The following is a 144,179-nucleotide window of genomic DNA, read 5'->3' as shown; positions in this document are numbered from 1 at the left end:
GAGCCCGTGTTAGGCTTTGTGCTCAGTAGAGAATCTGCTTGCCCATCTCCTTATGCTCCCCTCATGCTCTGTGTTCTCTCTCTCACCTAAATAAAAAGCATTAAAAATATAAAAAATAAAAAGCTTCTGCACACACATACACAAACCAACTATAGGCACCTATGGGATGGGAGAAGATATTCGATAAAGGTTATTATCCAAAATATATAAAGAACTGATACAACTCAATGCCCAAAAAACAAATAATCTAAAAAATGGGCAGAAGACATGAACAGACATTTCTTCAAAGAAGACATACAGATGGCCAACAGATATGTGAACAAAAGCTCACCAACACTCATCATCAGGGAAATACAAATCAAAATTACAATGAGATACTACCTCACACCTGTCAGAATGGCGAAAATCAAAAACAGAAAACAATGGGTATTGGTGAGGACATGGAGAAAAAGAAACACTTGTGCACTGTTGGTGGGAATGCAAAATGGTGCAGCCACTGTGAAAAACAGTATGAAGCTTCCTTAAAAGTTAAAAATAGAGCTACCCTACAACTCTGGCAATCTCACTACTAGGTATTTACCCAAAGAATATAAAAACACTAATCCAAAGGGATATATGCACTCCTATGTTTATTGTAGCATTAATTACAATAGCCAAGATACGGAAGCAGCCCAATTATCAATCAGCTGACGAATGGATAAAGAAGATGTGAGATAGATAGATAGATATAGATATAGGTATATAATGGAAATTATTTAGCCTTAAAAAAAGAATGAAATCTTGCCATTTGCAAGGATATGGATAATGCTAGAGAGTATAATGCTAAGTGAAATAAGTTAGAGAAGGACAAATACCATTTGATTTCACTCACGTGGAATTTAAGAAATTAAAAAACAAAAAGCAATGGGGTAAAAAAAGAAACAAACACCCCCCCCCCTACTTTTAGCTATAGATAACAAACTCGTGGTTAGCAGAAGGCAGGGAGCTGGGGGGATGGGTGAAATAGGTGATGGGGATTAAGAACTGCACTTGTCATGATGGGCACTGGGGGATTAAAATTTAAAAAAAAAAAATCTAGAACCTAATCCTCATTTCCTATATCTTTTATATGGCCCATTAAAACATTAATGTTTGAACAGCAATGGGTGGAAATGCAATTTAGGGCAGGGCTAGCAGTCTTATCCTGGGTAAAGTCAAATGAGTAATAAACCTCCTCCTTCAGTGCAATGCAGCTAAGTATAGCAAACTGCAGGTTTGCTGATGAGTATCAGTGGGTTCAGAGCTTCACATGTAAGTCCTATATGTGTGTATGGTATGAAATTAACAATAGCAGAAATTAAATACCAGAATAAATATTATTTATAATAAATTATTATATTAATATTATTATATCATTACATTACTATAATAAATTTGTAATAAGTAAATACCAGACACTAAGCCAGAGACAATGTAGGGTGTTTACCTAGAGCGAGTAGAACCCTTAACTCTGGTAGTAGAATATATATCACACATTTTTGTGTGAGAATCTAAAATAAAATAATTTCTTTGAAATTAATTTGTAAATTGTATGAATAACAATGCTGTACTTCCTTTTTAAAAAAATATTCTTAGGAAACCTAGTTTTCTCCTTATCTCCTTTTTTTTTTTTAATGAGAGATCCATTCTTTGACTTTAATATGACATTCCTGCTTCTATCATGGATACAACAATTTTTGTGCATGTTCGTAGTTTAAACCAAAATATGGTTTGGGATATACTTTGATAATGTAAAACTTTCTATGAATCTTGTTATTACTTCTCACAGGGATGATACACTAGTTAAATGGTGGCAGACTTGGGTAAATTAAAAACAGTAACATTTTCAAAAGAATTTATTATGATAAATTCTATACTTCCATTCATCCAGTTTTAGCAATAGAAATTAGAAAATGAAAATACTCTAACCACAAAGGATTAAATGCTGAAATAGGAGACAGCTTTATGAAATCATTTATAAATGATTTATAAATCCTTTATTCACAGACTTTCATTCATTTTTTGGATTGTTTTAAATTCTATTGAAGTAGAGCACAAGACAAAATCGAGTGTAAATTACAAAGGTACAGATAAATCTTCATAAAGTGAACTTTGCTGTTTAATTAGTATCTACATTAAGAAATAAAATATTTACAAAACCCCCAAATTTCCTTCATTATTCCTTTATCTCCAGTCCATTTCTCTCCCACAGTGAAACCTAACAAGTTTGAGTTTTAAAAAGCATAGAAGGATGAAAAAAAAGGCTTTGAGTTTACAATTTGTTAGGGCAGGGTAGGGAGTTGAGCAAGAGCCCAGCTAAAGACGGGCTATTGCTCAATAAATGACAAACTTTACCACCACCACAACAGCACACAATTCAATCTACAAAGGGGAATTATATGTATTGGTCTTAAATTGAAAATGAGACTCCCCTGAAAATTTGAAATCATAATTACCCCTCATGAGGGTTCAAAGCTCAGATGCATGTTATCTGAATCTCCAAAATAAATTATAGCCAAGAAACTTTCTGAAAACTTATCAAGTGGTTTGCACCTTATAGCGGATTGTAATTTCCAAATGGCCTCACCAATGCATTTCCTGTTCCACAGCCTCTTCTAACAAAACCCTCTTGTCTTCAACTGGATATATCTCTTAAACTTCATGTCACAGAGCATGGCAGAAATGACACCATGCGACTTCTGAGGAGAGGTCATAAGAGGTAATACGAAACCTAGCTGTATCACTTAGGACAGGTACCTTTGGAATTCTAAGGGGCAATATAAGAAATATGGGTAGCCTGAAGATTTTAAGTTGGAGAGAACACACAGAGAGCTAACTGAGGAAGTCCAACTGTTCTAGTCCCCAGCTGTTTGAGTTTTCTAATGCGGGTGCTATGCATGTGAGTGAGCCTTCAGATGAATCCAGCCACTGAGCTACCCAGGAAGCTGGCCAAAGTAACACAACCTTCTGAATGAATATGGCATCAAACAAAATGTCCTGGTGTTTCTGTGAATTCTCAGATTCACAGAACCCAACACATCCTAAACAATACCAATTATATAGAAACTATATTGCATCCAAGTCAAGGAGAACATCTTAACCTCAACACAGAATAGAATTGCTTAGGAGAGAAGATCAGTGAGACTGATAGCTAACTTCTCAGCAACGACACAGATGACAGAAAAAAGAAGAATATCTTTTAAGTGCTAAAGAAAAATATCACACCTCCAATATGTATACACTGAGGTTATACATGATATTAAATAATATCAAATTTTATAGGTTACATCGTCTTCATAGAACTCATATCACTTACTACATACATTTAAAAGAAAAAAGACTAAAAATAATAACCTTGTGTCCATATTTAAGTGCTACAGACAAAATAGAGTGATGCAAAAAGTTAAGAAGCTTAATGGTGAAGATGAGCAGTAATCAATGGATTAAATAAAATGGATTAAAATCAACAAGTAGAGAAAATAAACAAACTAGAAGTTTCATCTTTGAAAAGTTGGACAATATCTAGCAAACTCTCAAAAATGTCATGAGGAAAAATAAAAACCCACCAGAGAAACACTTTAAAGTATTAAAAATGGAAAGAAGAAATGACTATAAAAACAGTAGCAAACATGAAAAACAAATGTGCTCTAAAAGTATGCATTATATGATTCAAATAGATTGACATCAATAAGAGGGAAAATTTATAATGCATTATTTATTTGAAATGATCTAAATAAGAAGAAATGATAATATATTTTATTGAGTAAGAAAAAAAGGAAATTTCAAATACTATGTAATGTTTTGTTATTAGGTATTTGATTCACAAGTATTCACAATCTCTTTTATATTATATATTATGTTTATTCTATTTTATGTATGAAATAGTTCCTGAAATGTTTAAGAGATAATTTTCTTAGAGTGTAAGAGCACATTCATTTTTAATCTAATCATGTGTTTTTTATTTTCATTTCAGAAAACATCACAGTTATGCATCTTTGCAATTAGATACCTACGTTGGAGGTAGAAGGAAAGGTGACTGTTAATATTACTTATGATTATTCACATTGCAGAAAACAACTTGTACCTTAAATATTTAACCTAAAACTATTCTATTTTATAATTCTCTTCATGACAAAAGAGAAGATTTAATTATTTTAAGCAAACTAAAACCTTCTTCCTGGCTAAAAAAAATTAATCATGTTTTTATTGGGATAGGTCATATAGCAAGTATTCCATAACTAGAATTTTAATATAAAATAACTTTATTTTAATATTTAATACTAATATTATTTAATATTTCTCCAATCAGTTTGTTCAGGCAATTTCCTGTGAGGTTTCAGTGGGCAGTTTTCATTTTTCTCAACTTTTCTTAATGATCCAGAAATTTAAAAGGGGTTATGACATATTCAATACATTTGTTCAGACCTTGAAATATTCAAATAATAGAAAATATGCCTTTGTAAAGCACAGGCATGTTAGTCTTTGATACTTTTATGGTTTAGACTACTTTATGATTTTCTCTCAATAAAAGCCATAAAATTAAAATGACCATGCAAGGGTTTATGAAGCGCCTCTGACCCAACATGGTGAAGCTAATGTTAGCAAAATTGTTTCCTGAATCTGCTAAAATACCTGGAGGGAACTATTTTACAATAAATGGGCAGACAGGAGGTCTGGAAAATTCATTTTTAGGGAAACCCCTCATCTGGCAGCTGCACATAGAAAGAAGTGTCAGTGTCCACAAATTATATTTTAAATATTGCAAAACATGGGTCAAACAACACCTTAGCTATCATACTGTGGAGAGAAACAAATGATAAAGACCTTGACAAAAATGAAAGTATAATTACAATGGAAACCATGAACAATAATAGGTACTAGGTCATTACTCAAGTTCCATCACTCATTGCATTTTTTTCTAATAGTAGAGATAAAAATGAATGATAAAAACATTGGCTCATTGGATTAAGTTCCTCTCGCCATTATTTCTTTCCTAAAAATAAAAAAAAATTGCATCATCTAAAACATCTGAATTTTGGGGCATGAGATCTATGTTCAAATTATATTAAAATTTTTCTCTGAGCATCCTAATAGATTGACTCTCCGCAGTACACATTTTTATATAAGGGGATTGAAACTGACATATCTTGCTCATATATACAGTCTATGTGACCATAGAAGTCTTATAATCATTGGCTCTGTTTTGTTCTTTGAGGGAAGCAGAGATCAGAGGTTTGAGGCAGGAAGGCAATATGATATAACAATGAATGGGGTCAGTCACTGTTTTGAGTATTATCTACCACCTGGCTTTCAAATGTTTTATTCTATAATTATCATCATGGTCATTATATTACTTATTACTTAGTCATTATCAAGGAAACTCTGGGTATCAGTGGCTTAAACAAATTAGTTTTTTTTCTTATTTTTATCAAGTGACAAGAAGAGATGGTTATGATAATAGCTATAGGCGCTCAATATTCTTGCATTCTTCTGTATCTGTGATTCTTACAGGCTCTCCCAGAGATCCTAAGAAGACCACCATGGCTCCAGTAAAAATAACCTTGAGTCACAGGAAGAGGGGATTGTCCCTTTTATATGGAAACAAGTTTTCTCATGAGTATCCCTTGTGGATTTTCATATACATCTTATTGTTCAGAATTATGTCATGTGATCCCCTCTGCAAGGGTAATGTTAGACCCGGACCGTGAGACCTGACTATTCTAGCCTCCACTGCTGGCAGATGGAAGAGGCAGAACATCCTTGGGGATGGAAATTGATTAGCCAACCACTAGGATCTGCTGAAGTCATCAAAAGTTATTTATTCATTCAATATATACTTGTTGAGTGTTAAGTATTATTTTAGGCTCTATTTAAGTAACCTATATACATATGTTAATTGACTACTTAATATTTACAAAACATCTTTTTATAAATTCAAAGTAATTTTTTAAACTCTAGAAAACATACACCACTTCAAGAATTATAATAGAAACTTGCAATATATAGTTTTTAAAAAATATGCTTTCAAAAACTATACCTAAGCATTCTGGAAAATGTTATGAAAACAGATATTGCAGTTTAAATAGTACTACACTAGAACACATAAGTATTTATAGAAAACTTACAGATCTATAGATGTTTCTGTGAGAACATAAAGGGACTAATGCACCCATGATGCATTGGACAGATGGCTTAACAACGTGCTATCAGGCATTATAACTTTTATATATTTGTTGATTCTTTGCTATTGCCATTAAATCTGTTTTTCTCACTGAGACAATAGAATAGACAAGGTAGATGTCAATAACTCTTTTTTTCCTGTGAGAAAATACTAGGCAGTAAAAAAGAGAAAATTAATGGGGATAATTTACATATTACATATATGTTCCTGAAAGCATATAAAGGAATAATAGGAATAGTATCATCTCATAACAGCATTTTTATTTGTTCACTTGGCAAAAGTGTTTATTTGGCAATTTTAAAACAAATGTTTATTATTATGTTTAAGTTATGTAATTTTTCAGTTCTGATCTCATCTAATAATATTAAAGAGTTGAAGCAAATTCATTTCTTCTTTTGAATCTGAAAAAAGCCACTTTTGGAAGATTCTAAAATGAAAAAAATGCTATAAATGTGTTTTACTAAATTGTCTTTTTTTAATATGTATTTTGAATGGCTACAACAATGTGTAATGTAAAACTTTATTATTAATTTTATCTCTCAGACATATCCATGGGACCAGAATAAAAATAAATGATTTTCTTAGCTAGATATGAATTTATTTTATAAAGAGCTTCTAATGGCTAAAATACTTGGGTCAAAACTTCATCTTTATCCAGTATCAGGTGGAGGGATAAATATGATTAGGATCAAACTTGTTTAGCTTGTAATCCCCTCCTCTGGCTCCTCTTGAAATAAAGTTTTGAACGTTTGCTATCAAAAGAACTTTCTATTCACTATTTGGCCTTTCAGTGGTCCCTTACTCTTCTGAGAATGACGACATTCTCGCATTGAAGACTATTATATAATGCTGAGTAGTAAGTATTAAAAATAGAAATAAAAATAAAATGGTGAAATTCTATTTTATTTAACTCTATATTCCAAAAATTTGTAACTTCAATATGTACTTAGTATATACCTATTAATGATATATTTCAACTTCTTTTCTTATACTAAATTTTCAAAATTCAGATTTTACAGAATATCTCAATTAAGACTAGCTACATTTCAAGTGCTGTCGAGAGCCAAATGTGGCTAGTGGCTACTGTATTGAACAGTCCAGCTCCACAGTATCTGGGAAGTTGCTAGTCTGTTCCTAGTTGACTAAAGTAGCACATCTACATAACAATCAAGCTAGGTACTGGGTTAAAACAGTATTATATAAACTGAGGTATATAACAAAGATGAATGCCTAAATAATACAAAACTAACTGTACTTGGAGGTAAATCAAGCTTTTATCTTAAGCCAAAGTATAGAGCACATGTAACAGAACATTCAGATAATCATCACAAGTCTGCTTTTAATTTTAAAATATTTGAAATATAACCATACAACATTAAAGCACTAACAAAAAATTTTGATATAGTCTAATAGTAAAAAATTTATAGAGACAATAAAAATGATGAGTAGTAAATACTTATTTAACAATATGAATACTACATCTAAGATATATTTTAAATAAAATGAGTTCTAAGACATTATGTTTGGTATGACTTCATTTGGGCAAAATAAAAACATTTATCATTATTCAAACATATATATGTAGCAAAAAAATTTGAAAGGCTATAGAAGAAACTCTTTAAAATGTAATATATGGATATTTGATTTATCCATACATACAAAAATGAATCCTTTTTCCATATGCATATCTATATTTTCTGAAAGATACTACTTTAGTTCATAACAAAAAATAAAATATTGGGATAGCAATATGCATGAATAAATAATCTGAAAATCCTTCTACGATAACAACTGGATATGCAAGACAAATTATATCAAGCATTTTTGTATGTATGCAATTGAGGGAAAGCACAATTTATATGGGAAAGCACAATTTCTTATATTCCACAAAAAGAAAGAGTTCAAAACATGTTCAATAAGCATCCAAGTTGGTGTTGTAGCTTCCCTAAATGAATGACTATATGAAAATGGATGGGGAGCTTTTCTATAACCTGGAAGCTTGGGTTTTACTATCTATACAGGAATAAGAACTATGTATTGGGATCCTGAAGGGTCATTGTTTGAAAATGAAACCCTTACCATAAAAATAATCTGCAATGTGAACACTGGTTAAAATATCCACCAGCAAACACAGGGAAATGACAAGCATATTTATGTCCTCCCCCGCTGCTTGGACTGCAGCTGGAATGTCTTCTAAACATTTGTAACTACATGTGTACCATCCAGTAAGTGTGGCTTCAGTGTCTGCTAAAACTTGACCCACACAAGTCTAGCTGATAAATATAAAATTACATCCTGAACTAATTACATTTTTATGCCAAGACAAACTTAAATCCAGGCTACACAAGCGTTTCAGGATAAAGTATTACAAATTTCTGGCTCATAATAGATAAACAAATTTACAAAGCCTATTAGGGTTTCTATCTCTGTAAAACAAATTCTCACAAAGCTACTGGCTTAAAACAACTATTTTATATATTCATGAGTTCTTTGGGCCTAGAATTCAGAAAGAGCATAACAGTTATATTTTATTTGTTGCATGATGCCTGGGGCATAGGCTTGTGAAGACTTGAGAGGTAGGGGTGACTCCATGGTTGGTGGCTGGAATCAACAAAAGTCTTTACATTGCCTGTGAGTTGATTTTGGCTGTTGTCTAGGAACTCATCTGGAGTCCACAGGAACACCAAGATATGGCCTTTCAATGTTCCTTGGCCTTCTGCTACATGATAGCCCAAAGATTCCAGAAGGAAGTATCCAAGTGAACAAGTCAGAATCAACTCTGCTTTTAATGAGGTGGTTTCAGAGGCCTTGAGTCTATTTATTCACTATAGTCTATTCAAAGTGAGTTATTTATATCAGCTGTGATTCAAAGGAAAGGAGACACAGAAACTATCCTCAAGGAGAACAGTGTTAAAGGATTTGTGGATGTTTTTTAAAACTAACACAATCTGCATTAACTATAAATGATTTATATTCCTCCCACTTACAAAATATACTTATCTTCTCTCAAGACTCCTCAAAAATTATAACATTAGGTTCAGAGCAAGGCTTAGGATCTCAATCTAAATCAGATCCATGTCAGATTAAGTTCTTTATGTACAGATACCCTTGATACGAAGATCTGTAAAGCAAAGGGATACCTTTTCTATCCTCTCTGCCCACACTCCTCTCCCAAACATATGCAACATCTATGGTGATACAGGTATTGGATAATTGCTACTGGTAAACCCACTTAAAAAGTCCCCCACCACCACCACCCCAGCAGTGCTATGTAATAGTGTTTGGTCCAACAGGAATTCTGAAATACAGTCAGGTACATGTTGGCAGGTCCTTGATGAAGACTCAATCTAATGTTTTGGGTTTTTGTTTTCTTTTGTTTCTTTATTTTTCCTGTGGCCCTTGGGTTTGACTTCTGGGTTCTTGATTTTCCTCTCTGACAAGTTTTACATTTTCATAGATATTCATGACAAATTATGAGCTAAAAATGTAAAATTACAAAGCACATTAGGAAATAATCTAACAATATTGAATGTAATGAATATTAATTAAAAACAGGTTTAGAATATCAAGTGTTTATAGAAGCATTATGATAGTAAAATGAATATGTTAAGGGTGCCTGGGTGGCTCAGGCATTAAGCATCTGCCTTTGGCTCAGGTCATGATCCCAGGGTCCTGGAATCGAGCCCCACATCAGGCTCCCTGGTCTACAGGAAGTCTGCTTCTTCCTCTCCCACTCCCCCTGCTTGTGTTCTCTCTCTTGCTATGTCTCTCTCTGTCAAATAAATACATAAAATCTTTTAAAAAAATGAATATGTTAAATGATTAAGACATAATCTTAAAATCATAAAATAAGATACCATGGGCAGTGAATATAGGTTTAAAAATAGAATTTTAGGAATAAAATTATAAAATATTAAAACACATTACATGGGTAAAAGTAGCTCGGAAACAATTTTAGATGGAATTAGTTAACTAGAAGAAAAGACTAAGGAGAATGCAGATCAGAGTGAAAAGGATGAAAAAAAAAATGTGAGGTTTAAGAAACTTACGGGGAAAAATTATATAGTCGGGCATTATGTAATGGAGTCTCTTTGAAAAAAGTAAAAAGGTAATATAAGACATAAAGTAAAACTGCTCCAGAATTATACTGAATCATTAGATCCTAGAAGTATAGTCAATCCTAAATAAGATAAATAACAATAAATTTCTTAAACAGCCTGAGGAAAAAGACTGGATAACTAAAACAACAACAACAACAACAATAAACTTGATATATTAAATTGGATATCATTAAGATGTAAAAGACAATGTTACATTCACGGTACTCAGAAAAAAAAAAAAAAAGATTATTAGTACGGAATTCCATTCCCAGGTTAACTGTCATTAAGAGTAGCATAAAATAAATATCTACCTAAGAAAAATAAAGTGAATTAAAGCTTGTTAAAAAAAAGTAGGTATAAAATAGATATTTTCTTATAAAAAAAAAAAAAGAGACACCATCATTCCAAACATTCATAAAAAACAAAATAAAACAAAACCAACAAAACAAAACAAAAAACTTACTAAGGATTTCATTTAGGAGGAAGAAATTTCTACATAAGAGGAAGGAATATGATACAAGGAATATGATTCAAGGAATACAAACTAGATAAACAGTGATCAAAAATCCGTTAGAAGTATGGGAAATCTAATTAAGGCTTACCTAAATTTTAAAAATATAAAAACAATTATGGACAGGAAAATTGTGTAAGACAGGAGAGAGTGGAGTAATTGGAGGTAATAGATAATAAACTTGCCTATCTTGGGGGAAACCAATCATAACAACTAACTTTAAACATTGTTAAATTATGGTTATTAAAATTCTTAAAATATCATGAAAGTAAGGGAAAGAAGATAAAGGGAGAAAACTGTTTCAGAAAAATAGAAGACAAGGTACTTTGAAAATTCTTTTGTGACAAAACGCAATGTTGGATAGAATATAGCAAATATCACTACAAGTATATACTGAAATTTTTAGGATTGAAGTACAGCACCTTGGGTCCAAAAACAAAGAGTAGGAAGGGAAAACTGATGTAGCAGCTATGCTAGGAGGTGTTTATAATGGTACCAAAGCCTGCTCAAAATGGTCCAAAAGACACAGTGTAAGTTGAAAACTGGGGAAGGAAGTGAGTACTGATATTTTAGTTGTGCCTGGTGGTATTTGTTGATCATGGTCATCATCATGGCTTGGATGCTAATGGTCATCTAAGTACAGGTCAAAATGGAATATGAGAATTTGAGAAAGAGAATCTCGCATGACATACAGACTTTCAAAGAGTCTCTAACCTCTATAAATGTAAACCAAACCAAACCAAACCAAAATCACAACAGCAGCAAATGCCTACCTTCAACCGGAAATAAAAATAATATTGTCTGTTTGAGGTTTGGCTATTGATAGGGAAGAAAAAATATTTCCTCTGATATTTTGTGACCATATGTGCCTAGTCACATTGATTTTGTATTAATATTTACATTACTTTACTTGTGAGGTCTGGGAACTCAGGCAACTCAGGGTTTCTGAGATAAAGTCCCACCAAATATAAGCTTTTAATCTAAAATAAAAAAAATACAAGGGGAAGCATGCTACTATGATATCAACAGCAGACAGAAACACATAGTATGATTAATCTGTCAAGAAAAGCAGAAGAGAATTATTAAATGAGACTAGAGGGCATAGCTAGCTACCCGTTCTTCCTCTTGAATTCAGAGGGGCAAAATACTTTTACTAGGAGTCCCAGAAGAGAGGCACATTTTGCCTCTCTTTGTGCCCAGAAGAGAGGCACAAAAAATAACAATGTTTTGGATCTGATGAAAGAGCCATATTAAGGAAGCACATTATGTCCCACATAGGTAATAAGAAATTGATACTTAGGCATCTGTGAAACTGACGATCACAAAAGTTAAAAGATGACCTTAAAGCAATCTAAGAAAAGACATTTTACCTAGAAGTAACACTGACAGTAGATTCTCATCTGTAACCACAACATTTATGAAAGTGTGGGAAAAATAACATCAGATTATGGAGTGTGTCAAAATATCTAACCTATTATTCAAAGTAGAAGTGATTATTTTATTTTTATTTTTACAAACTAAGGATGTTTACCATCAATTTGTCTTCAATAGTGGAAATGCCAGGATGAAGAAAACAGCATACTGAAGGAATAACTGAGAGAAAGAATCATTGTTTAGCGAGAAAAAATAATTTATTTCATAAATATATATACTGAACCTCAATTATGTACAAAGCTCTGAAATAAAACCTGAGAACACAGAAATAAATAATGAAATAAACACCTAGCCTCAGAGAACTGAGACTCTAGAGGGAAGTAATTAAAACATTTTATTCAGTGCTAAAAGCTATGGTAAAATTTAAAGCAGGGAATGGAGATAGAATGTTCAGAAGGAGTTTCAATTTTTAAAAGCATGGTCAGGAAAGTTAAGCATAGTTTCCCTTCATGTTTGCTGGCTAAAGGCAGAGGCCTAAATATTTATTTTAGCATAAGTAAATGTAATACCAGGTAATCAAGACTGGAATGTATATGTATAGAAATGTTTGCTTCGGAGCACCTGGGTGGTTCAGTTGGTTAAGTGCCTTCAGCTCAGGTCATAATCCTGTTGTCCCAGGATCCAGTCCTGCATTCAGGCTCCCTGCTCAGCAGGGAGTCTGCTCTCCATCTGACCCTGCCCCGCTCCCCTTGTGGTTTCTCAATCTCTCTCTCTCAAATAATAAATAAATATAATCTTCAAAAAAAAAAAAAGAAATGTTTGTATTATTCTATATAGTCTTAAAGTACATGAAGTTAAAAATGAAGAGACAGGGAAATATAGAAAAATAGTCTGCAACTAAGAAATACCTAGAATAAGTAAAATTAAAACATAAGAGTAAAATTAAGAAAGCAAATAAAGTGATGCTGGTGAACCGAAATAAAATTTTAAATAAGATAGAACTAGAAAGTCAATTAAGTCATTGAACAAGTATTAATAGAAATAACCAAAATGAAGTGAATCCTATTAAGTAAGTAATAACCTAGAGTGACTATCAGGGGGGAAAAAAAAGACAAAATGAATGAATCAAAAGCAAAGCATAGGGTGCCTGGGTGGCTCAGTTGGTTAAGCAACTGCCTTTGGCTCAGGTCATGATCCTGGAGTCCCAGGATGGAGTCCTGCATCAGGCTCCCTGCTCAGCGGGGAGTCTGCTTCTCCCTCTGATCCTCCCAGCTCTCACGCTCTCTCACTTTTTCTCTCAAATAAAGAAATAAATAAAATTTTAAAAAAGAAAAAAAGAAAAGCATAAAAGTAGGTAAGAAGGTCCTTGGAATGGCTCAACATCCATAGAAAGTAGCTCCTGTTGGCCTTGTGGCTTATTTCTCTTTCAGTCCCCATCACTGCATACCACCCTCATCCTCTTTCATTGTCTTCTGTGTAGATTCTTTCTGTCTCTAACGTCGATACTCATCTTCCTATCACTATAGGCATCTATCAATTCATAAATTTGAGGACACAATAGCTAGAAATATTTTGAGTGAAAACCTTCTCCTCAAGGAATGTATAAGAAGTTCATTTAATTTTTTTGCACTCATTTCTCTTCAACTATAAGGTGTTTTTCCCCCAAGTTAGTTATTAATCCTTCCAGATTAACCTTTCCCATCAAGGAGTATTTTCATTATGAGATACAAATATCAGTAAGTTAGGGAGAGGAGGTACTCAAAGATTTTGATTTTCAAATTTAGCTAGAATGTCCTGGAAGTCTTGTTAAAACATAGGCTGCTTGGGTTGCAGTTAGAGTTTCTGATTCAGTACAGGGCCCAGAGATCTGTATTTCCAACAAGTACTCAGGTGATGCTGACCTTGCAGGTCCAGGGACCACAACTGAGAATGACTACATGATGCTGAGAGTTTATTCTTTCTTCCACTATGAGCCACATGAAGCTACAGAATTTGTGAAAACTGAGTATCTTATAGGGAATGTTATTAACTCTGATAAGGCAATACTGCTCACAAACGGACTTCATTTATTAATTGCCACCTAATTGAATGGCTGCAAGTTACTTAATTTCCCTAAATTTTTATTTCCTTCTCAATAAGAAAGATAACACATGTGGATGGTTAATGCTTGTACATGTGATGGGGTTCACATAACGTTTCTGTATAAAATGCTTGATATAATGCCACAGAGTACATCCTTATCACTGGTAAGAGGATGAAAAGGAAAAGAAAAGAAAGACGAAGAGAAGCTGAACATTAGGAGGAAAAACATTTAATGTGTCACACATATAATTGCAAGGTGAAACAATATTATATCTTTTCAAAAGACACCCTAAAAGTAAATAAAAATTAGTATTAATATAAAAGTTATATAATATATAATATAATAAAAGTTTTTCTATAAAAGTAAATGGCATGATTAAACATTTTAATTAAACTTACAAATACATTGCATATATATTTAAAGCTAAACAAATACTATGTTCATATATCCTTCTACACTGAAATATAAATATATTATAAATTGTGGGCATGTGAATGATTATGAGAATCTTTTCTTTGGATTATGTATTAAATATATATATTAATATGTGGTAACAATTTTTTTTTGTTTTTTTCCCAATGTTGAGATTTTTCTTTTTAAGATTTTATTTATTTATCTGACAGAAAGAGAGCGAGCACAAGCGGGGAAACGGCAGGCAGAGGGAGAAGGAGAAGAAGGCTCCCCACACAGCAGGGGGAGCCCAATGTGGGACTAGAACCCAGAACCCTAGGATCATGACCTCAGCTGAAGGTAGTTGCCAAACCAAATGAGCCCCCCAGGCACCCTAAAAAGGTGAGTGATACGAATTTTATCTGAAACCCAGTTTCCTAAGTGAATTGACACATGCTACATCATATTTACTTAGCATCACTTCTAAATTCTGGTTTACATCTACATTTGTGGAATGCTAAAAACTTCTCTTCTGATACATAGAAAGGCAGAGGAATTAATGTTAATTGCTTTTCTCAATCTTTCTTGAATGAAGTTAATGAGTTGTATTCTCCAGTAATGCAGTTGAAACAATTTATTTGCAGTGAGATGGGAAGAAAGTAAAAGGGAACAAATGCACAGCCATAATTCAAAGAATCCTTAAAAAACACATACATAATGGTGATTTATGAGAATATACTGATGGGGGACACACCCAAACTCTGTTGATATGTAAAATAAATAGCCCTTTCTACTGTACTATGAGTTCCTGCCAGTGCTCAGTGTGGGTCAGAGCTCTGTTTTGACTATTAAACAGCAAATAGTAACATCTGGAAATGTGAAGGTCAAAGGTCATTTTACTCATAAAACTGCACCAGCATGATTCATAATAACCTGTAGCTGAACTTTACATGAATTAAGGGCTGCTGCTGATATTGCTATATAAATAAATAAATAAAAACCCATTCTTTTCGTTCTGTTGTGATTTTATTTTGGTGACTTGTGTTACTTAAACAACTAGTATGGGATTCAAAAGTTCCAAATGTTGCATCCTTATGTTTAAATTGAAAAGTATCTATTTTTGCTGAAATTCATTCCATCTTACATATGTTATAAAAGCACTTGGCAAGCAAGGTTTATTAAAATAAAAAATGTTTCCATATTCAAAACTTGCATGTTATTCTCTACTTCTTATGTTGATAATTGAATGTATCATATTTACATTTGAAAGTATGCACAACTTAAATAATACCTAAAACAGAGCTCCTGAATTTTCTTTTTTCTATAATTGTTTCTCTTATATCTCACCACAATCTTTTTATTGACTACATGTTTGCATGCCTCCTCAACTCAAATGTTGAAGTCCTATTCTCCCATGCAGCTATATTTGGTGATGGGACTTAGGAAGTAATTAAGTTTAATGAAGTCATAAGGAAGGGGCAGTCTGATCCTATAGGGACTAGTGAATTATAAGAAGAGAAGCCATGTGTCTTGTTTGTGTGCAAGAGGAGGTCTCGTGAGCACATACGGGTATGGCTACCACCTACAAGCCAAGAGTCTTCATCAGAAACCAACCGTATTGGTACCCTGATCTTGCACTTCCAGCTTTTAGGACTTTCAGAAAATAAATTTCTGTTGCTTAAACCACTCAGTCAGTGGTATTTTGTTATGGCAATCTGAGCTGAATAATGAAATACGTTATTATTTTTTTTTTAATTTTTAAATTTTTTAAAGATATTTAAATTTTTTAAAGATTTTTAAAATATCTTTTTAAAGATAATAAAAATAATAATGAGGAAGAATGGATTATTTTCAAGGAATGTTACTTATGATATTGTGAATAGTTATCTCTATTCTTGTTGATTGTATAACTGACCACTAACTATAAAGAAGTCTAACTTTTAGCCAATTTCTAAAGGTTACCTATAACTGAGTAAAATGTCACCTTATTTAGGTAGCAAGTAAAAATACCTTAAGAGTGCTATATTTAGGGGTGCCTGGGTGGCTCAGTGGGTTAAGTCTCTGCCTTTGGCTCACATCATGGTCTCAGGGTCCTGGGATGGAGCCCCGCATCCGGCTCTCTGCTCCACAGGGAGCCTGCTTCCTCCTCTCTCCACGGGGAGGCTCCATGGGGAGCCTGCCTCTCTGCCTGCTTGGGATCTCTCTGTCAAATAAATAAATAAAATCTTAAAAAAAAAAAAAAGAGTGCCATATTTAGGAATATTTTTGCACATACTTAGGGCAGAGAAAATTAATTCTCCTTCCCCTCCCCACACTTTTTGGATAAAATTTGCCCATATCTGTCTCAATTCAGATGGCTGCATAAGTTTAAATATCTTCTTACTGCACTTCTGTTGCACCACTGGTCCACAGAAAACAATCTGAAAAATTCTTGCAGAAGTTGTGGGATCATTTGGAAAAGGAGAATTTTCAGAGAGCAGATGTTCCTTAAGTGTGTAAGTTAGATGCTCTTGGCAAATCAATGTTCTACTTCTGCTTTTAGCCCTTTTCCTAGGACTGAATATTCTTTAACTGTTAGATCAAGCTGGAGTTTAACTGTTTGAAACTTCAGACTGATTAAAAAAAAAAAAAAAGAAATCATGGTTTTATCTCCGTTGTTTCTTATTAGAGAGAAGAATGTTTAATTATTCAATGATAAGTGATCTCTATATCCTCATGTGATTGATTTGTTACTAGGTTGAGTCAGGTGGATAGTGATTGGTTGCGATGGGATTGCTAAAGTGATTGTCACCCTCACTGGTGAACTAAAGGCAGCAATTGTTATTAGTGAAATTACTGGTGAGGATGTTGTTCCTAGGGTAGGAGGAGGAGGAAATCATCAAATTTTATTTTTAGAAAAATCAGTGGTTTGAATGATTGTATTTCATTATAATAAATATTTTTCATGTATTTGAAAAGTGCTTTAATGAGTTTCTTTGTATTGAGCTTTATTGTTTAAAAAAAGATATGATCTATGATTTCTTGTAGATCTTGCTAAATAAGTACCAGGTGCTTGTCAGTTAACATTTGTCAATTTCCTATCAGTATCTGTGAACAAATGTTCCTAGTTAAACAAAATAGGAGAACTAGGGACTATGAAAGGGTCAGCGTATACCTGGGTCATAGTTGGCTTCATCTGATATGTTAAAGCTGATGTCTGGTTTCTTTAAATAACATATTAAAGCCAGAGGATTGAGAAAAAATAACAGGTTTTGACCTCAGAGGCATTAGCAGATGAATTTAAAAGACTGCTTCTGTAAAATTAGAAAAAAAAAATGTGCAAAGACTGGTTTGACAAAAGAAAATTTTAAAAAAATTAATACAATTACATTTAGGTCAGCATATTTTTGGTTAATAAATCTGTTTTTTACATCATTTTGAATGTTTATGTGTTATATGGAATACTACAAATTACTTAATTGGAGCGCTAAAAATAGTGATCAAATAGCTAAGGCAGAAAAAGAATATATGTATACATAGAACTATAATGCCTAGCTCCTAGAAATTTAGATTTCTTTAAATTGAAGTTGTCAGGATTTTAGAGCTTGATAGATTACAGAGGGTGGGTGTGTTTGTGTGTGTGAGTGGGGGGTGGCTGTGTTATAGCAGACTTCCAGTATCCAACTGGTAAACACTAAGAAAACTGTTGATAATTTATTAGCATAGAGAAGTGCTAAAGTCTAGAATCATTGTATGAAGTTTTAGATTTTCCTCTAATATCTTAACTCAGTTTGAAAAAGAGACCTACCAACCGGATCTTATTTTTTTTTCTTTTTACAACTTTCTGCTGTTGCTTTTTTTTCTTCACCTTTAGAATTTCTGTGCCCCATTTCATAAATTAATCATTGAATCTTACTTTCACTTTAATACAATTTACTTAAGAACTTACTGTATTGGTAAGTTGGTCATTAGGTCAGACTTCTTAGAAGAAATAATTCTGTTGATACCCCCCACCTTTATTTATTATTATTTTCTATTCCTGACCAATGCTCCAGAAATAAAATTCAAATGTTTGTTTAATATCTTGATCCAATTTACTTCCAGAGTAAACCACACTTCTTTTTCTTTATAACTTTCATTCATTTTAAACAGTCAATTGCTAACTCTTGTCCTTCATAAATTTTACATTACTCTAAGTGTAATGGAAGTCCTTCTAATTTAAGTTAACACAAAAAGTTTTGAGTCCCATGTGGAGAATAGATTGGATTGGGAAGCATGAATTTAGAATGTTGCAACAACTGAGGAATGAGGTAAATTGCTACAAACAAAGATGGAAAGAAAGGGGACACTGAAGATAACTTTGGAATTTAAGAATAAACAGTACTCAAGACTAGATTTGGAGAGGAGATTAAAGGTTAATAATACCATCTAGATAATTGGTGTGGGCAACTGGCAGAAAGGGATAGCATTTACTGAGATGGAGAAGAATAAAGGACAGACAGCTTGGAGCATATTATTTTTCCCCCAGCATTAGTGGATAAGCACGCACTTTGGCAGTTGGGAAAATTTTGCAGTCCTTCACGGTGACTTTCTGTGAATCCTCTACCTCATTGCTGTAAACTGCTGTACTTATCCCCCGAAATTTCCTGTGATTCCTGTGACTGCCTGACACCTTGAGAGGGACTGGCATCTGGAAAGCTAACAGTGACTTTTTGTATCCTTATTTATTCATGTTTCCTTATAATTCATATTTTATAAGTATCCGATCACCTATATTAAATATATTCATTTTATTTTTTAGTTTTTTCATATTCTTGTTTTAAATAGCTATAATAATTTCTGTTTTACTCACCATCTCAATTATTTAAAATAGAAATGCACTAAAATATGCCGAAAGGAAATTTGTCAAAAAATTTCAATTATATCTCTTGGAATGGCGGGGGGGGGGGCAGTAGTAACTCTTGACAATATAATTTTTGCCAAATATTTATTTTCTGAAATTTTTAACTTTATAAGCAGTTACAATTCAATGATCAGAAAAAATAAATGTATATTTTCTGGAACTTACTCAGATAATTATTATAATAGCAATTAAGCTTATTAACAAATATTGGTACCTGCTGCCTACCAGGCACTGTGGAATATAACAGATATTCTGTAAAACAGAATATTTAGGCTCATTAAGTTCACAAATATGTATCAAGCAGAGATAGAAATAGAAAGATAAGAGGACAGTAGGGAATAAGAGGTAGATGAATTTTAAGCAGAGTTCTAAATAACTGAAATACTGAGTCATATATTATAGTCAGGCAATAATTGACCAAATCAAAAGTGGCAAGTGCAAAGGTCTTGAGGTGAAAATTTGTTTGACTTATTTAAAGAGCATCAAGGAGATGAAGGTAGATGGTTTGTTCTGAAGAAGTGGGAGAAGACCCAGATTTCATTCAAGACTTTGTATGTTATTTTAAATGCGATGAGGAAGCACTGGAGTTTGTGAGTAGTTGTGAGAAGAAATGTGGAGTAACATGATGACTTACATGGCAGCTTTGCAGGAAGCCCAGCTTAAAGATGTTGGAAACTTGTGAGGTGTCCGGTAAAAACAATGGAAAATTTCGGAGTTCAGAATGTATTTTTGAAACTAGATTCTAAAAGATAACTCCTTGGAAAAAGAATAAATGAAGCAACTTGATTTGAGCCCTGAATGACAAGTTCAACAACCCAGTGTTGCTATATTATAGCTCTGCTAAGTGTCTACATGTGTCATTTCATTATATTTCTACAGCAACACTATGAGGAACATTCTATGTTACCTAATTTTTTTCCCTTTGGATAAGAAACTGAGATACAGATTAAATTAAAAGAAAGAAAGAAAAGAAAAGAAAAGAAAAGAAAAACCAGTACAAGGTCACAAAACTACTAAGTTGTAGAGAAGGAAGAAAATTCTCCAGGAGAACAAGTTGTTTCAAAATAGTAATAAGGAATGTTATATTCTATTGATCATGTGAAATATTTTTGCTGCCTTATTTCTTACCACATTGTTTAAAAAATCAAATGATTTATAATATTTTATCCATTAGGGATATTGAAGATGTATTGATAAAATATAATTGATTGAAGAGAAATATCAACTTATTGATTTGTTTCAAGGTTCTCCATAATCAGTTAGAGACACCTCTGCAGAGATGCATTAACTGCATCTCTGTCCCGGGATGTCTAGATTCCATAATTTAAAATGCAATAGGGAAATTTTATTCAGGGAGATTATTGGTTCAACATCAAAAACAATTACTTGCAGAAATGTACAGGCTTTAAGACCCATAAAGACATAAATTTCTATGTTAACAATAGATACTACTTACTGTGTGCTGTCTGCTAGCTACTGTTCTAAGTGCTACCTGTTTATTGATTCACTTAATACTCATGGTAGCCTTAAGAGTTGCATAACTATTATAGGTCATTATAATTGTAAATGAGAAAACTAAGTTTCAGAGAGATTAAACCATTTAGCAAAGGTGAGACAATAAGAAATTGGAAGAGTTAAATCTGAAGACAGTGCTGGAACTCTAGGGTCCATAAATCCCAAGCACTGTACAAAAGTTATCTCCTGCTTTCCTGCTGCCTATCAAAGTAAAAAGTAGATTTAGTTACTACAGAATTATAATTTGTCACAGTAACTACAGTAATATTTTCGCAATTATAATATGAATGAATATATCTGATTTTGACTTGGAATTCCTAAAAGCATCCACAGGAACATGTCCTCCAACAGAATAACTTTTTTTAATTTTTGTATTCCTCCGGAATTACTGGATACTGAGAAGGAAAGGATCAGCGTGTAAGATACAGGGTACACCAGTCGGGTGCCTTATTTTGTTTAAAAACAAATTATAGTAACAATGCTGTAATTTTATAAATATGTTATTTTACGTACTCTCAAAATTTTTATTTGAGATTGTTTTACTCTCTTAGTACTTTAGTTTCAGAAGAATCTAGTTGGTTATATGAAGTTGTGAATAAACCTGAAGTTACCCTTGACATCCTGTTTCATTTTTTTATTCAAGTGTAGAAATTGTGAAAAGCTTATATTGCTTGACTAAGATTATCCAACTCCTAGATTACATTTTCTTGAGTACTCATTGTCATTTTTAAGATGTTGTGTGTTTGTGTTGTTTCATAGAACTTGTAAATACTGAAGACAAAAGATAATGCATAAAATGTCAAGAATATGAAAATAAATGGTCTGTGATCTCTCAAGTTGAAAAGCAGATATTCACATACCTTTTAACACACACATAAAATAAACTCAAATATCACAGCACAATAATATACAATGCGATGATTATTTTTTTTTAAGGTAGATTAATAAAACTGAGAAAAAGTAATTGGCTATATTGGAGGTTAAGATAGGTTAAGATACCAAGCTTGTTTTCACTGGATATTTTTCTATTTAGAATTTATGTTTCAGGGCGCCTGGGTGGTTCAGTGGGTGAAAGCTTCTGTCTTTGGCTCAGGTCATGATCCTGGAGTCCTGGGATCGAGCCCCGCCTTGGGCTCTCTGCTCAGGGAGGAGCCTGCTTCCTCCTCTTTCTCTGCCTGCCTCTCTGCCTACTTGAGATCTCTGCCTGTCAAATATATAAATAAAAAAATCTTAAAAAAAGAAAGAAAGAAAGAAAGAAATTATGTTTCAAGAACAGCCTGCATTTTTCAATATTTAGTAAAAAAAAATCCTAAGAAATTCATAAAATTATCATTTTATAATAAGTTATTATGAACATTAACAAAAAATGAGTTCTAAATAAATGCAATAAAAAATATATTCGCAAACACTATTCTAGGTTTTACCCTGTTCGTTATATTCTCATAGTACTATTGTTATCGACACAGAGAGACTGAGTAACCTGCTCAGAGTGCAGAAATTGAACTAATAAAGACTGACAACAGTTTCTTAAAATATGACAATCAACCATTTAAAAATAGCAATTTATTTTGCTTTTCTCTATTTTTTCCAATTGTCAAAATTAATAAGTATATCTAACAGTTATCAAGTGCTAGTAATGATCACATTTATGCAAAAGAAAACTATTATTATTCCTAACTTACAAATGAGCAAACTGAAGTTCAGACAATTTGGGAAAAAAAAAGAAAAAAACAAACCTATTAATATCCAGTCTCCTCACTGAGCCCATATTTAAACATTGATTTCTCTTGCTTCTCAATAGTTATTTATATGCTTCTCAATAGTTATTTTGTATGATATTTTATATTTTACATTACTTTAAATAAATTTTTTATATTTTATATTGTAATGGTGTTATTATATACTGCATAGTGTCTAGTATTTTATAATTTTATTTTTACTTTTAGTCTACTATTATAAACATTTTCTTTATGATTAATCATGGTCCATGTAGTTGATATGCCATGATTTAATTTTTTTTTTTTTTTTGGTGGACATTGACATAAATAATTAGATAGATATATTAAAAGAAAGTCCTTCTGTATTTTTGTTTTATAAAATATGTTTGTTTATCCCATCTCACTTTTCCAAAGCATCTGAGAAGACTGAGTTACAGGTTTCTACCCTTAGGCATTTTTGTAATTCATTCTCTCTTTCACCATATGATTTCATCCTTTTTACCAAATCCTGCTTCCACCAGTAATATGTGATTGCCAAATTTCTTTTCCTAGCTCTGGTCTTTCTCCTAAGTATTAGAACCAGATATTTCTACATGCTACCTAGATGGCTTCATTTCATTGTTTCACAGGCACCACACGTCAAGATTTTCAAGCAGATTTTTATTCCCACATACATGTTTTATTTTTTATAGGCATTATCTCAGGCATGACATTTTTTCCTCCCAGAAACTGCATAATATTTCAGTCATCACTGAGTTCTCCCTTATCTCCTATATAATTATTTACAATAAACCATGGCATTTCTTTCTCTTACACATTTCTAGGTTTTATCCCTTTTGCTCCAAACTGATTGCTTTTGCTTTATTCATTCTCTTTCTCTACTTATCAACATTGCCTCCTGACAAGTCCCTGTGTCCAATCTGTCTCTCTCCCAAGGCTGCCAATTATATTTCTAAAGGCCATACCACATGATACTATATCTTTTCTTAAAAATGTCAAGATGATCTCCATTTCTCATAGATAAAATCCTATATTTTATGATATGAGAAAGGATAATTACACTTTTCACTAGGAGGAAAAAAACCAATTTTATATAGTGCCTTTGGTTATAAAAGGCAAATCAGATATGAAGGATTTAGACAAACACAGAAAGTATTGCACTGATATAATGATTTTGTTATACAAATTTTGATTATCTCCTTAGAAGCGAGGTTAACAAGGCCTGAAAACCCTGGAACTGGAGAAAAATACAATAATCAAGAAGGGTAGAGTTGAGTTGGCTGAGACAAGGGTCAGAATAAAGAAGTAGAATTTTCAGAAGGAAAAGAATAAGAAAAAATATCCAGTGATGGGAATGGTCACTTAACTTTGCCTGTGATTTTTTTTTTTTAACAACTTCTCTACTGTATATTTTTAGCACTGTTAAGTTATAAAACCTTTATTGAACATCAGGAATTTTTCTAGGTTCCTATAAGAGTCAACCAAATTGGCAAAACAAAAACAGAAACAAAACAAAACAAAAACAAACAGTACTCTCAGGGAGCTTACATTCAAATAGACTATTAAAAAAAAAAAGGTAGGGCGCCTGGGTGGCTCAGTGGGTTAAGCCGCTGCCTTTGGCTCGGGTCATGATCTCAGGGTCCTGGGATTGAGTCCCGCATCGGGCTCTCTGCTCAGCAGGGAGCCTGCTTCTCTCTCTCTCTTTCTCTCTCTGCCTGCCTCTCCATCTACTTGTGATCTCTCTCTGTTAAGTAAATAAAATCTTAAAAAAAAAAAAAAAAGGTATACAACTTCTAAGATACATCTTCAAACATCTCACTTTCTATACTTAGTTATAAATAATTAATACCAATAGGAAAGTTAAATTTTTATAATTATTGACAGCACAAAGAAATGCATATATTCTTTTGATTTTCCAGAACAAGCTGCTAGTCTAGCTGAACATAGCCATTAGTGTTTATCAACACTCATGTATGATTTCTCACCCACAGACTACATACTCACACAACATACACACAAAGACACCTGAAAAGAATACTGTTACCCACATATATACTACATATATTATATTTTTCTATTTGTTGAATGTCTGAATCCAAAAATATCTGGGTGATAATAGGTGTTATGGGAGAATAGCTTGGTGAAGGAAGAATATGGGTTTTGTAGTAACAAACTTCAGTTCCTGTGTGTCATTGAACAAATTACTTAGCTGTTCTAATTCAACAGTTCTCAAGCTGTTTAGGTTCTTAAGACTCTTTTATACTTTCAAAAATTATCAAGAACTCCAAAGACTTTTTCTTCATGTACAGTATATATGTTGATACTTACATGTCACATTTTTCACACTACCATATTTATTCTTACTCATATATCTGTAATAGTAAAGATAGTTGGGTCTTTTCCCATTGTCTTTTCTAGGACAATCTTGAAAATCTAGAGGATAATTTGGGACTTTGGAAACCAACAATTCAAAGGTTAAGAGATTAGAAAAGGGTAAAGAAACTAGTGTTGATTCATGGGGGTTAAATCTAACAAGCTTGCACTTAAATATTTGTTGAATTCCTGCTGCTGAAAAATGCTTATAACTGGAAAGACAAAATGTGGAATGCATGGTAAGTCAGGACTGCTTTCCATCCACGTTTCAGGTAGAGCCAAGGAGAATAGGATGAGGGCAGGGTAGATGAGATGTTGAGAATATTGACAGGGAGCAGATGTTCAAATCTGTTGAGAAAGTCATTGCTTTCAACTGTCAGTTCTTTATGATCTGGAGTCTGAGCAAGTGCCTCCAGATTTTCCTGAATGTACTAAAGGAAAATTCGAATACAGATGTTTGTTTTTGTAAAACACTTCACCTTATATATTCCATATTTATTGGCTTGTCCATAGTTCAGAGGGAAAGTTTTATTCAAATGAAAATGGCCCAGATAAAATCTGGATTTGGGGATTTTTACTTATGGTTACATTTCCATCTATGTACCTGTTCAATTTAACCCAATAACAGGGAAAAGGAGGACAACTGTTTTTTGTCTGCATTGACTTATGAGATCTGATCTCTTCTGAGATATGGTACTGATTAAGAAAGGTTTTGAACCATTTGGAATGCATTACTAAGCGATGTTATGAAGTATCTTTTCCTAAGAGCTCTAGGAACATGGCAGAAAACTATTTTTCTTTGTATATCAGACAGGAATGAACAGAATCAAAGATCCTAAACCCTTTGTATAAGGAAGTTTGTGGGTAAGGACTTTAGTGCATTATTCTGAGGAGAGGGTACACAGCTGTCGTCAGATTTTTCAAAAGGATAAGAAAACCTCACAAAAAACAACAGACACTCGGTGAACACAAAGTCTCTTTAGTCCTATAAGTGCATAACTATGCTTAAATAGGTTAACAAAAAATAAGTAAGCTAGTAAATAGGAAGGAATGGTTTGTGTACATGGGACTTTTCAAAAAAGCAAATATTTATAAATAACACATGTTTCCTTAGAGCACCTGACATTGTGGCAGATTTTTATAATTTAAAGAGGAATGTTATTTACTTTATTTACTGCAAAAAAATATAGAAGTATATACTTGCCACTAACAATTTCTTTATTATGTTTTTCAATTCTTACAAAAAGCTGTTAATTTTCATTGATTACTGATGGTGGTCTAACATTGCAATACTCTGACAGAGGGGACACCAACAAAACTGAAGATAGGTCTTGTTTTCCTGTTGTATTCTTTTGAGAAACTATGTGCCATTGTACAGAAATCATTTTTTTTTTCTGAAAACAAGGGATGAAAGCATCAGTTAAATAACTTAATAATCTTTTTTTAAATTTTTTAAAGATTCTTATTTATTTATTTGACATAGAGAGGGATCACAAGCATTATTTGACATAGAGAGGGATCACAAGCAGGCAGAGAGACAGGCAGAGAGAGAGGGGGAAGCAGGCTCCCTGCCAAGCTGAGGGTCGGACCTGGGGCCTGATCCCAGGACACTGAGATCATGACCTGAGCTGAAGGTGGAGGCTTAACCCACTGAGCCAACCAGGTGCCCCTTAATTATCTATTCTTAAAGGTGATGTATTTCACACTGTTCACATTGACCCAAAGAGCAGAGTTTTATAAATCTTCAGGAAAAAAGATATTACACAGTGAAGTCTGAATAGTTAAAATCCACACTTAGAGACTTTTGTATATGTCAATCATAGTTATAAGACTAGAAGAAAACGCTATTACTCTCCTCTTAAATTTGTCCATGTTTATTAAATGTATTTAACATATTTTCTCATATATAACTCTGATAGCTTGACTTAACCTTGCAGTAGAACCTTTCAAATACTAATTTAATATTCTTTCAAGAATATAGTAGTATTTTACATCATTATATCTTAGGGTCTGGGAGGAGGACATTGAACAGTAGAGGCAACAAGTTTTTTTAAAGTTTCCCACATCTTGATTTACCTCATCCCTGAAACACAAGCATATCTTTGGAATTCAATAACCCAGTCTCTTTGTACTTCTTCAGATTTGATGTATTGCTTTGGTGGTATTGACTACCCAGAGTTTCCGTTAATTAACTTTACAGAATTTGCGATTTGCAGAAGGTTTCCATTTAGATTTGTTAACTCCATTAGAATCATTTTAGTGTCTAAAGTAAGTAGGATAATGAAGTTTGATAAGATAAAGTCCCATACTCTAGTAAATCTAATGTATCATTGCATACTATTTTACAAGTGTGATTTATAAAACTTCAACTATACTGTAAACAAAAAATCACAAATCGTTAAAGAAAACTCTTCACTGAACAATTACTTGCTAAAAAGTTACAAATCATGCCAATTAATCCAACCACATTCCTTTCAGGTTAATTTTATCAGGACATTTAACATGTTTAAAAATAATGTCTAATGCCTGATATAGATGCCAAATTATGCATTTCAAGGGCACAAAAATGAGTGATATGGTCCTCAGCCTCAAGAACATTATCTGCTACAAAATTGAGAACACTTCATGAATAACATGTTGTAGAGACTAGTAAAATCCATGACTGAATTGAAAAGTGGTAGAAGGGCTCAAGATATTAGGCGATACTGTATCAACAAATAATTATAAAATTTCATTTTTATGGTGCTGGAGAATGATTTAAGTCATGTGACATCTGCCCATACTTTTTGACTATACTGAACACATTTTATAAGATGTGGTATTTGCCTGTCACTTTGAATACATTTTCTATTACTTTTCCCCCATATTATGTTCTAGCAGCATATATCTTCTTTCTGGAACTCAAATAGACTTCATTCTCATGTCAGAGTCTTTGCTAACTGCTGTAACCTCTCCTTGGAATACATTCCATCCTTACCTCCACCACCAGAGTTACCATGGCTGTTAACCATTCATCATTAATGTCTTAATTCAAATATGATCTCTTTGACAGGAATGTGTTGACCATCCTATTTAAATTACTCTCTTGAACTGTCTTATATTTTAGCTTCTTTTAGTCATATTCCCCTCTTATTATTACCTATTACCCCCTTTCAATTTTTCATATCACTTTTTACTAGTCATTTTATATTTTATTATATTTATTTATTCTTTTATTGACTGTATCTTCCCCCATTAGAGTATAAGCCCCATGGTGACACACTCATGTCATTCTTCATTGTTCTAGCTGCAATGCTTAAACCAGTGCTCAGTATGTAGTAGACATTCAACAGTATTGACGAAATTTTACATAAAATATGGTTGAGGAATTCACTGCATAGAAGAGAGTTTTGTTTGACATTTTTTATATTTTAAAACTAAACACAGATATAGTGTTTCTCTTATTTAAATCTCCATAATTTTTAAAACGAAGAACCTTAAACCCATTTCCCTATATGTACCCCAATGAGATTTTTACAAACAGCACTTAACAATACATACAGGTCTTGAAGATGTATTTTTTTTAAAGATTTACTTATTCATTTTTAGAGACACCGAGACAGAGACAGAGAGGGCATCTGTGTGAGCAGGATGTAGGTAGGTATCAAGGGAGAAAGAATCTCCAGCAGACTCCCTGCTAAGCTTAGAGCCCTACTAGGGGATCAGTCTCAGAACCCTGAGATCATGACCTGAGTCAAAACCAAGAGTTGGATGCTCAAACAACTGAGCCACCCAGGCGCCCGACGTCTTGAAAATATTTAAAGGATTTGAAAGGCTGGAGAATTTAAGAAAAGCAGAGGAAGAAAACTCTATCTAGTGGGCATAACTTATGGAAAAGGGAGAGAACAAAGTAAGAAAGAGCAAGTAGCTGAAGTAGGCAGGATCATAGGGTGTATACAGTAAAATAATGACAGATAGGACTAAAGAGAAGACAGAAGATAGGTGGATTAAATTATTTTAGGCTAGTGGGGCACCTGGGTGGCTCAGTGGGTTAAACCTCTGCCTTAGGCTCAAGTCATGATCTCAAAGTCCTGGGATAGAGCCCCGAATCGGGCTCTCTGCCAGCAGGGAGCCTGCTTCCCCTCTCTCTCTCTGCCTAGCTCTCTGCCTACTTGTGGTCTCTCTCTCTGTCAAATATGTAAATAAAATCTTTTAAAAAATTATTTTAGGCTAGCATGATAAATTTTACAGAGGTGCTATTTGAATTTAGGAATAAAAAATGGATAGAACTTAAGAAAAGGTTATTTTATATATAAGAAGTTTGTGAGCCTAGAACAGAAGTAGAAAAACATCCTGCCATTAACTCATTCTGAGCTCAAATATTGAAGGAACGTAACTTTCATGCCCAGCATGACAGCTGTATTCATTCTTATCAAACTCTACTGTGAGCCCTGTTCTAATTCCCTTTACTATATGAATTTCTCTCTACATCTCCCTTGATACTTATTTTTGTTTTTATAGGATTCTTATTTTATAGCACAATTTATAGTATTTGTTTAATTTTTGAAAAGTTTTTCCTGTTTAGAATCAAAATATCTATGTAGATACAAAATGACTTTCCTGTTTAGAATCAAAACATCTATGTAGATACAGAATTCTCCTTTTTAGTATCATATCTCTGACAGTGACTAAAATCAATCATCATATCTTATAGTTAGACAAAGGGCTCATCCTCACCATCTCTTTCCTTCCTCCCTGCCCCCCTTCACACACATACTTTCTACTATGCTCTGTTCTGATCTTGACATGGTCCTTTGTCTATGATTATATGAATATTATCCTTTACATTATTTCTCTGGGAAAAGCATTTTTGCTTGATGAGTTTTTAAAGTTTATGCCACAATCCCTACTATAAATTTTCTCTCCTTCCACATGCTAATTACATTAAACCTAATGTTTTCATGAACATATTTCTCTTCAAGAAATTTCATCTCTTTGGGAATTTTTTTTTTTTTTTAACAGAAACACTGGCAAACCATCCCAAGATTCCAACTAGAGCAATGTGACCCTCATGGTTGCCTCATCTTCACGGGGATATTTTCCTAGAATTACTTTACTGACCTTGATTCAAATACCTATTTGTGGTATTCCATATTAGTATTTCCTAGCTTATAGCCCGTTGTGTTAGAATGACATTGTTATATTAATATTCTTAATTTTTTATCTTGACCACATCAGAAATTATATATTCTTTAAATAAAACCAGTAGAATAGGTTCATTTTAATGGCATAAAACATTAAAGAAGACTGTAACTAACACACACACAGGCACACACACAAACACACACACACTAAACTAGTAGACAACTTAAAAGCTGATTAAAATTAATGGATTTGGCTTAGCACTGGTATGGAATATACAATGCAACTAATTTTTAAATGGTGATGAAACAGCTTATACAATATGTATCATTTTCATAATTTTAAATTTAAAGTATTTATTTGAACAACATAAATATGTAACTTGCCCTAATTTGTGGACCATAATATACATGTGCTTTAAAACAAGACAAAATTTAAGCTCCCTTTACTGTCTTGAGCAACAAAAAATATTAGAAAAAAAGAAAGAATGAAAAATTAGGAGAAAATTAAGAAATAGATTTTGGAGATTCACTTCTGGCATGATAGAGTAAGGAAATCAAAAAAATTTTTCCCCCAAAGCAACTATGAAGTTGGACAAACAGATCAACCCTGCTGATGCTCTGGAAATCGACCAATGACATTGAGCAAGCTGAGAAGTGTTTATTCAGGAAAACTACTGAACTTCATTCAGGTAAGAATAGCCTGAACTGTATGGAGTTCCTGTTTGGAGCTGCTGCCGTCCCCCAATCTCTGCTGGTATACCAGTTCAAAGTAGGCAAGGAAGGCTGTGAAAATCAGCAGCCTGCCAGCCACTGCTGAAATGGTCTCACTTTACTTACCAGCAATTCCACTTTTAGGAATCTATCCAATGTAAATGAAAAGGTGCACAAAGAGACTTGTATGTGAATGCTCATAATGGCATTATTAATAATTGTTAAAAAAAAAACTTAGTAAATTCAAATAGTAAGTATTTGTTTATGAAAACATAAACAAATGTGGCATATCCATATAATGGAGTACTAGTCACCAATGAAAATGAACAAAGTATTGATATATGCTGCAACATGGACATGGCTCAAAACATCATGCTGAGAGAAATAAACCAGATCGAAAAGTCTATCCATAGTATTATTCAATTTATATGAAATCCCAGGAAAAAAACACATTTATTGAGACAGAGAGCAGTGTACAGTGTTTAACTGGTAGTTTGGCATGGATAGGAGTTACCTGCCAGTAGGATTGAGGGAAATTATTTTGGTGATGAAAGTTCTAAAACTGGATTATGGTGATGGTGACACAATTTTATAAGTGAATTCATTTTATAAATGAATATTTTATTCATTTTATAAATGAATAAAAATCACCTAATTATATACTTGCAATTAATGAAATTTTATGGTATGTAAATTGTATCTTAATAAGGCTCTGCAAAAATAACCATTGTATTAAAAACAACCACTATGCCAATTTAAAAAGTAGGACCACATTTTAAAGCAATAGAGGTGATTTTAAAAAATCTTCAAATTTTTCTTTAGTAATAAAACGCATGGTAATATTGAAAATATGTTCAGTAAAGAAAAATAAATGGATTACATTCCATACTCTGTTAGATGTTCATAAGGAATATATTCTGTTTTAACAGGAAGCTTAGACCAAAGGAAGCCTTTAGTACTATAACAGATATACTGAAAAAACAGAAATTAATTATAATGGAGCTTAACACTACATGTGCATTCATACCAAACATTAGTGTATTATTAAGTGGTTTGTTAATTTTGGTTTTGTTTTTGATTCATAAAAAAACTACTTAGAATTAGTCACTCCTAAAATGAACTTGAAATACATGAATATCATAACATTTTGATGCATATTTTTCAAATCTGACAATAATCCTAAAAATATGCATGATATTACCAATACGTTTTGAAGAAATTTTTAAAACCACCAATGGCAAAAATGAAATTTTGGTCTGAAGAAAGACTAACTTTTCTTTCATAGAAAAACAAATTGTAATATAGTTTTCATATGAGGCAAACACTATAGAATATATAGACAAAAATGAAGACCAAAAATATATTAGAAATATGGCAGGATAGTTTTAAAAACATTATTTTATTATTCTGAATAATTATCATCATATTTGTCAGTTATTTAAAAATTTATAACACTGGGATTTGTTTTTTATTTAAATAAACATGTATAGTACTGTATTCATAGTTTTCTATTTTTCTTTAAACATTTCCCTCTTGTAATTTGTATAAGCTTCATGACCTACAAAATCTCCATCTGTCTCTTTACCCTTAATGACATTCCAAAGTCTGTGATGCTATTTGTACCAGTATCAGAAAATAATCAGTTAATGATTTGCTGAGTCTTGGTCTCTACCACTAGAGTCAAACCCTGAGGTTACTATTTCTCTTCCTAAGATCTGAGCTCCTCTCTATTTCTCATGGTATAGAACCCTCAGCTAGTATGAGGCAGTCCTATTTGGCACAACCCAACTGTTTGCCTCCCAGATCATAGTTTTAGAAGAACAAAACTCTCTTAACTCTCTACTTGGTGCAAAGTAACCCTACGTTTTTCTCATGTAAAGCTAAACCTTTCCTTCTTGCAAGAAATAAAGGGAAATTGACCTCTTCTTCCTTCTATTGTGTTACACACTGCTAAGGAAAATTAGGCTGTTAAAACTTACTGAGAAATTCTATAACACACGGTATTGAATTAACCAAATATAATAATGGCCTAGTTTGAACATTAGAAAGTTTCCCCTAACCACATTCCCATCTCTATATCCCACTCCCTATCATCTTAGTAACCCTTGATTGGAATCCTAGGGTACAGGAAATATTCATTTTGGTGGTAATAATAATAATACTCTTTTATTTTAAACCTATGTCGTTTCAAATTAGTTATCTCAAATCTCAAATTTATTTTTTTCCTGCCTCTGAAAGAAGCTTAAAAAAAAAAAAAAAAAAAAAGAATCTTGCCCTGACAGCAGTTAAATTAACTGACGTCCTTGGTGTTCATCTACATCTATTCGCCTCTAGGCTTTTGCCAGCTGTTACAAGTTCTGCCTCATGGCTCACGCTTGACATTGCTGTTGGCATGTCGCTCTTCTTTCATTGTCACAGAGGTATTGCTCCTCCTGTCACTGCCAATCTTCCACTGCAGTCCTCATGTCATTGCTGGGACAGCTCTCACAGAAGTGACTGAGGCACTCTTCCACTTAAGAGACTCTACTGCTCTCTTATTGTCTTCCGTCTTCCTAAGTCAAGAAACTCATCTTATCCCCTGGTCAGGAGATATTTGAGTGTCATCAGACATCATGTGCTAGAAGATATTCTTCTTTTGTGTCCTTAGTGAGCATGCATCTCTATTCTCATTTCAGGTAAGTTTCCTCATTCATCTACAAGCACTATCTAATAGGGTGGAGTGGTCCTGTCCCAGTCCTGACACTTATTAAAGAGATTTTACCTCAAATCTTAACCCTACATCTTTCCATGTATTTTTTTTTTCCCCTTATGGGAATTCTATCTGGTATACATGGACTACCTAGAAATCATGATGGCCCATGCATGCCTCCCCATGGAAATGCAGAACAGTTTCTTTCCTGGGGCCAGAAAAAGAAAATGTGCACTTTATTTCAAAGGTGGCATCTGTGCTTTAAATTTTTTTTTTTTTAATATTTAAAATCTTTTCCAGCTCTAAGAGTCCACATGCTAAAGATTTTATTTATTAATTTGACAAGGAGAAATCACAAGTAGATGGAGAGGCAGCCAGAGTGAGAGAGAGAGATAGGGAAGCAGGTTCCCTGCTGAGCAGAGAGCCTGATGTGGGACTCGATCCCAGGACTCTGGGATCATGACCTGAGCCGAAGGCAGAGGCTTAACCCACTGAGCCACCCAGGCGCCCTTAAAATTTTTTATATCTCCACAGAAAGCATTATTTTGTCTCACTTACAATATTTATGTATATACCAAACATATATAGATATATATATAATATGAATCAATTTTATTTATAAATCAATTATATTTGTATAAGTATATATGAGATACCTAACTAAGTAGAAAATCTCACAAAACTCCCTCAATAATGTTTCTCACCTTATTTAAGCCTTTCACTAATCCACCATTAAAATTTTATCACCTCCTATATAAGAAAATATTATTGATGTTTGGACACATTCCACGGTTGGTTTCTCTAAGTCACTGTGAAATGCATTGCATGATACTTACTAAAATTACATGATACATATTAAAATATCAGAAATAAATCATTGTTATAAAAAATAAAAATAAAATCCTAGAGATCAGTTTTAAAAACTGAGATCAATTTTATAAGCCTATTTATCGATTTTAGAGAGTGCAAGAGCACGTGTGAGTGGAGGGAAGGGAGAGACAGGGGCAGAGATCTCAAGCAGAGTCCTTGCAAAGCAAAGAGCCAAACACGGGGCTCTGTCCCATGATCCATGAGATCACAACCTGAGCTGAAACCAAGAGTCGGTGCTCAACCGACTGAGCCACCCACACACTGCTAATTAGTTTTAAAATTTTAATAATAGTATTTTTTTTTAGATTTTTACAGACGAAAGACATTAATTAACGACACTTAGGGACATATGAAAATGTACAAAGAACACATCATCAATATCTAAAATTCCATTTCATAGATATAACCATTGCTAATTTCCTCTTCCAGGTAGATTTATACCTGTACCCACAAATATTCCCAACAACTAGAATCTTACTGAAACTACTTATTTACATACTTAGTGCAACCATTTTTTTTCTATTTAACTATTGTGAGCTTTTTCTTCATTTATTTAAATTCTTCCAAGTCACAGCTTTAAAGAACAAATGCTATGGATTTTTTAATTCATAAAGTAATAAGTTATTTAGAAATATGTGAGGACTAAGAAAGGACGAAAGCTAGAGCTAATTTAAACTAACAGAGATAAAATTAAAAAGCAAACACTTAAACTCTATAGATGAATCTCCTATTCCCAAATTTTAACTACCTTTCTAAGTGCAGGCAATCTTCATAATCCAAATAACGTTGGGTGGTGCATTGAAAGACATTCAGAACTGCATCAGAATTTTGAAAGTGGAACAATTTGCACAGCCATATGCCTTCAGATTATTTTTTCTAAAAAACAACACAATGGAAACTTAGCTAAAATGTCTAAGTCTTCCACCTTGAGGGAGAATTATATTAGAGTTCTCCAGAGAAACAGAACCGATAATGCAAATATATGGAGAGATACAAAAATTGGCTCACATGGTTATGGAGGCTGAGGAGTCCCATAATGTGTGATGTGTGTTCTGGAAATCCAGGAAAGTTGGTAGCATACTTCAGTTGCAACTGAAGTTCTGGGACACAGGGGAACTAGTGTTGGAGTCCAAAGACTAGGCCAGGGGCTCCCTTGTCAGGAGAAGATGGATGCCGCAGCGCAGGAAAAGAGAGAGAGAAAACTTGCCTTTCCTTTGTCTTTTTATTTCATTCAAGCTCTCAGTGGGTTGGATAATGCCATCCACATTGGTGAGAGTGGTTCTCTTAACTCAGTCCACCAAATCAACTGCTAATCTCTTCCAGAAACACCTTCAGAGACACACTCAGAAATAACATTTCATGGGCTATTTGGGTATCCTTTAGCCCAGTCAAGTTGACATATAGAATTAACCATCCCCAGGATTAAGCTTAATACTTGAAAAAGCTTAGATGACACCTGTACCTACCCACTCACTTCATTCAGGGCAGATACCTTCTGTTCCCCTCTAGGGTCAACTACAGTGCTTTGGGGAGCTCTGCTGTGGAAATTTAAAAAGTAACCTTAATCAATATTGAGGAAGCCCTTTTCTGTATATAATATTCCTTAATCTAAGCCAACTTTTTGACTATGAGAAAATAACAATTAAGGAAAATTAATTTTCAGAAAAAGGAGTGTAATCTATCAAGGAAATTGGTTCTCACTGAAGCAGAAATAAGTCTGGAAATAAGCTAGTACTTTGAAAATACTGTAAGTATATATTTATATTATGTATTTATATATTTATATTATATAGTATAAATATATTCTTAAATATATAATATATATTATATACCTAGTTATATAAATATATATAATGTATATAATATATAAGAAATATTTAATTAGTATCTTAAGTGAGAACACAAAGTATTTGTAAGACAGGAGTATTCAGCTACAAAGACAGGACAATTGCATTTTTAAATTAACCAATGTATTTGACATTTATGGAGAAAACTGCTAATAGGGTTTGTCTACAAGGCATATGTTAATTTAGATTTCAAGGAATGAGGTAGGGAAGGGCATCTGAAATGAAAACAGAAATAGAACTGGGAAATAGCACAAAAAACGACCAGTGAAAGAACAGTCAAGGAAAAGAGGCTGAAAATGAAAAGTTATTGGCCTGCCTGAAAACCCATTAAAAAAAAAAAAAAAAAAAGGCCACTTTGGTGGGTGAGAGCAATATTGGTAGAGGAAATCAAAGAGGAAGCCTGGGGTTAGACTCTAGGAACTTGCAGGTCCCGTAAGAATTTGAATCTTCTTACGACTAATGGTACATCACTGAAGGAAAAAGGAAAGGATCTGATTTGTGGAAAACAGACATGAGGAAGGGCAACAGTGGAGTCTATTTAGGAAGCTAGTTTTTAGCCAGTTTAAAAGGAGATAGTAATTCAGACTACAAGGGGCAGTGGAGATCAAGGTGAATGCCAGCTATATGTAGAAACAGAATTGGTAGGAATTTTCGGTGACTTGGTTATAGAGAAGATATCAACAAAACAGAACAGGAAATTCAGGAAGATAATCTGTTATTTAGAGAAATTTGGTAAATTATAAAGATGATAATTCAGATCCAAGATACAGAAATTAACCTCAGTGGATTGGAACAATTGACTCATGATTTGGAAAAATAAATTATACACCCATCTGACATTACTTATATATCTCAGATGTATGGAATATTAAAGGTTTAAATTTTATAGTTACAGGAGAATATAAAAGATAATTTTTATAAAATTAGGTAAATAAAACCTTTCTAATTGTGACATAAACCCAGAAGCCACATGGGAAAACCTGGGCAGAACTGTATATGTACAGACTAAAAACATCTGTACAGCAATAAACACCCCGAAGTTGTAAGAATGGAAATACCTCAACATATATGGCACCCAAAGGATCTCTTTTTATAGCATATGAGCTGAATGTAATCAAGTACATGAAAATAAAAATGATAGGAAAAAGCATAATCAATTGTATGCCTGTGATATGTGTGCTAAACATGTCATGTACATTATTTAATCTGTTCTTTACAAAACATCTATCTATGACATAGGAACTATTTGAATCTTCACTCTACAGGTGAGGAAACTGAAGCTCAGTATGGTTAAGTGATCTCCTCAGGATTACACAACCATGGTATTCTGGATTTCATGCTTATACAGCAGTTGTGAAATTAAATTTAATGCTCTGCTTTATATTCTGCTCTGGCATATTATACTATACTGTTAAATCCCATCTTATCCTTTCCTATCTCATCTTATTCTATACCATATTCAACTCTACTGTGCTGTACTAAAGACCCTATAGTATACTATTCCATATCAAACTACCCAGCTTCAACATGGTTGAAAGCAAAAATACTTCTTTTTATAACATATACATATGATATCTCTCCTACCCATTGGGAAAAAGTGTATTTCCTATTTCTAATGTATCCTCTGTGTCTATGTCACACACACACACACAGAAACATTGCCTAATATTTGCTAGCAGCACTATAGAGATTATTTAATGAGTAATAGCTTTTTATTAAATTGTGCTGAGCACTATTTATTATGATTGTATATTTTGAACATGAATTCACTGTTATATATCATAACAATAAATGATATGCACAGATAGTCTGAAGGCAGGCATTCCAAGAAAATAATTATTCTATCTTAAGATGTTTTATTGACTTGATGAACTAAAAAAAAATTAATATACTCCTCAATAATAAATGCATTGCTCTCCTGAAGTGACAACATTCCTCACTATAAAATTATTAATTTACTGGCTTCATAATGATTTTGAAATCATCATTTATACACTACAGTGCTGCATAAGCATTTAAACATTACTAATTATTTTATGATCAGATTAAAGAGCACAGTTTTTATTACTTGAATGAATGTACTTCTACAATTTATCACCGAACTCTTATAATATTTATCCTACACTCAACAGAAATACTTTCTTACATGTAAATGTTCTCTAGAGGAAATAGACAAACTAATTATAGTTCAGCTTCAACAAAAATAGAAATGAAAATGGAACTTAAGAGTTTTGTCCTTGTATTTCCTTTACATAAAAGGGAGAAGCTAGCTGGGTGACTTGGGTGTCATGTGCTGTGAGACTGATCACCTTACCAGGTAATTTATTAGGTCCTTATCAGCAAAATCTATTGCTGCTCCAGCCAAAACATTTGATTTGGCAGAAGCAATAGATGCAAAGCCTCGCATTTATGAGTTTACTAGAGATGTACTTTTTTAATTTAAAAGAAATATGCTTTGATTGATAGCTCAAGTTTGGTCTATAAAAAGATTTGGGAGATAACTGTTCATAAGCATTTCTTAGGCTTATATATTTGGATTTAAATAACTATCCCTAAAGATCCTGTTTATAACTGTTGCCAAATATTTAAAATTTATAATAAAAACATAGTATTCTTTTGAAGTAGAATCCCTCCTGTTTTATAGCATCAATTTCTGACATGAGGCCAACAAATTGCTGTTTGAATATAAATAGATTTCTTCCAATAGCTAAAATTGTCAAAAATATTTTCATTTTTGCTGGTCTAGCAAATATTATTATATAACAATACTCATAATGTGCCTGATGCTGTAAGATAGTGTAATATTATTCTAACCTATGGAATGAGAGATGAGTTAAACAAGTCTGTAAAATACCATTTGATGTCCTCCAGTGGCCACATGAATTACAACATAAGAGATATAATTCTTTTGGCAGAGCATCCTATTTAGTTTCTTTATGGCATGTTATTTTTCCTGGGCCTGATGCAGTTGAGGACAGAACTGAGAACAAGGAAAAGCTAAAGTCTTCACGATACGTATCTGATTGGTTGCTTGAAGAACTCAAACTGTACATGTGTTGTTACAATTCAGGGCATGGCACAGAGCTGAGTGTACTGCCAATGATCAGAGGATATTAAGGTTGTCTTCTTAATCACAAATGAGAATAATCCATGTAGTTATATTGAAATCTAAAATATCAATGTGTGATTTAATTTGGGAAATCTTTCTCTTTGTAGATGAGGGACTATATAATTTAATGTGTGCTAACATAAGCCAGAACAAAGTTTCTGGAGGGCTAAGAATATATATATTTTTCTTTTTTCTAACTCACATGTTATTATAAGCAAAGGACCTAATTTTCTCTACTCTGATTCTACATCAAAAAAGTTTTTTTTAAGTTATATATTTGGATTGCCTTCTATAATCAGTTTGTCTGGCTTTCTTCTTTCCCTCTCATTTCTAGTCCCTCTAGAGAAAAAATAAAGAACACTAAATATAGCCCTTAAGCCTTTATTTAGCTTATAGGTAGGTACTTATTGACTATACACTGTTTGTAAAGCATTGTTTTAGTAGTCGTACATTTTTTTTAAGATTTTATTTATTTATTTGACAGATAGAGATCACAAGTAGGCAGAGAGGCAGGCAGAGAGAGAGAGAGAGGAGGAAGCAGGCTCCCTGCTGAGCAGAACGCCCAATGCAGGACTCAATCCCAGGACCCTGGAATCATGAACGGAGTCGAAGGCAGAGGCTTTAACCCACTGAGCCACCTAGGTACCAGTAGTTGTACTTTTAATTAGAGCCCTGCACGTTTAGATCTTAGAATAAACTGGAACAATTCTTCCCAACTATTGAAGAAGTCATTTTTTTTCTTCTTATAAAAGGAAGTGTGTTAGGAACAACTTGAGCCAAAGAAGAAATATATATATATGTAAGGACCTATTTAGAAACTGTCCCTGCTCCCCTTCCTCTAGGGGATTTACTTGGAGACTAGTCCCAGAAACCAGCTTCAGGTAACAAAGCCCAGATACAAAGGTGGGTCAGGTGGAGACATTGATCAGTGGGGGGGGGGGGGGGATGCATATTGTCTCCCTGGTTACCAAGGAGTATGGGCCCGGCCCTTTGGGAGCCTTTTTGGCGCTAGTCTCAATCAAGGTGTAATAGGCTGGTTCAAATGTCTACTAGGGTAAATTGTAACTCAATTGGTCACTTAGCATCACTGTGGAGTTTCCTGTGTGTGTTACAATCTCATTGGCCACCTGTGCGTGGCCAGGCCTGACTGCATGGCCTTTGCCCTTAAAAGCTAGTCTGTGATACAGAGAAGTGTTGCCCTCTTGTAAGAGGTGCGTCCTGAACGTTTGGTTAGATTCTTGATGCTTGGCGCGGAATAAAGCTTTGCTTGATCTTCGCTTTGTATCAGTTTTGCTCCTTTAATCATGGACCCATTATTAGTATTTCTCATATATATGTCATATTTATCTCCTTTGAATACAAAGTAGAATCCAACCTTAGCAAAAAATTCAGTGTCTGTATGTCTGTCACTACTGCCTTAGAGAAGGTTCATTTTTCTAAAACATGGCTTCCTACTACTTACAAAATAAAATCCAAATCTTTGCAAAATATCTAAGGCCAATTAATATCTATTTTACATCTATACACTTTCCTGGGCCATATACATAATTTTGATAAGCCCTATCTGTTATTTCCTGGTGATGGTCCAGATTTTGCTGCACTATTTCTTAACCAATATTCTCTCATTTAAGAGGAATGTTCCTTCTCTAACCTCACGCACCAAAATCTAGTAAATTCTTCAGCATTTGGATCAAATATGACCTGTACAATTCCTTTTCATTTCTTCCTATTAGAAATAATCTTTTCTTTTCAAAATTCAATTGTACTTGTTAAAATATATATATTTTCTTAATTATACTAGTAACACCAGGTTTTGACTTACATAAAGAAGGCAAGACTAGATAGGATGGCAACGCTGACCATACCACCTGGTTAGGAACAGTCCATTTGGAGAATTCTCAAGTTAGTAGGGACCCTGGTTGCAGCTTCACAGTATACAGTGCAATTATTAAAAAAAAAAAAAAAAAAGCTTTAGACTATTGCTGTTTGTTTTTTTGTTTGTTTGTTTGTTTGTTTGTTTTAGCTCAATGGCAATACATACATATTATTTGCCTCCGAATTCTTTAGTCACCTACCAGAATCCTTGAACATATGGATATTTTATACATGTGCATATATGCTTTTTTAGTTCAGGCATCACAAATGATTCCCATGACTCTTTCACGTTATGGAATCCTCAGAAAGTAGAAAGGTGAGCACTGTAGATACTCGGGTAACTCATGGAAAATGAAAAAAAAGACAACAACAAACCACAAACAGAATTTCCTTTGGTCCAATCACTGATAGAGCTGCAGGTTTTTAATGAAAAAAAAAAAAAAAAAAAAAAAAAGAAAGAAAGAAAGAAAAAAAAATCAGCCAGCAAACTCCTTAAATAATTGTGAAGTTGAGTTCTGAGCACTGTAGAAAAAGCACACTTTTATTTGGCTGAAAATCACTGAAACAAAAGAAAGGGAAAACCAACCAAACAAACCTAAACTTCATAATCATATAGATATCAGTATTTTATTTTGATCTGCTAATTAAAAATATAATCAACATTTGGTCTATTATATTTCTTATGTTAAATTAAAGCATTTCACCCTCTTAAATTGCAAATGTTGATTCTTACTCCCTTTGCTTTGCTTGAAAAGATTCTGAATAAAGAGTACAGTGGAATAAATATATATTATTTGCATGTTATTAAAGCTTATGTTTGAAGTACATGACTTCAGTCCAAAAAATTCCCTCTTGTGCCATTTGCAGAATTAGGGTAAGGCAGTAAGTAAAACAACAAGGACAGTTAGTTCTATGTTTACAAAACGAGCACCTCATTTGGCAAAGAATATGTGCCTAAAGATGAAACTCTGGGCAGGAAATGAAGACATAATGAGGTAACTGGAGAATTTCATGGTCTCAAGCATTTAAATAAATTAATTACCTTAAAGATCATGTAAATGGGTGATCATAAATGAATTCCTGATAATATTAAAACCCCCATAATGTACTATGCACGCAAGCCTGGGTAGCTCAGTTAGTTAAGCAGCTGCCTTCCGCTCAGGTCATGATTACTGGGTTCCAGAGGTCAGCCTAGCCTTGGGCTCCTTGTTGGGTGGGGAGCCTGCTTCTCCTTCTCCCTCTTTGCCTCTGCCTCTCTCTTCCCACCTCCATTCATGTGCTGTCTCTCTGTCTTAAAAAAAATTGCATCATTATACTTGATAACTTTTATTGTATAGCCTTTAGAATCGGCCTCCAAGCAAATTAGATTTTAATTGTTCTAAGGATTGGATTTTACTTCAAAATCATGCAAATTTCATGGAATAGAGGTTGATTGCCTCTATTCCTCAATCTGCAGAAAGAACTAAAAATCTGTTATTTAATTAATGAACCTTATCCTTATGATAGTCAGTTATCCTGCTCATCTAATTCTTGTTTTTAGTTCTGCTAAATATATTTTGTAACTGGCAATTTCAGTTTAATGACTAACATTACACCGTTACATCTGTGTATATGTGTGGTATATATATATATACATACACACACACTATATAAATATATATCATGTATATATATATAGCTTATTTAATATAACTCAGTAGGAATTAGAAATTTACTCTTCATTTTCTTCATTTTCTCTTTTCTTTCTCCTTTGTAAAAGCAATTTGAATAATAATGCTAGTCAATCAACTTGAATAATAATTGAGATATGATCTATATCCCATACCAACAGACTCTTTTTAGAGGAAATAACTCCAGATGACCCTACAAGTGATGATTCAAACTTTCAGACACTGATTGCACCATGAATAAATGAGTAATATATTCATCATCCCAAGATAGTTTATTAATGAATGTAGTTTTGAATATTTTAACAAAAACCCTTATTTATGCTTCTATAACTAGCTGATATGAATGTGTTTATTTTTTAGCCTTAATGTAATGAGATCTGTTTCACATTTCCAATGGTACTAATCAGACCTAAAGAGAGATAGTAGTCATTTAGACACTGTGGGAGAAATCTTCTATGTATATATAACCATAAAATTGTTATTAAGTCAAGATATTAAGAATGTCTGATTCTCTTGGGGCGCCGGGGGGCTCAGCTGGTTAAGCATCTGACTCTTGATCTCAGCTCAGGTCTTAATCTCAGGTTCATGAGTTCGAATCCCGCATTGGGGTGCACACTGCATGTGAAGACTACTTTAAAAAAAAAAAAATCCAATGCTCTCAAAGAAAGTAGATAAAAGAATTGAGTTCCAAAGGAAAAGAGGATGGACAAGAGATTTTTAAGAATACCTGAAACTTCACAGTAACTACAATTCATACGAAAGGGCATTTTTCAACTCATTTTTTTTTTTCTATTTTGTTTTGGGCTTATCGTGAAAAAGAGTCTGAGCCAAGTTTCATTCAAATATAAAAAAGTAGAGTTTTAAAGGCTAGCAACAATAAAGGAAAACACAAAAAAAAGATAGATAAGCTATTTATACTGTGCCTTAAAAGATCCTTATAAAATTCAAACTTTTAGGGGCACCTAGGTGGCTCAGTCATTAGGTATCTGCCTTTGGCTTGGGTCATGATCTCAGGGTCCTGGGATCCAGCCCTGCATCTGGCTCCCTGCTCGGCAGGAAGCCTGCTTCTCTCTCTCCCTCCCTCTCCCCCTGTTTGTGTTCCCTCTCTCTGTGTCTCTCCCTGTCAAATAAAATCTTAAAAAAAAAAAAAAAAAAAAAAAACTAAACTTTTAGATGGAATGTAATCTTAAACTTAATATCTGCACTGCTTCATTGCAAATTTATTCCTCTGCCTACTGCAGTCTACACTGCCTCTACTACTACATTGAACCTGCCCCTTCTGGGGTTACCAACTGCTCCTTGTTGATAAATTTAAGAGCATTCTTCAGTATGTACATACCTGACTTTCATTTAGCTTCCCATATCCCTCAGAAGTAAACATCCCTTTGATTTTCAAAATATCCTGTTTTCTTGCTGGTATTTCCTTGTCCTTTCATATCAGTATACTGCATTTGTGAAGGACAGCATTTTTTTTTCTGCTCTAGAAACTAAGCACATGATTTTTTCACAAAGGGCATGGAAGGGTAATACTAATACAGCACTATAAGTATGCTGCCTGGCTTGTTAGATAATTTAGGAGCTATATATGAAGCAAGCAGAAGTTCATACTTACTGCCAAATTACATTGTGTGTGTACCCATATCTGCAGAGAAACTGGCTGAAAAGTTCAAGTATGTAGTCAGAGACAGCAGAAGAAAGAACTAACCACTGAAAAGTATGTTAGGTCATTCACAGTTGCAGGGGATGTCTGTGCTTGGGGCCAGGCAGGGGAAATTCTAAGTTTCCTATTTCGACCAAATAGCTTGAGAAACAAGCATACAGTGTGAGGTGGGTAGCCACATCAATGAAGTTATGCTCAGTAGATCCCAGTGTAGATGGCTGTGTTCAATGTTTCAATGTTTACAATGTAATATGATAATGGCACAAATCCTCAATTAGAGGAAAGACACTTTGAAGACTTATTCTCACCGTTTTATTTAAAAGGCTCCCGTCTGACTTGGAATGCGATGCTCATACATTGGGTCTGGCTGGGTCTCCAAGTCCCAGCCAAACCCAATGTATAAGAGAGTTAACAGGCCTTTACATTTTCAAGGTATAGGTGACCTTTACACTTGGGAAAGAGAGGAGATTTTCTACAGGGAAAGAATGATTTTAAGGTTTGAGCCCTTTCTTAGGGTTTGAGGGGCTAAAAAGCAAAATGACTGGATGCATGGTGGGGGTGAGCCCTAGGATTGTAAAGAGCTAACTTTGACCTCTGAATCTGCTCATCCAGATGATCATGCATATTAATACTGGGGTGGGGTAAAACTGAGGAATCTCAGTAATGACTGTGTGAATAACTGCTTTAAATGTAACCAAGTGAAAGAATTTATCAGAGTGCATAAAACAAGACCCAAATATATATGTTGTTTATGAGAAATCCACCCAAATATAAATACAGGTTGAGAGAAGGAGAAACATACACCATGCTAATCTAATCAGAAGAAAACAAAAATAACTCTATTAATTTCAGATAAAGCCAAACTTCAGAACAAGGGAAACTATTAGGGCTAAAGACAGTTATGTTCTTGTGGTTCATCTGGGTTACACATCAACAGTCATAAATCACGTCATAAATGTATTCATTTGGTTACTGTGTTAGTCAGGGATTGCTCACATACTACTTATGATTCAGTTATTAAGAATCACTGATACTAAACTCAAGATTTTTATATGACCATTGTGGCCAGATCTCTTAAAATCAATAGGGAACAAGAGAAACCTGGCTCCCTTTTGAACATGCAGCATTCAAGAAAATCTAAGGAAGAAATTTTTTTTTTTTTAAGATTTAATTTATTTATTTGAGAGGAGAGTGAGTGAGTGAGAGATGAACAGGAGAAGGAGAGATAGGGAGATGCAGAGGGAGAGGGAAAAGCAGACTCCCTGCTGAGCAGGGCTGATCTCAGGATCCCTGGGTCATGACCTGAGCAAAAGGTAGCCCCTTGACAAACTGACCCACTCAGGCACCCCTAAGGAAGACATTTTCTGACAGCAAAGAAGGTTAAATTGTTGTTAGAAGTTGTGAAATCTTCTCTTCTGCAGGTGTTTATAAATACAATTATTTTAGATGTAATCTCATCAGAAGACAGAATGATGAATGAGGTTACTTCTTAGATTTGCCTCTTCTGATAAATTTAATATTACAGTAGCAAGTTGCCATCCTGAAGAAAATAACTGAACATTGGAAAATGAAGAATAATAGGAAGGGATGACATAGATGGAATGGTGGCTTACTCTGTACTTGAAACTATTAACATGATGAAAGGCCTGCATTTTAGTACCAGACAGATATTTGTGTCCATTTCATTAAGGTCAGAAACCCACCCATTCATTTAATGATGCATTACACACCAAATATTAAGTGGCTATAATTAATACACTTTGATAGTTGTTAGGTGCTAACAATTTTTTAAAATGCTTTTTCATAGGAGAAAATTGGGAATTAAAAAAAAAAAACAGTAACTAGAGTTTCTGTTTTTTGTTTTTTTTTTCCAAAAACCAATATTCCCATTTCTAATTTATTCAAAGAACTTTGTCTTGGTCAGTTAAAGCATAAGACAAAGGAAAGACAAATCTATATTGTGGATGCTTTATTTAAAAATTGATACTTTCGCTAAGCATGATACGCTCTAGTTCCATCCATGCTTTGGTGAGTGCTGTGAAGTGTGTAATCCTGGTGATTCACAGACCTGTACCCCTGGGGATAAAAATATATGTTTATAAAAAATAAAAAATTTTAAAATAAAAAAAAAATTGATACTTTCTCAGTTTCAACTGATTCTGTATCATAGCTAAATAACACTTTTTTTTTTTTTAAATCACGGAGTCATGTATCTTTACTTTTTAAAATTTTTTAAAGATTTTATTCATTTATTTGCTAGAGAGAGAGCAGAAGCAAAGGGATCAGCAGGGAGAGGCAGAGGGAGAAGCAGGCTCTCTGCAGAGCAAGGAGCCAAATGCAGGACTCAATCGCAAGACCCTGGGGTCACGACCCTAGCCGAAGGCACCCACTTACCCAACTGAGCCACACAGGCATCCTTCTGTTTTTTAGATTATTTTCTCCCCTACTTAATATTTTTTTTTCTCGTAGTCTCTCACTTTTTATAAAATGTAAGCCCTTTCCTCAAGACTGTTGTCAAGACCAAGCCTCCCACTCCTACCAGTTAAATAGGATTTCCACTGAAATCTTAGAAATTGAAGCAACTAGGTATGAACCACTTATCTCCCTGGTCATAACTCTCACGCATACACACTTATGATCTAAAACAGTTTCTATCCTATAGTTTCATGGGCTGAAACCTCTTTCCATTTAGTCAATAAGGAATTAAAATGTGTTTGCTCTGTGACAAGCCTTATGAGGAGCAGTGTTTGAAGCCATGCTATCATGATATACTCATTTTATTTTTTGTATTTTATTTATTAACATATAATGTATTGTTTGTTTCAAGGGTACAGGTCTGTGAATCATCAGTCTTACACAATTCACAGTATTTACCATAGCACATACCCTCCCCAATGTCCATCACTGCCTTCTTCCCATAGTCGTCTTCAGCATTTTTTTCTCAATTTTAATTTATTCATATCATCCTGTGAGTAAGACTATTTTCTTTGATCTAAAATTTTAAAAAAGTGAATTTTAATCGTTATCCCTAAACTATAAGAATCTTTGTTTCCCTTATCAATTTTCATAAAGTCAAAATCATTGTCTACTCTATTCTTACTACTTTTCAAAGTAGTTCCCATTACAACGCACACACAACACAGAAAGGCACTGCTTTTGAGGAATACCAATAATTATCTTATTGCCAAAATAGACAAGCATGCTATTTAAGGTTTCCTACTGAACATCTAAACTACTTTTGTAACTGTAACAGGCATTGCCGCCTCTACCCCCATAAGACAGATATATTATTATACTCTCATAATTCTCTGTTCTAGCTAGCTCTCCCTTTCACTCTAAGATTACTGGGTTCTATTCCCCCTGTGTGTGCTTCACTGTATTTTTTTGAGATTACTGAGGACTTCAAAATCATAACCTCTCTTCTGAGCTTCACATTTTAGACACTTCCTTATGGCAGTGGAGGGGAAATGATTAATAATATGAAAAAGTTTACCTACAGAATATTTTTATTCTCCCTTTAGAACCCCTAATTCATTTCTATATTTAAGACCCTTATTATCTGTATCTTGAGATATTGCAGTAATTTCATACTTGTTCACCTTGCTTTTAATATTGTCCCCTTTCAATTTATTCTTTACCTGGCTTTATCTAACTAGATAATTCTATTTGAAAGCAATTTGGCCCATTCTAAATTTTTATGAAATATTTCAATGATTCAGCTTTGCTTTTCAAAAAAAATATATATATATGATCTTTATGACAGAATTCAAGGACTTTCAAAGTCTAGTCTCTATGTATTTCTTTATACTCATATCCTGAAATAGCTTTAAATATATTAAGCCAGATCATGGTTTTTCATGTAAGTACTCTTTTGGCTGTATTGTTTTTTCTACTTTGTCTGGTGACTTTTGCTTATATTTTAAGACTCAATTCAGGCATTGTATCCTATAAGAAATTTCTCTAAATTTCTTGTTTTAGTGGTGGAGGCTTCCTTTGAGTTCTCCTTGGCAAGGATTTATATCTATATCTTCTAATTTATGCCATTTAGAAATAATGTCTAGGTTTGTTCCTTCACTAGTGGAACATAATTTCTTTAAAGTCTAAACTTTCCTTGCCTTGCATAGTACAGGGCACAGTGCAGGGTAATATTAAATTACAAACTATGACAGTGGCTTCCAGGAAGATGGAATAGATGTATCTTCCTTATTCATCTTACTATGTACAAGTAAAAGATAAGAACACTATATATGAAACAACCATAAAAAGACTGTGAAAGGTGGAGAGAAGGATGATGGGATAATGATACAAGGAATGCTACAGTGGTGAGCATCTTTTTTGGGGGGGCTTACTTTACCTTATATATCTCAGACTTGGTGTGGAGTAAACTGGCAACCCCAAAACACCAATCAAAAGTACCCTAAACAGATAAAAAATAAAAGCACCCTAAAAAACCTTTTGTGTTCTCTAAATCTGTTTTGTCTAGTCAAAGGTCCAGGAAAGGAGATTAGCAAAACAGAAACCTTTTAGACAATAAGTGCTCTATTCCAGCCAGACACCACAGAAAAACTGCCCTCCCCCTAATTTTGCCAGCAAAAACCAAGTAGAGATCCTAGTTATCCACCCTTGCCATGACGTGACCCAATTCCCCACTCTACACACAGAATTATCAGAGAGGAAGCCCGGGGAGGGGACTTTTACCCTACTGAGCAGTAATATCCCCTTCCCAACCTCAGGTAGTACAAGTAGACACCATAAGAGACTGGGCTTTCATTCCCACCAATTCCTATCAATAATCCCAGGAACATCTTTTGTAGTTATAAAGAAATAAAATACAAATATAATATGAAATCACTATATACCTATTAGAACAGCTAAAAAATTTTGTTACTGCGACAATATCAATTGCTGGAAAATAATTTGGCAGTGTATTAAGAAAACAATCACAGCTAAATAAATATTTACTCTATGACCCAGAGGTTGTACTTCTGGACATTATCCCAGAGAAATAAACACTTTTATCTACACATAAACTTGTATATGAATGTTCATAGCAGCAAATAACCAAAACCTGGAAAACTAAAATATCCCTTCATAGGTGAATGGTTGAACAAACGATAATATCTCCATATCATGAAATACTACTCAGTAATAAAAGAGAATAAACCACTGATAAACACCATTTGGATAGGTCTCCAGCGCATTATGCTGAGAAAAACAAAAACAACAAAACCGAAACTATTGTGTACTTTGTTTCGAGATGCATAGCATTTTTTGAAATGACAAAATTCTAGAAATGGAAAACAGCTTAGCGATTGCCATGGGTTAAGGACTGGGGCGGGAGGGCAGTGCAGGAACTAGAAAGTGTAGCAGGAAGGAGATCTGTACCGTGTCCACACGGCTCTGGATCCTGACTTGAACTGGTGGTTACGCACATTTACTCCAGTCAAATGGCACAGAACCACACACTTTGTTCCAACGCCAACTTCCTGGTTCAGATTTTGTACTCTAATTCTGTAAGACGCGATCTTAGAGGAAAGCGCGAAGGGTACGTGGGTCCCCTTGGTATGACCTTCCTAACATCCTGGGACTCTGTGACGTGCCAGCACCTGGTCAGTGGGCCTGTCGGGCTGTACGGCGGCGCCTCACATTCAGCTTTTCAGAGACAACTATCTGGAATAAACACCTTGCCAGCCCCTGGGCTGCCCCACCTCAGAAGTTTCTTTTCTTCAGGGATCTCTGGTTCGAGGGCTTGTTTTTCCCTCCCCTTCCCCTTCCGGAGCATTAATTCCCGCGCTTCGATTTTCCCGCCCCTGTTTGAAGGTCACCAATAAACTGCAAGCCCGGGAAACGGACACCGCAGGCGCCCATCCCCCACCCCCACAGAAGCAGAACCGAGACGCGTGCTCTTCGGCCCTACCTGCGACCTCGCGGAGGGCCGAGAATCCTTCGGAACCTGTGAGTAATAAACCGTGCTTTTTCTGAAAGTGTCCTGACCGTTGTCGCTGAGCTGGGTCTTGCAGTCATAATAAGAAACACAATAGCGTGGGGCGTCTGGGTGGATCAGTCGGTGAAGGGTTTGCCTTTGGCTGAGGTCCTGATCTCAGCATCCTGGGATTGAGCCCCTCCTCAAGGTCCCTGCTCAGCTGAGAGCCGGCTTCTCCCACCTCTCTGGCTGCCCACTCTGCCTGCTCGTGCTCTTTGTTAAATAAACAAAATCTAAAAAAAAAAAAAAGAAAAAAGAAAAAAGAAACACAAGAGCGGTAAAGAAAGAAAAAAGAAACACAAGAGAGGTCTGGCCACAAGCCTGACTCCCAGAGGGGAAATGCTTGTGTGGGCTTTACCTCAGCCCCTGTGAGTGCCCTCAGGCATTCCTTGAGGATTATTGATTATTCAGGGGCAGGGAGTGGCACAAAATACTATGACTATTTCAGTATAAAAATCTAAAACATACAAATCAAAAACAATATTTTCAGACAGAAAAACAAATCTTGTTTGATAAATACTGTTTGATCTCACATGTATGTGGGATCTGAAGAAAACTCAGAAACAGAAGATTGGTGGGTGGTGATTGGGGTGGAGTGGGGGGAGGGGAAGGAATGGAAAAAAAGAAGTGAAGGTGGTCCAAGGGTACAAACTTAACCATTATGAGTAAGTTTCCGGGCTCTAATATACAGAGTGCTGGCCATAGTTAACACTGAATTGTATACTTGAAAGTTGTTGAGTTAACCTAAAAAGTTCTCATCGTATGGTGATATTGGTAACATAAGTATTAAATATATATGTACGATATATAAGATATATGTCAAAACAAGTTGTACACTTTAAGTTGATAATGTTTATGCTGATGATACTTCAGTGGCATTGCTGAAAAAAATCTTGGTGAATCCTGTGAAGGTAGGTTGTGGGTGAATGAAGTCATTAATGAAATGAGTAATGTAAACAGAAATGCCTCAAAGCCATTTTCATGTAGATCTTCCTTGTTTGAAAGATATGCAGATCCTTAAACTGAATTTGGTTGAAATGCGATTATTTATACATATATGGGGAGACTCACCAATAAGATGGGAAGATCAAAGGCAAAGCTATACATTGAGACGTCCCACAGAAGCTGCATTACAGAGAGGGAACATCTTGGAGGTGTGTGTATAAGGTCACAATACTGAGCTGTCTACTTATTGCCCGCGGCTGTTGAAAGTCGTCCTTCATTAAGGAGTGGGCCATCTGGGCAGATGCCTGCACCAGTCTACCAGAATGCTAAGTCATCACTGGAATATGTTTAAAATGCTAAGCCAATTAATAGAGTTTCTTATAGGCACATATTAACATAACTGGCAGAAAGTAAGCTCTTTCTGCTCTAATTGAAGTAGCAATTTAAAACTTGGTAATATATCTCTAAGAATTTTAGGGATCAGTATCTTCATGTTGCATGTTATAATTAAAGGGCCACATTACAGACTCAGAAATAAGCCTGATTGTAGTATGATCTTGGCATAATAAGATTTCAGCCAACTGAAATTCTAGAATTTAAAATGCATGGCATAATATTACTTGTGGTGAATGGGTGACTTATTTTATAAAATCTAAATTTTATACAAATTAATATTCCTCTAAAAATATTGCCAAGTTTAGAAAGCTAAATTCAAAAACAAGAAGGAACAAACCGAGTACAAAATATTTTGTGAAATTGGAAATCTGAAAAATATGTTTAAACATCTTTAATCCCAATATAAACCAGAGTCCAAATTTTATGCCTCTGAATCTTTTCATTTTTGCAAACAAAAAGAAGTTGAATACTAATTAAATATACTACATTTTTACTTGTTTTTCTCACAGGGCATCAAATAGCAAAGAATGTAATTCATAAATAACAACACTCTAAAATTTTTCAAGGGGTACTCTTTTTTTTTTAAAGATTTTATTTATTTATTTGGCAGATAGAGATCAAAAGTAGGCAGAGAGGCAGGCAGAGAGAGAGAGAGGGAAGCAGGCTCCCCGCTGAGCAGAGAGCCCATTGCAGGACTCGATCTCAGGACCCTGAGATCATGACCTGAGTGGAAGGCAGCAGCTTAATCCCCTGAGCAATCCCCTGAGCTACCCAGGTGCCCCTCAAGGGGTACTCTTAATGATTAATAAATGTTAAAGAAATTCATTTTTATTCTTTCATACTTTTACCAAATTCTCATTGTTTACACATATGTATACTAATATGAACACACATGGATTTCAATTTTTTTCATACAAATATAATCATACTTTATAAACAAATCTACAACTTTATTAACAATGCATCAACAAAAACTTAATATATAATGGATCTGCCTACAGTTAATTGATAGAAATTTAATTCTATCTTCTCTTATACTTACTTTTGTCATGAGTATATTCACAAATTTTGTATTGAGTGTGAGAATATGGGTATAAACACACACATGCCCATACATGTGTAATAATCCTATTACTAGATCTTGGGAAGCTATAGTACATTCTAGACAGAAAATCCTTTTTTCTCTTTTTCTGCTAAAGACATCCTCACCAATTATTTTGACACAAGTATTTCCTATCAGAATATCAGGCAGAACATGTTTTACATCACGTGTGTTAGTTAAACAAGTGATGGGGTAAAGAGGTACAACATCTTAAATACTTTAACCTATTTGACTCTTTGAAGCACCCTTGTATTTTGTCGTTATGTTGTCATAAAGCCGCTTTTTGGAGCTATCTCTATTTTTAATTGTAATTAAAGTGCAAGATAATAGTGGACTCCCCAAAGTTTCAAAATTAGAGAAAAATAATGTAATATTGGTGCTTAATATTCTTGAAATTGAATAAACACACAGAAGAGAAAATACTGACTGCAGTTAGTTGAATAAATCCAACAAACCCCAGGATTAAGTGTGGAATTAGATTTCGGGGATGGGGGCAGATAACACGGTGCATATATCCTATCCATTGGTAAAAGGAAAGAGGAGAATTAGGACATTAAAATCCCAGGTTTCCTGGAGGTTTTTTAAATTTGTTTTTTGTTTTTGTTTTTTTTAGAAATGAATGAAGGTATAGATCAACTTGCAGAGAAAATAACTGGTATTTTGTTTCTCTTCAAATTAGAGACATAAATACATAAATGTGAGAAACAGAGAGAAGATAGCACTAGTAACAAAACGGAAATGTGGAGTTGGATATGGCCCAGGGTATAGGATTTAGGGTAGAAGATATAGGATAGGAAGGACATATTACTTTATAACTTGAATCTCAAGCTTCTTAGGAGAAAGTATGATTCCTCAATTATAACAAATCAGTCTACCCACTCCAATATACCAAAACAAAACAAAAGACTGTCTTTATCTGCTAATGTGTAAGTCTTGTGAAGTCAGTCTCTGTGTGTGTGTGTGTGTGTGTGTGTGTGTACTTAGGAACCACAGTGCTTAGAACATGTTATTGTCTAATGGTATCCAAATAAATTTCTTTAATCAACAAAGTGGTTTTTTTTTTTCTTTTAGTTTATTTAATTTACTGTGTTTTAGTTGTTCACTTCTCTCAAAGCTGACCCCCGGTAGATTTGATTGTATCTTTCTGTTCTTTAAAGTATCTTAAGTACATCTTTCATAAGTCTTTGTTTTGCTGCACAGAATCAATACCGTATTTCCTAGGTTCCCTCAGCACTGTATCTGACCATGTACTTAATTATCACTAGTAAGATGTAAGGGCAACCCAAGAAATTCTCTCTCAAGAATTTGAAATCACTGGCCCAGAGCCAGTAGCCTCTATAATTCATTTATGTGACATAGAAACTCTGTCTTGAGACATTTTTAAATTTCATTTTCTGAGATTTTCAAATGAATCTCGCAAACCTAATCCTAAGAAATGTACCATCCCTTCTCTAGATTCTGTATCTTAGTCTGCAAGATAAAGGCTGCCCAAGTATGAACAACAGACATATGAAGCTGAAGTTCCAAAAAGTTAAAATATTATGTCATGTTTATTTTTTTTAATACACCAGGTCTTTTAAATATCAGCATGTTTACCATTTATATTAATGGGTAAATATTTTGTTCCCATTCCTACTCAATGCATGTGAATAAGAGTGCAAGCATATTGTTTAGAAACTGCCAAGGGATAGTTTCACCATGTGCTTATATGTTTTTGTTTGACATGTACATTTTTATTTTAAAGTAAGGAGGTATTTGGCAGCAAATTATCCCCATGATATCACTTTAAAGTAAGTGCATTTTGAGCAAGAGGGATGTGAAACATTCCAGCATGTATTTCTTCTGCTCAGAGTAGATGTACAGTACATAAATATTCACACAAAGGCACTGTAGGGCAATGAAAACCCTGAATCAGTCCCTAAGAATCCATCCCTCTCCCCTTCCCCTACTTAGTACTTCTATATCAAGAAAACAGAAATGAAATCTACATTAGAGACAAATCAGCAACAATCGCAGGAGTTTAGATTTCATGGACTATCAAGACTGACAAAGATAAAAACGGATCCTTGATGCAGATCAAAGGCCAGACCTTCTATTACCAATTAACTGAAAGCTATCTATAATCTTTGTTGGTCCTTGTTACATCCTGTATTTGGTGTACTGTGAATCTCGTATACCAGAAGATGAGAGTTGGGGTCATGAGAAAAATGAAGTACATTTTGTGTATTGCCCATATTTAAGACTCCTGTGTTCCACTTATACAACTGTTGATTTATAGGAAAATACTGCCGTGACATGGACCTGAAAGGTCTAGATTAAACAGCATGGAATTTTCCTTACCTAGATTTATAAACGTCTAGTCAGCAATTGGGATTTTGTTTTCACTTGCAAGGCAATATCTTTTTTTTTTTTAATTTTTTATTTTTTATAAACATATATTTTTATCCCCAGGGGTACAGGTGTGTGAATCACCAGGTTTACACACTTCACAGCACTCACCAAATCACATACCCTCCCCAATGTCCATAATCCCACCCTCTTCTCCCAAACCCCCTCCCCCCAGCAACCCTCAGTTTGTTTTGTGAAATTAAGAGTCACTTATGGTTTGTCTCCCTCCCAATTCCATCTTGTTTCATTGATTCCTCTTCTACCCACTTAAGCCCCCATGTTGCATCACCATTTCCTCATATCAGGGAGATCATATGATAGTTGTCTTTCTCTGCTTGACTTATTTCGCTAAGCATGATACACTCTAGTTCCATCCATGTTGTCGCAAATGGCAAGATTTCATTTCTTTTGATCTTTTACTTTGCAAATTCTTTATGACTGACAGCCACATTAAAAACAAACAAAAAAACTGCTTGGTCTTCAAAGATTCCCAAATGTTGGCACTGGGGAAATTAGGGTAGGTAAAGATGTGGTGCCCACTGATGTAGTTTAGAGATAGCCACAATCAAATATCACAAAATTACTAATATATTTTTATGTCATAATTATTGTAACCCATAGTTGTTAATGTGCAGAAAAGAAAATCCTAATATGTTATGGACCAAGTAATGTAGAATACTTTGGCAGCATTTAGTTTGTACCAAAGTACCTTAAGGCAGGTTGTTCTGAATCAATTACCAAAACAATTTCCATGGAATTCAGCCTCTCTATATGTCATGAACTTCTTATAAAGTATGTTACTTTATAATTATTTCATTATTGAATCGTAACTTAAGACTGGTGATAAAAATGGGGTAAAAATTTAATCATATTTTTCTGGGTCACAAATGTCGATATTGGAATTATCTCCATCTATTAGTAAGAAAGATAAGTAGTAGATAATAAACACAATGTTAACTTTTTACTACAGTGAGAATGAACTTCCTACTTCTATTAGAGATTCTGAAAAGACTAGTCATATGTTTAAATAGATAACAGATGTTAACAAGAATTGTTGTGGTGATGGTCATTTTGCAATATTTACAAATATCAGATCATTATGTAATATACCTGAAACTAATATAATGTTGTAAATGAAATATACTTCAATGAAATAAAAGAGAAAAAGACATTTTAATTAGGTTTCCTAAGATTTCTGCATATTTAAAATTTTTATCTTAATGTTACTCTAGGTAAATGGAATTCCTAAGAAATTAGTTTATGTAGACACTAGGGTCTGATTAAATATCAAGGCAGTTTCAATAGCTTGTAATAGGTATTCTGTGTGTATGTCCACTGTCTATGTGTATTTCTCATAATACTGCCTAGTTGTTTTTTGAAAAGTGTACTGTTGGATCACTTGGAAGCCTCGGAGAAAATAGTGAGATGAATACAAATCTACTGGCTTTACTAGAAGTATAAAATTGCATACCTTATTTTAGCTTTTGTTTGTCTTTTGAAGGTTATAGTTAACCATTGTTTATTTTGTTAAATTCTATTATGTAACATAAATAAATGAATGTAATTTTAAAAGCTGACCATATAATTAATGTTAGACACACAAATCTAACAGAAGAGGGTAAACAGGATACTCTGAGCTAAATTTCTATTAATATATCAGGTGGTATGTGCTTTGGGCTCTTTTTATGCACATCTTCTGAAAATGGACATCTGAATAATTTAGTTTTACTCTAAGCTTCCACCACAACAATCAAAATTACAATTGTAGGTATTCTGTGGGAATTATGAAAAAGTATGGCAGCAGCATATGCAGTCTATCCCCAAATTACTACCCAACCCCCCGAAAGCGTTGATAGGTTGAACTTTTATGACTGGGACATATAAATAATGCTATTCATGGTGGTTTGGTTTCAGGCCAGTCTTCAAATCCAGTTAACCCAAAATGCAATTTAAAAATTGATTCTAATCTCCATATGTAATTACATTTTTATGGGAAAATAAATCAATATGTCTTTCTCACTGAAGCACTAATGTTGTATTGGTTACTATTTTACTTCTTTAGACTTTTAACTTTTGAAAAGGCTTTATAAACACTTTACTGGCATAGTAGATTATTTTCGCAGCAAATATTGCTTAGCCCCCAACACTGCCCCCTCCATGGGAAGATTATACTTCCTTATCTCTTGACTTTGAGCTTGGCCATGTGACTTGCTTTGGTCAGTGGATGCATTTCACACAGAGCCTTTAAATGTGCTTGGCCTATTGCTCTTGCTGTCCTGGGTGTTTGCCATTATCATAGGGACACCATACCTTGAGAAGCCCCTGCCCCAGAAAAAAAAAAAAAAAAAAAAAAAAAAAAAAAAAAAAAAAAAAAAAAAATTGGAGCAGTTTCCACAGGCAAACCTTAGATGTTGGAATGAAAAATGTATTAGTCATTTCCCACTGGCATTTTGTGGTAGTTTGTATGTGTTAACTGTTGTTTCAGTAATTCTTCATAACAACCATCTACAAGTCTGGAGGGTGTCTCAAAAGAAGACTCAAAGTTAAGAAAAAAATGCTACAAGATTTGTATCAAAGTAAGCTAAGATCATAAAATCTTGCTTATGAAGGAGGTGACACTCTAAATTTTATCACTTAAATCAGTTTTTTTGCTTTTTGTTTTTTGTTTTGTTTTTGTTTTTAAATACAATACAGAGGTCCTGTGTGGCTCAATTGGTTGAGAATCCCAACTCTTGGTTTCGGCTCATGTCGTCATCCCAAGGTCATGATCTCAGGGTGGTGAGGTAGAGCCCTGTGTCAGGCTCCATGCTCTGTGGGGAGTCTGCTTGAGATTCTTTCCCTCTCCCTCTGCCCCTTCCCTCTCTAAAATAAATAAATCTTTAAAAAACAATAAAAAACCCAAAACAGTAATATCTTTAAAAAGTGAGGCAAGAATGCATTTTTGGAAAATACCTTTTAATCACACTCCATTGTTATAACTGGTTCTACTTCAAATAACCCAGGAAAGAATAATGGTACAAAATTAATGATGGACTTTTAAAAACATGGACCAATGGTAATAAAATCAATAAAGGTTGTAACATTAGCAACATAAAATTGGAAAAATAAAAAAAAAAGAGGCTCTGAAAACTGTCAAAATATTAAAAATCGTATTTGATAAGAGATAAGAGAACTTTTGGTAATATGAAGTCTGGACAGGTGTCAGGCATAAGAGGAATGAGGGAAATATTCTAAAATTACAGGGGGGTATATATTACTAGTATTTGTAAAACAGTATAACTTAGTTTTATGCAGGGAGATCCTGAGAAAGATCTATAGCCCAATGAGTAAGCTTAAGAATGTTTCACCATGGGTTGGTGGCTCAGTTGTTAAATATCTGCCTTCAGCTCGAAGTCCTGATTCCAGGGTCTTGGGATGGAGTCCCAAGTCAGGCTCCCTGCTCTGTGGGAGCCTGCTTCTCCCTCTCCCACTGCCCCTGCTTCTGTTCTCTCTCTCACTGTCTGTCTCTCTCTGTCAAATAAATAAAATCTAAAACAACAACAACAAAAACAAACAAACAAACAAAAAAAAACCCTTCCACTGTCCCCATAGGTAAATATCCTTAGTTACAAATAAGATTTTTTAATAAGGATAAGAACAGAGAGAAGGTATATTGGGGTATTCTTGATAGCATGTAAGGAATGTCGAGAGTAACAAGGTGCTAGGTTGTTGGCCTGCTTATTTCTGTCCTGATATTTCTGTTAAAATGGTACTTCTCCAAACCACACACTGATAACGGAGATAAAATTGCACTTGGTTTTCATGAGCAAGTTACCCATTTCTTTAATTGCTAATAATCACCAACATTCAGTATGTTTAAAGGTGCACTGATAGAGTAAGCATGCTTATTTTAAGGTTTATGTGGATATTTATTCAGATGTTAAACAACTGAAAGCCAAAGAGCATAAAACAGAACATCCCTAAGGAAATTGTGGGAAAAGGTGATTGCCTATAGTTAGGCAAATAACCCCAGGTAAATTGCCTAAATCTTTGTTTTTGCCTAGAGATTATATTACATGGATTGTTATTTATCAGTCAGTATTTTCTCAGGAGGAGCCATACTAAAAAACAAATTTCATCTTTTGTTGCTTTTTTACCATTAACTAAAATCTGGTTCAAAATTCAAGCATTTTTTCAAATAAAAGTTTACGCCTCAGGCATTATTTAGCTTTTCCTTAAATTTTTATTTCTAGGTAGGGTTTAGGGAAATAAGAAAAAATCTTCACTTGCATAGATGAATGCACAAAAAGTTGTAGAGTGTGGTTTTACAAGTCCACAATTTAGATTCTACATACAAGTGAGATCATAGAGTATTTGTTTTCTCTGACTTAATTCACTTATCGTTAACACCCTCAAGTTTCATCCACGTTTTTGCAAATGGCAAGGTTTCATTCTATTTTTTATTAATGAATAGTATTCCATTTGTGTGTGTGTGTGTGTGTGTGTGTGTATCACATTGTCTTTACCTATTCAACTGTCAGTGGACACTTAAGATTGCTTCTGTATCTCAGCTATTATAAATAATACCACAATGAACATTAGGTTGCAGATACCTTTTTGAGTTAGTTTTTTCGTTTTCTTGAGGTACATATCTAGAAATGGAATTGCTCAATCATATGGTAGCTCTATTTTTATTTTTTTGAGGTATCTCCATACTGTTCCAATATATATTGTATAATGGCTGTGCCAGTTTACATTCCTACCAACAGTGCATAAAGAGTTCCCTTTTCTCCATATTCTCTTCAGAATTTGTTATCTCTTGACTTTTTGGTAATAGCCATTCTAACAGGTATGAGATAATATCCCATTTTGGTTTTGATTTGCATTTTTCTGATGATTAATGATGTTAAACATCTTTTCATGTACCTGTTAGCCATCCATGTCTTTGGATAAATGTTCACTCAAATCCTCTGTTTATTTTTTAATTAAATTTAAACAAATTTTTAAATTTGCTATTGTGTTGTATGTGTTCTTACATATTTTGGCTATCAACCCGTTATTAGACATGATATTTGTAAATATATTCTCTGGTTCTGTAGGTTGTCTTTTCATTTTGCATATAATTTAAAAAAATTAAATTTTTTTTTTCTCTGCAGAATTTTTAGTTCAATGTAGTTCCATTTGTTAATTTTTGCTTTTGTTAGGTGTCAAGAAGAATGTCAAGAATGATTTCTTTTAGTATTTCTGTGGTTTCAGGTCTTATATTCAAGTCCTTAATCCATTTTGACTAAGTTTTTTTGTGTGGTATAAGATAGTGGTCAAGTTTCATTCTTAAGCATGTGACTGGTTTAACCAAAACCATTTATAAGAGACTTACTATAGCTTTGTAATATAGTTTTAAATCAGGTAGTATGACGCTCTCTGGGTGGTGAGAGTGAGCATGTTTGTCTTGTTCCTTTTCTTAGAGGAAATGCTTTTAGCTTTTCACTAAAAGGAAGATGAGGAAGATGTTAGCTGTTGGCTGTACTATAGTTTTTCATTTTCGGTGCAAACGTGCAAAGTGGATACTATTTCTTCCTGTTCTACAGGTAAGGAAACTGATGCTCATTATGACTAAAAACTTTGAAAAGTTTATTATTTATTTTTTGTAATTCTGTAAAATGTGCTGCTCAAATAGCAGCATAAGGTAAGGTTATCTGCCTCAAAGGTTATTTCTTCTCTTTCTTTTTAATGGTCTTGTTACCATTTCTATTAGCTATTACTGATTCTAGGTGCCTTTTTTTTTTTTTTTTTTAAGATTTATTTATTTATTTGACAGACAGAGATCACAAGCAGGCAGAGAGAAGGGGAAGAGGCTCCTTGCCAAGCAGAGAGCCTGATATGGGGCCAATCCCAGACCCTGGGATCATGACCTGAGCTGAAGGCAGAGGCTTTAACCTCTGAGCCACCCAAGCGCCCCTCTAGGTGCTTTTTATTTGAGTTTTTAAACATTTGCTGAGTCATAAGGTGACATTTGTATCTTTTTAAACTTTAATGAGGTATAACTGACATATGACATTCTTAATTTACAGTGTCAACAGTTTGATTTGATATATATATATATACATATAAATGTTTCAGTAATGAAGATTAAAGTGAGGATTATAAAGATACTGTATGGTCACACATTCTAAAAAATCTTGTTTTTTTTTTTTTTTTTCTTCTAAATTAAGGGATGATTTAATTTCTCTCTTCTCTTGGGAATATCGATAGGTTCCCAAGTTAGACTGTAGAATCACTTGAAAAATATCAATTAGGCAATTAAATAATACCTAGACACATTTCAGAAATAAGCACTGGAGCGGATAGAATGCTATTTTTGAATAGCATTTATTTCGAAAAATACGAATCTAAGCCTCTAACTTAAGACTTTCAGAGCATGGTAAAGGAAATTATATAAAACAGGGGCGCCTGGGTAGCTCAGGTGTTAGGAGACTGCCTTCAGCTCAGGACATGATCCCGGGGTCCTGGGGTCGAGCCCCGAATCATGGTGCCTGCTGGGCGGGAGGCCTGCTTCTCCCTCTCCTACTCCCCTGCTTGTGTTCCCTCTCTTACTATGTCAAATAAATAAATAAAAATTAAAAAAAAAAAAAGGAAATTATATAAAACAGTGACTTTCAAACATTAAAATGCATCAGTATTACCGTTGAAAATACTGATTTCTGGGCTCAACTCTCAGAGCTTCTGATTCAGAGGGTCTGGTGTAGGGCTGAATTTTTGTTTTTCTAATAAGTATCCAGTTAATACTGATGCTGCTGGTCTGTGGACCACACATTGTGAATGGCTTAATACAGGAAACACTGGGGGTGGGGTGCGAGAGAGATAGGGGAAGCACTGGGTTCTGACTTCAGGTAGGAGGGAGGGGAAGCCAGTATTTGGCAACTGAGGAGGCCACAGGGGCAGAGGAGTTGAAATTCCAAGATTAATTTTTGACCCAGAGTTTTTATTTCTGAAATGTTTAAAAGAATGAATGAATGAACTAATAACATTGCCACTCATAAAAATATATTATTTGAGATACAGTGAAGGAACCATAGTGTACTTGACTGCAAAATGTGTAACAAAATACTTCCTGACAAATATTAGATTTAATCAATTTACAACACATTTCAAAGAATTACATAATCATTCACATCTGTCTTCATATGTGGAATGCTCTAAAGAACCCTATCAAAATTTAATTTGAATTCAGTGTTTGAGCAAATCTGGTTTAAATAATTTTTCTGTGGATAAGGGACAGCTTCCTTTCCACTTTTGTATGTGTGATTATTTAAAAACCCTACCTCTGTCCCTGAAAACGTAGAATGGAAAGTGCATGAAATTGGAGTATAAATGCATGACCTCTATTTTCTCGCAGGGATTTTTTTTTGTAGGTTAACAAGATTTTCACTTATTGCATGTTTGATATCTTTTGATGAGAGAAGCTATATAAATATCAAATATTATTCTAGGCAAAGGGTTCATTAGTGCTCTATTTTCCATTAATTTTGCCAAAACCAAATTGGCACTGAATGGAATTCTACAGCATGTTTGGCAACTACTTGTTTTCTGTCAAAATCATGTCAATATACAGATGGATTCCATTTTCACAGGAACTTAAATAAAGTGATATTCAAGATTAAAATTTGGGATGAAATAACTATTAATGTGTGAAATGCCTTAAGGAATTTATGCAGTAATGCAGAATGTGATGAAATGCAATAAAAGCTAACTAAATTATGAAACTACTCAGAAAAATAGATGGAGTTGGATATGTTATGATGATGACCATTGGCAGTCTCCTGTAATCACACGATACCAATAGCAAACAGAATATTTTTAAATTTAAAATTACACAGTTAGTAAATCTGGCCAGAAATAACTCCTAATGTTAATATAAAGAAATTACCTCTCTCTTGGGAAAAGTGCTGTTTGTCACTGTCTGAACACATCATAAAACTCTAATGCTACGTTGTGAAAAATTGTGTGTGTGTGAGTGAATGTGCACAAGGGTGAAACTATTGAGAGTCATGAAAGCGATCCTGTGAAAGTAGACAATCTAGGCCAAATAGCACATAAACAGCTAGATATTTCACAGGGATGAGTGTTAGTTACTCTTTTATGCTTTAGAATTACCTGAGAGTGATGACTTAAACCTATCGAAGGAGAGGAGCTTAACTAGGGAGTCTTTAGAAAGAGACACAAACTGTCCTTACTTCAGTCTTTATGACTTTATTGATAGCAACCATGTAGAAGGCACAGTCTTAAGCTGGAGAGTTACAGAGACAAAGAAACAATAAATATGTCCCCATGGAACTTAGTGGAACTTAGTTTGTGTTCTGTTAGGGAAGGCACATAATTTGAAAATGCATATATAACATGTGAAATACATGTTAAATATATAATATAAATATAGAATGTATTGACAGGGCCATTGATTTATAGAAAAGTTGGAGTTGTTCAGGTAATAGAGTTTGAGATGATGCCATTTTAAGAGAAATATCAAAGCAAGTGTCTCAGTGGGAGTGATACTTGAGCAGAGATCTGAAAACGGGTGATAACCTATGGGAAGAGACTTTCAATTTGAAAAAATAAGGGTACATGAGGGTAAACATACTTGTTATTTTTAAGGAACATCAGTAAAGCTAGAGAAGTACATGGAGGGAAACTATGGCCTGGGATACATCATGAAGACATGGAACAGATCATGTTGGCCATATAAAATTTTATATTTTAATCTAAATTGAATATAAATCCATAAGAACATTTTGAGGAGGAAAGTGACATGATCTGACTCATTTGTAAGTAAGGAATAAATTGTATCTTAATGTGGAAGTTTGCAGATTTAAGTAACGTTGTAGTAAAGGTCCATGCTTTTGAGCCTACTAAGATGCTACTGTTATCCTCATGAAATATTAATTCAGAATAATATTTAAATGCATTTAATTTCAAAATGACTTACTATATGTTAGGAATACTATGTAAGTGCTTTATTCTTCCTATGAAACACATTTATTACATCTATGAACAGTTTTGAAAGTAGTGATAAAATGAACACATGTAGTCTCTGTCAAGTTTATGTTAAAGTCTTAACGACCTCTTTTAGGGGCCTTTTATATTGATTAAATACATTTCTAAGAATTTAGTGTCTTATGTTGCTGTAAGTGAAATTAAAAAAAAAAAATACCCAATATTGAAATGCTGGCATATGAAAATGGTTTATAAGTTATCCTATTATCCAGAGATCTTGCTAAATTATTTCATTAGTTCTATCATTTTTGTAGTTTCTTTAGGATTATCTATATGAAGAATCTTGTCATCTGAAAATAAAATTTAATTTCTCACCTTATAATCTTCATGAAATTTATTCTTTTTCATATCTTCTTGCAGTAGGTATTACCTTCAGAAATGTTGTAGTGGTAAGAGCAGACATTCTTTCTTGTCCTGATCCTAGGAGTAATTGGCCCATGTTTACCGCTAAGTAGGTTAGGAGTGTGACTCTATAGAAGTTCTTTATCAGGTGGAAAAAGTTTGTTTCTATTATGTTTTTAAGAGTTTGCATCATGAATATATATTTAATCTAATACATGTGTTTCTTCATTACATGAAGGTGATATTAATGTAGGTCACCTTTCATTGTCTTTTTAAATGTGAGTCAGATTTTCCTGGTCTTTGTAATATTGAATTGAATGCTGTATACTATGAATGCTGTTAGGAAGAATTTGTGTACAACATATGGGGTTCCCCACTAGTGTTTCTCTTATTTTTTTTTAAGGATTCAAACTTCATTTTCTGGCAGATACAGATGCCTTACATTCTGCTTCTGATTCTTCATGACATGAAGATTGTGGGTTTTCTGTTAGTGTTTTATGCCCTACCCAAGGCACTGACTTCCGTCAGCCCTCAGGCTGAAAGCTGGAAAAATTTGTAAATATATCTGTGCCACTTCCTACTTTCGAATATTGACTTATCTTCAGAATCTGCCTGCCTTCAGATGGTTGTGTATTTGTGTGTGCACTTTTCTTTACTTTTTTTTTTTTTTTAGTTTGTATTTGCTATCTGTGACATCATTGAGTTCTGCAAGAACTACTTAGCTACAAAATAAGTAAAAGGCTTTATCTTCTTACTTTCAACCTATCTGAGTTTTGCAATAATAAGAAAATTTTGTATAGACAGCTCTTCATCTTTGAAGATCAGAAACTATTCATTTTCTTCAAAATCTTGCTTGATAAACTTAACAAGTTATTACATCTATGTAGGTAATTATATTTCTTCTGCTGTCATTTGAAAATACTAGTAAAATTTCAACTGGCCTATCTCGATTTGCAGATGACATGATTCTATACCCTGAAAATCCCAAAGTGATACCTGGGTGGCTCAATTGGCTAAGCATATGGGTCTTGATCTCAGCTCAGGTCTTGACCCCAGGGTCGTGAATTCAAGCCCAACATGGAGCCTACTTGGAAAGGAGAAAAAAAAAATCACAAAGAACCTACGGACTGACAAAACCTAAAGCAAAATTATGAGAAATAATAAATTCAGCAAATCATTAGGATAGAAGATCAATATAAAAATTGTTTTTATATACCAGCAATGATTATTAAAAAAGGAAACTAAGAGAGCAAATCTATTTATAATAGTATTCAAAATAATCAAATGCTCTCGAATGAATTTAATGAAGAGATAAACTTAATGCAAAAAAAATTATATACTGAAAACTGTAAAACAGTGCTGAAAGAAATTAAAGACTTAGATGAAATGGAAAGACATTCTGTGTTCATGGATTATTACTGAGAAGTCAAAACTAACCAGTTATCTATAGATTTCATACAATCCATACTAATATTCCCAGTGGCCAATTGTGTGAATGTAGAAAAGTAGATCCTGAAATTCATACGGAATTGTGAGGAGCCCAGCTTTACCAAAATGACCCTGAAAAAGAAGAACAAAGTTGGAACTCTCACAATTCCTGATTTCAAAATTTGCTACAAAGATACTGTAACAAATATAGTGTAATATTGATATAATGACAGACATTGAAGTCAATGGAATAGAACTGGGAATCTTGAAATAAACTCCATCTATAATCCTGTGATGCTGGACAAGTTGCCAAGGCCATATAATGAGCAAAAACTAATCTCCTCAGTAACAGATAATGGGATGACTGGATATCTACAAGCAATAAAGTGAGGTTGTACATTTATTTCTACAACATATACAAAAATCAGCTCCAAATAAATCAATGGCCTACATAGAAGAACTATGGAGAGGAAATGAAGGGTGACTGCCGAATGAAGTTTGCCTGGTACACAGTTTTCCTTTGGGGTGATGAAATATCTTGAAATTAGATGGAGGTGGTCGTTGTACAATGCAAATGAATTAAATTATACACTTTACAAAGGTTAATTTTATGTTAGGTGAACTCACCTAAAAAGTCACACTGTTACTCTTTTTCACGGATGGACAAAACCCCAAGATTTAGAACATGTTCTGTTGGAAAGGCTTGTGGGGAAAACAGGTGCTGTCACACTCTGCTAATGGGAATGCAAAATAGCACAAACCCCATTGAGGGGAATCTGGCAATCCCGAGCAAAATTGCATGTGTACTAGCCCACTTCTAAGAATAGCTTCCATAGATGCAGTGGCTAAAAGACCAAATGATGTATGTGCAAGTCCATTCAGTGGAATTCTTTGTAATAGCGAAAGAGTAGAAACAGGGTAAATGTCTATTAGTAGGGACTGGGGGGGATAAGCCAGGTTTCATTCACACAATGGAGGACTCTGTGTCTGTAACAAGGACTGAGGAAGATCAATTCACTGCTGTGAAGAGATTGCTGGGGTGGGTTTTTCCATGAAAAAAGCAAAGTGAATGTCCAGAATAGACAAACCTACAGAGACAGATCTAAAGAGATTAGTGTCTGCCTATGGCTGGGAGGAAAAGGCATGGGAGAGAGGAAGATTAGGAATTTCTTATTCAGCAATAAAATTAAGTGGTGATGAGTGTACAAGTCTGAAAAGACTAAAAACCATTGAATTGTATTTTTAAATGGGTAAACTTTATAATATGTGAATTATATCTCAATAAAGTTGTTCTAGAAAAAGAGAGGTGATAGGTTTGGCACATGGTTGCAGAAATCTGTCAGATTGCATATTTTCCATCATTGAGCTACAGTAAATTAATAGTCCGAAGGCAATGGTCCGGGTTAATGGGGATTTTTATAAAATACTGTTATTTAGAGAGACCTCCAAAATGGGGGCAGAGGTTAGAAAGAAGTGATTTCCAATCTAGGTTAAATTAATACAAAGTTCTAGGAAATAATTTTTGAGATAAAACAGAGTGCTTCCTCATTTAGAAGGCCAAGAACCAAACTATTGGAAGCAAATTGAATTGGGCCTAGAGAGTTATTTTGGAGAACCCGAAGGAAAAAAAATATTTCAAACTGGCTCAAGAAGTGACAGAAAAGCAAATGGAAAAATGGCAGCTAAAAGTATAAATAAGGTGATCTGGTATCTAATCTTGCCAGGACTGGTTATAGATGAATTATAAGAAAAGTCTAGAAGAATTCCACAGGAGAACATTAAAAATAGGATTAAGGAAGGAGTCTAGGAAAGAAATAGTTTAAGTTGGCCAGCCTCTCTTTGTTTATGCGTATCTGGATCTCTCATGGTAGCGGGAAATTCCTGTAGAATGGGTCATTGTACACTTTTCACAATCAGAATGTTGGAGGAAAATGAGAAAACCGAGGTGCTACTGAGAAAACCAGTAATACAGAAGGTGATGACAAAAGAAGGGAGCAAGCTAAATTTGTGGAGGCTGCAAGATGTCAGGTGACAAGATAAGTAGACAAAAAGTTGTTGATTATAAATTAGCCAACCAGAATAATTTTGCAGTGATTCAAAAGCAATTAAAAGAGTCACATCATCACATTAAATTCACTTTAATATTCAACTTATCTGTCACCTGTCAAAACAAGTTTTTTTTTTTAAGAAAAGCTTTTATGTAAAATATACTATAGTAAATTTAAGAACATTCAATCCTTGATTATAGTTGTATAAGTGAAGGAAGGACACATGAATAAAATGAGTCTTACAGATAATTTGATCTTTTTTTGTAGTATATGCTGAAGATTAAATATTTGTGGGGTTATTGGTATTATTAAAATTTACTTCTGCACCTTGATATTCCAGAGATTGGGTAATCAGTATACAGAGAAATGGCTCACCTTTAATCTAGCAAACTTGATTTCTTGATTTTAAGGGATTTATGTCATGGACTTCTGAAAATAGTGTTTTTAAAGGATACCTAGTACTGATAGGGAAAGCTGGTTTCGAAAGAATTATCAGATTTCCCACCCTGCCCCCACATTTCCCCTGACCAGTATCCAATTCAGTGCATTTAAAAACAAAGGGGGGAACTTATGTGAATGTTAAACATAGACTTTATGATTAATAATCATAGAAAATAGTTTTCTCAGTTCCTCAACTTACTTTCTCCTCAGAATATTTGAGATGCTTCCCAACTGTTAGTTCATATGTTCACTTCCAAAATATAAAAAGATTATTATATTTCCTTGTTGATTTTAAATCTAAAATGTGGATTCAGGATTCAACTCTACTACTAGATTAGTTTCTTTTGACCTTTTATCTTTTCAGATGTTATCCAAATGGAACAAAAATATTCTCTAAGAACGCATAGGATAAAAAAGGGAGAAAAAATATTTTTTAAAGATTTTTATTTATTTATTTGACAGAGAGAGAGAGAGATCACAAGTAGGCAGAGAGGCAGGCAGGTGGTGGGGGGGGGAGGAAGCAGGCTCCCTGCTGAGCAGAGAGCCTATAAGGGGGTTTGATCCCAGGACCCTGGGATCATGATCTGAGCTGAAAGCAGATACTTAATTACTGAGCCACCCAGGCGCCCCGAGAAAATATATTTTTGATGGTTTGTTCAATCTTTTAAATTTTGTTCTTGTTTTTACCTATATAGAGATAATCTAAAAGCTGTATTTTAAATCTAAGGAAAGAAATTCCAGATGTCAGGGACCAAGAGATTTACTTATTTAATTTGTGGTGTTTGAAAATTATAATGTGGAGTTCACAATTATGGGTTTGGAGTTCTGAAGGCAATTACTTTTTATAAACAAAGTATTATTCCATTATTGTTATTTTATGTTGTTATAGCTCAAGGAATTTGTCTCAACAATTTGCATTTTTAAGTAAATATTGTCTTCTTGGTAGGTTTCATTATACCATGAGCTTCCTAATGTTTATATTACACCTGATTTATGATCATTTTGTTAATATTCTTTCTGAAGAGATTTCACAGAATTAATCTAACTTAATATTGATCAGAATCATTTAATTTATATCTGATAATCATTTTATTTTTTCTTTTCATTAGCAATGTATTTCTCATTAGCTTTAGTCTTCAACATAGATTTTTAAATCTAAACTATGTTAAAACAAAATACATTTCTAGTAGGGCTTCAAATGCTGGTAATTCTTTGGTTCTTCATTTTCTGAATTTTTTTATGTATCGACTATGTGCAATTACTACTCTAAGAATGAATGAATGGTAAGGCACTGAGCTGAATTTTATCTCCATCTCCAGGTCTCACTTAAAAGTCATCTTTCCTGTAAAACTTCCCAAGTATTCTAGTCCATATTGATTTTTTTTTATCTAAGTTTATATTAACATTCATCATTTGGATTCATCAGTCAATTAAACAGTTTTTTTGTTGAGTGCTGATAATATGCCAGGAACACAAAACAGATATGATATTTGATTATACTTTAATATTTCTCATTTATTATATATGTATATACATATTGCTAAGAAAACCTTGAGGATTATATCATTTTAATTTTTTTCTCACAGAATTGGGTACAAAATAAGAATGTAATAAATATATATTGAATTTATCAAATTATATATGTGATAAACTTAACAAGGATAAATGATTTGTCATCTTACAATCAATAATCCTATTAATTGGGTGATGGGCCTTCTTTTTATTTATGTATTTATTCTTATTCTTTTTTTAAGTAACCACCCCCCCCCAGCATGGAGTCCTAAGTGAGGCATGAACTCATGACTCTGAGATCAAGACCTGAGCTGAAATCAAGAGTTGGATGCTTAACTGACTGAACCACCCATGTGCCCCTGGGGGATGGACCTTCTTAATATTAAACACTTTTGGGGAACCTGGGTGGCTCAGATGGTTGAGTCTGCCCAAAGCACAAGTCCTTATGTCCAGCTCCCAGCTCAGGAGTGAGTCCGCTTCTCTCTCTCCCTCTGCTTCCCCCAAACCCCCACTTGTGCACCTTCTGTCTCTGTCTCTCTCAAATGAATAAATAAAATATTTTTAAAAGATATTAAACACTTTCATCATGCCTGATCTACAAAGGAAGGAAGGGAATGTAAGCTAAAAGAAAGTCACCTTAACCCCCTGCTCCTTCCACCCACGGCCATTATTACAGACTCTGTTATATAATAAATTATAGAAACATAATTTCAAGTGAGGAAACAGAATGCTGTAAACTTTTAAAAGGGAAACTGATCCATCATGGATGTATGCCATGCATAAATTTTTTGAATATGTAAAGTGTTAGTTGACATCTAAAAGAAGAGTAGGAGTTAATAAAATGAATAGATGAAGGGATCTCACACTTTTAGAAATGTGGGAAGTTCCAAAGGAAAGTGGGAGAAGCATGGCTGTAAATAACTGAAAAGAAGTCAGTATTGCCCCCATTTTGAGCAACAGCTTAAAATGACATATTATCTGAGGGTATCCGATAGTGACTTTATCAGTATCTCATTGTTAATCAGATAGAAATATGCAGATTCAAACTCGTCTGTCTAATCCTAAATCTTCTGATGATATAGATAAATCCAAAATTTAATCACAGTATGGAAGAATTGTCGTAATCTGGCCCTAGCTTTCCTCTCAATCTAATTTTCCATTCTACCTCATCATGTAAACTGCATTTCAGACAAATGATATGGTAAAATCTTAGTCACAAAACAAATCTTATTTATCTTCCTCTTCCCCTCAGGACCTGGCAAAATATCTTGCTCCAGTAGGAAATCAGTAGATATTTATTGAATTTTCATTAACAGTTCCATTGTCATAAAATGCAGTTTGTATTGTTAAAAAAAAATGGATACTGCTTATCAAATAAAAAAGCAGACAAGTGTTTGGTTTTGTTATTTGAGAATAAAAAACAATTTAGCCAAAATAGCATGATAAATAGTCTGTGACAAATGTTGCAAAACAGAGGAGTTAGTTCTGAGTAAAATTTTAATTAATCCCTGAGCAAAAGAAATATAGTATCAAATATGTACAGTTATTTGAAATATTTGAATATTGAAGTTTTTGTTGTCATAAGCAGTTATAATTTATGTCATTTTGCTTGAATAACATAGCTTCAGTGTTGTCTTTTTTGGAACCTGGTAGACTATGAATAAATAAAACGAGGTTTTCCATTTCAGAAACTCATCTCCTTATTGTCTGAAATTGTGTCATTTGCTTTGTATAGTCAGTTTATAATGGAGAATTGTCATATGAATTAATAAACTAAATACCCTTTTCAAATATGCACACAAAACTCTGTTATTAAATATAAAATATATATCCTAATTATAAAATACAGTTGAGCTATTATTACTTGAGATACATTCTCTGGTGAAGTTTTTTTCTTTCTTTCTTTCTTTTTTTTTTTTTAAGTATTTATTTATTTGACAGAGAGAGATCACAAGTAGGCAGGGAGGAGGCAGAGAGAGAGAGAGAGGAGGAAGCAGGTTCCCAAGCCAAAGGCAGAGGATTTAACCCACTGAGCCACCCAGGCGCCCCTGTGGTGAAGTTTCTAATGAAATTCTAAAGCCATGTGGTTGGAAGTTCTATCATCATGATATGACTTATATTTTTGGTGTCTTCTGGTTTTTATTATTTTCTATGTTGTGACCCCAAAACATTTATGCCTTCTAACCAATTATCTAACTCTAATTCTAGTCCATTGTGGGAGAAGTCTGTGGCAAAGCTTAAGACAATAAACAACTACTTTTATGTTTCACCATGATGAGGAATGAGTTTTTATTATTCCTGGGCTGATAGAGGAAGTAAGGTGGGGGCTTCTCAGTGATGGTGTATTAAGTGCATTAAATGAATTTCTTAATCAAATTCTATAACAATCTTTTGAGGGATGATTTTTTTCTTACTCCTATTTAATATGAAGAAAGTGGCATTCCTTTGGTTACACAGCGGAAAGAAGTACTGGACTCTTTTTCTCCCGTAGTTTTTAGGTCCATGTGGTTGGAATCTTTTGAGTTAAACTTCAAGCTCTATTAACTTTGAAAGGAGGTAGACCCACTGATCACAATTTTAGTTTGAGAGAGCTGAAAGGAGCCCTGACACATCCATCTTCAATGTAAACTTGGGAAATATACGTAATCTTCATGAGTTTCAGTTTCATTCTCTATAAAATGAGAATAATAGCACTTATCTTTTGAGGTTATTGGGATAAATGACATAAAGTGTATAAACCATATTGCCCAGTGCCTGGTATTGAATCCCTTTTGCTGTTTTTATTCCTAATGACAGAAACACTGAAAGTAGTAACCTAATCAGAAATTGAGGCCCTTTCCTAGCAGCCTGTGTTTGGGTGAGTTGTCTCTAACTGAATCATCTGTGTAACTAGAATAAACTTACTATCTCTAAGAATTTTATAAAGATTAAAATTGATAATGTATGTAGTGCTCCTGGCAGAGTATCTGACACATTGTGAGGTCTTAACGTATATTTATGTCTTAGTCTTCTCTGTGTGAATGACCTTAGCTACAATTTTAATGTATAGGAAGTGGGACCACTGAAAGATGCAGGGACCACCAACCAAGTCTGAAAATCTTTATGAGTTTTCAAATCTCTGTGAAACACTATTTGGGTAACGGTGTTTGGATTGGGAGAAATTCTCTAAGGTGCCAAGTTGCAAGTGTGCAATTTATGTGGTTTTTCAGATTAATATGTTATAAAGGAACTTGGCTACTAATTCTGCTTTTAAAAGTTTAACTGCATTACATAGTGAAATTAGAACCTCTGTTTTCAATGTCTAATTTTACAACCTTTTAAAATATAGCTTTTTAAATTAATTTTAGCCAGAGCCAATACCTTAAAATATATAGACTTATTTAAGTAACTCTTTAAGTATATTAAACAACTGTCTATTAAGCTAGCCTCAATGAAACTTTAGTTATATTAAACAAATTTATTATTGAATATGACATTTATTATTTTAGGTACTGTCAGTTACAAAGAGAGATCTGTGAGAACACTGCATATGTGTAAACATTAATGTGATCAGCCACAACAAAATCAATTTTGGTGGTCAACTGTAAGGATTTGGTGATTAAAAAAATTAATCATTATATAGTTTTATAGAAAGATTCTTAAATCATTATTTCAACAAAATGGTTTCCCAAACTTTTCTTTTATCATTTGAAAATATTTTCAATTAGTATAAATTTACATTTTAACATTATTAAGTTTTGTATCATTCCATTGAATCATATCCAGATCTGAAACATTTCTAAGATTTCTAGGAAATAATCCTAATGTCCTAGATTATGAATATCTTATATCTGATCAATGGGATTCCAGCTATGTTCCTTTAACTCTGTCCAACTATATACAATCACTTGTTCATATCTATTTTTAAGTTCTTAAAATTTGCACATGAATTCTGCTAAATACTACAAGTTAACTTACATATGTATATAAAATAGCACTCAGTAGCTTAGATTTTTTTTTTACACTTTTAGGGTGATTTATAAAATTATGAAGGGAATTTTGACTATATGTGTCGTACATATTCGTTTTTGAGCCTAACTTATAATAAAACGAGATACCTCTGGATTTGAATTTAACATTTGTGTAAAACAACATAAATATGGTTAACATTTACTTAATGTCCTACACTTCAGAAAAACTTGAGTTTTTCAGTAATACAGGAAAAAGTAACAATTATGTATTTTAGCTACATGATTTTTTTGTTGTTGTTATTATAGTGTTGATTTTAAGAGTATCAAACCAGAGGACTTTTAAGGATTTCTAAATTAATAGCAAGCTGATTATTAAAATACCATGGAAACAGCTAAAATATTTATAAACACCTTAAAATCAAATATAAAATTATAAATAAGACTTGAATTATACTCCCATCACAGTTCAAAATATTTCTGTTCAGTAGAAATAATTCAGTCATTCATTACAAGAGTACTGTATACCAATGATTTTCTGACAGTGAAGCTACAACAGTGAACAAACTAGAAAAAAAAAAATCATTGTGCATGGGAGCTTTCATTTAATAGGAAAATCAGGCAAAAACCAAGGTAGGTAGTTAATGGTATGGGAAATGATGACATGCTACAAAGCAAAAAGTAACAGGGTTTTTGGAAGGAGGTTGCGGGGCTGCATAGAAGGAAGTATTGGTTTTACAAAATTAAATAGAGTGGTCAGAAAAGATTTCATTGAGAAAGTGACATTTTATTAAAGATCTAAAGGCAGAAAGGAAATACATCATGCAAATATATGAGGAAAGAACATCTTGGGTCCAGGAAAGAGAAGTGAAAATGGCTTCAAGCCCTGAATAGTTAAGAGGTCAGAGTGAGCAAAGAGAGTAGTATTATGTATGAAAAAACAAGACAACAAGCCCGAAATGGAGTTGCTTATGCTAAACCTTATGTCACAAAGCTGCACCAATCCTTAGCTCTTGGTCAGTTTGTGGTTCCAGTCTAGGGCTTAGAAACACAGTTTATATCCTAAAGCCCTTTATGCACTATTGAGTTTTTCATTAGCATAGCTCATGGCTAAAATTTTAAAAGTTGTAAGATTTCTGTGGCTGTCTATAGGTCTTTTTGTGATTATGTATATCTTCTAGATCTTTTTTTTTTTTTTTCCTTACCTCTGATGGTATTGCCTAAATTAATTTGAAAGAGAACTTTAGATTATGGTTAAGCTATTTAATGCCTCATGAAATTTTTATAGTAATCTAAACATAATTATTAAGAACTAGTAAATAGATGAAAGTAAAAGTTTGTAAAAAGTTTAAATAATAATTATGCTTTATTGTATGTCTACTTTAAAATAATTTCTATATCTTCAGTAACTTAAAACTTTGAAGTTATACTGATAAAAGTTTAGTTACGTTCATTGAATATCTACATAATTTCCAAATAAGATGCAATGCTGAAATTTTAGTTACTGAATATAGGTTTATCCACTTTTGGCTTGCATTTACAGAGAAACTAAAGATAATTGGGTGTATTAGTAAACATGTTTTGCGCCACACTGAAAAATTTACTGAGGAAGAATATGCTTCTAGAAATTATAAAATATATTTATAGATTTGCCAATCCACAGAATGTGAGTGTAACCATCCACAATTGCTTACATCTTAGTTTTCACTAGGAATAAAGCATTTTAATCAATATATTTATTTAAAGCTCCCTTAATAAGTTTGAGAGGAAACAACTGTGTATGAAAAGTAGGTAAGGAAAGACTTGTTCCAGAAAGAGAAGAATAAAAAAGAAAAAGACAAAATCTGAATGAACATAAAAAGCTGTAGGAAGTTTATGGAAAAAGAATCTTGGAAAAGGAGTTTTATGTGTGGTCAAGCTGGCTAAGATTAAAATGGGTTTATTAAATTTTTTTTTAAAATGAGTTTTAATACCTAATGTATACAGGTGCAAAATTAGAATTTGGTTTTCTCCCTATTAACAGGACAAAGTTTTTTTGGAGTTTTGGTCTGCTCTTGATTAGAGATTGTAAAAGGTTTTTGTCTGTTTGTTTAACCTTTTGAATAATCTACCTATAAAGCAAAGAATTTTTACCAAATAACCTATTGTGCTTCATGTTATCTCTGAGTTTTTCAAGCTGAGCAACTTGGACAATTGTCTTTAGTAGAGATGGAGAAGAAACAGATTTACAGGGTGTGAGTGTGTGTGGTGGTTGATGAGGAGTGACCAGAAAGCTCAAATTTGGGTATGAGGATTTGATAATCTTACTAGATAGTCAAGGAGAGATGTCAAGAAACTAAGTTAATTACGTAAAGAAGATAAGCAGAAAACTGTGGGCTCAAGGTATCAATCTAGGAATTATCAGAATATTTAAAGCTATTTATGTGTTCACCAAAGATTTGATAGACATTAGAATGTAGATGAAAAGAAATTCAAAGAAACAAACATTAGGCACTCCAACTTTTAGAGTTTGGGGGTAAACAGAAGATTGAGACAGAACTCCTAGAAATATAGTGGAAAACACATGGCACAATGGATAATATAGGCCAGTGGAAGAAGAAAGGGAGTGGAAATGAATGATCAAAAAGGACTCACTGGGCAGGTAGAATGAGAATATAAAACTGATTTTAATCTAAGCCTTTAGTTTAGAATGGACTGAATTCAAAGGAGTCTTCTGGGGCTGAATTCAAAGGAATCTTCTGTTATTCACCCCCCCCCCAAAAAAGTAATATTACAAATTAGAAAGTAAGGGCAAAAGTTAGTTGTATTTTCTGATACTGACCAGATAATTACAGAATGTTGGGACCATTCTTGGACTACACCCAAGAATACTGAGTAACTAATTCTCAGTCTACTGATACAGAAATGAAATTTTTTGACATTTGGAGAAAGAGGACATTGTTCCTGGACCTTTTAAATAGCTCTGAGACAGAAATATTCACTTTTTGGTAGATTTGTGCTATACTGATTACCTCATCCGCTTTTTGTGTTATTGATTTTTTTTTTTTTTACTATTTCCCTGCTTGATTTCTGACATTTGCAGTTAAACTCAGAAGTGTAGAGCCTTGTGGCATATTGAAAAATTCCCTTTGCCCTCTTAATTAAATCTGAAATTCAGCCTCCTTTCAGTCACTTGACCTCCTTTATTTCTTGCTTTAGGTTTACTGAAACCATCATTTTGAAAGGAATAGCTAGTATTCATATGATTAAATCTCTAGCCAATGGGCATTTAAATCTTAAACTGCTAGGCCCATTCCTTAACTTTCTAATCTTTAACATGTTTTTGTGAAAGAAAGGATAATCCTTTTGCTACACCAAGGCTCTCTCATTGTTTAGTCTCATCATGTGACTAGTTCTAACCAATGAGTTTTTAGAAGCAGTATTACACTTCAGGCTAAAGCATTTAATTGCTAATGCAAGATTGTCTGGGGCTTTCCTTATTCTTGTTCATTAATGGAACTTTGAGATGGTGGTTTCTCCATCAATCTGGATACCTGAGAAACTACGATGGGCAGAGAGTACTCTATCCCTTAGTTTTAGATAGTGTTTTTGTTTTTTGTTTCTTTAAAGCACAGCATGGTCCAGTGAATCTTGACTGAAACAGTCCTATAGGAAGTCTGCTTCCAAAATTTGTTTCCAAATTTTTTAGATTCAAAAGGATCTAGGAAACAATGATCAATTGACAGGCCATGTAGGGTTGGTTTTGTCACTTAGAATAATTGTTAAGTGTATTTTCACATCTTTAATTTTTATTTCAAAATACATGTTTATAAAAATATTTTTAATTAAAAAGTATGAAACTAACAAATTTTAAATAAAAATATCACCAATAATCTCAATGTATGGTTAAGATTCATTATTTTAATCTTTTTAATATTTCAAATTATTAGTATATTACTTTAGAGTCATAATAAAATACTCATAATAGCTCATCTTGTTTGAGCATTAATTACCTCCTACACACTATTCAAAGACTTTAATATACACTGATTCATTATGTTCACAATAATCTGTAAGGCACTCTCCATTTTAATGGCTGAGAAAATAAGAAGCAAGGAATAACTTGCTCAAGATCACTCAACTAGTGGTTTGTGTGAGATATTTTGTGGAAGCAGTTTGTAGGAGGACCCAGAAAGTCCAATAAGACTTGTACTCAACCACTAGACTAGATTCATGTGTGATTGAATATTTCTTATTCACATCACTTTAGATGTTTCATAATGCACTTGACACTTGGCTGATACTGGACATTATATTCTTCCAATATTTTGTATGAATAATTTTGAGATAAATATTGGGCAAACTTTCCTCCTTGTAGTTCAGAGTATTTCTATGACTTAGGTTCCTAGAAGTGTCTATTTTGGCTGAAAGAACATAAACATTCTTTGGTATCTGAATAAAAATTTCATAGTAATATTTTTAATATATTGTATTTTAATATATTATATTAAATATATTTAATATATTGTATTGAATATGTTGTATTAAACAACAATATATTATATTTAATATATTGTATTAAACAAACAATACAATATATTTAATATATTGTATTGTATTGAGTAATACATGAAAGAGTGCCCATTGAATGGACATGGATATAAATCCAACCCAGAATCATGGGTAAACAATAGTGTAGGATGGACTAAGGGTCTCAACTTTGACACGAGAAGTATGGAAGGGTATAATATTGTATTATACAATTACTTTAATCTGTGTACCACGTGACCTAAATCCACTTTCTATACCTAAATCTACTTAGATAAGATACTCATATTTTGGTTTCACATTGATTTGAGCATATTTTAAATAACAGTGTCTAGTAACAGTGTTACTTGATTAGAAAATGAGCAAAATAACTGAAAAACCCTGTGCAACACTGTATCAGGGCTAAAGGAAATGTCACACTGTTCAATTTTAAATTAAGAGGACAAAATAAACTCCTAATGTGGTAGATAAATCCAAAAGCATGAAGAAAATGTTTACCAGATTGAAATAACAAAGGAGAACAGATTAACCTAATCCAGGAATGAATAACAGAATTACTATGCTTCTTTTGTTAAGCATTAATTTTTCATAGGCTTTAAAAGGATTTGACTTATTTCTTGTAGTTATAGAATGTACAAAATCCATTGCCAATGACGCTCATTATGCACAGTGAACCTGGTGTGTTAGCAATGAAGTGAGACATATTTAAATGTAAAGAGTAATACTGAGAGAATTCTCTGCACCCATTCATTTGCATTGCAAGTAGATTCTGAAAGGTAATCAGAAGTTTTTTAGAAAAAAGAATATACTACATTTTCCCCCTCCTTTTTCCAATTGTAATAGAAGAGTTCTTGTCTTCAAAGTTTTACTGTTGTTTACATGACTTCCTTCTTAGGACTCTACTATTATTCTGAACAGTGGACAAAGAGAAAAAAATAGCTGAAAGATGTTAAGATTATTTTGTAGCTTTTATCTCTAAGAAGACAGTGTGTATCAGCCAATGTCTATAATTAAGTCTGGGCTGTTTAACTGTGACAAGTCACTTAAATTTTCTGGCTTTAGGTTATATGCAAAAAGCTTGGTAGTAGTCATAACTATTCTTTTTAAATTTAATTTTATTTATTTATTTATTTGACAGAGAGAGAGAGATCACAAGTAGGCACAGAGCCAGGCAGAGAGAGGGGGGAAGCAGGCTCCCTGCTGAGCAGACTCAATCCCAGGACCCTGGAATCGTGACCTGAGCCGAAGGCAGAGGCTTAACCCACTGAGCCACCCAGGTGCCCCATTCATAACTATTCTATTAAAAGGGTTGTTGTGAGGTTGTTAGCTTTGAATGAGCAAGTGTATGTGATGGGTAAACCATAATAATTATTTTAGATACAAAAAAATGTGACATACTATAAGAAATTCATATTTAGTAGATGTTTATTAACTCTCTTCCCCATGCTAATCTGCTGTATATTAAAATTCCATTCATAGCTTGACCAGTGGGGCTTTTTTATAATCTTTTAGGCCATATTGCTTTTGTTAATTTCTTAATTTCTGTGACCCTAGGGGCCACCCAGTGTATGTATGTAGTAGATAGTTGAAGTAAGTAGACATTCAGGATACTTGCATTTGGAATCCAGTGTTATACTCAATCTTCAGTTGTAATAATTTTGATTTAGCTATCTAATACCTCTTACCATTGCTTCTGCTGTGCCTTTCCTAATTCAATGTACGACTATGAAAGAAAATAAAAATTTAAGATAACTCACTCTTAATAAACCTCTAAAGTGCTTCTTTAAATGAAACCAAATGGTATTATGCTACCAAGTGGAAGGTATTACTTTTATTTCTGAACATTTTTAGCATGAAATACATATTTCAGAATTTGATATTAACTATCATATTGTCTACTGAGATATGTTATTTCCTTTTCAACTCAATTGTAAGTTCTTTAGGATCAGGGTATTATATCTTACATATGATTTTCCTTTGTAGTTCTATTATAATACCATAAAAATAATAGATGATAGTAATTTATTTATTTATTTATTTTTTATTTTTTTATTTTTTATTTTTTTTTTTATTTTTTTTATTTTTTTATTTTTTTATTAACATATAATGTATTATTATCCCCAGGGGTACAGGTCTGTGAATTGCCAGGTTTATACACTTCATAGCACTCACCATATCCTCCCCAATTCCATAACCCAACCACCCTAGTCCCCTCCCCCTGGCAACCCTCAGTTTGCTTTGTGAGATTAAGAGTCTCTTATGGTTTGTCTCCCTCCCAATCCCATCTTGTTTCAGTTTTTCCTTCCCTACCCTCCAAGGCCCCCATGTTGCCTCTCTGCTTCCTCATATCAGGGGAATCATATGATAATTGCCTTTCTCTGATTGACTTATTTCACTCAACATAATGCCCTCTAGTTCCATCTATGTCATTGCAAATGGCAAGATTTTATTTCTTTTGATGGTTGCATAGTATTCCATTGTATATATATACCACTTCTTCTTTATCTTTTCATCTGATGATTGACATCTAGGTTCTTTCTATAGTTTGGCTATTGTGGACATTGCTGCTACAAACATTTGTGTGCAAGTATCCTTTCTAATCACTACATTTGTATCTTTAGGGTAAATACCCAGTAGTGCAATTGCTGGGTTGTAGGGTAGCTCTATTTTCAGCTTTTTGAGGAACCTCCATGCTGTTTTCCAGAGTGGTTGTACCAGCTTGCATTCCCACCAACAGTGTAGGAGGGTTTCCATTTCCGCATCCTTGCCAGCATCTGTTGTTTCCTGACTTGTAAATTTTTGCCATTCTGACAGGTGTGAGGTGGTATCTCATTGTGGTTTTGATTTGTATTTCCCTGATGCCAAGTGATGTGGAGCACTTTTCCATGTGTTTGTTGGATAATAATAATAATTATTATTTTTAAAGATTTTATTTATTTATTTGACAGACAGAAATCATAAGTAGGCAGAGAGACAGGCAGAGAGAGAGGAGGAACTAGGCTCCCCGCTGAGCAGAGAGCCTGATGCAGGGCTCGATCCCAGGACCCTGGGATCATGACCTGAGCTGAAGGCAGAGGCTTAACCCACTGAGCCACCCAGGCACCCCGATGATAATTATTTTTATGTATTGATTATATTAAATATTTTCTGAGCTACATGTTATCAACAACTGCCTTCTCTTTCTTTACAGTGTTTTATAAACTACCTTCATTATAACTCCTTATGTTATACAACACATACTTTTAAATACAATCTGATGTACGAAAATGGCTCTTTATAAATGGAAGAGCAATACATAGTTTTTCCTCTGAGACATTAATAGAGAACTATAGAAAGCATTCTTTGGAACTCCCAAATTAGGCAGACTGAATATATTGTAGATAGTGAAGCTGATCTCAATGTAATTCCACCAAGTTCTAATTTGAGAAATGGATCAGGGTGGGAACAGAGCAATCAACAGGATAATTAAGATGACTATCATAGGATTTATGTATAATCTTGTTGAGGAGTCCCAAGGTATTATTTTTAAGAATTCCTTTGAAATTGAAAGGGACAACTGGGATTCTTAAGAATGAGAGAAAAAATAGATATCTGCTAGTTGGGATTAAAGATGCCATTATATCAATGGATTCTATAAATAAATAATGATAGAAATTAACCTCTTCTTTCTAAATGACATTCGAATAGTATTTCTATTTAGGTAGCATGCATCTTCACTTCTGTTATAAAATATAAAACTTAATATATCATTAACTAGTTTGACTATATTTAGGAGTCGTTTGGAGCCAGATTTCAGCCTCCATATCTAGATCAAATGTAAGAATATACAGATTGGTGATCCTAAATCCCAAAACTGCTCCGGGAATACACAGAGTTAAAAGCCATCGTCCAGTGCATGTCTACTGATTCTCAGACAACTTAGTATTAGCATTTAGTAGTTATTTCTGCCATGTCATGGAAGGCCTTGTTATTTTTTTTTTGAATTTTAATTTTTTTAAACTTATTTTGTTTAAATTCAATTATTTAATATATTGTTTATCATTAGTTACAGATGTTGAATTCAGTAATTTATTAGTTTCTTATAACACCTACTGCACATTACATCAAGTGCCCTCTGTAATGTCCATCACCGAGTTACCCTGTCCCCTTCCCTCCAGCAACTCTCAGTTTCTTTCCTATAGTTAAGAGCCTCTTATGGTTTGTCTCCCTCTCTGATGTTTGTCTTGTTTTATTTTTCCCTCCCTTCCCCCATGATCCTCTGTTTCGCTTCTTAAATTCCACATATGAGTGAAACCATATGATAATTGTCTTTCTCTGATTGTTGTATTTTGCTCAGCATAATACCTTCTAGTTCCATCTATATTGATGTAAATAGTAAAATTTCATCCTTTTTGATGACTATTACTCCATTGTATATATACACCACTTCTTCTTTATCGATTCATCTCTCAATGGGCATCTGAACTCTTTCCATATTTTGTCTATTGTGGACACTGCTGCTATAAACATTGGTGTGAAGGTGCCTCTTTGGATCACAATTTTGTATCCTTTGGGTAAATACCTAGTGGTACAATTGCTGGGTCGTAAGGTAGTTCTATGTTTACTTTCTTGAGGAATCTGCATATTATTTTCTAGAATGGCTGTACCAGTGTGACTTCTCATCAAAAGTGTAAGAGGGTTCCCCTTTTTCTGCACTGTTGCCAGCATTTGTTGTTTCCTGACTTGTTAATTGTAGCCATCTGACTGGTGTGAGGTGATATCTCATTGGGGTTTGATTTATATTTACCTGATGACAAGTGATGTTGAGCATTTTTTCGTGTGTCTTTTGGTCATTTGTTTTTCTTCTTTGGAGAAATGTCTGTTTATGTCTTCTTACCATTTCTTGATTGAATTATTATTATTATTATTTTTTTTTTTTTTAGTTTGAGAAGTTCTTAATAGATCTTGGGTACTAGCCTTTTATCTGACAAGATATTTGCTAATATCTTCTCCCATTTTGTAGGTTGTCTTTTGGTTTTGTCAACTGTTTGCTTTGCTGTGAAAAAGCTTTTTATCTGGATGAAGTCCTGATAGTTCATTTTTGCTTTTGTTTTCCTTGTCCTTGGAGACGTGTCTGGCAAGAAGTTGCTATGGTCCATGTCAAAGAGGTTGCTGCCTGTGTTCTCTTCCAGGATTTTGGTGGATTCCTTTCTCACATTTAGGTCTTTCATCCATTTTCAGTCTATTTTTGTGTACAATATGAGAAAATGGTCCAGTTTCATTTTTCTGCATGTGGCTGTCCATTTTTCTCAACACAATTTGTTGAAGAGACTTTTTTCCCACTAGATATTTTTTCCTGTCTTGTCAAAAATTAGTTGACCACAGAGTTGAGGGTCCATATCTGGGTTTTTTTATTCTGTTCTATTGATCGATGTGTCTGTTTTTGTGCCAACCATACTGTCTTGATGATTAATTACAGTTTTGTAATAGAGCTTGAAGTCCAGCATTGTGATGCTACCAGCTCTGGCTTTCTTTTTTGATATTCCTCTGGCTCTTCAAGTTCTTTTCTGGTTTCATATAAATTTTAGGATTATTTGTTCCAGCTCTTTGAAAAATGTTGATGGTATCTTGATAGGGATTACATTGATTTTGTAGATTTCTCTGGGTAGTATACACATTTTAACAATATGTTTTTCCAATCCATGAGCATGGTATGCTTTTCCATTTCTTTTTTTCATCTTCAATTTCTTTCATACGTGTTCTATAGTTTTCAGAGTACAGATCCTTTACCTCTTTGGTTAGCTTTACTCCTAGGTATCTTATAGTTGTTGGTGCAATTGTAAATTGTTAATTTCTCTTTCCTCTGTCTCACTGTTAATGTGTAGAAACGCAACTGATTCCTATGCATTGATTTTATATTCTGCCACTTTGCTGAATTCCTGTATGAGTTTTGGGAATTTTGTGGTGGAGTCTCTTGGGTTTTCCATAAGAGTATCATGTCATCTGAAAAGAGTGAGAGTTTGACTTCTTTGCTACTTTGGATGACGTTTTTTTCTTTTTCTTGTCTCATTGCTGAGGCTAGGGACTTATAGTACTGTGTAAAACAACAGTCGTGAGAGTGGACATCCCTGTCATGTTCCTGACCTCAGCTCTCAGTTTTTCACATTGAGAATGACATTCACCGTGGGCTTTTGGTATATGGCTTTTATGATATTGAGGTATGTTTGTCTATTCCTACACTATGGAAAATTTTAATCAAGAAAGTATGTTGTATTTTGTCAAATGCTTTTTCTACATCAATTGAGAAAATCATATGGTTCTTGTCTTTTCTTTTATTAATGTAGTATATCACATTGATTGATTTGTGGATGTTAAACCACCCTTGCAGCCCAAAAATAAATCTCACTGGGTTATGGTGAATAATCCTTTTAATGTGGTGTTGGATCCTATTGGCTAGTATCTTAGTGAGAATTTTTGCATCCATGTTCACTGAGGATATGGGTCTGTAATTTTCTTTTTTGGTGGGGTCTTTACCTGGTTTTGAGATCAAGGTAATGCTGACCTCATAGAAAGAGTTTGGAAGTTTTCCTTCCATTTCTATTTTTTGAAACAGCTTCAGAAGATTAGGTATTAATTCTTCTTTAATTGTTTGGTAGAATTCTCCTAGGAAGCCATCTGGCCTTGGACTCTTGTTTATTGGGAGTTTTTTGATTACTGTTTCAATTTCCTTGCTGGTTTTGGGTCTGTTCTGGTTTTCTATTTCTTTCTGTTTCAGTTTTGATCATTTATATTTTAATTCCAGTTAATTGATATATGGTGTAGTATTAGTTCCAAGTGTAAATATAATAATTTAACATTTCCATACATCACCCTGTATTTATCACAACAAATGTACTCCTTAATTTCCATGATGTATTAAACCCATCCTATTTCCCCACCTCCCCTCTGGTAACTATCAGTTCCTTCTATATAGTTAAGAATCTGTTTCTTGGTTTGCCTCTCTCTCACTCTCTCTTTTTTTTCCTTTGCTCATTTGTTTTGTTTCTTACATTGTGCACAGGAGTGAAATCATTGGTATTTGTCTCTCTCTGACTGACTTATTTCACTTAAGCTAATACTCTCTTGGCCCATCCATATCATCGCAAATAACAAGATATCATTCTTTGTTATGGCTGAGTAATATCCCACTGTTTATGTATGTGTGTGTTGTGTGTATATCTTTTCATTATCCATTTTTCAGTTTTTGAACACTAGGGTTGTTTCCATAGTTTGGTTATTATAGATAATATTACTGAAACTTTGGGTGCACGTATCCCCTCTTTTTGACTCTTTGATTTTAGTTTTCATTATTTTTGAGTTTCACATTTTTATTTAAATTCCAGTTAATTTATAATGTAATATTAGTTTCAGATATAGAATTTAGTGATTTATTACTTACATACAACACTCAGTATTCATCACCAGTGCCCTCCTTAATCCCCAACACTCATTGAACCCATCCCCCTCCACTTGCCCTCCAGCAACCCTCAGTTTGATGTCTATAGTTAAAAGTCTTTAATGATTTACTTCTCTCTTCTCCCCACCATGTTCATTTGTTTTGTTTCTTAAATTCCACATATGAATGAAATCCTATGGTATTTTCTTTCTCTGACTCATTTAATTAACATAGTACCTTCTATCTCCATCCATGTCGGAAATGAAAGATTTCATTCTTTTTGATGACTAATATTCCTGTGTGTGTGTGTGTGTGTGTGTATTACATACACATACTGCATCTTCTTTATCTATTCATCGGTCAGTGGACATTTGGGCTCTTTCCATAATTTGGCTATTGGTGACAATGCTTCTTACAACATCAGGGTGCATGAGTCCCTTTAAATCAGTATTTTTTTCTTTTGGGTAAATCCATATTAGTTCAATTGAAGTACTGTAGGATAATTCTATTTTTAAATTTTTGAGGAACCACCATATTGTTTTCCAGAGTGGCTGTACCAGTTTGCATTCTCACCAAAAGTATGAGAGGATTCCCCTTTTGCCACATCCTCACATTGGTGTTATTTTTTGTGTTGTTGACTTTAGCTATTGTGACAGCTGTGAGGTGATATCTCATTGTAGTTTTGATTTCTATTTTCCTGATGATTAGTGATGTTGAGCATCTTTTCATGTGCCTGTTAGGCCTTGTTGTTTTGCATATTGGCATTTCCTATGATGTTATATTATACTCTGTATTTAAAAAAACAAAGTACTGTTTTATAACAGATAAAATTTAGATTTTGATGTCATCTGAAGAGTAGAGAGAGAACTTTAGAAAATTATTTCACTGTTTCTTTCTAATATTCATTTGATATTCATTGAAACTATCTTTGTGGGCGGTCTAAAAATAGTAAAACTTATATGTATCTATTCGTGTCTTCAAGGCCCTGAATGAGAAGAATGGGAATTTTTCATCATCAGTCATAAATGTGATGTTAAGTCTAGCTTGAAACATTGAGTCATATATTAAATCAACTATTACAATTGTTGATTTAATGGAGTAGAAACATTTGTTTCTAGTTAGATTCTTCATGTAGAAACATGGTTAGAATGGAACTCAGTTCTTGTTTTCCAATTTCAAAGATTTCTCTGCTTAAAATTTTAGTGTAAATTTTTAAAATAGTCTCCTTATAATATACAGTTTGAGGATAAAAATAAAATCTGCTGTTTCTGCTAAGTCTTTTGCTTTACTATAGGTAAATAGACCAGTTTAGATATTAAGTATTTAAAAAGTTGCATGTGTCTATAATGATGCAGATTATCAAACAAATAAAGAGATCCTGAATTTTACCAGAAGATAATTCAAAATAACAAGGTACCATTTAAAATGCACATACACCTGGGCCTCTACATTTTACCTGTCTGTTTCTCCAAAAATCAAACTTAAAACTTGTTCACAGGAACCCATAAATTGAACCATGTTCTTATAAAAATACAGCATAAAAATTAGGCATCTGGGTATCTGGAACTCAAACTGCCTTTAAACATTAAAATCAATGCTTAAATTGCTTCTAAAAGTGAATAGGAAATGAGTCCTGGCTGTGAATTTTATGCGGCCAGGAACCTTCTGCAGGTGGGATGTTGAATTATCCAACCACTTGGTGTGAAACTAGACATACTCAAGATAAATCTCAAATAGATGTCATTAAAATAACATGACCTGGGTCTTTGGTTTGATGTTCTATTTGACCATTTTCTAAAAGGGGGCAGTTAAATTGTTCCATACATTATGCATGGTTGGTTATTGTAAATACATTTATGTTTGTCACTGACTTGTATGTATCTAAATAATGGCAAACTAAAATTGGAAGTACAAGATTAATTTAAATTGATGAAGGCCATATATTTGTTTTTAATATATAAGGTTTCAGACTTGACTGAATTTTAAAGGCTTTTTCCTCAGATCAATGAATATGGGACCACAAGAGATCATTCAAAGAATATTCTAAGTACTGAGTTCTCTGCATTTATTTAGACATAGGGAGTCTGTGAATACATTTTTTTTTGTAGTTGTCATAATTATTTAATTTTTAAATTCTATTTTAGGAATGCATTAAAATTTAAAGACATGGAGCACTAGTCTAACAGAAAAACAAGTAGAAAAAAGCAAATTGTACTGACCAGTCGCTATGTTCACAATGTGTTAAAATGAAGAAACTCCTTCTCTTTGTTATTTATAAGACTGAGGTTCCTTTGCATTGCTCTCAAATTGTGAGAGAAAATAATTCTTAAGTCACATTGAAAATGTCACCATTCTGACATGGAACAATTTTCCTCCTCTTACTCAGGAGAGCAGGGACTGTGAATGATGAGATTTCATATCAAAGGTCAGGACCTGATGTTCAGGTTTAGAACTCTCTCCAAAATTCAGGGAGAAGGTTTAAGAAGGAGAAGTAAATATTAATCAGCAAAACTATTACCAAAACTACTAAGTCAAAATACATGGAAAGTCATGAAAGCCAAACTTTTTAAGAGATTCACCCTAAAGCCATGGGTGAGCTGAAAAGAAGATAGATATAAAAATAGAAACTGCATCTTGTCTTACTCACTGTAATGCTAAAGACCAAGTTGGAGACAGGCTGGTCAGGGCTTCTTATCTTGTTTAACTTAATTAAAAAGTCCAGGTAGACCAGATACAACTTGAGAAATCTATTATGGAAAAGAAGATTAGTGATGTTTTCAATATTTTTTTTTTAAGATTTTATTTATTTATTGGACAGAGAGAGATTACAAGTAAGCAGAGACGCAGGCAGAGAGAGAGAGGAGGAAGTATATTTCCTTTTTGGTGTATGGTAATACTATAATCATATTTCATCTAGGTACTCCCCCAAATATTTTGTGGATAATTGTCATTCGCAGCACTTGGTTACAGGGTTTTGGTTGCGGGGAAAAGGCAGGCTATCAAAATAGAATGGGCAAAAATGCTCCAGACAGGTTATTACTTTTGAAAACATACATTGAAAACAGTAGTGCAATTATAGAGACAAAAAATTCTTACATGGACTTCAGAGTGAAAAATATGGATGAAGTTAAAAAATCAGGAAGCATTCAAGTACTGAAGATCAAGGAAAAATAATCAGAGGACAAAATGGCATAATTGAATGGGTATAGGCATAAGCTATAAAGATAGGAGATCAAAATTATTTCTACTTCTTACTAGCTGTGGTGTATAGACCTCAGTTTAATCACCTGAAAGATGGGATTTATAATGTCTAATTTACTGCTTTTTGACATATATATCAAATATAAAAGCATATAAAAAGTATATAACAAAATATCTTACTAAATGGAGCAATTGACTGACAAGCAGTCACTGAGATAGGGAGTAGAGGTAGATCAAGCCAATAGTCAGGCAAGAAATTTTTTCTAAATAAGTGAGATGTAAAATTCAGGTAGTTGGTATGTGTGCATGCCATTTGATCAGTTACAAGCAAACTCTGAAATGTTTTTTCTTTATTTTATATAGCTATAGATAATTCTGTTAATTTTAGTATATTTCTGCAGTATTCTGTAGCCTTGAGTACTTTGCCTAAAATACAGTTGATTAATAAATGGGCTGATTGAATAAATGAATAAAATAAGATGTAATGAAACACTGGACTTTCTGATGCACTGATGTCCCTCGTTCCAGCTTTAGGTTAGTTACTAGATAGCTGTGAGAGCTTAAGCAGGTGATTTAACCTCTGGAAGCAGTATGGTCAACTAGATTAAACAGTCTATAAAAAAATGTAGCTGATTTAATTTTTCCAAGTCATAAACAAAATCTATTTTTAATTTTAGCCTTTTTTTTTCTTAACTGTGAACATATTCTCCCAAACAGTTATGGCTTAGGGCCAAGTGCCAATATTGGCAGTAAATACCTATGGCATCATTAGATGTACTATTTAAATAATATAAATTTACTACTAATTTATGTAAAAAATAATTTAAAAATGAAAAAGTTACAACCAAAAGATGTGGGATCTTAAAGCAAATCTACATGCCATTAATGTTACCTATACCATGTTTTGTCCCGCCTAAAAAGGAAACTTGATAATGGATAAGGCAGTCACTGAGAGAGATTATCTTTCTGTTTTAAACAAAACAGGATTGATTACTGCTATCCGTATAATTAGCCACTGTTTGGCTGAAAACAAATGATAATCCATCTGGCAGTATTTTAAACCTTGTACATTTTATGTTGTGATTGGTGGGCTTCATCATGCTAAGAAAGATTCACCTAGTTACAAAAGAAATAGTAAATAGGAATTTAAAAACATCATACCATAGACATAGCATCATATAACTTTTTTTTATTCCTTTATTCAACAGAATATTATTGAGTACATATTATGTTCCAGGTCATATTTTACATGCAAGTGTGAATGAGACACACATGGTCCCTCGAGCCTTCTTTCCAGGAAGTGATACAAGCAAGCAAGCATTAAATACATAAATAAATACTAATGACTTCCCAATAACGATGAGTAGAAGCCAGTAATGATGTAATGGGGAATAACTAGTTACTGAGATTTATTTACCAGATAAAGAACAGGTGAAAGAATAAATGGCAGAATAAAAGTGATGATAGCTGATAAAGGCTTTTGCAATGTTTAGCTGCAGGTAAGTGGTGGTTCAGAATTAGGTGTAGGTCAGTAAAAAATGGACAAAATATTGGTGACATGTTTGGGGATATTATTGACAAGTTTTGCTCATGTAGTCAATGAGGGAACTGAGAAAATAGGGATGCTAGGATCCACCCTAGCTATTTGTCTTAAGCTTCTGGGTCTATAGTTCTAATTACAGAGCTAAACTGAGGGAGACTGTAAACTGAGGGATAATGTAAAGGAGAAAAATAATTTCTTGGGGAAATTACATTAAATTTTGAGAATCTTTTATATAGCTCCTGGGGAGGTCAAGGAGACAGATGGATTTCTAGAAAAAGTGCAAAACTGTGGATATAGATTTTAGTGTAGCCCGTATAGCTTTGTAGTTCTGCCTGTGTTGACCATCGGGGTTTTGTCCTCCTCCTCCTGGTTTGGCTTTCACAATCTGAAACATCATTGATTATACATTTTTTTTTAAAGATTCTATTTATTTATTTGACAGACAGAGATCACAGGAGGCAGAGAGGCAATGAGAGGAAGGAAGCAGGCTCTCCGCTGAGCAGAGAGCCCGATGCGGGGCTTGATCCCAGGACCCTGGAATCATGACCTGAGCCGAAGGCAGCTTCAACCCACTGAGCCACCCAGGCGCCCCTGATTATACATTTTTAAACTATGTATTCCAAAGACTATTCCATCACTTTCATTGGCTTTGTATCATTAGCCTCGGGAAATTTACAGAACCTTTCCAATACTTAGACTGTAGTATAAAAAATAGTTTCATGCATGAATTAAACTGAAGAACATTTCTGCCTGAATCATGGGGCTCTCTCCACCCTGGAATTTTGGTCCTTTATCTGTAAAGAATACAACTTAGAAGTGTTTTAAATTAAAAAAAAAAAAAAAAAATCAGCTCTGTTTGGGGGGGGGGAAAGTGTCTCAAATGGAATCACAGGAAATAGAAGAAACAAAGCAGAGATGTTCAGTTCAGCCTTTCAGGCCAACACTGTGTGCTTTCACTGGTATTGAGAGCCGTCAACTTAGGGCTCTGTTTATATGCCATAGGATTAGATTGTATCGAAGGTCCCCACTGGGACCAACTTATGATTTTATTAAGTTGTTGCCTCAGGATGGAAATATCTCCTATGGATTCTGCTGGGTCTGAATTAGTTTTAGACTGCTGCCAATTCCAGAATTTGCAGGTGGTAACCTACACATGTGGGAACACCTGGATAGGCAAAGGTTAGAGATGGAGACAGAATCTGACAGTCAGAAATGTTCTGTGTAGTGCAGAGCAGTTACTCTGTGATTTGAAACACATGGTACAGAATCCGCAGACTGGAAAAACTATACACTGATAATTGAGATTTCACAGTATGACATTGGGCATCTCTTTTTTAGAATTACAGGCAAAGGTACTAATCTGCATTAGTGTTTTCTAAATATTAGCTGAGAAATTAACTACTTATACTTTTGACCATTCAAGCTGTTTTTATTTATACAAAATGAATAATAGGAATACCTGCATTATCTTCTCCAGACTTTGGAGAGTACACATGGAATATATTTTAGCAGCATTTCCTTTAAGAATCTTAAGTCATTACAATAAGCAATACTGCTTATGTTGTGCTATAGATAAAGAAGAAATTCTATAGATGTTAATGAGGTTTTAGAAGACCAGTTAATTTAGTATATCTTTGTTGTACAAACTACATTAATTTCTCCTCATACAGGTTTGGATTATTTTTCTTTGTTCCTGTTAGGCATTATTTAGATGCGTGTATTTTTTTTTTAATATTTTTTGGAAAGATTTTATTTATTTGTTTGACAGAGAGAGAATACAAGTAGGCAGGCAGAGAGAGAGGAGGAAGCAGGCTTTCTGCTGAGCAGAGAGCCTGATGCGGGGCTCGATCTCAGGACCCTGGGATCATGACCCGAGCCAAAGGCAGAGGCTTTAACCCACTGAGCCACCCAGGCGCCCCCCCCCCTTTTTTTGGTCCTTACTTTCAATATTCCCCTGAAATAAAAAGGTTATCATTTCAAGGGCTATTATAGTCGAAGTGGTGATTATTCTCTCCTCTCAATTCATTCTTAAAATTTATTGAGTACCTACTGTATGCCAGGAATTATTGAAGGCACCTGGGACATATCAGCGAATGAAACAAAGATCTTTGCCTTATATTCTGTCAGTGAAGAGAGACAGAAAACAGGTAAAAATTTAAAAAATGGGTAAAATATCCAAGATGTTAGAACTTGTAATGAACTATTTTTAAAAAGGAAAAGTAGTGGAGGATAATAGAGATTTGGAGCTTTGAGTGTGAGTGGTGATAGAGAAAGCGAGCAGGTTACAAGATGGACCTTATTAACAAGGTGACTTGGAGAAATATTCAAAGGAAGTGAGGGAATTAGTCATGCAGACATCTGGGAGAAGAGCCTTCTAGGCAGCAGGGAAATAGCAAACCCCTTATTTTGGGAGCATTCCTGGAACAGCACAGAGGCCAGTGTGACTGGAATGAATAGTGTTGGGGGAATAACATAAAGTTGAGGTCAGAGAGAGGACAGAGGACAGATGATGCAAAATTTTGTAAGCCATTGTAAGAATTTGGGTTTTTACTCAGCCTGTGATTCTCCTTTTGAGACTTCTCATAAAATCCACAGAGCTCCTTTTCCCACCAGAGGTACCTCTAGTGGCATAGAGCTTGCCAAGTCATATGACCCAAATGTCAGGATTACTTGTACCATGGCCTAGGCTGTGGAACTCTTTCGTGCTTTAGACCACTCTTAAGGATGACAGCTTTTCTCATCATTCAGTGAATGGTAGGAGAACTATCTATCACCAAGTGTGAATAGGCTCCTTTCAGAACCCAAAGAAACCTATTAGGTATTGTACTTCCACCGTAAGTACTTGCAGGTATGAGGTACAATAATATATCCTTTCAGTTGGAGGTAATATTCCAGCATTCTGAAGATCACTAAATTCCTGAACATGCCACTGATATATAGTGTTTATCTCCTATCATTCAGAGTACATGTGTTTTATAGTAAGTCTTCAGCTGATAAGCCATACGTTGCTTATTGGACTCAGTTAATGTACTATCATTGATAAAGTGGCCAGTGTGATATTCTATAGAATGTCCAAGTAGTTTAGGTCCCTAAATGACCCATACTGTGTACCCAAGTCTTTGTTCATGTTTTTTTTTTTCCTAACAAAGATTCCACATCTGTCAAAGTAGCTTCAGTTGTGGCTAAATTTGTCATAAAAACCCATTGGTGTCTTCTATTATTCATTCTTTTATAAAAGGAGGACTGGTGGATGAAAAGGAGATATTCCATTGACTTTTTATTATGGCAGCTTCCTTTAAAATTGGAGTTATTTATACTTGATTTGTTTTTGTTGTATTACTATAGCGATATACTTGTTGGCTATCCACGTATCTTGACCTATGTTTTATTAACTGTCTCCTTGGTTCTCTGAAGTCAGGCCTGCCTTCTGCCTTCAAACGTATCCACTCTTCATTGTCAAGATGCCTGTCTTGCTTTGAAGGCTAAGAATTACTCGTTGGTTTCTATCCATTCAAAATCTTATCATGCCATTGCTATTCGTGAGCCCAATTCAGTACTCTACCATCTCTGAAAGAGATACAGCTGTCTATGGGGAGGGCCTTATTGCTTTGGAAAATAGTACAACTGACCTTTGAACAACATGGATTGAATTGCATAGTTCCACTTATGTGTGGGTTTTTTTCAATAGGTATTTTGTAAATGTACTTTCTTTTTCATAGGACTTAGTAACATTTTCTTTTCTCTAACTTACTTTATTATAAGAATACAGTATATAATACATATATAATACATTTACAAAATGTGTTAATTGTTTATGTTATTGGCTTCTAGTTAACAGTAGGCTATTAGTACTTAAGATTTTGCAGGGGACTCAGGAAGTTATAAACGAATTTTGACCGCAGGGGTTTGATACTTCTAACGCCTACATTGTTCAAAGTTCAACTGTGTGTATATTTTATGACCTCCTACAGAAGACTGAAATTTTCTGGTGTTACAAGTACATGCATTCTGACATGCACACTTCTCTAAGGCTTTTAATCCTTTTCTCTACCATCTGTCACAGTTATTCCAGCATTTCTACCTCATTTTAGGTAGGTCATAATTTTCACCAAGCTTCCAGCTTCCAAGTTCTGAACTATCAGCAACACATTAGCTTCACTTTTTTCTAAGGTCCTTGCCACAGAGTTAAATACTGCATCATGAAATAATGCTGATAAACTTTCCTTTTTTCAACTTTATGTCCCTTTTCTCTAGGTCCATCATTTTCAGAATCCATTCCATAAATACACACCAAGCTTCTATTTTCTGTAGATGGTTACTGGGTCTTCCACTCATATACTCCTGGATGCAACCCTTCCACCATGGGAATCTCAACATTCCCAGAATATGCTGTCATTAAACCATAGTTATTGGTCTAGTGATGAAAAAGTTAGGAAGAGGTAAATCCTCATGGTCACATGCATTATCTTGGAAGGAAGAGACCTCTGTATCATCTTTAAAAAAAGGGATGAAAATTAGGTCACATCTGCAGATTTTCAAGTGCAAAGAGCCAGATTTATTTATCTCAAGTCTCAAATTCCCTTCCTTTTCCACTTAGAGTCTAGATTGAGAATTAAACCTTCCTTGGAACTCTGCTGCCCTTCTAATTACATCCTATGCCTTATCCTCTGTTTTATTTGCCCTTTAGTTCTAGGAGAAGAGCATCTGCTTATGTATTTCAAGAAAGTCCTCTAATTTTCCCATTTCACCTAAAATTATTCATTATCCTTATTTCTGAATTGTTCTCCTCTGATGTATTTGTGGTTCTATATAATTAGTATTTTTCTCTACCTTCTCAAATGCCTGATGTATTGTATATGGGACTGTATCCTCTTTTTACTACGATTATTCTACATCTATCAGATGTATAACAGTGGCACCACTAGAGTTTGCCAAGGGCTGTCGGTATGCTGTCTACCACCAGTGATGGCATGTTCATGCCAGTCAGTCAGCTGGTGGTTGAGCTCCCAAATCCTATTTTAGAGTCTGCTTCCTAGGACCACACTTAGGATCAATTCTAATTCTGTCAGAATCTGAAATGGGAGATTTCAGTCAGGTGGTTTAGTGTGGGATACAGACTACTTTCAGGAATAAGGAAAGCAGGATAGACCAGAGGTAGAAGTTGAAATATGGCTGAGTTGTAACAGATGCCTTAGCTGAGGTTACTAGGAACTCCAGAAATAAGATAGATCCATTGAGTTGTCCAGAGTTCAAGCAAGAGGAATTAGCCCCTGTACTCCTGCACTGAATATTCATTAGATGCAAATTATCACTGGAGATGGGGCATAACCTTGGCACATCAGCTCCTGTCCATGATTCAGATCAGGAAATCTGGGGAGAATGACCCAGCTGCAATCTCTAAGCAGCCAATACCCCTGGCATCTGGGGGAATGAACACCTCAGTGCTAATAAGGGATCTTGGCAGCAAGTAAAGTGCTAGTACATCAGCAGAGATACAAAATGCTCCTGGTAAGGCAGGTTTTAGAAGATGGAACTTAGTTTTAGATGTATCTACTAAGAAAGGTCTGGTTTGACATTCAAATGGAGATTTGATTAGGCAGTTTGATATGAGTCTAGGGTATGGTAAATAAGTTGGATTCAAAGAAAAAGTATTTCAGTGATTTCTATGTATATGCTTCTAAGAGCTGCAGGGCCAATGGCTACTTAAATTCTCAGACTGTATATTATTGTGCTCCTGTTACCTTATGTTAGTCTCTCACATTGAAATATAAACTGCAAGTTTTTGGTTCATTATCCTGTTCTTTTGTCTGTCATAGAGTAGAAACTTCATATAATTTGGCCAAATCATGGCCCAGTAGGAGTATATCTTTACTTCAGACATGTAACTCATGTCTCAGACTCACACATGTAATTAATTAAAATAAATATGGATATAATATTTTGAATTCATTTTTTTACATTATTATTGGATATGGGGGCTGCTTTTTATAAAAACTACCTTAGAATTCAGAATTCTTCCAGAAATATGGGGGTTTACGCTTAGACTTAACTAAGAATGTGATATAGCTTGATATATTTTTAAACCATTCTTGATACGATTTGGTACTTTCTACATTATGAATTTTTAGAAAAAAATTTATAATACATGAATGTATGTATAGTAAGCTTGTTGAAAGAAATTGTAATAATCCTTACTTACTAGGAAAGGTTATATTGATGTACTTTAGTAATTTTGAAAAAAGAATATGAACTATATAATTTTTAGCAATAATTTATTATCAAACATAATCAAGTTTTTTCATCTGTAGCTTACCTATTTCTGAAGAAGAGTTTTTTCAGATACTATTGCTTGATACATTATAAGCACATTATAAAAGTTCTCTCTAAAAATTAAATGTCTTTATTTTGATTAAGTTGAACTTAAAGAAACTATTATTAAGTAATAAAATGAAGTAGGGCATGCTTTTCATGGTTTCCTCCAAAGTTACTAATTTCCAATTTGTAAAGAGCCCGTCTAAATTACAGCTCATATGATAAAGACACCATATTTTGAGATCAATGACTTGACAAGAGAATAAACTATTCAAAATGCAATCTGTATGTATTTTCAGAGTTAAGTATTAGTGTGAAAATTTGAGGAGTTAGTAAATTGGTGGAGTAGGACTGTTTACTAGGCTATAATGATATTGTAGATACAATGATAGTTAAAAGAAAAACTCTTGAATCATTTAGCATGGAAAATAGTACATATAATGTTTTTTAAATACAGAGCAAAGTTATGATTCATGTAAAATAGACTAGCTCAAGATATATAAAAGGTTAAGGGTTTCTGTTAGAATATCATTCTGACAGCTGAATCTGCTAAGAATTGTAATAATAATTTTTACAGAAGTATTATTCACTCTATTTTGTGAGAACCTTATTTTACTTCCTGTGGACTGAAATTTGAAGGAATGATATATTTAGACATAGGTGGGTGTACGTCTTTAGTGAGTTAGAGTTGACCAGATTTTATACATAGACTTATATTGTCATTAACCATAAGCAGGGCTTTGTGATCAGCTATTTAAGGAATATTGCTAGGACAATATTCCTTATATGACTCAATATTCCAAGATGATGCAATAATCTTTATTCTTATAATTGTCTTTAGAAACAGTTATGCTGAAAAACAGCATGCAAATATGGGAAAATGACAAAAAAGTCTCTTTTTAAATTAAATTTTTTTTATATATTTATTTATTGAAAGAGAGAAAACACCTGGGGTGGAGGGGCAACTGGAGAGGGAGAGTCCTAAACAGACTCCACACTGAGTGCAGAGCCTGTCACAGGCACTTTCTCAGAATCCTGAGATCTCAGAAACATGAACCAAAACCAAGAGTTGGACACATAGCTGACTGCACCACCCAGATGCCCTTCTTCTCTCTCTCTCTCTTTTTTTCTTAAATAAGCTAGAATCACTCTATATATAACTATATATTAGACCAAAAATGCATTTTATTTCAACAAGTATATTTTGAGTGTGTACATATGACATTTTAATAGTTTCTGGATTAATGCAACCTAATGTGTAATATCAGAAGGCATACAAATAAGAGGAGACAGAATCTTCATAAATAACCATTGAACCATAGTAAGTATAAGTAGGTTGTGAGGCAATCTATAATGAAATACAGAATTTTAAGTGAATTTATAAAGATTTATTCTAGTTGTGGACATCACTAATGGCTTCTTAGAGGGAGACAAGGGTTTGAGCCAGTTTTTAAAGAATAAAAACAAAAATTAGCTGGTGAAGGGAATTCTACGGGAAAGGACATCTATAAAGATTCACTGCCAACCCACTAGATGGAAGGAAGATACCAGAATTTGTTTTATCTTCATAAAGGGTCTAGATCTCATTGTAAAGAAGAAGAGTGTGGAGGATTATACAGCTAATTACTTAGCATGTTTACAATTTCAACTTATTTACTGCCTAATACCGTGTCAGAGAAAGCTTGCAAAAGAAAACCATGGATTCAGTTTTGAGTATTGTGGAATTTAGATATTCGATGACTGTTCATTGTAAATAGTATTACTAGTAAATAGCTACCATGAATCAACTGTTGGTTTTATACCAGGGCTGGAACTTTGTTTTTTGGGTTTTTTTTTAAAGATTTTGTTTATTTATTTGACAGAGAGAGATCACAAGTAGGCAGAGAGGCAGGCAGAGAGAGAGGAAGGGAAGCAGGCCCCCTGCTGAGCAGAGACCCCGACGCGGGACTCGATCCCAGGACCCCGAGATTATGATCTGAGCCGAAGGCAGCGGCTTAACCCACTGAGCCACCCAGGCGCCCCTGGAACTTTGTTTTTTTTACAGGGATTGATTTATTTATTGTTTGTGTAATGAACATCTTTCGTGGACTGTTGAGGAGATTAAAGTTTAGAGAAGGAATCAAAGGAAAAAAATTAAGCCTGTCTCATATATTTGAAACTTACCAAAGAGATGACAATTGAATTTGTGTACATGAATATAATTGCTAAGGAAGAGTGCATATATAGTGAGAAAAGAAGACTGATTATTAAGGCTGGTTCACCCTTTCTTGTATAGGGATGAGATGACAAAGGGTAGAAATAGAGTGCAATTCCTAATGACTAGACAAGGAAGAAGTGTGTCTTTTCTGAAACAGAGAAATGTCTATATGTGGCCAAAAACAACCCTATACAAAGTTGTGATCCAGAAATATTAGAGCCAGATGCGTACAAGAATGGTGAAATGAATGCAAATTGAGATCAAAATGGTAAGAGAAGGTGGTTTCTACCATTGACTCATTTCTACTATTTATGTCAAGGGGCTTAGGTGACTAGAAGCTATTTAATGGTCCAGAGACACAGTAAAGAGATGTGAGAATTTGTTTCTCTTTCAGGGAGAGACACTAAAAAGAAAACAATCCAAAAACATGACTGAAAATGAAAATTCATAGATATATGAAGAGTGGTATCTCCGTTAGTGCCCTGAGAGGAAACAGATGGCATACTCTAACTGGGTAATTTGAGAAGAATTCAATGAAGTGTTTATAAGAGACGCTAACCCCAGGATTAGTAATAGCTGAAATCTACTCATGCCCCTAACTCCAAGAGGAAATTATTCCCGGAATTCAGAGTGAACAAACTGCATAAAGAAGAATAACAGATAAAAAGTACATTATTCGGTCAAGGGATGCTGCCAACATTTGGGAACCCCATTTGAAGAAAGACAGTAGAATACACAATTGAGCTTTACTTTCCTCCTTTCCTTGACCTTCTGTTAGTGGTCCTCATTGGCCAACCTAATCACAAGTTGTAGGTTAAGAGAATTGATTAGTGTAGATCCAACAGATCAGCCTCCTGATATAGCAGAGTTGAGAAGGGTTAATAAAACTAAATTTTGTACGACTGCACACAGAAGTCTGTTGTTAGCAGCAATCTGTCCTCTTAACACTCTTCCTAAGGGTGTAGGAGCACCAGTCAGTTATGCATTCAGTTCTTGGTTTCAGCTCCAGTTGTGATCTCAGGGTCCCGATCTTGGGGTCTTGATCTCAGGGTTGTGATCAAGCCTCGTATCAGGCTCCACACTCAAAAAACAGGATCTGATTGGCCTTCTCTCTCCCTCTCACTCCGCCCACACAACTCTCCCCACCACCTGGTGCCATGTACAATCTCTTTCTCTAAAATAATTTTTTTTTTAAAGACTCTTGCCAAAGGTCGCACACAATAGATGTACATTAAGAGGAGAAGAACAATAAAAAGATAAGAGTTCTAAGGAGAAGATTCTTAAGAACACCAAACTTTAAGAGATAGGCAGAAGATCTCTTATTTTTCATTTGTCCACAGAGGATGGCAGCATTTCCTTTCTGCCCTTTCTACTCCCTACCCTTTATGTAGTCCTTGGAAACTAGTTATGGTTTTATATATATAAGTTAAAGATAAATGCGTTATCAGTTTTATCATATACATCAATGTAGTTATAGAAAACAAAAATCAAAATGAAGACATTTTGTGAATGCCTCGTCATTAGTGATATGAAATAAAATTTATAATGGAGATGTTGGGGAGAAGTGACTTTTTTTTTTTTTAAGATTTTATTTATTTGTCAGAGAGAGTGCACAAGCAGTGGGAGTGGCAGGGAGAGGGAGACTCAAGCTCCCTACTGAGCAAGGAGTCCGTCCTGGACGCTGGGATCATGACATGAGCTGAAGGCAGAGGATTGACTGAGCCACAAAAGCTTCCCAACATTTCAAAAGGATGGAGGTATAAATGCTACCTGAAGAATTGGAAGCCATAAATGTAGGTTTTTCTTTCAAGAAATGTGATGCTAAATAGTATCTTGATAGAAAAAAATTGGACAAAAGAGGATTCTTCCTTAGGATGCAAGTATAATATAATGTAATACATTTCTAAACTCAGGTAAAGCAACAATGAAATAAGGCATTCCTTAAGTAAGGAAGACATTGGGGAAGAGATTGGGAAAGAGTGATGAGTGGAATTTCTAGAAGAGATGCGTGAAGTGTAGGTACAGATTTGGGGATGCAGATGACAACAGAGTTAGCTCCTCAGTAAACAAATGGGGGTATTTCTTTCTTTAATGCCAAAAGATTTATTGCTCTGGGGAAAAAATGAAAAGAAATAAAGTTGAGAAATGAAAACATAATGTATAAACAAAGTGTCAGTGATAGAGAAATTTGGTCATCTGGGTAAGTGTGAGCTTTATGCAAGATTATTGTAATTAAGTGCTTTCTGTTGCAAGGAATAAAGATTCACTTGAATTATTTTAACTAATATGATAATTTGGGGGTTACATGGAGATAAAGTCATGACTCATACCAAAGTTAAAAAAAAAAAAAAAAGGTAATCAGACCTTGGGAAGGAAAAAAAGATAGTAGGTCTGGAGCTTCTCAGGAACAAAAACAAATCACTCAGAATCCAAAATCCAAGGCTGTAGACTCTGGGTGTGGTTTTTAGTGCTGGCCATCAGGTAACACAACTCCTTTATAAAAAAAATAGAAAACATATATATATATATATATATATATATATATATATATATATATACTTTTTCCACTATGAACTGAATATTTGTTTTTCTGCTACTCAGTTGAAAATATTCTGAGCAGCTTTGCTAGAAGCCGTTGTCCAGTGTTGGCAAGTACTTTGCATTAAGCTGCTAGAAACCATGAGAATAGAAGTACAAAGAGTCCAAGAAAGGTACCAAACACAGAGCTTCCATTATCATCTCCCTATGCAGTCCTGGATGCCTTTCTCTCCTGTTAGGAGGTGTGATAAAGGGAACAGGGAAGTTCACTCAACTCCTAATCCCCAGAGTTTTTACTGGGGCTTGATCACATTCTGCCTATCTTTAGCCCTTTCAGAGGTTGGCTAATATATTTTAGTCTCCAGTCTCTCTGGAGAAATAACTGATACTGCACAAATCAAAACTGCCATTATATGTCATGTTGTCAGATAGTCTAGTGGCCAAAGCTCCCATGTAAACAAAGATATTCCGAACAGATGTGATATTCCAAGGGCCTAGGCATCATCACCAGGTATTGGAGGGCAAAAACCAGAGTTTAATTCTTCACTACACAAATGCAAAAGGAATAAACTCGTACATGTTACAACTTGATTGTATCTCAAAAGATTTTTATTGAGTGAGAATAACCAAAGAGAGAAGAGTAAGTACTGTTATGATCTCATTTATATGAAGTTCAAAACTGCACTAATCTAATCTATTGTGTTAGAGCTCAGAAGAGTGTTAATTGATGGAACTTGAGCTTGGCTGAAAAGCACATGAACACTTTCTGGGTGATGTAAATTATCCAAACCTTAGTAGGGAGAGTTGTTATACATATATAGTTATGTACCTTAAATTACATAGGTATGGTCTGTATGGAATTTTTCCTCAGTGAGAAAATAAGCTGAATATATAATATTATTGCTAAGTCTGTATGGTATGACTGTGTTGAATATGAAAGAGCATATTTAAGAGGTCTGATTCCTAGAAACAATCCTGAGGAAATTTGTAAATTGGTCTGATGCTTCTGGCCATATAAAATATGAAGTCATGAAAAACAGCAAAGGCTTGATCTCATTTATTTCAACCACTTTAATAAAGCAAGGTCTTTTTCCTTTCCTAGAAATTTAGTGAGGCAAAAGTAATAGTCCCATTTTTCAACTATTCCACTCCAAAGCATTACTAAATTGGTTTATTAACATGACATATGCATACTGATTCTAAAAATTTCCTACCAGGAGAAATTATTTCTTGTGCAACAAAATTCTAGTTCTGTTATTAATATTAGAGAAACTCTGATCATTGTAAAGTGATAATACCAAAGATAATATTAATTATCCTCAAAATAACTTTTATACAATAGAAAGCACACACATTGGTTTTATTTCATTTTATATGTTTAAAATATCTTATTATATGGAAATTTGCATATGTTTTGTTTAAATTAGATCTGATCTGTAGAAAATTTCTTTTAATAAGCATCCTTTTTTATATTGCTAAGATTAATTTGGATATCATTTGCATAAATTTCTTTTGAGTCAGTAAGAATGAACTCAGAGATCCTGCAATGCTCCAAATATAATAATTATAGCAATATCTTCAGAACTTTTTTCACTAAAATGATCATCCTATCATCTGGTATACATATATTCATAAAAAATTATAAAGGCTTAATTTCTGAATTACTCCTATGTTAAATAGATTTTGATAAATATTTATTTTGGTAAATAGGAAAAATTGGTTTGCTAGAAGTTCATAAACATTGTAAATGAGAAGTTTGGGTGAGAGTAAAGATTGTCACACATCACATAAAGAAGTGAGAGTGATAAGAATGTGGAGGTCCTGCAAAGTATTGTCAGGCTTTATAAAAAATTTCTCTGTCTATGATAACCTCCAAGCAAAACGACCAATACAGCAGGGTATGCATCAGAAGGAATAATATCTACTATATGAAATCATTTCACATTATTACTGGCTAAAACATGGAAAACAAGGTAGTAAAAGGGGCTATTTAAAATAAACACATTGGTCATGCATGAGCCCTTATAAAAATTTCCTACCTCAAATTTATAATAATCAGGTTAAGCCTTTCTATGAGCTTTTATTTTCATACCTCAAATATATCTCAACTATGGGTAACTGCCAGCTTATGAATATTTATAGAACATTTCCTAGTTTCTCATGCAAGATAAACTCTGAAGAATTTCATGGACAGAGAGTTTGATTTTGCATGAGTCCCAGTTGCATATTTCCTAAAAGTGAAGAGATGTTAAATTGAAATCACAACACTGCTTGGGTCCAAAGTGAATTTGGATTATATACCATCCAAAAAAGGATTGATTGAGGTGTGGAAGTATGTTCTTATGTCATCATGTTTCTATGAAATACTTTACAGTTTTTCTCTATGAATCATAAAAGTATATATTTTTTTCTAATCTGATGACATTTTTATTAGTAAGAATTTGAGGGACTGGAGAAGAGGATCATAATCATGAGCCATTGAAGTGTGGTTCCAGTAGAGGTTCTCCCCACCCACTAAGATACATATAGAAACAATATTGGATTTCATGTAGGCAGATGTTTAGGTTTTTTTTTTTTTTAAGATTTTATTTATTTATTTGACAGAGATCACAAGTAGGCAGAGAGGCAGGCAGAGAGAGAGGAGGAAGTAGGCTCCCTTCTGAGCAGAGAGCCCGATGCGGGGCTCAATCCCAGGACTCTGAGATCATGACCTAAGCCGAAGGCAGAGGCTTAACTCACTGAGCCACCCAGGTGCCCCATGTTTAGGCTTTTAATAATATTTTATCCTAAGTTTAGAACTGGGATTCTGTATATACATTAAGCCCTATTTTTGTACATGAAACCTTACATTTTTAATGTTTTTATCTTGTTTTAAAATTGAAGTGAAAAATTTTTTTAAATTTTATTTATTTATTTATTTGACACAGAGAGAGATCACAAGTAGGCAGAGAGGCAGGCAGAGAGGGGGAAGCAGGCTCCCCGCTGAGCAGAGAGGCGTATTGTGGGGGGATCCCTTGATCCCAGGACCCTGAGATCATGACCCCAGCTGAAGGCAGAGGCTTAACCCATTGAGCCACCCAGGCACCCCAGAAGTGAATTTCTAAGTGATTTTTCTAACTTAAAATTAATGAAAAGAGAGGAAGCCTGGGTGGCTCATTAGTTATGCTTTTGCCTGTGGTGCAGGTATGATCCTGGCATCAGGAGATGGAGCCCTGCATTGGGCTCTCTGCTCAGCATGAATTCTGGTTCTGCCTCTGCCCCTACCCCTGTTCATGCTCTCTCTCTCTCTCTCTTAAATAAACACAATCTTCTTCTTCTTCTTTTTTTTTTTTTTTAAGTGATGAAAGCATACAGCAAAACATATCACTTCTGATATCTGATATCTTAGGCAATAATTTTAAATAGAATAGCTAAATATATTTTGAGTGATGATACAACAAAAACATGACGGTAGAGACTGGCATTAGGAAACAGCATGAATAGTTTACCTCTGGTATCAGGCAAAGTGGGGGGTTAGAGATGAGTTTGGTAGTCTGCTGAAATTTAACTTTGATTGGTTCTTTTTCCTCCACTAAGGTGGAATATCGTAAATTGAGCCTTTGTTTTGAGAAGCAGTGATAGAGGTTTGAGTGAAGAGGAAAAGAAATTAAATAGTCCCATCTGATATGAGGGAGTGAGAACATATGATTGCTGGACATCATTAAGGATCCACTTGAGCTTTATTGGTTGCCATGACTTTAAAGAGAAATTAGTTCAAATTAGACCTGTCAAAGCCATTGCGTTTTGCCAGCTAGTGTAGACCTAAAGGAGGTTGATAGAATCAGGGCATAATATCAACAGAATAACTGGAGAAGAGATACAAGCAGGAAAAGGTGCATGCAAAACACTGCAGAAGCTGACTGTGGAATATATTTAGGTGAGATCTGGAGAAAGCAATAAAACAATGAGAAAAAGTAAAAATAATCACATCATCCATGTGCATGCTATATAATAAATATGTATGCTATATTGTCCTATAAATTGTGATAAAGAAGTGAGTTGTGGAAACAGCTCTAAGAAACAGTTGGCTTGGACTGAGATATCCGTTTAGGACCTACTGTCTCCTGTAGAGGTGATGATAATTATACTTTTAATGAAAACATGTAAATCCGAGGTTAGGCTTATTTCCCGACGAGGCTACGGGGTCCCAGTTTTATATTAGTAGAAATGTTCTAGGTAATAATTTTTAGTATGGAGTCATTGAATAAGTTCATTCAGTGGAATGAATCATTTGAGTAAATGTACCTTACATTTTCTGCTATGGATAGAGAATTCAGCTAATCACTAAGATGAGCTTTGTTTACTTTTCAATGGAAAGGTCTTAATGCCTCACTAAATATTTTGTGGGCGGCATGGAGGACTTTATATATCACCATGCCCTTCAAGCTAACACTTCCTAATGCATTCTAATGAAAAGTGAACTAAAGAGGATTGAAGAGAGATGTAGAATCAGTCTCAACTAGTTTTCAGCATGGAGCCATTTCCTATCAAGTATCTAGTTTGTGTTTTATTTGTGTATTTTTTATTAAGTGGCTACTAGTTTCAAAACACTTGCCTAGGACCAGTTATCCCCTAGTACCATGTTCAAACATAAGGTCCCGTGTGTCATGCCTTGTATGTAGGTTACTGGAAATTCTGAGATTCTGTTAGTAATACGGGTAGCTGCCTCCAAATGAGTTTAAATTAACTAATTACTTGTCTTATGATAAAATAAATTTAAAACTTTAAGTTGTATTTTTGTCAAATGCACCAGAGGTCTTATTTTCCCCCAGCCTTATGGAGGTATGATTGACAAATAAAATTGTATATATTTAAGGTGTAAAACATGATGATTTGATATATGTATACATGGTGAAATGATTACCACAGTCAGGTTAATTAACCATCCATCACCTCAACTCATTGCTGTTTTATATATGTGTGGTAAGAACAGTTATAATCTACTTTCTTAACAAATTTGAAATGTACAGTGTAGTTTTAATAAATTATAGTCACCAGGCTGTACATCCGATCCCCAGAACTATATTTACCTTGTAATGGAAAGTTGGTATTCTTTATCCAGTAGCTCTCCATCCCCCCATCTTGTATCCCCTAATAATCACTTCTGCACTCTGTTTGTTTTTATGTGTATAACTTTTTGGATTCCATGTGTAAGTGATAGATACCATACAGTATTTTGTCTTTGTCTGCCAACTATGAACTCTGCCATCAAATGAACTAAGTGTAAGGCAGAACTTGTAGATATCTGTTGTCTAGTGGATCTTACTGTGAAAGAATACTTGTAGTTTTGTTTTCAAAAAATATATGGTGGACTTCAGTACTAATTAAAATACTTAAGAGAAATATAGTTAACCCTTGGACAACATAGGTTTGAACTGCACAGATCCATTTATATGTGGCTTTTCATATAGTACAGTAATGTAAATGTATTTTCTCTTCCTTATGATTTTTTCTCATGATTTTCTTTCTTTTTTTTTTATTTATTGTGCTATGTTAGTCACCATAATATACATTGTTAGTTTTTGATGCAGTGTCCCAAGATTCATTGTTTATGTACAACACTCAGTGCTCCATCGACATTTTCTTTAGCTTACTTTACTGTAAGAATACATTATATAGAACATATAACATACAAAATGTGTGTTAATTAACTGTTCATGTTATTGGTAATACTTCTAGTCCATAGTAGGCTATTGCTAGTTAAGTCTAGGGAGTTAAAAGTTATGTGTGAATATATATATATATATATATATATATATATATATATATTTTTTTTTTTTTTTTTTTTACACTGTATGGGGACTGGTACTCCTAACCCTTGAGTTTAAGGCTCTATTGTGTATCACTCCATAGTCCATGTGATCAACCATCATTAAATGACTTTTGTCCAGGTGTTCAATGAATCTTAATCGGGGAAAAAGAGTTCAGGCTTTTTCTCATAGATTTAGATAATCTGCCAGTCTTTGAATTTTTATATTAAGTTCACCCTTACCTCACTCTGTTCTATTATGTTATATACATATATACATACTTTATTATAATAATAATTATTATTAATAGTATTATTAGTAGTAGTATTAATATATAATAATATATAGAGTGTACATTCCCAAGTCTTGTAGCTTTTTACTTCCAGCTATTTGGATAGTAGGTGGCAGCAGCTGGAGATCGGCATGTCTTTCCATCTCCATGCCTCAGTCATCATCTCTGGAAAAAGATTACATTTCCAGCATGGCTCCAGCACCATAGAGAGTACACCCATCACATCCAGCTGCTGTTTATGATATTAACTGCTATACTTGTGTAACATTTTCTTAGTTCCTTGTTCTTCCAGCCTAAGAGTTAACAGCTTTCTGTCCTCGAAGTCTGTATTTTTCTTTCCTTTCCTTCCCTTTTCTTTACAGTGTTCCAAAATACATTGTTTATGCACCACACCCAGTGCTCCATGCAATACATGCCCTCCTTAATACCCACTACCAGTCTGTATTTCTTTTACTGTCTCTCGTTAGGTTCTCAGATTTTCTGCCAACTGTGTAACCAATTCACTGTAATAACGTCCCTCCCCTATATTTTTTTAAAAATATTTTATTTATTTATTTGACAGAGAGCAGAGAGCAGGGCAGGGGGTGGGGAGGATAGAGGGGCAGAGGGAGAAACAGACTCCCCGCTTAGCAGGGAGACTGATGAGCGGCTCAAACCCAGGCCCCAAGTTCATAACCTGAGCTGAAGGCAGACTATTTACCAACTGAGCCACCCAGGAGCCCCTGTGTCCCTTCCCTTTAAATGCTGGTTTCTGTTTTTCTTGCTTGACCCTGAAAGGTAAAAACTTACAGGTTTCACTGATTCTTTTAGACCAAAATAAACTGATAAACATTCATTTATTCATTTAATAAATATTTATTAAGGTCCTCTTTGTGGTTAGGTACCACATAGGGTTTTGGTAATATATCTGTGAACAAAAAGTAGGCACAGTCTCTGTCCTTCTGAAACTCAGTCTAAAAGTCAACAGAACTGTAAGAGGTAGTACGGAAATTATTGATGTTGGACTGACTGTGAATGAGGTTTGGGGTGGGGAGGAGATAGCTCTTGCATATATGGATAGATATTTGTGCAACTGCTCAGAAAGTAATGTTGCATGAAGATCAGGTTTTGTGGGGAAAGGTATTAAGAGTTGTTTTGTTTTGAAATGTTGAATTTTAGGTGTCTTTGAACTATCAGAACTACCAAAGGGAGGTGCAAAATAATCAACTGGAATTGTCAAGGCAAAAGTTAAGTTGCCCTTTGCAAGTGACTGAAGTTAGAAGTCCTGAAAATGACCCTGCCTAAGGAAAGAGTATATACAGAGAAGTAAAGGTAGATTTCTAGAGATGTATAAATTGGTAGACTTAAAAAGAGTCCAAATTGAGAAATGAAAAATCAATTTTCTCCAGAAATCCCTTTAAATACTCACACGATTATATTTCTGCTGTTTTAAAATGGGTTTTTCCTCAAAATCTAAGAACAAAACAAGCTTAAAATTATATCATATGAAGTAATATTTTTAAACATATATTATAGTTTTCCTTTATGTGTAGTTATGAAACAAATGCATTACTATTACTTTCCTGATGCTGGGCCGTGAGTGATACCTAAAATTTTAAAAGATAATTTTCCCACCCAATGTTAGCCATAGATCAAAACACATGGAGAATGACATGGAAAAAATTTTTGACAGATTCTTTTTTTTTTTTTACTTACCCACACATATTTGTTCAGATATCTTCAATTCCAAAATCTTAGTATAATCTGTGTTTATATACAGGAGCATACTTTCACTGACAAATGAAAAATTCCTACTAATTTCTTATAGCAAAACTGTGTGCTTCTGCAAAAATTCACTTAAAGCCCAATTTAAAGCCTTACTTAAGAAATAGTTTTAGGCTACTTTCCCCCAGCTTTACTGAGGTATAACTGACAAAAATTGTATATAGTTAAGTTGTACAAATTGATGTTGTACTCAGGCAGTAAACTCTATAGTTCCAATGTAATGAGACAGGTAGGCAATTTTAGTGGAATCTTCATAAATAATAAGACAAAAACTAATTAGTTCTGTTAAAAATGAAACTAAATTTAATGATATATCATAAGTAAAATCAATTTTGTATAGATTAGCAACAATCAAAGAAAGCCAAGGCAGGTTTTATAGAAATAGAAGCTAGAACAACGTGTTGTCTTGTTTTGTTTTTTTTTTCTTTAAAACTAATTGGCCAAAAGCTAACAAAATGTCAGTCTCTACCCTTGACCAGGCTGACTACATCATTAGCAAAACAGTTTCACTTACTTGTGGATTTTCTTTTCTTTTCTATTCTTTCTTTCTTTCTTTCTTTTTTACTTATGGATTTTCTGAGAAATATTTTTAGTTCTTTTGTGGAGTGTACTTGATATTTTTGTGTAATGGCTGCTAGTAACCTAACAATGGCATCTTCCCCTTTGTTAAGACAGAACTACATCATGTCCCTCTTTATGATTTACATTTTCTTTAAATGTTCATTATATACTTAAGATATTATCATCTTAGGGAAATATATATAATAATATATCGTATATAAATACATAAAATTTGGCACCTGGGTTGCTCAGTCGGTTAAGTGTCTGCCTTCAGCTCAGGTCATCATCTCAGAGTCCTGGGATTAAAACCCAGATCAGGCTCCTTGCTCAGCAGAGAATCTGTTTCCACCTGTGTGATTTCTCTCTCTCTTTAATAAATAAATAAAATCTTTAAAAAATACATATTTACACAAAATTATATGTATATAATTGGATATAATTATATATATTTTTATGTATTTATATATATTTATGTATCAACGTTAGTGTTTTGAAGAAATTCAGTAGCATAATTTTAGACTTGTTTAAAAGACGGAATCTATCATTTAAAAACCCACAATTAATAGGTAAATGCTATTGCAGCTCCTCTACCTAAAAGTCTTTTTTTTTTTTAAGATTTTATTTATTTATTTGACAGAGATCACAAGTAAGCAGAGAGGCAGACAGAGAGATAAGGGGAAGCAGGCTCCCCGCTGAGCAGAGAGCCAGCTGTGGGGCTTGATCCCAGGAATCATAACCTAAGCCAAAGGCAGAGACTTAACCCACTGAGCCACCCACGCACCCCTAAAAAGTCTTTAAGAGAATTATAAAACACAGATCTGACATTGAAAAATCATTTTAATTAATGTAAATGGTAAGAATTTTGAAAACGTAGGTTGGATCTAGTAAAGTGAGGGAAATAGGATTTCAATAAGGAGAACCCTTCCATTTATCACATTTTTTTTTTTTTAAATGGAAGTAACAGAGCCTTAAGAAACTGCACCCTCAGCTCAGGCTTTGATTTGATTTAGAATTCAACTCAAATTCCTCTACAGCATTCAATAAAATAGTACCATAATTATTTTTAAAAGGACCAAAAATTTAGAAGAGAAATAGTCAATAATAGTCCAAAAATTGGGTTAGATAATAGATTTCTTTAATTTACCAAACAAATTTTTAAACAGAAATATGTGGGGTGCCTGGGTGGCTCAGTGGGTTAAGCCTCTGCCTTTGGCTCAGGTCATGATCTCAGGGTCCTGGGATCGAGACTCGCATTGGGCTCTCTGTTCAGTGGGGAGCCTGTTTCCTCCTCTCTCTCTGCCTGCTTCTCTGACTACTTGTGATCTTTCCCTCTGTTAAACAAATAAAATCTTAAAAAAAAACACAGAAATATGGTTAATATTTTAGAAAATAAAGAAAAATATGAAATATTGTCCCAGAAGGGAAGAGAATAAGAAATAAAATAGGCTTGTAGGAAACTGTGACAAGGTCAAATATAAGTGTAATTGAAGTATTGGAAAATGAGAGAGACAAAATGATATAGAGGAAATATATGAAGAAATAATAGTCATGATTTTGTCCAAACAAATTTAAAAAATAAACCTCTACAAAGAACTTTACAAACTCATAATAAACACAACAAAACAAAATATTCCTGAGCATACAATAACAAAAATGGTTACAACAGAAATATCCTTGAAGGAGGGGGAAAAAAGAAAACATGTTAGTATGAAAATAGCAACAGTGAGATTCTCAGGAAGGCAGGTAGATAATTAGATAGATGATAGATTAGATAGATGGATAGAAAGATGATAGATAGATAATAGATATATTATCAGGATTTGTGAAATATCTCCATGGGGGACCACCCACGTGTGTTAGGTGTTTGAATTTTAGCCATATTGCTGTAGCCACACCTAACTGATGGAAATTCTCTGGTTTCTGTAACTCATAGCCACAGCTCTTGTCCTGGCCTCTTGCCCATCCCCAGAAGAATACTCTGGGGAAAAAACAACTGCAGATCATAAGCTTTCCCATTTAGGTTTTTCTCTTTTCCAGAATCTTAGCCTGTCTGGTCTTCCTTGTTTCTGCAGGTCTCTGATGCTTTTAAGTAAATTATTTCTTTGTTTTATTTGGTTTTTGTAGTTAGTGTCTATGTAAACTTTGATCTGTTCCAAATTATTTCATTCTAGCCATAAGCAAAATGCTTCTAAAATTTAAGGTGTGTTTGAATACATAAATTATGTGAAGTTAGAATGTTGGATTTTGAATCTTGAACTTACCCATTACTGTATTTAATCTCATATCATTTCAATTCCTAATTGTGCAAACAAGAGAAAACAAATCTACCTACTGATAGGCTTGCTATGAGGATTAGTTAATGCACAGACAGTTCTTGAAATTGCAACTGCCTTAAGTCCTCTATTATATTAGCTATTAATATTCTTATTGCTTCTTTTACTTTTGTTATTTACAGTAATAAAGTTAGCATATATCCATGACTTCTTTAGGGCAATAAAATTCAGAAGGCTAATTCAATTCTACAAACATTTATTAAACAAGTGCCATGTGCAAAGCCTAGCATAATTGCTATGCACCATGATTTTCAAAGTGAAAGCAAATATTGTCTCAAGGAGTATATGCATTAGCAGTATACTTGGGTAAAGAACAGTTAAGTTCTATGGAAAAAGAAAAAACAAAGATAAGTTTGGAGGCAGAGCAGAGCAAACTTGCCCCTCCCAACCAGATGCTACATTAACATATTGGCAGCTCAGAAAATAAGTACAAATAGTCCTACCTGCTTAAGTCACTTAAAGTACTCCCCCTAATAAGTTCCACTTGTGTAGAATGGAAGTTCTAATTACCAAAATGCTGCCCCTAAGCACAAACTAGGTTCCTGAAATATCTTTGGAACTGGCTCATTGACTACACTGAATGTGCTGCTAAGAACCGATAGAGAAGCTGCCAGGGAAGAGCTTGGCTGTAAAGCAAATTACATTTTTAAAAAAGTTTCAGAAGTGTTTATTGAGTTCCAACCTGCTTAAAAGTTTCTTTCTTAATTGTCTTCATCTAAATTGCATGTGAATATTCAGCATTTTTAAAGCAGTAATTTTCCTGTCCTTTGATTAGTCTATCCTTACAGAATTTATATTCTGAATGAGATTGACTGCTGTCCATTTAAATTGGGTTGACTATATTTAGACTAATATTTGTGATCAATTATATCATTTTCTTCTAATGATGAACCATAGACTTGGAGAATATTTTGATTGCTTTTAAGAAAGGAGAAGATAAGGACAAGAAGAAAAAGAAAATCTGAAATTTGTTGTACTTTTAAAATAATATTTTAACTAATTGAATTGAAAAACATTTACTCAGCACCTCCCTCTGTGCTAGCAATATTAGAAAAGACAAACTAAATCAGTGTTAGTCTATGATTCTTTTTTACTATCAGCCCCATTCTTTTTTTTAAAGGTTTTTTGTTTGTTTGTTTGTTTGTTTGTTTTATTTGACAGACAGAGATCACAAGTAGGAAGAGAGGCAGGCAGAGAGAGAGGGAGAGGGAAGCAGGCTCCCTGCTGAGTATCAGCCCCATTCTTCTTACATACACATGTAAATCAAAGTGTTAACAATTTTAATGCTGTAAATGAATATATTAGTATAGTTAGTATGTCCCAGATAATTTAACATAAAGTTTATTTTATATTAATATAATAGTAGATACTAAATTAGTAAACAGAACTACTTTTTTAATGAAATATTGCCTTGCCCATGACAACTGGTCTTTAATTCATGAAGTGTTTTTACTATTAATGAATGTTTTCTAAAAATCTTAGGAAGATTATTCTAAAATGTTTTATACAGTTTTAAGCAAACATTGGTATATATAACAATGAAAATATTTTTAAAACAAATAAATTGGAAAACTATTGTAACATCACAGTTGTAACTATTAACATCACAATTGTAATAAGACCCAAAAGTCAGAATTGCAGTTAGGCACCATAGCTTTGATATGCAATAGTATGTGTAAATGTGCAGATTTTTGAGGATATGGCCTGGGACTTGTTGTATGACTCCAGCATCTTAGAACACACTCTTCCCACTCACCACCCACTTTGAGATTATTGCAAAAATGAGAGAGGTGAATAAAGTAGGTTTTTGTGAGTAGGATCTCTTTGAGGGAAGAAGAGTTTTTAGTCCCTTTTCCATTCCACTACATGGGGTAGTAGCTGCCCGTCAAAGACAGTTAGGGTGGGACTTCTGTCAATCTACTTAGAATACATAATAGGAGACCCATGTACATTGAAGACATACATACTCTGCTGAAGATCTTGTTCCTGCTAAAGAATTTCAAGAAGGCTAGAGATAGTCTGGAGAATTACTTTGAATTTGGAGCCTTTATAGTGCTGCCTTGCTGGGATCAGTTGCGTTGAACTCCCAGAATTTGTAATGTACAGGTATGTAAGGCTATTTCTCATAGTCCCAAGTGACTCTGTGGGATGGTCTTGGATTTTTTAGGCTGCTCGGAAAGGTGAAGGCACTCTACTAGCAAAAACCTAGATATGAACTCCTAGAGCCTGAGAAAGGAACTGAAAATGAGTACTAGAACAAAATAAAAGCTTCTCAGGATTAACAGTTTCAGGATAGAGGGACCTAGTAGGATCTTCTGAGGATCACTGGAAAATATCCCATAAGAGAATGATCTTGAGGGGCACCTGGGTGGCTCAGTGGTTAAGCCGCTGCCTTTGGCTCGGGTCATGATCTCAGGGTCCTGGGATCGAGTCCCGCATCGGGCTCTCTGCTCAGCAGGGAGCCTGCTTCCTCCTCTCTCTCTCTCTCTGCCTGCCTCTCTGCCTACTTGTGATTTCTCTCTGTCAAATAAATAAATAAAATCTAAAAAAAAAAAAAAAAAAAAAAAAGAGAATGATCTTGAAATATGTGCTCTGCAGAATACAAACCTAGCTTAACATGTGACCAGTCTAAATAAGGCCATTGCTTTCCATTTAGAAAATTTAGAGAAGACACCAAACACATATGTCCTTTTCCTATAGCAAGTTTGTTGCCAAAACTGGTTCAAGCCACACGGGGAGAGCTATTGAGCTATAAAGAAAGCTCAGCGTTTAAGCCAGTATTCCAGATTGAACATTTTTATTGCCAACTGAAGACCCTGTTTGTAGTCTAAAAGAGCAAAATGAGCAAAAACTAAGAACATATTTATGGGTGGATGTTAAGTTCAAGAGTCAAATGATTAGCCAAATTTCTCCAATTTTCCCTAGAATATCAGCAACAGTGGCGGACTAGATTGCAGTCTTACTAAACACTTCTTTCAAAGTGCTTCATCTGTTGATGACACTGACAGCTGCAGGCCGAGGGCCTCCTTACCCCTATCACAGATTCTGGATGGGCAGTGATTGGAGTTTAAGCTGGTTAATGGAGGCCATGTCCCAAAACAAAATGATGTGGTAAAGAGAGGCCAGTCAGTACCTTCCTAGGGCATCTGTTAGATGGTGGTGGGTAAAACATATTTATTCTCTTCCTGGATGTGAATGAGAATGAATCATTTCCAATGTTTGACAGTCACCTTGGAATCACAGGGAAAGAAAATACCCAGAGAACACCAAGTATATGTAGAGTTTACTTGTATGTGAACTTACAGGTTATAACATGCTTAGAATTATGACTTTAGAAGATAACAAAAAATTGTGATTTCACATTAAAGTTATTTATGAAGAGGCTTTTGTAAATAATTTCCTTTTTTACATTATACATTTTTAAAAATTCAGTATAATTAACATATAACATTATTCTAGTTTTAAGTGTACAATATAATGATTCAAAACAATTTTATATATTACTCAGAATTCATTGTTATACATGTACTCTTAATCCACTTCACTTATTTCACTACCTACATGCCTCCCATCTAGTAACCATCTGTTTGTTCTCTATAGTGAAGTCTCTATTTTTTGGTCTCTTTTTTCTTTTCCTTTGTTCATTTGTTTTGTTTCTTCAATTCTGCATATAAATGAAATCATATGTGGTTTGTCTTTTTCTGACTGACTTATTTTGATTAGTGTTATACTCTCTAGCTCCGTCCATGTTGGTGCAAATAGCAAGATTTCATTCTTTCTTATGGCTGAATAATATTCCATTACACACACACACACACACACACACACACACACACACGAAACATACAACTGAATTTATCCCTTTGAATTAGTGTTTAATTAGTGTTTTTGTAGTCTTTGGGTAAATGCCCAGTTGTGTGTTGCTGGATATTAGAGTGGTTCTAATTTTAACTTTCGGAGGAACCTCCATACTATTTTCCACAATGGCTGCCCCAGCTTGCATTCCCCCCAACAGTGCACAGGGGTTCTTTTTTCTTTACATCCTTTACAACACTTTTTTTTCTTGTGTTTTTTATTTTAACCATTCTGACAGGTATGAAGTGATATTTCAGTGTAGTTTGGCTTTGCATATCCCTGACAATGAGTGATGTTGAACATTTTTTCATGTCTCTTAGCTGTCTGTATGTCTTCTTTGAAAAAAATGATTATTTATGTCTTCTGCCCATTTTTTAACTGGATTACTTTTTGAGCATTCAGTTTTATAAGTTCTTATATGTTTTGGATACAATCCTTTATCAAATATGTCATTTGCAAATATCTTTTCCCATTCCATGGGTTACCATTTGGTTTTGTTGATAGTTTCCTTCTTTGTGCTTTTTATTTTGATATACTCCCAATAGTTTATTTTTGCTCTTATTTCCCTTGCCTCAGGAGATATATCTAGAAAGGTATGGTCAATATCAGAGAAATTACTGCCTGTGCTCTCTTCTGGAATTTTTATGGTTTCAGGTTTCACATTCAGGTCTTTGATCTTTTTTCAGTTTATTTTTGTGTATGTTGTGAAAAAGTGGTCTAGTTTCATGGTTTTGCATGTAGCTGTCCAATTTTCCCAACACCATTTGTTGAGGAGACTGTCCTTTTCCCTTTCCCCACTGGATATTCCTTTATGCTTTGTTGAAAATTAAGTGACCATATAGTTGTGGGTTTATTTTTAGGTTTTCTGTATGTCTCCTTTTGCGCCAGTACCATGCTATTTTTATTACTGCAGCTTTGTAGTTTAATTTGAAGTCTGGAATTTTGATACCTCCAATTTGGTTTTTCTTTTTCAAGATTCCTTTGACTATTTGAGGTCTTTTATGGTTCCATACAAATTTTAGGATTCTTTGTGAAAAATACTGTCATATTTTGATGGGGAATGGATTAAGTGTGTAGATTGCTTTGGGTAGCAAAGATTTTTTTAACAATATTTGTTCTTCCGATCCATCAGCAGAGAATATCTTTTCATTTCTTTGTGTCACCTCAACTTCTTTCATCAGTCTTTTACAGTGTTCAGAGTACAGGTCTTTCACTTGATGGTTAGGTTTATTCCTAGGTACTTTATTATTTTGGGTGTAATTGTAAGTGGGCTTGTTTTCTTAATTTCTCTTTCTGTTGCTTCATTATTAGTTTATAGAAATGCAACAGATTTTTGTACATTGATTTTATATCCTGTGACAAGTCATTTATCAATTCTAGTACTTTTTTGGTGGAGTCTTTCAAGTTTTCTACATATAGTATCCTGTCATCTGCAAATGGTGAAAGTTTTACTTCTTTACCAATTTGGATGTCTTTTATTCCTTTCTCTTATCTACTTGCTATGTCTAGGACTTCCAGTACTATGTTGAATAGAAGTGGTAAGAGTGGATATCCTTGTCTTGTTCCTGATCTTAAGGGAAAAGCTCTCTGTTTTTCCTCATTGAGTATGGTGTTAGCTGTTGGTTTTTCATATATGGCATTTTTTTATGTTAAGGTATGTTTCCTCTAAACCTATTTTGTTGAGGGCTCTTAATCATGAAAAGATATTGTACTTTGTCAAATGAATATTCTGCATCTATTGAAATGATCATATGGTTCTTATCCTTTGTCTTATTGGTGTGGTGTGCCATGTTGATTAATTTGTGAATATTGAGCCACCCTTGCATCTCAGTCATAAATCCTATTTGATCATTATGAATGATTTTTTCAGTATATTATTGGACTTGGTTTGCTGATACTTATTGAGGATTTTTGGATCTAAGTTCATCAGAGATACTGGCCTATAGTTCTCCATTTCTTTGGTGACTTTATCTGGTTTTGGTGTTAAGGTAATTCAGTCCTTTTGGAAAGAAATTGGAAGTTTTCCTTCCCTTCTATTTTTTGGAATAATTTGAGAAGAGTATGTATTAACTCTTCTTTAAGTATTTGATAGAATTCATCTGCGCAGCCATCTGGTCCTGGAGTTATTTTTTGGGGAGGTTTTTTTTTTTTTTTTTTTATCACTGATTCAATTTCCTTGTTGGTGATCTGTTCAATTTTTTCTATTTGTACCTGCTTCAGTTTGGTAGATTGTATGTTTCTAGGAATGTATCCATTTCTTCTAGGTTGCCCAACTTTTGGCATAGAAGTTTTCATAGTATCCTATTCTAACCCTTTGATTTTCTGTGGTGCAGTTTTATTTCTCCCCTTTCATTTCTGATTTTGTTTATTCAACTCCTCTCTCTCTCTCTCTCTTTCTCTCTCTGTCTCTCTTACTCCTTCTTTTAATGAGTCTGAGTAGAGGTTTATTAATTTTGTTGATCTCTTCAGAGTCAGCTCGTCATTTCATGGACTTGTTCTATTGTATTTTTAGTTTCTATATCAATTATTTCTGCTCTAATCTTTATTGTTTCCTTCCTTTGCTTGTTTTTGGCTTTGTTTGTCTTTTTATAATTCTTTTAGATGTAAGAGTAGGTTGTTTGAGATTTGACTTGCTTCTTAAGGTAAGCATCTATTGCTATAAATTTCCCACTTAGATCTGCTTTTGCTTCATCCCAAAAATTTTTGAAACATTCTGTTATCATTTTTATTTCTCTCCATGCAATTTTTTATTTTTCTTGATGACTTGGTTGACCCATTTATTGTTTAGTAGCTTGTTATTTAACCTCCATGTATTTATTCTCTTTCCAAAATTGTTTCTAGTTCATTTCTAGTTTCATAGCATTGCAGTCAGAAAAGATGCATGGTATAACTTCTGTCTTTTTGAATTTGTTGAGAATTATTTTGTGCCCTATTATGTGATCAGTTCTGGAGAAGGATCCATGTGCATTTGAAAAGAATATGTATTTTGCTGTTTTAGGATGTGATGTTCTGAATATATCTGTCAAATCCCTCTGGTCCAGTGTGTCATTCAAAGCTACTGACTGTTGATTTTCTGTTTGGATGATCTGTCCATTGATGTAAGTGGGATGTTAAAGTCACTTACTATTATTGTCTTACTATTAATAAGTTCTTTTGTTTGCTATTAACTGTTTTATGTATTTGGGTGCTTCCATGTTACATACATAAATATTTACACTTGTTATGTATTCTTGTTGGATTGTCCCCTTTATTACTATATAGTGATCCTCTTTGTCTCTTTTTATTGTCTTTGTTTTAAAGGCTTTTTGTTAAGATTTTTATTTATTTGACAGAGACAGCACAAGCAGGGGAAGCAGTAAGCAGAGGGAGAAGCAGACTCCCTGCAGAGTAGGCAGCCTAATGCGGGGCTCGATCCCAGGACCCTGGGATCATGATCTGAGCCAAAGGCTCAGATTGGTTGAGCCACCCAGGTACCTCACCCTAACTTTCTTTTGACATCGTCTGCATGATAAATGTTTCTCCATACTCTCACTTTCATTCTATACGTATCTTTCGGTCAGTCATGAGTCTCTTGTGGTCAGCATATAAATGTATGTCATTTTTTTTTTTAATCTACTCTCTCACCCTATATGTCTTTTAATTGAAGTGTTTTGTCCATTTACAGTGAAAGTAATTATTAATAGGTGTCTATTTATTGTCATATTATTACTTGTTTTGTGGTTGTTTTTACAGATCTTCTTTGATCCTTTCCTATCTTTCTTCTCTTACAGTTTGCTGGCTTTCCTTAGTAATATGTGTGGATTGCTTTCTCTTTATTCTTTGTGTATGTACTGATTTTTTTGATTTGTGGTTACCATTAGGTTTGTATAGAACATCTTCTGCTTATAGCAGTCTATGTTAAGTTGATGTTCACTTAAGTTTGAACCTGTTTTTACTCATCCCCTTATTTTAGGTAGATGGCGCCACACTTTGTGTCCTTTTATTTTATGATTCCCTAGACTGATTTTTACAGATATACTTATTTTTACCATTTTTGTGCTTTCTACACTTCTTGCTATTATTTTGGTCTTTCTTTTCCACTCACTCCCCTTTTAACAGTTCTTGTAGGACTCCTTTAGCTTTTGTTTGTATGGGAAATTTTTCATCCTTCTATTCTGAATGCTAACCTTGCTGGATAGAGTATTCTTGATTACAGGGTTTTGTTTGTTTGTTCGTTTGTTTCCTTTGTGCACTTTGAACATACTACAGTACTCTCCTTTTGTTTGAAAAGTTTCTGCTGAAAAATCCACTGATATAGCCTTACAAGTTTTTTCTTATATGTAACTGTCTTCGCTTAGTGCTTTTCCCCCAACCCTTGCTACTTTTAAAATTATTTATCATTACTTTTTATCATTTTAATTACTATATGTCTTGGTGTGTACCTCCCTGGGTTGATTATATTGTTAGATATATGTGACTCCTAGATATGGATATCTATTTCCTTCCCCAGGCTCAGGAAGTTTTCAGCTATTATTTCTTCAAATAAATTTTTTGCCTCCTCTTCTCTCTCTTCTCTTTCTGGGATGCCTATAATGCAAATGTTATTATGCTTGATGGAGTTACTGAGCTCCCTAAGTCTATTCTAATTTTGCATATTTTTTTTTTTTCCTCTCACTTGCTTAGCTTGATTACTTTTCATTGTTGTCTTCCAGGTCACAGATTCATTCTGCTTCCTCTAGTCTGCTATTCATTCCACTTAGTATATTTTTAATTTCATTTATTGTGTTCTTCACCTCTGATTGGTTCTTTTTTTATCTCCTTGCTAAGGGTCTCACTGATGCCCTTCACTCTTCTCAAGTCCAGTGAGGATCTTTATGATTATTACTTTAAATTCTTTATCTGGTATATTACTTATACCTTTTTCACTTAGGTATCTTGCTGTATTTTTGTCCTGTTTTTCTTTGGGACATATTCCTTCTTCTCCTTATTTTATAAAACTGTCTGTGCCTGTTTCTGTGTTAATACAGTCAGCTACATATCCTGCTCTTGAAATCAGTGGCCATGAAGAAAAGGTTCTGTAGTGCAGCACCGCAACATGGTGCTTTAGGGATATGTCCTAAGTGTGTTGCGTGTGCCTTGGTGTTGTGTTTTAGCTGCTTTTTCCTTCAGCAGTGGCTTTCTTTGCATCTCCAGGGGCTTTCTTTGCATGTTGTGAACAGAACTTAGTCCATATCATGTTAATGGATCTCTCTAGTACCACATTGGGCTTCACTTGAGTCTAGTAGATGTTTGCCAGAAGTGCAATACCCCCAAATTGTAGGGCACTTTCCTACTACTGGGACAGTGGTCTGACCACTATGTGTCATTATCTCCTTCTAACCCCAGCACAGAAGTCACTTTGAAGTCATGCTGGCTTCTGTTGAGGCTAGTTGCACACTACCAGGCTTCTGGCCCCATTATGAATGGGCTCCAACCAAGAGTGTATTGGAGGAAATGTGCCTACACTGCTGGGGCAGGGATGCCTGGGGTGGGGCACACAGTTTTAACAAGGTTGATCGTCTCTGGGGCTGCTGCTTCTACCACAGGGACCAAGGCCCCACAAAGTACAAGGCAGGAGATGTGGCATTCATAAGGTTTGCACAGGCCTTCTGGGAATGTGGACCGACAGCCCTGTCACCGAGGCAGGTGTGATTGGAAAGGGTGAATCCCAAAGCCCAGGAGGGTGGGACTTGGTATAAGCAAGTTAAGTAGAGAATGCCTACATAAGGCTGGTTCCCTCAGGTCACCATGTGTTTATGGTAGGAGGTGGTGATGGTTGGGGGGTAGAATGGTGCCTGCCAGCTCCTTTGTTCCTAGAGAAGTCCCTCAGGAAAGCCTGCCCCTGCAGAATACACTCTGAGAATAGTAAATAATTCTCCCTCCCATATGCTGCAGGTGTTTTTTAAACTGCTGCTTCTATGCTCTATCTTCCTGGGCTGTTTTTCATGCTGTCTTTTTAAAGCAGGAACTCAGCTTCCTGTTGCCCTCTATGTTCTCCCAAAGCAGAGCCCCTGAATTTTAAAATCTGAGTTTAAGTCCCACTGGTTATAAGAGCTCAGAAAAGTTGGCCCCTCTGGTTTTCAAAGCCAAATGTTATAGTGATTCATTCTTACTGCTTCAATTCCCCAATGTGAGGGTCTGTTTTTCTCCCCTCTCCACACCTGTGGGTCTCTCCCTCCTGAGGACAGCCCAAGTTCCTTCAGCTCCCTACTGTGTCTCCTCCTTTCTTAATCTCTTAAATGTGGCCTGTTCTCTACCTTTAGTTATGGCGTTCTGCCAGTTTCAGGTCATTTTACACTGATGTGAATGTTACCTAGTTATATCCCTGGGAGGAGGTGAGCTTAGGTCCTCCTGCTCTGCTATCTTCTCAGCCTCCTCAGATAATTGCTTCTTAAGATGGCAGAGTAACAGTGTGTTTAAGAGTCTAGGCACTGAAATTTTGTTCCTGAATTTTAACACCTGCTGTAACAGCTACTGTTTGCATATCCTTAGACAACTCATTTATTTATTCTAAGCTACTGTTTCCTTGTTCATAAAATGAGGGCAATTCTGTAAACAGAATTATGGGATTGTAAGGATTAAATGAAACACATATGCTGGGCTCTAATACCTGGCACTTATGGATAAGTACTCACAAAATTTTTTGGTTAATATATTTCTTGCAAGAGGTTATTACATAATTCATTCATCTATATTTAACGTTTTTTTAAATTAAATTAAAATTTTAAAACAGTAGCCTTGAAGATCTAAATCATTTTGTTTGGATTTTATGATTTTTTAAATTGTGTTATCAGTAAGAAATTAATAAACCCTACATTTAAGGAGTTATTTATAATCTCTAAACTTAATGTATCCATTGAGTTTGAATGAAATATAATGTCTCCATTTCCCCAAACTTTTATCTGTGAACTTTCACTAATTTAACTTCTGTAAAGCCCTAAATGTAAATTCTAAAGCCAGGTAAATTCTGTTATAGTAGTCTTCTAGATATGTACCCAAATATGTTATTTATTTTTACTTTTGTTATTGATTTGTTATTATTATTTAAGATTGTTTCGTCTTCTTCAAACTTCATCAATTTATCTAACACCCAAAGCCTTTATAATCCATTTATGTGTTAGGCTTGGAAATAAATTTAATCTTGAATTAATAATCCTTTATGATTCATTTAAGGATGGGAAGCTGTTGGAACTACAGGGGCAAATACTTTGGTATAACTGCTAATCAGAATCTCTTAATCCATTCTCATGCCAGCCTCGCTCTGTGTTTTTTCTTTTACACTTAAATATGAATCTCTACTCCTTTTTTTATTAAAGAATTGTTTTTTACTATAAGCAAGGCCCCATTACAGTATAAATTAATTTTTAAGCCATTATGAAAAATAGAGAGGAAGATTAGATTCATTTTAATTCTTAATAAAAGAAATACCTTAGTGATTTGGAATTGAAGACAGAAGAAATAACCAACCTCATTTTTTTCTTTCGTTGCTTTAAAGTACTTAATTTTCTTCTGAAATGTTATGAATCCAAGGATAAACTAAACAAAATAAAACTTTGACTATAAGCAAACAAACAAACAAATAAATAAAACTAGGTTCTGAGCCTAGAAAGTATTATGAATTATTATGTAAATAGGGCAAACAGCGGTTCTCTACAGGAAACACTTGAAAGCTCTGCTGCAGTCCTGTTGGGAAGCTGCAGTGTAAACTCCAGCATGCCCTCATATAGCCAGAAGTGAAAACTCGCTTTATTTTCAAGAGTTGGTATTAACTCATCTGTTTTTATATGGTTTTATTTTTAAAAGTAGTTATGAATTAAATTAAATCCTATAAAATACATCACTGTAAATTACATTGAAAATAAATAAATTGAAGTGTAATATTAAGCTCTGCAACATTGAATATTTCAAAAATTGAGATTAATCACAAAGATAGCATTGTACTTACATGTATTATTTATTCCCGATTTTTGTGTGTTTCTCATGTTAAGATATATTTTTCTCCCTGTCATTTTGTTTTTCTGTATCATCTCTAATAGAATATGCAAAAATATGCAATTTGATTTATCTGTGTATGTACTTCATGATGAATAATTTGAACTAAGACGATATTTAGAAAACTAACTTAGGTACCCATTAAGACTTCCAGGGCTGTAGTTTGGAAAATGAGTAAAACTTCCCAGGGAGAGAAATAGAGAAATTAAGGAGCCAAACAGTCTTAATCTTATGTTACTTCCTAAAATCTGCAAAACTCCTCTTTTGCCAGTTGCATGAAACCTTCTAATAGCTTTTAATAGCTTCTGTAATTCTGTTCTGTCCTGTTGAGTGGATAAATTTCCACACTTGTGTTCTCCATAAAGGCAGGCTCCATTTTTCTTAGTCTCACAAATATGATGTACTCTTTCTTTGCCCTTCACTACTCTGATTCCTGGTTCTGGAATAGACAGACTTTCTTTTCAGTGTATTCAAATTGTACCTTGCTGACCTCTAAGATTTTGGGGGATGCTGATCTTCCCCAGACAAGTCTGGGAGAAATTTGGAGACAGTATATAAAAAGCTGAATGATTTTTTTTAGGAACACTTGGACTCTAGATTTTTATTATCATGTCAACCCAAATGTCTCTCTCTCTCACTCTCTCCATGCATGTTTCCATTCATGTTGTATAAATTTTAAGACAAGAAATGGCTTATAATGTTTAGTATAATATCGAACATATAATAGACACATAATTTGTTAATTGGAATCTTTGCTTTTTTGAGAAGTCTGCTTTCACATAATAATTGTATTGCCCATTTGTTATTGAAATGTGTTTTTATTTCTCTAATACTGTGCTAATTTTAATAGAATGTGTGCGTGTGTGTGTGTGTGTGTGTGTGTGTATGTTTTAAGGATTTTAGTTGTAAAAAATATTACATTTAGGGTGACTATTTCTGGATCTTTTTTTTGGAATCATATGATTTCTTGCTTTTTCGGATTTCCCCTTTATCTACATTCAGTTGTTTATGGGTATAATAGGATATTTTCACATGTACTTACAGATAAGCTTTGTCAAAATTTGGTGTTTTTCTAAATTTCAGGTTTTGCATATGCTGTTAAAAATTTGCATTTCACCAGTACTGTTATTAATATTTGTCACTAAAATGGTTTTGAAATTTTAAATACCTACTTAAACTTTAACCTACACAAATAAAATTTTTGTTCTATCCATTAAGTGAAAGAATAAAAACCCACTAGGTTCCCCTTTAGTAATTTAAAATGGCTATTTAAACTGAGAAAAGAGCTACCTTAGCAACTTTAAGTATTAGTGTATAAAGGAAAGTTAGTAAAGTACTCACAGGGAATTATTTTTACCTGTAAAAGATTTAGATGAGAACGTAGTACATTTTGTCATGTAAATATTTTTTCACAGGCTATTGTATTACAATGCACTGTAACTTTTCTTTCCCTCTCTTTTGCTGTTTTTATACACAAAACCAAATCACTTAGAAACTTACATTAACCTGAAGTATTACTCATTCTAATGAATTGTATTTTTGGATTTAATAGAAATAATTGAATGCTCAGGGTAGATGACATTATAATTATCAGAACAATATATGCATATTTATATTTATACTTAATGTTCTTTTTGAAAATAAATCTTATAAATTTCTACTTTGTCCATGTAGTACAGATACAAGGAATAGTCAGTAGTATTACATTTACACTGTTATTTTTTTTTAAAGATTTTATTTATTTATTTGACAGAGAAAGATCACAAGTAGGCAGAGAGGCAGGCAGAGAGAGAGAGAGGAGTAAGCAGACTCCCCGCTGAGCAAAGAGCCCGATGCAGGACTTGATCGCAGGACCCTGAGATCATGACCTGAGCCGAAGGCAGCAGCTTAACCCACTGAGCCACCCAGGCACCCTACACTGTTATTTTTGAATAATTGTTAATTACCTAAAAAATCACATATATATGAAATATAAAAATGTGACTTAAAGCTTAATAGTATAAATGGTAAAGAATATGTTTTGGTGTCGTGATTTATTTTGCTATTTAAACACTCTCTGGAGTGCCTGGGTGGCTCAGTCATTAAGCGTCCGCCTTCCACTCGGGTCATGATCCCGGGGTTCTGGGATTCAGCCCTGCATAGGACTCCCTGCTCAGCGGGAAGCCTACTTCTCTCTGTCTCACTTTTCCTGCTTCAAAAAGTTTAGTTTCTTCCTGGTTGTATATGGATATTAATATCAACCTCAATGTTAATTATGATATTTAAATGCATAATTAACATAAGCATTTAAAACAATCTCTAGCACAAAAGAAATGCTCAATATAAGGAAACATTGATTCTAAAGTTCAACCTTAGGGAATCTCCTAATTCTGTGCATTTCCTTGTTTCAGGGAGAGGATGCTATTAGCAGAGATATTCTTTCAAGCTGTGAAGGAATATTTTACCCACATAGTGAAACTTAAGACAGCACTTCTCAAACCTTACTATGTATGCATTATCTGTAAATCTTGTGCAGATGAAGATAATTGTAATTCTGAAGTGGAGATCGAGATTCTGCATTTCTAATGGCTGCCCACATGCTGCTGATGTGAAAGTCCGGGGGCATTTTAATACAATTGAAGATTACCCGCCTATCATATTATATCTTCCCCATCTATTAGAATGGTGGAAATTTCACCATTTGAGATTTATAACTGTTAAGCTGTTCCTTCATGTATCCAAACTTGAAATGAAAATACCATTGGAGAACTCTGAGAAGAAATTCTTACCTTTCTCTTTAGTTACCAGCTGGACTTGAAGTAAAAGGTTGTATAGATGGGGTTGATTTTCAACATGTGTTCTTAACTTTTAAAGAACTATCCCTAGCAGGGGGTTACACCACAATCAGTTGTCCTTGGATAGCTTCAGAAGGAAAGGAAAACAGCAAAAGGAAGAAACAGAGAGAAAAAGAAGGTAGAAATAAATTAAACTTCAAAACTTTATCTCCTTTTCTGTTTTTTTCATGCGAAGTTAATTGGACAAACACTGTATTGACTCCTATTGCTGCTATTAAAACAAGTTACCAAAAATAGAGTGGTTTAAAACAATATCTCACATTTTAGGAGATCAAAAGCCAAAAAAATCTCGACTGGTTTCTTGGGATCTTATGAGGCTAAATTCAAGTGTCAGCCAGGGTTGCAGTTTTCATCTGGTCTTGGAGTCCACCTTCAAGCCCACCAATGGTTGGCAGAATTCATTTCCTACTCATGGCTTTCCATGTGGTCCTCTTTACCTTCAGAATAGTAGTGGGAAGTCAAGTTCTTCCCATGCCATGCTTTTAATTTCTCACTGTCTTCTGCTATTAGCCAGAGTAACATTTGTACTTTAAAGGGTCAGTGTGATTAGATCCATTGGATTGTCCATAATCTCTCAATCTTATGGTCTGCTAGTTAGTAAATTTTTTACATCTCTAAAGTTTCTTGCCAGGTAATATAATACATTCGTGGGAATCATGGGAGTAACACAAGTGGGCCAAAACGATGAGCTGCCACAAGTTCTGTTTTGGATTTTGTTTTTGTTTTTCCTGAAAGGAAACATAAACATGCTAGAATGAAAAGCACTGATTTATATTCTATTCCTGGCTTAATTACATGGTAATCCATTTATATGAGACAGATAAGTACTATCAGTATCATTTCCTTTATTTGGGAAAAAGAGAATTGGTAAACAACAAAAACTTGGTTTGATTTATTAATGTTGTATAAAATCAAATTTACGCAAAGGTTTACATTATTATTTCACATTCCTACTAATACCCAGGACAGAATTTTGCAAACACTGTTCACTAAATAAATTATTGAATTGCTACATCTGAAGGCCATATAAAGACCAACAACATCGTAGATGACATTTGCTTGGAACTTTGTATCAGTCTTATAATTAAAAATTCATATGAGATCCGTTCTTTCCAGTAACTGCCCTTTACAAATTACAATGGTATTTCTTGGGACATTAAATATTTTTGTTTTTAACAAGTAGCTTTTGCGTAACACTCCAAACTAGAGCTCTTGACAGAGAACTCAGTAAACAAAAACTCTAGTTGGAAAACAAGTGTTAACAGACTTAGAATCTATTTGCACATTGTTGACTTTATTTAGGTCAGCTCATTGTGGTACAACAGCTGTGACCAGAAAAGAATGAAGGAGTTGAGACAAAAGCTAAGCCTTCTAAAATTTGAAAAAACAAACAAACAAACAAACAAAAAACCCAACACAATAATAATAAGTAAAATTTAACTATAGTTTTGATTATAATACGAAGAATATTATGGAAACATAAATCATGACTATAAAGAAAAAGATATGCCAAACCCAACAACAGAGCATATTTTTAAATTGTTTTTTATATTCTGTTTTAGCCTTCCAACAATTCCATACACACTTTTCACAGTGGTCATCATAATATACATAAAATCTTATATTTACTTCTTCCTACCAAATGTTACATGGTAAACACTTTTCCATTTCTCTGCATTACCCTATTCTGAGAGTTGGCTGAGTAAGACTCTATCCATTTCATGAACCGTAAATTTCTTAACTACACTCCAACTTTTGGACACTTGGATGACTCTGTGTTTTAATAATATGAATAAAGCTGATGTTTTGACAGTCAATTTTTAAAATAATTAATTTCTAGAAATTAGATTATTTGGAAAAGGGATTAAGCATTGCAAAGAAATTAGTCAAATATTTGAGAAAAAAAATCCCTGATATATTTTTTTAGATTTATTGGATACATATCTTTTGTGGGTATATGTGGACTGTTTTGGCTGAAAATATAAGGCCACCTACAGCAAAGATTTGTTTTAACACTCCATCTGTTTGGTATGTACTATGTAGATTGGAAGAAATTTCTGATTCCAGTGAAACACAGTATTTAGTAATACTGCTATCAGATTCTTTAGTTTCTCTGTGAGTCACTGTCTCCATATGCAGTATTGTGAGTTTTGTAAATACCTTCCAGAAATTGCTTCTCAAAAATGAATGAGGATTAATGAAGACATTGCATTCATCACAAAAAGCACTCCTTAAATACCAAATAGAGGTTGGTATGTGGTCAATGTAGAGAGGCAGCAGGCATGTGGACTGGGCTTGCTGTCTGTGTCTGATGAAAGCAAACATCACTGAATGAATGTTTGCTTGTGTGTGTGTGAAAGAGTGCTTCAAAATCTGTTGTGCAAATTTTAGTCACTCAAAAATCTTGATATTCATATGGTAGCTTTGGGCTAATTCTGACTTAATGATATAGTCTGTTTTTCAATTCTATTTTTGAGTTGATTTTATTTTCCATTTATGTCTCATTCATATTTTAACAACAAACAGTAACAAATTGGAAGAAAGAATGGGATATTTATTTCATTGAACTTAAATGACCCGAACCTGTATTTTCATCAGTGTATTGAAGTTTGGTGTTTTGTTTGTTTGTTTGTTTTGGGTTTTGGTTTTGATATAGATGTTTGGCTAGGGAAGATATTGAAGGAATAAACCAAGGCCAAACAGTAAGTACTATTCTTACGAGCTTTTTTATCCATTTTGGTGACCTGGAAACTTAGAGACATTGAAGGTTATAGTATGAGAATTATAGAATAAATGGGCATTTTAGATTTATGATTAATAAATTTGAGGAACAAAAAACTATGAACGTAAGTTTGAGGGGGAGGTTAAAAGACCATATATAGTAAACATTCTTAAGCATCCAGGAGAGAGGAAGAAGTAACGTAGATGATGGCTCAAGAGCAGAAAACGAAGAGATTACAAAGGAGACACCACTTCATGGAGAATCTAGATTCCTCTCTCTGCCTGCCTCTCTGCCTACTTGTGGTCTTTGTCTGTCAAATAAATAAAAATAAAATCTTAAAAGAAAAAAAGAAAGTTGAGGAAATCTGCTAAAGAACAATTTTGGGTTGAGCTATTGTGATGGCTAATTTTAGGTATTAATTTGAGTAGGGCAAACTACCCAGAGGTATATTACCATTCTGTATATTACTATGAAGTAATATACCATTCTGTATATTACTATGAAGGCATTTTTAGATGAGAATAACATTTAAGTCTGCAAACTTTGATTGAAACTTATTGTTCTCCATAATATTGGTGAAGAACTTAATAGAAAGCACACTCATGTCCCCTAATAAAAAGGCAGTGCTCCTAGCCAACTATGCTTTGACCTGAAATGAAATTTTCAGCTCCTTCCTGGGTCTTCAGCCTGCTAGCCAATACTATAGATTTTGGACTTGCCAAGACAATTGAATATATTTTTTCTTTACTATGTACTATATTTTTTTTAGACACATGTACACATACTATTGGTTTTGTTCCCTGGAGAGCCCTAATGCTCTTATCAAATAATTCATTATAAAATTGATTATTTATGTATTGAATATCTAATAAGACTTGCTTTTTATTTTGAGTGAGGTTCCAAGTACTCTGCCTATAATATGATACACTACCAATATGTTAGATTTACTACTAATGTTGAGACAGATTATGAGATTTTGTTAGTTTACTTAGCTTTTATTTCTATTCCATCTGAACTTTTCTCTAGATCAGTGTAAAGATCTATTTTTTTAAAGGAAAATGAATCTTGGTATCCTTATTTTTATTATGTTTAATAGAGTATCATTTATATGTTTAAATTGTTTCATGAAAAATGCTATGGACATCACTCATTTTATAATTTTGTCATCAGAAGTAATCAGTGAGGTAAGTACCATGGTTATGTCCCTTTTTCAGGTGAGAAAATTGGGAAGGGTTAACTTAAAATCCACCCAACTAGACTGTTAAACACATAGGCTTGAACCCAAACTCTATGAGTCGGGGCTCATGTGCTTAACCTGAATGTCATACTTCCGGACCAAAAACAAAACAAAACAAAAAGAACCCCAAAAACCTATATGCATATTTCTAAGTAAAACATGGCAGAGTAGAGAGATGTGTCCATTATAATTAGAATTAAGTTTTCATCATCTTCCTGATATACTTTGTAAACTTGGGCTTCAATTAACCTTTCTGGTCTTAATTGGAATAATTGTATTTGGATTAAATGGGTACTATTTTTTGGAAGCCCTTGAATAGTTCTATGAAAATGTAGACACTTAAAGTAATCTTGTCTTAAAAAATAAATTAATTAATTAAAGTAATTTTGTCTTAATACTTTTCATTTACTTCACTTTTTATATCTAGAAAATAAGTATTTAAAGTAGCAAACTGACATAATACCATATAATTTTGAAGACATAATGTTTCTTTATTAAACATACATTGATAGACTATAATAATTCAGCGAAGATATTACAGGTGAGTAGCGAGTTCAATTGCTATGCCATGTTTTGATCTATCTCATTAGTAGTCTCCACTTTATTTTTGTATTTTAAGAAATGATTTTCAAGTATCCATAATGCTTTAATTCAGAGAGCAGGAGGCTTAGAAATCCTTCCAAAGCTTGCACATATGGCAAACACAAGCTTTAATTTTAGATTGTAAAATGTTTTTAGAATTATATATTTTATTTAAAACCATTTAGTGGTCCACATTAAGTTAGTATTTCTTCCTCTGTAACAACTCAGTTCCAACTTTCTAAGATTAAATCACATTTCATGATGTATCATTGACTCTTATTTAACATTTACTTTGTAAGGGGCACCTGGGTGGCTCAGTGGGTTAAAGCCTCTGCCTTCAGCTCAGGTCATGGTCCCAGGGTTTTGGGATCAAGCCCTGCATCAGGCTCTCTGCTCAGCGGGGAGCTTGCTTCCTCCTCTCTCTCTGCCTGCCTCTCTGACTACTTGTGATCTTTGTCTGTCAAATAAATAAATAAAATCTTTAAAAAAATTAAAAAAAGCATTTACTTTGTAAGACTCTCATGATTTAAGAGGTTTGCATTTATAAATACATATATTAAAATATATCTGATTTTTTTCTATTTTGATAAAGAGATCAGCTTTTAAAAGGGATATTAACGAATTTTATATTCATACCTTCTGAGTATGAGAAAAATATATTTTAGGTATGATTATATCAGTGAACATGCTGTGTGGAAAAAATAAATAAAGAAATTGAAAACTATGCATTTGCTTATTGTGAATATGGTATCTTTCCATGTAAACCCATAAACTAGAGCTGTGTGTAGTAGCAACCTTTTTTTTTTTTTGGTGATAGTGGTTGAGGCTCCTAGAAATAAATAGCCTTTGGGTGAAATCCCTTTTTCCTTCTAACCTTTCCCAAGTCCTTATTCTCTAGCTTTTCTTTTAGTATTGCACATTCTTTCTATGCATAACTTATTTACAACTTATCCGCTTTCAGATGTGTTTGGAGCTACATATAATAAAAATACCAGACACAATAATAATATAAAACTATAGGAAAACCTAAGCTAATTAAGCTACTGAAGTTTAGTACTAAGAGTGGAAAAGCAAGAATGTTGGGATGTGGGGGGCTAGAAAGGCAGCTTGTATAGTACCAATGATCAAAATAAGGAAGAATGGTATTTTGTCAAGAATTATGAAAATGTGAGCACCTGGGTGACTTAGTTGGCTAAACAACTGCTTTTGGCTCAGGTCATGATCCCAGGGTCCTAGGATTGAGTCCCACATCGGGCTCCACCTGTTCCGCAGGGATTCTGCTGCTCCTCCTGCCTGTGCTCTCTCTCTCTCTCTCTTTCTCTCTCTCTCTCTCTTTGTCCAAAAAAAAAAAAAAAAAAAATTGTGAAAATGTGTGTTTTAAATTTAATTCTTAGTTCTCACCCTGAAAGAAATTTAGTTTATCTTTATTTACAGGTATGTAATATGAGCATATTCATAAAAATCTTTAGCTACCATTAGAGTAAGTACAATATACAGAAAACGATCATGAAAGACAAAGACACAGAATACAGTCACACACTAGTGCAATGTGAAATCCTGGATTGTTTCCTAAAACAGAGAAGGGATATCAGTGTTAGAACTAGTAAAAGCCAGGTGAGGTTTGTAGTTAGTTAATGTTACTCTCAATTTTGATAAATGTGCAATGGCTATGTTAATGTTAGGTTGTGTTAATGAATGAAGGGCGTATAGACTATCTGAACCATCCTTGTAACTTTTCTGAAAATTGAAAAATTAAAAGAGCTCAAAGTTAAAAAAACAAATTATCTAATTATTTCATAATGAACTAATAACTAGATATGTTAGTATTTGCTTATTAGTAGCACATTAAAATAGCAGATGAAAGTTATATTTTCTTTCTATATGATTGTGACCATGGGTTTTATTAAATAATTCTGAAGAGCAGCGCGCCTGGGAGCTCAGTGGTTAAAGCCTCTGCCTTTGGCTCAGGTCCTGATCTCAGGGTCCTGGGATCAAGCCCCGCATCGGGCTGTCTGCTCAGCAGGGAGCCCGCTTCCCCCTTTCTCTCTGCCTGCCTCTCTGCCTACTTGTGATCTCTGTCTGTCAAATAAATAAATAATAAAAAAATCTAAATAATTCTGCAGATACTAGCTCATTTAGTGATTCATCCATACACCTGGAAAGAAGCAAACACTAGGGATCATAAGGAGTTTAAAAAAATTCAAAAGAGGAGGAAGCAGTAAAGAAAACATTGCTGGCAAGAAGGAACGATGTCGCACAGGAACCTGAAATCAGAAGGAAGGAAGGAAGGAAAGTAGGAAGGAAGGGAAGGAAGGAAAAAAGGGAATAAGGAAGGGAGCAATGGAAGAAGGACGGAAGGGAAGACAGTGACTATAGTTCCAGGAATCGTTTTTAGAAAATCCACAACCTATACATGTTGACTATGTTCCAAAGAAAATGTGTTGTGCTATGATTTGCAGGTAGCTCTTAACTTTTAGAGAGTGATTTCAATTTGTTATCCATTTAGTATGAAAAGCAGGCTGAGAAAGTCAGCCCTTACTTCATATCAGATGTTAGCAATTTAAATGTCAGATTAATTAAAATTTTAAATGTATTAAGAAATACAAGCATAAGAGAAAATTTAGATCAGAAATGCATGATTACAGATTGATACACACATTTTTGAGTTAAGAAATTAATGAATAATTTTGTGAATAAAAATATTGATAGATACAAATTCCTGAATTATAATACCATATATCTATCCACTTGATATATACAAAAATTAATGAAAACCTCAGAATTAGTAACAACATATTTTATAACCAAAAGATAAATATCTCTATTGTATGAAGACATTTTTAAATGAAACATGTAATTAAATATCACAAGAGAAAAAAAGAGTCATGGCTTTGATTCACTGTGTCAATGAACTTGAAAATAAATAAATAAATTGCCCGTCCCATAAACATAGTCTCTTGTTGGATAATCAAATTAATGTACATACTGGAAGGGGAAATAATTGAATACTCACATAGCTAAGAGTAGTTTGTGTGTAATTCAGGTCGTTCTCACTCTCTTGGATCCCTTGCTGACTAAAAATACTACTTTCAGAATAAACTAGTTAGTTTTATTTCTTTATTTCTTTAAGATTTTATTTATTCATTTGACAGAGAGCAAGCCAGGCAGGCAGAGGCAGAGGGAGAAGCAGACTCCCTGCTGAGTAGGGAGCTGGGTCCTGGGATCATGATCTGAGCCAAAGGCTGACACTTAACCGACTGAGCCACCCAAGTGCCCCAAGAATAAACTAGTTGTAAATGCCTTAGATTGTTCTAGTGTTCTGTTCTTGCTCCATTGATATTTCTCTTTATGTGCCTTCCACATGCTTTTTAAAATTTACCGGAATATGTAGAATATTTTACAATTTGTCTTAGTAATTGGCTTATTACTATGACTTGTTTACTAACTTGTTACTTTACTAGCTTGTTACTAACTTGTTTCATTTCCTTAGTCTTTAATGAATCCTAGTGTATATTTGATTTATCTCTTAATATTTTAATAACTGAAACTAAGTGTACTCTTCTCAAAATACTTTCAGATGTTTATATACTTACCAGTATAACAAAGTTGTTTTTCTTTCCATGTATACTACACGTGCTTTTTTTTTTTAAGATTTTATTTATATATTTGACAGAGAAAGAGAGATCACAATTAGAAAGAGCAGCAGGCAGAGAGAGAAGGGGAAGTAAGCTCGTTGCTGAGCAGAGAGCCCAGTGTGGGGCTCCATCCCAGGACCCTGAGATCATGACCTGAGCCGAAGGCAGAGGCTTAACTCACTGAGTCACTCAGACACCCTACTACATGTGCTTTAAAACTTATTTTCCTCTGGTAGTTTCTGTGGTGTAATGTAGACATATTATTTTATTGAAATATATACTTATGCATGTCTATATGTGCATACATAATTCATATATTCAAAGTGTGCAGCTCAGCTTGCACAAAATGAATGCACTGAGGTAATCAGCACATAGATGAAAAAAGAGATTATTACCAGTAGCATAGTAATTCTGTTCATCGTCCCTGTTGGTCACTTACCACTTACCTCAACTGACTAGTAGTGTCTAGAATTATAATAGGTTTACTTTGCTTATGTTCATATTCTTTTTTTAAACCTATTTAGTTGTTACTTTAATATTTTTAATATTATATTTTCATCTTAGTGTATCTAATTTATAAATTAAACTTCATCATAGATAGGCATGTGTAGGAAATAACATTGTAAATATAGGGTTTGGTGCTACCTGCAGTTTTAGGCATCCACTGGGGGTCTCGGAATATATCTCCCACCGATAAAGAAGGACTACTATACATTGAATTGCATGTGAATGATATTTCCTGGAGAATTCTAGAACTGAAGCCTTGAATATAAAATTCGGCATTAAACATGAGTTATATCTATAAAAGAAAGAAAACTTACCCACATTACTTTTTAAAGCACAGGCATAATTTTACCTCCATGACCACCTATTAATATAACCTGTCACATACTAATTTTGTCCTTTTTATCATAATATGTACAATCCATAAAGAATTGAATTTCATTTTCTGAGCCATACCTTGTATTCACTTTGCCTTAAAGACCCTTAGTTTTTGGGAGCATGACTGTATCATAGCTCTAGAAATTTTTGTATTAGAGTTTATGACACAGGATAATGAGAAAAACATAAAGACTATTTCAGGTATATTAAAACCATTCCAGCATGGTTGATGATACTATTTCAATCTGTTTGATTTATTTAAAGCTTGTAGTTCAGCCTTGCAATGTTCATTTATATAATATTAGCATTTAGTTAGTAGCAGTGAAGTAGATTTATGGCATAGAAAATACCTTAGGTGATGACAAATAATAGATAAAAGAGTTCAGATATATGCGGTTAAATCTTATGAAGTTTTTCATTTGAAACCTTGGTTTGATTTTAGAAAATATGAAAAAGAGATGAAGGGCTCTCTGTAACATAAAGGTTTTGGTTAACAAAAAAAAAAAAGCTTTTTAAATTTTTTATTTCTTTTCAGTGAAGTCTGGCAGACTTGGTAATAAGTTCATTAAACCTGGACTTCTATAATTAAAGTAATATGTACTTTCTCACATATAAGTATTAATTTATTCATTTTAGCTTAGTTTTATATAATGAATAATTTAATTGATAGTTCTGATTTTTTCTACTCTTTTAATGCCATAAAATCTTTTGAATGTAATCAACCCTGAGTTATAAGTAAGCTTGGTAGGTGAAGAGTGTGGCAAGAAAGCACAGAAGTAGGAGACAGGATAAAAATGTAATTAACTCAGTATACCCTACTTTCTTATATGATATGTAATGTTTTCATTACATTTCTTTAAAAAAAATTATTTCATTATTTTGAGACAATAGCAGAGTCACAGGCAGTTGTAATAAATAATACAAAAAAGATCCTATATGTCTTGTACACAATTTCCCCAATATTATCTTGTTCAACAATATCAAAACCAGGAAACTGACTTTGAAAATCAGCCAAACTTACTCAGATATCACTGGTTTTATATGCACTAACTTGTATGTAAGTGTGTAATTTAGTTATACACATTTTATTCCACGTGTTGTTTCTTTTATCTGCCACCACAGTCAAGATAGAATAGTCCTATAGCAAGATTCCTTCACACTACCATTTTAGACACTGACATCTCCCTCCCTGTTCCCACCTTCCAGTCCTTAGCAACCATTAAATATTTTCTTCTTCATATGATCTCTATAATTTTGTCATTTCTAGAATGCTATTTCAGTAGAATTATATAGTATATAACCTTTGGAGACTGCTCTTTTTCACTCACCTTTTTAAAAAGCTTATAACACTTTCTTTGTTTGTATTTAAAAAAAAAAGCTAAAGAACACTGGATTAATTTTGGGGGGGTAGAATAAAATAATTAATTGGTTACTATTGCTGCATACCCAGGGTGGGGTGGGGTGGGATGGTTGGAGAATCAGAACTATTTTTAAAACATTAGGCTTCAATATAAATACAACTCAAAACTGCTAGCCTTGGGGGATGGGGTGGGGGGAAGTTGTATGGGTTTTGTTTTGTTTAATTTATTGGTTAGTCTTTAGGGTTTTTTTGTTTTGGAGTTATCTTCTGTAGCTTATCTTTTAATCCATTACTCACTTGTGATGGACCCATCTAAGTTGTGTGTTTTATTCATTTGTTCCTGTATATTGCTGAGTAGAATTCCATGGTATTGATGTTATGGATGTACCATAATTTTTTTAATCTTCCACTTGCTGAAGGACATTCAAGTTTTTTCCAGTTTTGAGCTATTGTGAAAAAGCTGCTCTGAACATTCATAAGTTGTCATTATCTGGGATAAATGTCCAAGAAGACAAATGCTGGGTCTTTGAATAAATGTGTATTGACTTTTATAAGAAACTGTCCTATTATTTTCTAGAGTACAAATTTACTTTCCCACTAGAAATGGACAAGTGATCCTTTTTTTCCACATTATTGCCAGCATTTGATGCCATTACCACATTTAAAGTTTAGACATTCATGTAGTAATATGTTACTGTGGTTAAGTTACAATTCCCTGAGGGGTAATAATGTTGAAAACCCTTTTGTCTGCTTATTTGTCATCCTTACATCCTCTTCAGTAAAATGCCACTTCATGACTTAAGCCTATATTCTAATTGGATTACTTGATTTTTTAGTTGTTGAATTTGAGAGTGGTTTATATATAATATATAATTTTTTTTTGTCAGATATGGTTTGAAAATAACTTTTTTCTCAATCTGTAGCTTATCTTTTAATCCTCTTACCAGGGCTTTTTGCAAAGTATATGTTTTTAATATTGATAAGATTAAATTTGCCAACTTTTCTTGTTATGGATCATGTCTTTGGTGACAAGTCTAAGAACTCTTCTCCTAGCCCTAGGTCCTGAAAGATTTGCCATTTTATTTTTCCTAAAAGTTTTAAATTTTTATGCTTTACATTTAAGTCCATGATCCATTTTTAGTTTATTTTTGTGTAATTTGTGATGGTTTGTTTTCCTTTTTTTCTTTTCTTTTTTTTTTAAAGATTTTATTTATTTATTTGACAGAGAGAGATCACAAGTAGATGGAGAGGCAGGCAGAGAGAGAGAGAGGGAAGCAGGCTCCCTGCTGAGCAGAGAACCCAATGAAGAACTCGATCCCAGGACACTGAGATCATGACCTGAGCCGAAGGCAGCGGCTTAACCCACTGAGCCACCCAAGCGCCCGATGGTTTGTTTTCTTAAAGTTCTGTAATTTTGGTTTATATTTTTACCTTATTTAATTTTAATCAAGTATTTTAAAATCTCCAGAAAGAAAGGATTTTAAAATATTATTAATTTTTAGATTTATTATATGGTAATTGGCGAATCCATTTATAATATTTTTACTTACATGTCTCAACTTTTTTGTGATAATGATATTTGGCCAATTTTATGATCGCTCCATGTACACAGCTGAAAAATGGTATAATGTGGATAAAATGCCAAGGAGCTAGTCTTAAAACTCTGTGATCTTAATCATTATATTATGCTGCATATTCAAGAAACAAAGGATATACAGGTCAACTATTAAAAATAATGAGTTAGGGGTGCCTGGGTGGCTCAGTGGGTTAAGCCTCTGCCTTCGGCGCAGGTCATGATCTCAGAGTCCTGGGATTGAGCCCCGCATCGAGTTCTATGGTCAGTGGAGAGCCTGCTTCCCCCTCTCTCTCTGTCTGCCTCTCTGCCTACCTGTGATCTCTGTCAAATAAATAAACAAAATCTTTAAAAAAAATGAGTTAAATGCCTCCATACATATTTATCATGTGGGGTTGAAGGAATATTTATTTTATGCTATTATATGAACAAAATAAAAAGGAGAGAGTAATGTATGTAGAGAGGTCTCATTTTTATATTATGTGTAGGCATAAGTGTGCTTGAGCAGAGAAAAAAAGTGTTTTTGTGTGTACATGTGTGTGTATAAATATATATCAAAGAGTGAACATGGCTTGCTTTTTAGAGTGGTAGAGTTGATGATTGGAGAATAAGGTGGAAAAAACTTTTTCCTTATAATTTCATATATAAATATATATTTTGATTATATTACATTCATCATTTTGATGTATACTTTTGTTTAGCAATGGAATTGGGGATTGGAGGATAAGAAAGTCAATTAAGTTTTTCTTTATAACTTTCATTTATAAAGATATATTTCTATTTGGTAATTTAAAAAATCAAAGTGAGAACTGAAGAAGATCACAACATTTTCCTCTGATTTATTTAAAATCACAAAAATTAAATGGGCTTATCTAATGGATTTTTAAATTTCTCTTTTTATTTTTTTACATGGATTTTCATAAAGTCAATTTTAGACCTGAGAATGGTCTTTTAAAAAAGAAAATGGTCTTTTTATGTAGTCTCACTTAACATGTTTTCGAGATAAAATGGTAAGATTTTGAACCCCATCTTTCATTTTACTCTGTCAGGTCAGTTCAACATTAAATTATACCATGTGCTTTGTTTTACGATTAAAATAAATTACCTAAGTTTTTGAAATTATTAAAGTTGTTCAAGCATACATGAATCATAAATTTAGAGTTCTTTCCATTAAAAACTATCATTTGACAATAGTTCTTAAATATAGACACCTCAACACCTGATGACCATTTACAGAGAAGTAACTTGATGGCATTTAAATCACTGATCCAAATTAATTTCTCTCAAAGATTTTGTACATTCAGCTAATAACTGGCAATGTTACTCAATGCTGGGTAGCAGTCATGAAAATGATTACAGTTAGAAATATATTAATAATAAAAAATACAATAGTAGTTTATCAGTTAGTGGCAATTTTTCTATGAAGAAAAGGTAGAAACGGACCCTTACCTCATGAAATTTTTAATTTCCTGGCTTGAATCCATATGGAGAAAGAATTTCAATTTGACTTCATCAAGTTAATTTAGGTTCAAAAAGATGAATCATACAGGTTTACTCCAAAACCATTTCAAGTCAGAATCTCAGACTGAAGAATAAATTTGCAGGAGTGCAATAACTTATTACTTCTGGCAGTTAGTCTGGGAAGTATTTATTTCCAATATTTAAGCTGTCTCCACTTTTTAGTTTGATGATGTGTATTTAAATAACACGTACCTTTATTAATTATCTGTAGGGATGTAATAAATGCCTATTTACAAAATTATGTGGATGATTATATTGTAACTTTAAAAATTTCCAATATCAAAAATCCTAACTTAGCACTATGTTATCTTATTTTATTTTTATTTTATTTTATGATATAACTGATATAACATTGTGTATGTTTAAGGGGTGAAATGCATTGACTTAATATATTTATATCAGGCAGGGTTTAGATGGGCTATTTTTCTACTTCACAAGATAACAACTGGAATCATTGGGTGGTAATTTCCTGGCAGCTGGCCAGATGTGGAGGATCCAGTATGGTTAAAATCATATACTTAGTATTGTAGGAGTTGTGGCTGGAAGCTAGGTTCAGCTGGGTTCCTTTTCCAATCCATGTGTTCTTAGGTCCCTTCAACTTTTCCCTGTATTGGAGGAGTTGCAGACTAGGATGCCCAGTGACCAAGACAAAGGTGCATTACTACTTAAGGTAGGTCTGGAACTGGCGCAGTATCTTATCAAAATTACTTTATTAGTCAAGGAACTAATAGACCATCACTGATTCAAGGAGAGCTTCCAATATTTTTCTCACTGTCCTTAGATTTTTACCATCAGTTTTCTCAACGTTCTTCCATTTATCATTAACAGTCTCCTTGAGACCTTCAGCAGCTTTTGCATGGGATCCCTGGATCCCATGAAATGCACACATGCACATTCACATTCCATGTTCAACTAAGTTTGGGAAATAGTATATATTGTATTTTCATATAAGGACTAATATTATTCCTTCTTAAAGCTTTTAAGAAGTCTAGGAAATATTTTCATTTTTAAAATTTATGTAAATCAATTTTCCCCAAATATTTTTAGGGTTTTTTTTTTAATACAATGTAACATTGAACAATTGAGGTTAACTTTGAGAAAATTAATTATTTTGAGAAATGGTAAACTTTTTGAGCACATTTTTAGTTTTGGTATGTATTTCCTGTGTACCTCTTAGGTAACAAATCTAAATATATACCAACTTTTTACTATTGTTTTTGTTTTCTGAAGAAAGAAATAAAATGAGATTACTGTGTTACAGCCACATACAAATTTTCTGTCATTTAAAGTATGCCAGTACCATGATAGTTTAAATGAAATTTGTTTAAATTCCAAATCACATATTTAGGAAACATAATTCTTTTTTCTCTGGTTACACTTAGTGATTCTTGTGGAGGGAGATTATGGGTGTGTTTCCATGTATTTCTTGTTCTGTCTCTGCATCAACTAGGGGTTCCTGTTTCTATGAGACTGATTCAATTATGGATTACCTCTACTCCTTCCCTCTTTCCTAAGCTCTGCGGTACCTCATTTGACACCACTTCTATTTCCATAATTTTCCAAAGTAGAACCTACTTCTACAGTAATTTGAGGCTTTAATGAAGTAAGAGGTCCTTTACAGAATAACTTGATACCAATAATTAGTGTTCTAAAAAAATTTCCTTCAGCCATTTCTCCTGTTCAGAGTTTTAGCTTTTCTTATCGTGGTGGGGATCTTTACATTTAATACTCCTGGGTCCCTGCCCTGTTCTTTGGATTCTTCTAAAAATTAAACACTATAGTACAAGAAAATTAATTTGTATTATCTTCATATACAATTATTTGTTCATGCCTTTAAAGCTTTATTGTCATATTTTCATAAGTCACTATCATACTATTATATTTTTCTAAACTAAAGACTATAGCTTAGAAAATGTATGTGGCTGTATTTTGTGTAGTTTTGTGCATGCTACTTAAGAAAGAGCTAAAGAGCTAAAGAGAGTTATGATTTTAAATGCCACTAATTTTTCCTATCAGGTAACATATGTAATCCAGTATGCTAGTTTTAATTTCTAGTCATGATATACTTAGAATAAACGGACCCAGTATTTTGCACAGTATACTCAGCACTTAGGGAAATTCAAAATGTTTAATGAAAATGAACTCTGCCATATGTTTTTAAAAATATTAAAATTATTTCCCTGTATCAAGAAGAAACAATAGATTGTCATAGTGATAACTACTATTTATGAATTAAATTGTCTTGCTAAAACTTTTCATTTTGCACATTAAGGATGTTGATCCAAAGAGATTAAGACCCTTGCCTCATGTGACTTGCTGATCAACAATTCCAATAATGCCATAATATATGTTTTTTAATATCAACTTATTCCACTTAAATATCTCCATCCTATTTCTTTCAGAGACAGACACTCAAAGTAGCATTTTTTTAAAAAATCATCAATCAAGTACATTATATATTTTAAAGTATTGTAAAGCCACTTAATTTCATAGAAATTATATGAACATTTAGAAGATTTGGATTACTCTGTAGTATTTTATTTTTTTATTTTGTTTTAATTCTGAAGTGAGGACATTTGCATCAATATTAACTTTTTATACAATTCAGTTGTATGAATTTGACTTTATAAATAAAATTAAGCATTACTCTTTATTTTCAAATGGTATAAACCTTGACTTTTTTATACAAACTCTGAGAGATCATAAAATAAATAATATTGCCTACTTCATTTTAATCATTGTACAAGCAGCCCCATAATTCTAAGAAGTCAGCATCATATCTTAATTGTAGATGAATAGTTGGCATATTTTTGTTTAATTAGGTATCTTTAAATCAATATTAAAAACAATTGCCTTATGCCCAAAATGAAACTGAAAATAACACAATTAAAAAAAAAACTGTCTTAGGCTGGTTTCCATGGAATGGTCATTAATAATTGGAATTAGGGCCAATTTTCTATTTTGTACAAAAGTTCTAATAATTATGCATAATAAATTGTATCTGAGGTTATTAGTCTGTTTCTCATTAAACAGACTAAAGTCAACAGTATAAAATCAAAAGCAAACCACTGAAATATGTACTTTTAAAGAATGATGGGGGATTTTTATTCAACAAGGACATTGAAAGGATTGTGAACAAAGGACAAAGAAACATTGTTCCAGATCTATATTTGTCTATAAATTTAACATTACTTAACATTATTACTTTCAGTTTTAGTTTCATCTAACCCTTGTCCATC

General features: G+C 33.9%; 1 long non-coding RNA gene across 2 annotated transcripts; it reads left to right on the top strand.

Moving 5' to 3' along the window:
* Positions 1-33,305: 33,305 nt before the first annotated feature.
* On the top strand, positions 33,306-127,545 carry LOC309869415. 2 transcript variants are annotated; one of them, XR_014314172.1, is made up of 5 exons: positions 33,306-33,654; positions 38,645-38,702; positions 60,958-61,080; positions 73,108-73,168; positions 126,985-127,545. It is a non-coding gene; the product is annotated as an uncharacterized lncRNA (long non-coding RNA). The 2 variants fall into 2 exon arrangements; XR_014314173.1 differs by lacking the exons at positions 33,306-33,654; positions 38,645-38,702 and adding an exon at positions 50,369-50,654.
* The last annotated feature ends 16,634 nt before the right edge of the window (positions 127,546-144,179 follow it).

Source organism: Mustela nivalis (assembly GCF_964662115.1).
Source record: "Mustela nivalis genome assembly, chromosome: 7".
Taxonomy (NCBI): Eukaryota; Metazoa; Chordata; class Mammalia; order Carnivora; family Mustelidae; genus Mustela; species Mustela nivalis.
The sequence above is the reverse complement of the archived record's forward strand: the minus strand, read 5'-3'. Positions and strand labels throughout refer to the sequence as shown.